At 44.0% G+C, this 144179-nt stretch overlaps 1 protein-coding gene across 1 annotated transcript; it reads left to right on the top strand.

Moving 5' to 3' along the window:
• Positions 1 to 40379: 40379 nt before the first annotated feature.
• On the top strand, positions 40380 to 131124 carry LOC144797935 (vomeronasal type-2 receptor 26-like). The gene is made up of 6 exons (XM_078668738.1): positions 40380 to 41453; positions 42708 to 42892; positions 71172 to 71463; positions 72330 to 73160; positions 102637 to 102760; positions 130223 to 131124. The coding sequence occupies exons 1-6, from the start codon at positions 40380 to 40382 to the stop codon at positions 131122 to 131124; spliced, it is 3408 nt and encodes a 1135-aa protein (XP_078524864.1).
• The last annotated feature ends 13055 nt before the right edge of the window (positions 131125 to 144179 follow it).

The raw sequence follows: 144179 nt of genomic DNA, 5'->3' as shown, positions 1-144179 counted from the left end.
GAATGTTGAAATTGAGCAAGAAGAAGAGGGTCATGTGGAAGATAGTGTACAGGTTTCCAGTACAGATAATTTCCAGAGGGAAATTGCGACGTTTGAGGTGAAATCAAGTGAGAGGCCTAATTTCACTTGTGTGTGTTGTCGACGCACTTATTATAAGAATCAGACTAAGTTAGTGGATTTATATGCAAAAAGTGAAAGGGAAAATAATAGTGAATGGAAGGATTTTGCAACATACTTGATGGTAGAAAATTGTTTTGATTTGGGATTGGATCAACGTGTGTGTACTTATTGTTGTTGCAAATTAAATCAAAACCAGATGCCTGCTAGAGCAGTTCATAATAATCTGGAATTGGTTGAGATTCCTTCTGAATTGAAGGATTTAAATACTTATGAATCTATTTTGATTCAAAGTATCCATCCCTTTCAGGCTATTGTAAGAATGGAGCCAAAGACAGGGAAATTGCCTCCATCAGATTTACAGAGAGGATTAAAGGGAAGAGTTGTTTATTTGCCTCTAGATTTGAAGAAAAACATTAACACAATTGGAGTAGAAAAAGTGGAAGAGGAACCTCTGGTTATCTTAGTTAATGGGGTTCCGACAAAGAATAAGAAAATATGGCAAGATTTAGTAGATGTTAGGAAAGTTAAAAAGGCAACATTGTATTTGAAAAAAAATAATAAATACTATAAGAATGTATATGTTGCAGAAGAGGAAGTAAGTGAGGAAGAGGATAGCGATTTGTGTGCTGGTCAAATTGAGAAAGTAGAACCCTCTACTAGTGAAGAAATATATGAACATTATAGTGTTCATCCTTTGCATTCCAAGGAAGTCATGGGGAATGCTATTGAGTTGTTTCAAATGAAACAAGCCAAAGGGAGTCCCATTAGTGTTTGGGAGGAAAGTTTGGAACCTCGGTGTTTCCCACAGCTTTTTCCAACAGGTCAGGGAGGAAGATATGATGAGCGACCTCATCAAATTCCTGCTTCTGAATACCGGACTTTGCGATTGTATGCAGGAGATGCTAGGTTTCGACAATGCATTCCTTATTTGTTTCATCTCCTGTTTGAAAGCGATCTGTCTGGACTGTCATATGCAGTGAACCACATCTTGAAAAGTGGTATACACATGCAAAACATCTCGGCAAGTGACCAAGACAGTATTTTGGATTCTCACCTGATTAATCTCATGGCGTGTCAGCGTGGTACTAATGAGTACTGGTACTGTCGTCATGGTGATTTAAAATGTATGCTGAGGAACTTAGGTACTCCCACATGGTTCCTCACTCTGAGCTGTGCCGAGTATGGCTCGGAAGACTTACTTGAATTTCTACGAGAGGCAAATGCTAACGTAGATAACATCGAATTCAAGACACCTGGAGAACTGTGCTCTTTGGATCCAGTCAATGTATGTAGGTACTTCAATCATAGATTTGAAGCTATGATGTCTTTCATCATGAATAAGAAGAATCCACCTCTTGGAGAGGTGTTGGATTTCTTCTGGAGAAAGGAGTACCAAGCAAGAGGTGCTCCTCATATACATATGTTGCTGTGGATCAAGGATGCACCTAAATTTGGAACGGATCCAGAAGACTCAGTGATGAGTTTCATCCAACAGTATTCTACGTGTGCTGTTCCAAACGCAAAGGAGAAGAAAAGCCTAAGAGAAAAAGTTCTGCGTTTCCAAAGCCATCGATGTGGAAAGTACTGCCGTCGTAAATTCCGAAACAAGGACAAGTTCTATACTAAATGTCGTTTCGGCTTTCCACGACCGGTGATTTCTAAAGGAAGAGTAAACAGTTTGATGTCTTCGCTGCGACACAATGTCATGAAGAAATCACCTAAAAACACTTACAATTTGAAGAGGAACCAAGAGTCCAAGTACATCAACGACTACAACCCGGTGATTTTGTCCATGTGGAATGCTAACATGGATATACAGTTTGTGGCTGATAACTGTATGGCTGTGGCTCGGTATGTGACGTCTTACATCACCAAAAAAGAGAAGACAGAATTGAAGGATATGTGGGAGGACATTTCCCATGAAAAGAGCCTCAGCAAGAAGTTGTACAGTTTCAGTCTGAAGATGTTGTCGCATCGAGAAATCGGAGCGTACGAATGTTCTGACCGGTTGTCTTCAGCAAGTCTCTATGCCAAGTCCAGGAGTATCGTTTAGGCGAGTCTTGGTCTTGCAGCAACGCGTAATCGAGTTCTCAAACCTGTGCGGGAAATTGAGTATTTGGCGGAAAAGGAGCCAAACAGTACCGACATTTTGAAGACAAACATGTTGGATACATATTATCCAAATCGAAGCAGTCACCTCGAGAATGTTTGTCTGTATGAGGTTCTGCAAAATTACATATTCAAGAGGAACATCAAAGAAGATACTGAGAAAGGAGTGTATGCTGTAATAGGAAGTGAGGGATGTCTGGTCAAGCAAAGAAAATGCCACTTGGTAAACCATCGAAAATTGAGTGGTGAATCTCCTGAAAAAAATGAGTTTTTCTATTTAGCACTTTTGCAACTTTTCAAGCCTTGGCGTGCAGAAGAGGAACTGCTTGGAGATTTCCTCTGTTACGAAGACTCTTTCAATGCCGCCAAGGAGACCATAGAATGTCCTGCTTTTCCCAAATATGTAGAAATGTTGAATGCGGAAATTGAGCAGGAAGCAACGATTGCAGCCGAGATTGCCAGAGACAGTTCTCAGGACAGTCAGAGTTCTGCTTCATTGAGTCAGGATCCACTAGGAGGACCTGTTATCGAAAATGAAGCTGCCACTGCTATGAATGAAGTGGAAAGAGCCATGGCACATGCTCAAGAGGATGCGGTTAACTTAGAAGAGTTGGAAAGACAACTCAACGTTGAGCAGAGGAAAATATATGACGAAGTTACCATGCAAATTGATCATGGATTAAGTCATGATAAGAAAGAGTGCTCATGTACGTCGTTGAAGCCTGTCCGACTGTACGTGAGTGGAGAAGCGGGAACTGGAAAAAGTTTCCTCATTAAAGCAATTTCATGCTATTTGCAGGAAAGGACAGAGTCATCGCTGTCTTGTGTTGTCACTGCTCCAACTGGACTGGCAGCACATAATATTAAAGGGATTACTTTACATCGTTTACTGATGCTGCCAGTGGAGCATGACAACAAATTACAATATCACAAGCTATCTGGAGATGCTTGTTTTGAAGTTTCAAGAATCTTGAGGAAAATGAAACTTCTTATCATTGACGAAGTAAGCATGGTTTCCAATGTCATGCTTGCCTTTGTGCATTTGAGGATGCAAGAAGTTCTCAAAACAGAGTATGATGTGTTATTTGGTGGCAAACACATCATTGTTTTCGGAGATCTTCTGCAGCTGACACCAGTGAAAGGGCAACCTGTGTTCAAAAAGCTCACGCATGAAGATACCAGGAAGTGCCTAGGCAGCATTGGCAACGTCAATATATGGTTAAACTTCAATTATGCTGAACTGCATGAAAATATGCGTCAGGCGAAGGATGAAGTTTACAAGACTATTCTACAAGATGTTAGAATTGGAAAAGTGACCGAGCATGGGAAAGAAGCTTTACATGCACGATTACTGTCAAATTTATATCCAGAACAAGATGTTGTGCCTGAGAATATTTTTCAGAAAATTACTGAGAAGAAATCTGGAATATGTTTGATGCCAACTCTTGCAGAATGTGCCAAATTTAACAACAAAATGTTGCATTTAGAAAAGCAAGAGATTGTGAAACTGGAAGCTATTGATAGAGTAGAGCATATGGGATCAACAATTATTTTGTCTGAGAATCTGAAAACAAAATTGGATTCATTAGAGAAGAGTATATCTAAAACTGCAGGTTTTGAAAAGACTCTGAATGTGTGCTTGAACTGCCGTATAATTTTAAGAAGGAATTTACATGTTGAAAGAGGTCTGGTAAATGGATCAATGGGTAATGTTGTTGATTTTGTGAAATACAGAAATAGAGATGGAATTGAATTTTTAAAAATTAAATTTGATGGCATTGAGGAAGTACAGCTAATTGCTCGTTGTTCTGCTAGATTTTTGCTTGTAAAAGACTTATATGTTCGCCGTAAGCAGTTTCCTGTTTGCTTGGCATATGCGGTGACAATTCATAAATCGCAAGGTTTAAGTGTAGACAGTGCATTGGTGAATATTGGCAGTTCTGTGTTCAAGGAGGGTATGGCATATGTGGCATTGTCACGAGTTAGAACTTTATCGGGATTGTACTTGATTGAGTGTGATGTCACAAACATTTGTGCGGATCTAGATTGTGTTAAGGAATACAATAGGTTAAGAAGAGAGTATGCGCCACATTTGCCTCAGTATCCTTTGTTTGAGAAACGTGTGGTAGGCCGGAAACGAAGAAATGAGAACAATACTGGGGAGGTTGTAGCAAAAAGACAAAAAGTCAATGAACCTAAAATTACAAGCAGAAACAAAAAGGATTCTGTTGAAGATGTTGTTGGTTTTCAGTTTGAAAACAGTTCTGGTGTCAACTGCAATGCTAATGTAGTGGTTAATGTTTTGTTTTCTCTAAAAAATGTAAAAGAAGAGATTGTGGTCAATTCTGATCAAAGATTTTGCAGTTTGTTAAATTCTGTGTTAGAGAAATGTACCACTGATAGAAGAAACATAGAAAGTGTGTCTGAAATTCGAAATCTGTTAGACAGATGTTCAGGCCAAACACAATTCTCTCAAAATATTCAGCAAGATTGTCAGGAGTTTTTAATGTATATGCTTGATGTATTACATGCTGAAGGTGTAGATGTAGATCAGCTGTTTGGGCTTTCTTATCAATGGCAGCATGACTGCGAGAACTGTATGGTATCAAGTACTACTAGTGTAGACTCAGAAAGATTTATATATTTAACTTTGCCAGACAGTAAATCAGTCTCCTTTAATAAGCTAGTAAAAGCAGCTGATCACAACATGGAGTGTAGCCAATGTAAATCTGAAATGATGTCCACATTATTTATACGAACATATGGCCAGTATGTCATTTTAATGTTCCAACGATGTAGGCCTGATGGAACAAAATTGACAACTTTAATTAAAAATTTCGTAGCTTCGCAGTTGTCAATATCAGGAAGGACTTTTGTAACTGCAGCAATTATATAGCATGACGGCCCTTCAATAACATCAGGACATTACACAGCTTATTTAAAGTCTAGAAATGGCTGGTCATTCTGCAATGATTCTGTTTTAATTTTCAAAAAAAAATTGCCGTATGACCTTAAAAACTCTTACCTGGTGTTTTTAAAACCAAAATTTTAGGGAAATAATCTCGGGATGTGCTCTGTGGAATTTCAAGAAGTTCTAATGGCTCCTACACAATTTGGCCTTGAGGATAAGTGTAGTTCAGAGACATAACTTCTAACCATAGGACTGGACATTATGGAGAAATACGTGCACTTTGAATGAGTTCAGAAAAACTGTTTCTTTTTATAAGCTAATTGAAGCAGCCAATCAAAACATGGAGTAGAGGGAATGTAAGTCTGCAATGCTGTCTACTGTTTTACATTGCTTTGTGATTAAAAGTGATGTAGAGAATTAAATAATTGTAGTAGTCATAGAGGTAGTGTAAGTCTGCTTGTATCAGTGTCATAGGAAAAGTAGAACATGACTGAGCAAGAAGGGGAAGATATTACTATTCCAGGATTGTGAAAATGATCTTCAACATTTTAATTCTGAAAGTTGCGGAAATGCCAAATGACGGGATTGGCTTACAAGAAATCCAAGAGTTATAAATGGCTCTGACCAGATTTGGCCTTGTGGAAAATTGTGGTAGAGAGCAAGAAGTCATTTATTGCATGTAACGTGTTTTTAAAAACGATGGAGATTTTCTTTCAGAAAGTGGCGGGCTGAAAGTAATAACAGCACAAAAGAGTGTAAGCTGTTCATAGGACATCCTTGGACGTCATGGAAAGTAAGTTAACTTTAAGGAGTTCTGAATTTTGATTTCTGATGTTGTATGGGTTTTTTAAACACAATCATTTTGATTGTGTTTTTTTTCCCCGCTGTTACATGATGAATACCTTCAAGTCACTGTTTTTAGTGAATTTTGATACATTCTGAGAACAGCAAAAATAAACCATTTAACATGTATCATTAATTCTGTACTGTTTGCATTTATGATGTATATGTAGAACTGTGTAGGAGGCATGGAGAAGGTGAGGCTTCTGTAAGTGTCAAAGTTGTTTCATGCAGTGCTGCACTTCTGCGTATTCTTTCATATGCTAGACTACATCTGCACAATGAGATACCTAAGCAAAGGACACACAAGTGATGTGATTGTGAAATGAGCAAAATAAATTGCATGTATTTCAATTACATCACCTGTGTTTCCTATAAGCATGGGCGTAAAATCCGTTACGCTCGCGGATTTTTCGTATTTTCGGGGAATCCGCAATCCGCGAACTCTCGCGGATGCGGCGAGAATACGCAAAATCCGCGCGAAGCGGATTTTTTGTTTGTGTTCGCACTGCTCGCGCTGCTCGCGGTCCGCGGCGCGGGCAGGAACAATCTCGCACTAGCGAAAGTACAAAAATTACTTAGTAAAGGAAGTGGCCCAGTCTCCAACTTCCTGTTCCTGTCCAGCAAGCTCCTCCCATAGGGGTGGGGTGAAGGAAGTGCCCCAGTCTCCAACTTCCTGTTCCTGTCCAGCAAGCTCCTCCATTTCCTGGCCACTTTTCGATCATTCTTGACTGGGAAGGATTACTTTTTGTGGTTGCTGCTGGATATTTGGATTTGAGGCTTTTTGGATTACTTTTGGATTCGAATTTTGATTTCACAAAGAAGTAAGTTGATGTTGTTTGTTTGTGGTGATTTTTGTGTGTGTTTTTTTTTTCGACTTTTTCGGGGGAAAATCTGCAAGTTCGCGAGCTGAGGATGTTTTTGCTTGTGTTCGCACTGCTCGTGTCCCGCGCAGCAACAATCTCGCACTCGCGAAATTGTAAAAATTACAATTCTGCTGCACATGAATTGAAAACCACCAGGCTTATTTATGGGTGCATGGATGATACAACTGTTTTGTTGAAATTATTTTTGTTAACATGATTCTGTGCTCTGATGTCATCCATTATGCCCAGGGGGGCCCAGAATCGGTCTGTTCGCGGATTTTGTGGGTTTTTGCCACGTTCGCGCCGTGAAGCAACAATCTCGCACTCGCGAAATTGTAAAAAATGCAATTTTGCACCGGAAAACCACCAGCAGGCAGCATAAGCCTTCTGAAAATGGATGGATGGCATTGGATTGTGGTGATTTGATTTGTGTTGTGTGTTTTCACTTTTTGGAGTAGGGGTTGGGTGCTGGCTATGTTGGTGGTGGCCATTTTGAGGCATGGTCCTGGCCATGTGGATGGGGGGGTCAAGCGGCCATTTTGAAGGCAGGCAGTGAGCTATGAGACATAGGCCTACACCCATTGTGCCTTGCTTTCACCCATGGTGCCCAGGCGGAGTCAGGGGTACATGAAAGCACAACCCTCTGTGTGTGTGCTCTCTTGGATCAATGTTAAATTCCTGTTTCCCAAAAATTTAGCAAATCCTAATTTTGAAAATTCCATATTGTGTGGTGTGCACGTGTGTATTCATAAATGCCTACTTGCTAACTGTTTATTCAAGTGCTACATATGCAACATTTATATTTACTGATGTTCCTCTGTCTTCATTTGCGTTTAGGTGCACAAAACTACGCATCATCGTTGAGCATCAGTGCCAGGAAGAAGTGCTGCTGCGGCCTGTTGTTAAGACATCTGAAGAAGATGGCTCCAAAAAGAGGTGCCCGTAGGTCCTCTTCCAAGAAAGATGTCTCTACTAAGGAGAAGAAGAAGCAAGTGGCACCACTTACCAAGGCGACTGGTTGCTCAACCAAGACATTTTTTGGGCAACAACAACCAAAAAAACAAAGGCCCACCATGAGTGCTGCACAGGTAGCCTGTTTAGTTGTTGAATCACCAATGACCAGTGATGTTGGATCATCGCAAGAAAGTAGCAGCACGCCATCAACACAGGTTTTAACTCATCTCACAAGTACTATTCAACAACCAAAGCCGCAACAACAACTGCATGGGCTACTAGTACAAGCAGAAGTACATGCGCAAGGAGCTGTCCGAGAAGGAGCTGTCCGAGAAGGAGCTGTCCGAGAAGGAGCTGTCCGAGAAGGAGCTGTCCGAGAAGGAGCTGTCCGAGAAGGAGAAGGCCGAGAAGGAGAAGGCCGAGAAGGAGAAGGCCGAGAAGGAGAAGGCCGAGAAGGAGAAGGCCGAGAAGGAGAAGGCCGAGAAGGAGAAGGCCGAGAAAGAGAAGACCGAGAAGGAGAAGGCCGAGAAGGAGAAGGCCGAGAAAGAGAAGACCGAGAAGGAGAAGGCCGAGAAGGAGAAGGCCGAGAAGGAGAAGGCCGAGAAGGAGAGGTCCATGGAGACTTGCAAGTAGAGGTCAGTGAAGATGGCCATGGAGCGGTGCAAGTTCCCACAATGGTTGTTCTTCCAGAAGTAGGGGCACAGGAGGAAATTGACTTTGGAGCCGGGGTATCATGTCAGGAAGACGAAGCCACTCCTCCTGATGATTCATTTTCTCCCAGCTCCCCAGCAAGGAAAAGATCAAGGAGGATGTGTAGAAGTTCCTCTTCAAGCCCCGCTCCATCAGACGATGATCTGGATCTGGATTGGCAACCATCTCCGACGTCTGAGAGGGAGGCACACCATGAGCTGCGAAAGGTATCAAATGTTAAAAGGAAGGGCCCCGGAAAGCTTATACTTATGGATCCGAACGTCGGACTTGATGAAGTGGTGCATTCTGATGTTGTTGAAGAGGATGACAGCAATGACCTAGTCATCACACATGTCAGTCCAGCCACACCGGCCATGCAGCAGACAGACATTTACACCCTATCCCGACGTCATGCTGAGCGTGACCCTGGCGACGTGCCACTGGTAGCACCACCAACGCAGTCAAGTAGTACCACAAGTTCAACAAAACCTACAGCTCCCATATTTTCTCCCCGGAGGGGGACTCCATCCCGCTCGACTCCCTCAAGTAAGGTTGCTGCAATAATTGCACAACCCAGTAGATGTCTGCAAGGCTCATCCACCACTGCTTCATCTGGCATTGGCAGCAGTATCACCTCGTGCGGCAAAACCAGAAGTTTCCAGTCCCCAGTTTGGAACTTTTTTAGTGTCCATGAAAAATATGATAACATAGCCGTTTGTTGCATTTGTAAGACTAGAGTTAGCCGTGGTAAGACTGGTACCAACTATGGAACCGGAGGCCAGATAGGTCATCTTGAAAGAAAGCACGCTGTCGAATGGTTTCCGCACCTAGCAAACGTCAAGGGAAAGCGATCCCAAAGGGCAAGTGGCCAAAATATACCCATAGTAGGTGTTTCATCTGAAGATGATGGGGAGGTAGAAGAAGCGTCAGACATGTGTCCGGTTGCACCCAGTACCCCTTGCAGCATCACACCCTCCATAACACATAACAGGCACACTGAGAGTCTGGGAGACACACCAATGCGGAAAATGTCAACACTGATCAGAAGTGGGTCGAAGAAGGCATCCGCATCATCCCGTAAATTTGTCCAGCGCACCATTTCAGGCATGTTCTCCTCAGATGCGCAATTTCAACGCAACCACCCAACTGTACGCCTCTATAACACTAAGCTGGCAAAAATGCTAGCGGTGGACCTTCTCCCTTTTTCGTTTGTCGAATGTGTGGGTTTCCTTGAACTCGTGGCAACATTGGCCCCTAAATGGAAGGTTCCTAGCCGGTACTATTTTGCCAGGGTTGCTGTTCCAGCACTACACAAAGAGGTGCTTGAGTTGGTGGGGGCAGCTTTGCAGAAGAGTGCTGTTCACACTATACACCTGACAACAGACATGTGGACCAGTTGCCAAGCCCTTGATTACATGTGCATCACTGCACACTGGGTCTCTTTTTCAGGGGTTATTAAACAGATAAATGCAGGTGGTGATTTGGTCGAGATTTTTAAGGGTGCTCGTAAACATGCAACATTAGCCATGTTTGGCATGGAGAAAAGTCATACTGCAGTCAACATTTTGGCTGACTTTAACAAAAAGGTCTTGAAATGGCTGCGCCCAAGAAATTGCAAGGTTGGTTATGTTTCTACAGATAATGGCAGGAATGTAGTTAAGGCCATGGAGGACGGTTTCTATATCAGAGTGCCGTGTTTGGCGCACTGTATCAACCTTGTTGTGCAACATTTTTTGAAAAAAGAACTTGCAGTCGACAAAACACTGACCATCTGCAGAAGAATATGCACACATTTCAACCATTCTTTTAAGGCCCGGAAGGAGCTGAGGCGCAAGCAAAATGAACGTAGAATGCCAGTGAAAGCACTTATCCAGGAGGTAGCAACACGTTGGAACTCAACCTTCTACATGCTTGAGCGTCTGCATGAGCTGTTTCCAGTAGTCAATGAGTATTTCTACAACCTGGGTGGTGATACGACAGGAATGATGCTAGCGGTGGAGCAATGGCAGCTAGTTAAAAGCCTGACAGACATGCTTCGGCCTTTTGAGGTCTTCACGCGTGACGTGAGCAGGGAGGACTGTTCTTTGAGCAAAGCTATCCCACTGTTGCTGAAGCTCGAGCACCAAGTCAAGGTGGTGTCTTCACAATTAAAGGACGTTGGAAAGAACGAAGCACATGAGTTGGCGCAGAGATTATTACAACGCCTAGTTAGCAATGAACGGCTTGTAAATATCAAGAAACAACAGCACTACATTTGTGCTACTATTCTGGATCCACGTTACAAAAAGCCATTGTTTGGCAAAGTAATAATTCCTTTTGAAACATAGGATGTTACAGAGTACAAAGGTTGGCTAGCTCAGTCAGCCATTCGTTTTGAAATAGAACGGAAGGAAACTGTAGGAGAAGACAGTACTACTAGTGAATCAGCAGGCGATCAGGCGTCCCAAAAAAGCACTTCACCATCTGTGCCTGTGGCAGAAGTGAGTGACTTTCCCTCTGAGCCGTTAACCACACCAGCAACCGTATCATCTGCACCAGGCGCATGCGATATGTCTGAAGCGAGTTGGCTAACTCAGCTAGGGTTTCCTGGTCCTAGAAAGGACACAGAAGTGCAAAGTACAGGAATCCGGGAGGACATTCTTTCAATGGTGCAGGCCTATCTGGATGACTCAACAGAGGTCAATATTACTGAGGACCCATTGGCGTATTGGCATGGGAAAAGAAAAATATGGCGAGAGCTCACCAACCTGGCTATCAATTACTTGTCTTGCCCACTCGCAAGAGTGTCTTCAGAACGTGTTTTTAGTTCTGCTGGTGGCATTGTGACTTCCAAAAGGTCCCGCCTCTTGCCCGCAAATGTGGAGCGGCTCACCATGATAAAGATGAACCAGCACTTCATACCACCAGATTACAGAGTACGAGAATGCACGCAGGAAGAAGAGGACACCGCCCTACCCGAGGAAAGTTCTCCTCAGTTACCAGAAGTAACCCCGACTGATGATTTAGCAGAGTATGAGGACGAGTTCTGCTTCCCTGACAGCGAGTTCTGAAAATGACTCAATCATTCATTCATTAATTGTAAATAGTCCTCCTTATTCACTTTTATTCCTGTATGTCTGTCTTTCTTTAGCAAGTGCTTCATCACATTCCCAACAAAACTGTAATCACCCAATCAAACAACAAGCACATCAGCAGAACTGTCTTGATTTTGATGCCGCAGCATTCCTCCGGTTCACAACAGTTAGTTGACAAGAACTCAGTCCTGGTCGTCTATCCTGAGTCCTCCTCCTCCAGACTCACCCTATCCATTACCCATAATGCTGATGCCTGGATTCTGCACAATGAAGAAATGAAGAAATGAAGGAGCCAGCCCTCAAACACAAATTACAGGTAAGATAAGCTTTTGGATGGGAGGTAGTATAAAGGAGTATTCGGAGAGGCGAGAGAGTGACAGTGGTACTAGCAGCAAAGTCCTAGGGCTCTTGAATTAACAAAGTCTGTGACAGGCATTTACTTAGGAAAAAATGTGGCCTATTGCACGTGAACGTGTAGGCGTTCTATTGCTCGCTTGCCTGTCTCAGGGGTGCTGTCTCTGGGGTTTCTAGGTTTTAGGGTTGTGTCAGCACCGCTACCACATTTCTAATGTTGATTGCTTTTGATTTGCAGAAAATCCACGCCGGGAAACTCCAGTTGTGGCCCTGCTGCAGAACGCGTTAGGACTCTGTGAATTCCAGGTGGAGCCAGCCCTCAAACACAAATTACAGGTAAGATAAGCTTTTGGATGGGAGGTAGTATAAAGGAGTATTCGGAGAGGCGAGAGAGTGACAGTGGTACTAGCAGCAAAGTCCTAGGGCTCTTGAATTAACAAAGTCTGTGACAGGCATTTACTTAGGAAAAAATGTGGCCTATTGCACGTGAACGTGTAGGCGTTCTATTGCTCGCTTGCCTGTCTCAGGGGTGCTGTCTCTGGGGTTTCTAGGTTTTAGGGTTGTGTCAGCACCGCTACCACATTTCTAATGTTGATTGCTTTTGATTTGCAGAAAATCCACGCCGGGAAACTCCAGTTGTGGCCCTGCTGCAGAACGCGTTAGGACTCTGTGAATTCCAGGTGGAGCCAGCCCTCAAACACAAATTACAGGTAAGATAAGCTTTTGGATGGGAGGTAGTATAATGGAGTATTCGGAGAGGCGAGAGAGTGACAGTGGTACTAGCAGCAAAGTCCTAGGGCTCTTGAATTAACAAAGTCTGTGACAGGCATTTACTTAGGAAAAAATGTGGCCTATTGCACGTGAACGTGTAGGCGTTCTATTGCTCGCTTGCCTGTCTCAGGGGTGCTGTCTCTGGGGTTTCTAGGTTTTAGGGTTGTGTCAGCACCGCTACCACATTTCTAATGTTGATTGCTTTTGATTTGCAGAAAATCCACGCCGGGAAACTCCAGTTGTGGCCCTGCTGCAGAACGCGTTAGGACTCTGTGAATTCCAGGTGGAGCCAGCCCTCAAACACAAATTACAGGTAAGATAAGCTTTTGGATGGGAGGTAGTATAATGGAGTATTCGGAGAGGCGAGAGAGTGACAGTGGTACTAGCAGCAAAGTCCTAGGGCTCTTGAATTAACAAAGTCTGTGACAGGCATTTACTTAGGAAAAAATGTGGCCTATTGCACGTGAACGTGTAGGCGTTCTATTGCTCGCTTGCCTGTCTCAGGGGTGCTGTCTCTGGGGTTTCTAGGTTTTAGGGTTGTGTCAGCACCGCTACCACATTTCTAATGTTGATTGCTTTTGATTTGCAGAAAATCCACGCCGGGAAACTCCAGTTGTGGCCCTGCTGCAGAACGCGTTAGGACTCTGTGAATTCCAGGTGGAGCCAGCCCTCAAACACAAATTACAGGTAAGATAAGCTTTTGGATGGGAGGTAGTATAAAGGAGTATTCGGAGAGGCGAGAGAGTGACAGTGGTACTAGCAGCAAAGTCCTAGGGCTCTTGAATTAACAAAGTCTGTGACAGGCATTTACTTAGGAAAAAATGTGGCCTATTGCACGTGAACGTGTAGGCGTTCTATTGCTCGCTTGCCTGTCTCAGGGGTGCTGTCTCTGGGGTTTCTAGGTTTTAGGGTTGTGTCAGCACCGCTACCACATTTCTAATGTTGATTGCTTTTGATTTGCAGAAAATCCACGCCGGGAAACTCCAGTTGTGGCCCTGCTGCAGAACGCGTTAGGACTCTGTGAATTCCAGGTGGAGCCAGCCCTCAAACACAAATTACAGGTAAGATAAGCTTTTGGATGGGAGGTAGTATAATGGAGTATTCGGAGAGGCGAGAGAGTGACAGTGGTACTAGCAGCAAAGTCCTAGGGCTCTTGAATTGACAAAGTCTGTGACAGGCATTTACTTAGGAAAAAATTTGGCCTATTGCACGTGAACCAACACGATGACAGTGTTCTGTTAAATGAAATTACTGCAAAACCACCACCCACCCAGCTCAAAAGTAGTAAAAAAACAGGTATGCTCAGATAAAGTTTGAAAAAGTATATTTATATCCCTAACAAAATAATCTCCCGCAAGACCCTCCCTAACCCCAACAAATAGTCCTCAAAAGTCCCCAAAAAACCCAACTCCCAATTCCCACCCCCCAAAAGTCTCAAAAAAAGGGGCAAGGGACACTCTAGGGATGCAAGCTGGTAAGTTTGGCCTCCAGGGCATCATGCTTTAGGGCCAGGGCATCATATTTTTCTTGGAGGATGGCTTGCTCTAGGCGGAGGCCCTCCACCACATTTTGAAATTTGTGCCATTTCTGGACCTCCGCCTCTAGGTCTGACACTCTGCGGAGTGCACGGCGCAAGCGACCTTTAACAGTGCTGCGAGGTGCAGCTTTTGCTGCTCGGCGGTGGCGTCTTCCGGCACGGCTCCGGTTCGCTGGAGCACTGTGCTTACCGGCAGAACGTGGGGTAACAGAGGAGGATGTAGACGATGTTAAGTTGGATGCACTGGAGTGCGTGTCATCCCCCTCGAGTTCCACCAGTCGCCGATATTCCGCAACAGTTGCTTCCAGCCTCCGTTGCCGGGCCAGTACAGCCAGCATACTCCTCGTTGGTTTGGAGGTTTTAGTATTGCCAACTATATGAAGAAAGAAAGACATAATCTGTAAGCAATGCTCTTTAGGAATATGATTAACACAAAATGATTCAGCAGGAAGTTGTGTCACAGTACAACTAGCAACTAGCCAGGGCAGTACAAAACTATTCAGGCCAGTATCATGGGCGTCCGCAGGGAGGGGCGCTTGAATCACCATTTCCCTTCCCACAACTCTCTTGTATCCTTGGTTTGGTGCTCTTTCATATGAAAGAGATCTGGCAGAAGTGAGTGATTTTTCCTCTGAGCCGTTAACCACACCAGCAACCGTATCATCTGCACCAGGCCCAGGCGATATGTCTGTTTCCCTCCCTCTCTCTCTCTCTCTCTCTCTCTCTCTCTCTCTCTGTCTCACTCTTTCTGTCTCCCTTTGTCTCCCTCTACCTCGCTGTCTCTCTCTCTCTGTCTCCCTCCCTCACCCTCCCGCTGGCTCCCTCCCTCTCTATCTCTCCTTCTGTCTTCCTCTCTCTCTGTCTCTGCCTCTATCTGTCTTTCGGTCCCAGCCTGCTGTAATTACCATATTGTAATTTGTCACTGGGCCACCACTGGATACACATCATATCCTATCTAAGAGTCAGATAGTACCATGATCCAGCTTACCTGTACTCGCCACCGCCACTGTCTCCTTCCTCACAGTCTGTACTTCTTCTTGGTCCGACTCCTCTAGCGCCGCCTCCTCCCCAGATCGACCCTCGGACTCAGAGTCAATGATGACCACATCCGAGCTGGCCCCGCCACCAGATGTTCCACCTACAAAGTAGATTTAAGAATGTTAGATTACACCACTCCACTAGTATTTGGTCTATGAATGAAAAAATGTGAAAACAACTGAAAAATTAATTGACTGTCTACTCTAGTCTAAAGTAAATGTCCCTCCTTCCAGGGAAAGCTGTTGTCTTGCTTAATTTTTTTGTCACAATTGTTGAATGCTTGCTTAATTTTTTAACACACATTATTTTTCTCTGAACAGACAGAAACTGGACTTCTAATGACAAGAGAGGAACATCAACTTGAAACCAGGTGAAAGCTCGGCTCGACCACAAGAAATGTGTACCATTCCAGAACTCATCAAATCAGCACCAAGCACTTTTCCATTTCCAACTAACTTTATTTTAATATATGTGTTTACTTAAACTTTTAATAAAGCTTTTAAACTTGAATTGACTCTGTAGTTTTTCCTCTAGAGAGTCCGGACTAGAGTGACTGAGCGAAAAGTTTTGCAATTTTTGGAAGGAGGAATCTGTGCTGCTGACACTACCAGGTTTATTTATACAGTGTGCCAAACACGCCCCTCTGAAATATTATTACTCTGGTCTTTGGTGTCCATAGTTCGGTTTGTGGAGAATTGTCCCTGCAACAGTAGGATTATTGATTTTGCTCCTATCTAAACACTATTTCGAAACAATTAAATTAGGAATGCTTGGACAACAATAGGTCCTCTATATTTAAAAGAAAACTTACTGGGGCCAGCAAAGGAGCACTCGCCGCCCTGGCCTGCATCCTCCTCCTTTGGAGCCACTGCTGCAGCAGATTTTTCGGTCCGCTTGCCCCTGGGCGGACCTAACGTACAACATGAAAGAAATAACAGAAAACATTGATGATTGCTGCTTGCCGATGTCCTTGTCAACCAAATCAAACATTTAGAAAGAACAAGAACCTACTATTTCATCCAAAAAGAGGGCTACAAAGGAAGGACTGCACCTGAGCCTCTACTCTAGGGGCAGATTTACAAGCCCCTTGCAGCTCTTCTGCTCCATTCTTGCGTCAATTTTGTGACGCAGCGCCACAAGAGAGGCGCCATGGTGTGGCGTATATTAACAACGTGGCGCATATGGGAGATGCATCCCATTCTAAAACCCTGCGCCATTAGGGAGCGTTCCAGCGCAAGGGAGGGCGTTCCTGCGCAGGAACGCATGCTAAAAGTGGCTATGGGGAATATATAAAATTTCAATCAGTCATTTAGGACAATGATGCGTCACTGAAACCCTGCGCCTGCATGAAGCAGACTTACGGCTTGACGCAGCATTGCTGGAGCTGCGCCATCGTTGCAACGCAACTCCATCAAAGAGCCGCCTTTACGGCACCGATGCGTAACGCTTCGGTGACGTTTTGGGACCATGGTGTGCCGCATTGTAAATACGGCGCACCATGGGTGGTGCTGCCGTGCCACACACTTTGCAGGGATGCGCAGGTAATTGCTAATCTGACACTTACGGGCATACTTACGAGTTCTGAGCTGCACACCTCCAGATGTGCACCAGAACAAATACGTAACACAAAAATAACCTTGCGTCATGGCAGATGCGCCGCTATTACAATGCGGCAAACCCTGGCGCAAGGGTAGGCAGATGCGTAACGCATCTCGTGACGAAATAGGGGCGCATCTCTAGAGTCGCTTCGCGGGCGCAATGCAACTATAGCAGTGCTCAGGGCTGCCCAATACTCTACATACCGCATCAGTCCTTACGCCTGCTTCAAGCAAGCAGGCATAAAGAATTGACATAGCAGCGTCGCGGAAGTGCCTGCGTTAAATCTTGTAGATTTCACGCAGGCACTTTTGCGAGGCACACATCTGCCTGACCGGCACCACCCACCCCCCACTCCCCCCCTGCGTGGGAACGCACCCATTGAGGCGCAGGCCCAGGCATTCACGTGGCGCATCTCCTTAGATGCATCACGTTGTGCATGACTCGCAGGGATGCGCCACGTTTACGTCGCTGTGCGTCAGGTAAGGCAGTGTAAACGTGGAACAAGGGGCTTGTAAATCTGCCCCTTTGTGTCTAGCATTACGCAGTTCTGTAAAATACACTCATACTCAGCCCAATTAAATGAACACAAAATAGATAACAAATAAGCAGTGGCACCGGCACAGAGAAGGAGAACAGTGCACATGAAATGCACAGAAGATTTTGAAATATTAATGAAAAAATTGCTACTACTACTCACCAAGACCGGGGACCTCCACTCCCAGCACGTCTAGCAGGTCACGCTCTCGGTCAAGGATGTCGGTCCAGCGGTGGGTGACCTGATTGTAGGTGCGCTGGACCCCCGTGATCTTAAAAAGGGCCCGGCACACCTGCGCCCACCGCTTCCGTCGCTCCTGGCTGTTGGTGTAACCAGCAGCAATCCTGCCGCCTGCCGCGATGGTCCTGGGGAGACGGCGCTGCACGTAAAAAACAAGTGCGCCCACCTCCTCAGGGCTGAAAATCTCCCGAGGCACCACCATTTCCGCCCTCAATCGACCACACGGGAGCCGGGCACGGGCTGCGGTGCCCGTCTTGGGCAGCTTCACAGCTGTCTTGACCATGTTCTTGTTCTGGGCAGGTGTGAGCAGTAAAGAAGAGACAAAATGAAAAAAAATAAGAGTAGGGAAGAAGGAAAGTAAAAGTTTAAAAAAGTAGTTCAAAAGTAAACAAAAATAGCCTAAAACACAAAAATATAGATCTAGAAAAATACAGGGATAGAAAATAAGTTAAATAGATCAAAAAAATAGTAAAACAAGCAAAGGATGGCAGAGATATAGAGAGGATAGAAACACCATACCCAGACACATAGGAATGAATGAAAAACAAGATGGCGGCCCGATCACGTGCGAGTAAGTAAGTTCGCACGCGATTTCTCTCGCGAACTCGTGCGAACTTGTATTCGCAAGGCGCGAGTCGGGCGAGATTACACTTAGCGGGCGGAAACGGAAATACGTCACGCAAACAAAATGGCGGCGCCCATACTCAACCTTGAGGTAACTCGCACGAGTTCGCGGCTTCCACGGGCGAGTTCGCACTACGACGCGCCCCGCGAATAGGGCGAAATTACCGAAAAACGAGTTTTGCAAAAGCAAAACGAACGAGCAGGTGCAAAAGTTCGAGCTATTCATTTGTAACCATTTACCTGTAGTGCTTCCTGAAGGGGCCCTCCAGAATCCGGTTGCCTACTTGCAACTATTGTGTGACCCTGCTCTATCAGTCACAGAATAGTTACAAGTATGCCATTGCATCCTGTTAAAAAAAATTATTTACTTTGCATTTGCAACAAAAAGGAAAGGGAGCAGACAAGCAGGTGCCAGCCTTCATTAATGTCAGTTGGGGCAGGGCAGGTGTTGTTGTTTGCAAAACTTAAGGCACTTAGCAGGTGTTTGTTCACTCAGTGGTCAATCAGAGGGTGTTGTGATGACACTGAGGGTGGCATGGGTGTGCCAGCCAGAGGGTGGCATGGGTGAACCAGAGTGCCAGTGTTGACAGAGGATGGCAGTGCTTTGCTTTGCCCCAATAATGTACACTGGTGAACTAGAGGGTGATGTGATGACACAGAGGGTGACATGGGTGAGCCAGAGGGTGGCATGGGTGACCAAAGAGAGTGCCAGTGGTGACAGAGAGTGGCAGTGATGAAGAAAGCTTAGCAAACAGACTGGGCACGTACAAACAACAAGTTCGCTAAACTGGCGACCCGACAAGTAAGTTCGCAATTTGCGAAATAGTACAAAACCCTCGCGAACTTGCAGAAACCCGTGCGAACACACACACCCCCCAAAAATCCGCTAATCCGCGAGAATTCGCGGATTTCGCGTATTTTCGCAATCCGCGAATACGCAAATCCGCAAATTCGCGGATCGCGAATCCGCAAAATCCGCCCATGCTTAGTTTCCTATCATTACGAATCACATTGTGCAGATCAAGTTTAGGTCTGTCCAGGGAAACATAGGAGGTTTGGACTTTGTTGAAGAGTGCAGTGGACATGACTCACTTCATTGGTAGACCTTCACATGTATTATGTCCTCTATTCTCTTCAACAACTCGAAATTTCATCTGCAACCCTGAGTAGGCCTCACCTGAAACAAAACTCTGGATAGTAAACATCTTATTGGCATCCTGAAGCAATTATTTAAAATTTTAGTGTGTTGCGACACTTTTCTGAAACAACAGCAATGCAAAAGATGCACCATGTTTTAAGATAGGCCTCACTTCATCTGCATCAAGATACTGTTAGTTTAAAATGTATATCTTTAGGACTGTGTAGGGGGCCTGGAGAAGCAGAAGCTTCTGTAAGTGTCAAAGTTTTTGAAAAACGGTTTGTCCTTCAATCTTTTCCCTTGTCTTTTCAAATTTTTAAATACATGTTTTAATATTTTTCAAATGTTTGTTCTCTCTTTCACAGATTGAAAGTATAAAAACAAAAAGTGAGTAATTTAACGACAATTATAAGGTAAATATTTTGTACTGTTTTCGTTACATTTATATCACATTTAACTACTATTAGTTCCACTGCTTCATTTCTTTAACCCTCAGTTTCCTGCCTTTGCTACTTCCCTCATTCCTTTCTCTATTACCTACTTACTCAACTCCTTCCACTCTTTTTCTCAGTCCCTCTCTTCTCATAGTTCCTCACTCTTGTTCACTCACTGCGTCTCTATTACTCTTACTGTCTTTGACTGATCAGTCTATCACTACTTGTTCATAATGCTTTCTCTGTGTAGTTGAAGCACACTAAGGGGAATATTATGAACACAGCCAATAAAATTATTGCTATTTTTATTGGCAGAAAACTGGTGCAAAAGTGGTTTTAGTGGCAGTTTTCTGCCACAAAAGCAGCTTTAGCGACACATTTCTGCCAATAAAAGCTGCAAAACTTTTATTGCCTATGTTGATGATATGGCTCTATGTTAATTACAATTCTTTGCTGTTTCAATTAATCTTTTTCTGTTATTTTTTGTTTTCTGTTTTCTATTTTTTCTCTCTGTTATTCCTCATGTTTTAATCTTATTTTGAACATTCACTCACATTCTCCAAGAAACTCTTCTTTGTTAATGTTATACTCTCTTTTTTTTCTTTCACTTCCTTATCTATTTTGTTTTTCACAATTATACCCTCTTCTGTCTTTTCTTCGGTAAATAGATCTATTAAACAGTATCTCTTCTTTACTCCCTATAGCTGTCTTTCTTTTAACATCACTCTCTGTTTCCTTTCCTTATACTTACACTTTTTTATTTTTTTTTATTTTTTTGGTTAGCTCCCGGTCCGCGTACCGGGAAGCTAACCCGGAAGCGAACCAAAAGAAATAGAGCTTGCCAGAGTGCTAAACATTCTAGCAATTTTTTTGGAAAGGGAAGGTAGTTCTGAAAAGAACTTTTTTTTTTATATTTTTGTTGTTTTATATATATATATTTTTTTTTGAACATTTTTTGTTTTTTTTTGTATTTTTTGAACGATTTTATATTTTTTTTGGTTTTTTTGGGGGGGGGAAACAACAAAAAACAGGCGTTGAAAATGGCTCAACAGGAGCAAAAAAAAATTACTGGGGGCGGTTAGGGCAATCATGGTGTTCATATGCCAGGTTGAGTGCATTGATGCTCATGTTGCCACAAGCTAATAATGCACGACAGTGCATACATAAGTGAATCATGTGCCCAAAATTTTCTTGAATATTTGGCACAGTTTCCCGTGCCTCTTCTGGTGTTAGAGAAACCGGTATTGTTGGTCTGGCCACAGGAGTTGGTCTGGGATTGTCGTGCATATCCCTTAATTCCGCCCGGCTGTAATTTAGGGGATGTTTCCTCGTCATGTGCCTGTGCATTGTGTGATTGCCAAAGCTATATTTTTTGTCCGTCCCTCTGGACAATTGTTCCTTGCATATTAGGCAGGTGACATACCTTGCGTTGACCTTTTTTTGGCCACGAGGCATTGAATAAAACTGCCAGATGAAACTGGCTTTCTTTCTGGAAACCCGGGGCAACTCTTCTAAAAATTGTGGTTCTTCTCCCTCCTCATCCATTTCTTCCTCTTCCTCCTCAGTGTTGGTAAGGACCTGGGGAGGTGGTCCTCTCTTCCCATGAGGAGGTGGTGGTGGTGGTGGGGGTGCACCAGCTGAAGGAACCAATGAAGCCATTTTCACACAAGCAAAATAGGTCTTCCAACAAGCAAAATAGGTCTTCCTCTCACAATGATGAAAGTCAGAGTGAGGAAAGAAGGAGGGGTTTTCATCATTTGGGAAAAACAATACTTCTCAACCAATGAAAAGTGTTATTTTTAAGTCACCTGACCTAGCCTTCCATCATTATGAAACCAAAAGTGAAATGAACCAATGAAAAGTTTTATTAACAAGTCACATGACCTCTCACGCTCATGTTACGCGCTGCGGAACGCTCCCCGGTTAGCTTCCGGGTCGCTAAGCTTCGCGCCTCGGTCCGCGCCCCGGGACACTTCCGGGTGCGCTAACGCAATACGTCACAAGACGCATTTCGCGGCAACGCGATACGTCGCGCTTTCGCGCCGCGGATCGCTTCCGGGGAGCTGCGTTTCGCGCCTCGGTCCGCGCCCCGGGGCACTTCCGGGTGCGCTAACGCAGTACGTCATAAGACGCATTACGCGGCAACGCGATACCGTCACTATGTTGATTTCTTACCGGTTCGCGGACCGGGTCGCGGAATTAAATTGAGCTAACGGGAAGCTTCCCGGTTCGCGGACCGGGAGCGAAACAAAAAAAATATTTAAAAAAAATTATTAATAAACATATAAAATATATTTTTGGATTTAAAGAAGAATACACTTTACAGCTATAGATATTAGCTTTTAAAAAACCAATGAAATTCACTGAAAAAACCATAGGTTATAGACCATATATAGTTAGGAATTAGCATTTACAAAACCTTGAAAATTCACTGAAAAAACCATAGGTTATAGACCATATATAGTTAGGAATTAGCATTTACAAAACCTTGAAAATTCACTGAAAAAACCATAGGTTAGAGACCATATATAGTTAGCTGGACATTTTATTGACATAAAACCAATGAAATTCCATATATAGTTAGTTGCACTAACTATATATCGCGCACCCGCAATCCACTGCTGATGATGTCACATATTACATCATTCATGACATGGTCAGTGTCATCACTGATGACATCTCAAATGACATCATTGATGACATCACTGATAACAACATCCAGTGATTTTTTGTTTCTGTAAAGTTTAAATATGTCTTACATATTGAAGAATGAGTGGATGTGTAAGTGTCTGGACGAAGGATTTAGTAGGTGCATGACTGACTGTATGAGTGAGTGATTAAATGTGTCTCACTGAGTGCATGGGTTAGTGACTAAACTGTCTTAATTTGTGCATCATTATGTCTGTTGTTCTGTAAACTGCTGCATGTGTTGATCAGTAGCTATATGACTAACTATATGGGTTATTGATTGATTGCCCAAGTATTTGTATGGGAGACTGAGTGTGTGTGTGGCTAGCTGGGAGGTGTGTGACTCTGTGCAGATCAATGTGTACTTGTATCAATGATTGTATAAGAAGGTAAGTATGTGTTAGTATATGTTTGAAAATGTAAGGTGCTCTATGTTTAACTGTATAGACAAGAAAATGGAAGTGTCATTGATTCTTTACAGGACTGACTAGGTGTGTGAGTAACTCCATGGATGAGTGGCAGACTGTGAGTGTCTGTATAGGTGTATGAGTGCATATGATAGTGTTGTAAAGATGAGTGATTGTATGTATGAATGATTGTATGGGTGAATGAGTGAAGGTGTGTGTAGACGTAGCAATCAGTGAGTGCGTATGTAGTAACTAGTATTGGTGTGTCAATGGTTTCAAAAATTAAACTCTGTATTTAACACTGGGTGAAACAGAGGTTATATTAAAATGTGAGGAGATGCATTGTATTGTCACATGAATGATATCATCAGTGATGTGGTCATTGATGTCAAATGAGATGTCATCAGTGATGTCATCAGTGATGTCATTTGAGATGTCATCAGTGATGTCATCAGTGATGTCACTGACCATGTCATGAATGATGTAATATGTGACATCATCAGCAGTGGATTGCGGGTGCGCGATATATAGTTAGTGCAACTAACTATATATGGAATTTCATTGGTTTTATGTCAATAAAATGTCCAGCTAACTATATATGGTCTCTAACCTATGGTTTTTTCAGTGAATTTTCAAGGTTTTGTAAATGCTAATTCCTAACTATATATGGTCTATAACCTATGGTTTTTTCAGTGAATTTTCAAGGTTTTGTAAATGCTAATTCCTAACTATATATGGTCTATAACCTATGGTTTTTTCAGTGAATATATTACCTACTGGCGGTCGCCAGTAGGTATATATAGTTAGGATTTTTTCTCTATGGGTTTTTTGAAAATTCTATGTCTAATAACTTTGGCGTTTGTGGACGGAATTGGCTGAAATTTTCAGGAAAATGGCACATTTTGTTTCTGAGCAGCCCTTGAAAATTTGGGGGGGGGTTCGTCCAGTGGGGGCCGAGAAAAAAGGGGGGTCCCAAAACGTGTTTTTAACATTGAGTTTTCCATAGGGCGGTTGGCCTCACTTTTAGCCCGAACGGCTGAATGGATTTGCACGAAACTTGGCAAAATTGTAGGGACTGGTAGCCCGATGTGCCTTTTGTAGGTCTCAATATATGTGCTCCAGTGGATTTTGAGAAATTAACGTTTAAAAAAAGATATATATCTGTAACAGCGGACCGGGCAGCGCACTGGTTCGCGGACTTTTCGCGCAACGGAGCTTTGTGAAGCGAAGCTGATTGGTTCTCCGGCGTCTGTCAACATTCCAAACAGTCCGTAGCGGCCGCCATCTTGTCTCTCGGTAGGATCGAGAGACAAGAGGAGGTCAAAACAAAGGGGGAAATAACTATAAGGGGGCATAGTAGATCCTCGCTGACCCCCTAGGTTTGATGTGGAGGTTTTAAAAGGGCCCCGCGGGGCAAAAAAAAATAATAATAATAATAATTGAACGGCTGAATGGATTTGCACGAAACTTGGCAAAATATTAGGGACTGGTAGCCCGATGTGCCTTTGCTAGGTCTCAATATATGTGCTCCAGTGGATTTTGAGAAATTAACGTTCAAAAAAAGATATATATCTGTAACAGCGCTCCGCTTCGCGTAACGGAGGTTTGCGAAGCTGATTGGTCATTCTGTCACTGGGCTATAGTTGGGCTACATCTGGCTGATATTTGGGCTACATTTGTTTTTTTGTGTGTCTGGCGGCCATCTTTGGGCTACATTGGGCTACATTGGGCTTCATTGGGCTACATTGGGCTAATTAGCAAATAGCTCATCGCAAACTAGGAATGGTAAAGAATCGCTATTTATTCCTTAAAGTTCGCTATTTAGGAAATGCAAATAACTTTGATGATACATATGGCGGTTCATCTCTAACAAGATAAGAAGCATAGGGATACATTTATGATGACTGGCGCATCACCAGGGATGTGTTAGTCATTCTGTGCCGCTGTTCCGTCACCTATGGTGTGCTGCATTTACAATGCGGCGCATCATGGGGCAAAAACAGCACAGATGCGTGATGTATCTGTGCCGTAAAGGTGGCGCATTGCTGGAGTTGTATCGCAAGTGTGATGAAGCTCCAGCAAGGGTCGGGGGTGCCCCTGTCGCAGGGTTTCTGTTCTCACACAGAACTGTGGACAGAGGATTGGAACCTCGGCGAATGCATTGCTGGAGTTGTATCGCAAGTGTGATGAAGCTCCAGCAAGGGTCGGGGGTGCCCCTGTCGCAGGGTTTCTGTTCTCACACAGAACTGTGGACAGAGGATTGGAACCTCGGCGAATTAGGGTGTCCCAAAACTCACGTTAGTAATCAAAAACTATTTAGCAAGCTAGGTACAGTGTCACATTGGATATAACAAACTCTCAATGTTTAGACAATCCAGAATATGAACTTATAGTACCTCAGGATACGTGGAACTCATGAACAGTCGGTCGTTATAGATTTCTTAGAAACCAGAACATGGAGTTAAGAAGAACAGATGTGTATTTGAAATGTTTATTTACTAATGCCGTCTTCTCAGGCGTAGTACCTTAGATAATAAAAGTACACATATTATCAGTAGCAAAATTACCAGCATAGTTACTAGTACATAAAAAGTGAATGGTGATAGTATGTTAACATGCTGTAAATGAATAAGAGTTAGCAACACTTATAAGCAGCCGCGGGCCGTGGAGGGAGTTACGGTGAGGCAGGGAGGCGGGGAGGGGGAGAAGCAGGGTGGAGAATACAAGTACACATATTATCAGTAGCAAAATTACCAGCATAGTTACTAGTACATAAAAAGCGAATGGTGACAGTATGTTAACATGCTGTAAATGAATAAGAGTTAGCAACACTTATAAGCAGCCGCGGGCCGTGGAGGGAGTTACGGTGGGGCAGGGAGGCGGGGAGGGGGAGGGGCAAGGTAGAGAGGGCTCCACCCTGCTTCTCCCCCTCCCCGCCTCCCTGCCCCATCGTAACTCCCTCCACGGCCCGCGGCTGCTTATATCTCACCCTCCCTAATACACATATTATATTATTTGCTAAGAAGGTCTCTTTGTGTTGGTTTAGGGCGTGCCCATACTTTAGTGTCTTAGATTTGAAGGAATCACATCAGCATACACCAGCTCTCTCTTCATGTGAACCGCATCAACTGTTGTGTATGTGTGTTCGGCAAAGCAATATAAAACCCGCCTCATGCCCAGAATTGGCAGAAGTTGCACTTATGTTATGAGTATGAAGTCGTGGAGATCAGACCTCATAACAATTCTGTATCGTGTTGTTCTTGAAACTTTAGCACTCGCTGTACAGATATAGTTTAACAAGTAAAGCAGATAGTAGACCAATAACATATTATTCTCATGTAAACCACGATGAACTACTAGGTGGAAAGCTAAAGCAACAACTAAGTGTCGTGTGCAGAAGTTGCAAAAAAGGAAAAATGGCGTTTAAACCGGTAATGAGCCCATGCTAACTTAACACGGTGTAAAGATATCCAGGACCTAGATGACACCTCCTCATGATCCGGAAACGAACTGAATAAGATAATAGAAGTGCCATCTCATGAGAGCAGATTGCAAGTTTATATGTGGACGGTCCGCAAGGTAAAGCATTAAAAACTAGGAAAATTTAATGCTAAAGAAAAATAAAACAGCCAAGTACTTTATCGAGTCTTAAGCCAATAGGCAAGGTAAATAATAAAAACTTGACAAATAAGTCAATGAATTGTCAATGAAATGCTAGTACTCAGCATATCAAACATGAAAAAGGTCTATGACATAACTGTGTATGCAAAATAAGCTGCAACAGCCTCCAATAGGAAGTCACCGTCTTCATCCGAAAACAGTTCAGCCATCCAATTTAAAAGCGGAAAAGAACATACGTGCTCTCCCAGCACCGGATCCTCTATCACCATCAGAGGACAGCTCGGTGGGTTTTCAAGAAAGCTCTGTTCCAAGAAAGACTGTGCTGCCGCCAGTAAATTCCAGGGACCAAGTAGTCCATGCATCAATGCCACAGCCATAATCCTTTCGCCAGGACAAACCAACTCGTGAGTAATGATAGGAGTCATCAGCTGATTAAAGTCGACGTCAGGAGAAACCGGTCCGCAGAGACACAAATCAATGGCCCAATCGAAATCACAGGTCAGGCAGTGAAATACAGGCTGGACACAGGTGAAGTAGGAGAACCGAAAAGATAATCCATATGCCGTGCTTAATATCGCCAACGGCATTGTGCCATAATATTCTAGCATGCGATTGCGGAACAGTGTCAGCAGCTGCAGGGTCGGAGGTTGCATTGGAGGGACATCCATATTTAAAAATGTAAAAAAGCACAAGAGCGTCCGCTGGTAATGCAAGTAAAAATGCCAATCCACGAACCAGAGTGCAGAAAATACAATGACAGTAAGCAGGGATGACTCCAAAGATTTTCTCAAATGAAGTCACGAGACCACTGGTAACAACTTTAAAAAAGTGTGCCAGGGATTTTGTGGAGGATGCGTTAAAGATAGTCGGAAACATGTTGCTGAAATTGAAAGGCAAACCTGTGTACGGGTGTTCGCTATGTGAAGTACGAAAGTTTCACGGGCCGAACTCAAGGCCACCTCTCTCTGAGACAAAAGAGCTCTTATTCTTGCCATGCCGTTGAAACGTGTCCCAAGGTTGGTATTTGTGGCCAGATTGAAAACTCCCTATGTTCATGTGTGGGAGGAAATAGAACATTTCTGCAGCAAATAACCCGTTCACTTACTGTTACGATAAAAGGAATACTTTTAATTAACTCAGAACAATCTTCATTATTGAGCATCAAATAACTACCATTTTCCAACAACTTGAACGTGGGGATGATAGCAGGAACTGGCGTGCCTTGCAACACGCAAGCCATATTTGGTCGGTGTTTGTTGCATGAATCGTGTAACTGTATGTGCCTACACATTAGTGAATGATCTGGCGTCTCAGTGCATTCCTCTCCATTCAGATAAACTTCTTGATCATCTTTGAAACATCTGTATGTGTATGGAAGCGACCAGACCTCATGAAGAAAAGCACTACCTAAAGGTTCATAACGACCTATTGGTATATATTTCATACAATTTGAAAACTTATATAAAGCAAAAGGCAGCGTTATTAAACCGTGGATAAGGCATGTTGCCAAAAAACCCGCAATCCTCTGCTGATGATGTCACTGAGCATGTCATGAATGATGTAATATGTGACATCATCAGCAGTGGATTACGGGTAATGGTATCTCTAGTTTACTCCCCTATAGCTGTCTTTCTTTTAACATAAGTGTGTGTTTCCTTCCCTTATACTTACTGTTTTTGGTTCGCTTCCAGTTCGCGTACCAGCGAGCGAACTAGGAAGCGAACTAAGAGAAATAGAGGTTGGCACAGTTCCAAATATTGTACCAATTTTTTAATAACGGGTAGGTAGTTCTGAAAAGAACTTTTTTTTTTATTTTTCTGAACATTTTTTTACTGTTTTTGAATTTTTCGGAACAGTTTTATATTTTTTTGGGTTTTTCTTGGAGGGGGCAATGAAAACGATTCATTGTAAAGGGCTCAACAGGAGCAACAAAACAAAAAAAAGAAGTATTTATTATTTTGGGCGTTTCGGACAAACTTGCATATGATAGTCAATAGCTCTGTTGATCAGAGTGATGCTTTTTTCTCCGTAGGAAATGAATCCATCGCAAAATGCGCAGGTGTGTTTTACATCACCAAATCTCATTTGTATATTTGGCACCATCTCCCTGCCCTCTGGTCCCGTTACTTCCGGTACAACAGATCTTCTGGCCATAATAGGGAGATTATCTAGGTCGTTCCGAAACTGTGCAGCACTGTAGTTGTTAGGATGCCACCTAGTCATATGGCGATGCATTGTGTAGTTTCCGAAACTGTATTTTTTGTCGGTCCCTCTGGACAGTCTATCTTGACATATAAGGCAAGTTACGTATCTTGCATTTACTTTTTTCTGACCTTTGGGAATTTTAAAAAATTGCCAAATGAAGTTTTCTTTCCGGTGAGACGTCCTGGGCTGCTCAGGCAAAAACTGCCTCTCTTCGTGCTCGTCCTCCTGTTCCTCTTCTTCTTCTTCTTGTTGAATTACAACTTGAGCAGGTGGTCCACTCTTCCTTGGATGTGGTGGAGGTGGTGGGGAAGCACCAGCTGAAGCTACTAAAGAAGCCATTGCTCAGTGATCACAAAGGGTCTTTCTCTCACAATGATGAAAGTCAGAGTGAGGAAAGAAGGAGGGATTTTCATCATTTGGGAAAAACAAGAGTTCTCAACCAATCAAAAGTGTTCATTTTAGATTATATGACCTAGTCTTACATCATTAGGAAACCAAAAGTGAAATGAACCAATGAAAAGTGTTATTACCAAGTCACATGACTTGCTGTGTTTACGTTAAGCGCTTTGCAGGGCCTCCCGGTTTGCTTCCAGAAACCTGCGCTTTGCGACTCGCTTCGCGTACCAGTTCGCTAACGTAGCACGTCATATGACGTATCACGCGACAACGTGAAACGTCATGCGGACGGGAGGCGTCACGATGTTGTTTTCTAACGCGGCACTTGCGGTAAAGAAACGTTTACCGGCTCGCGGTCTATTTCGCGGCATCAAGGTCAGCTAACGGGAAGCTTCCCGATTCGCGAAGCGGGAACGAAGAAAAAAAAATATTTAAAAAAAAAAATATTCATAAACATATAAAATATATTTTTGGATTTAAAGAAGAATACATTTTACAGCTACAGATATTAGCTGTTAAAAAACCAATGAAATTCACAGAAAAAACCATAGGTTATAGACCATATATAGTTAGGAATTAGCATTTACAAAACCTTGAAAATTCACTGAAAAAACCATAGGTTATAGACCATATATAGTTAGGAATTAGCATTTAGAAAACCTTATTTTACTCACACAAAACCATTGAAATTCCATATATAGTTAGTTGCACTAACTATATATCGCGCACCCGCAATCCACTGCTGATGATGTCACATATTACATCATTCATGACATGGTCAGTGACATCACTGATGACATCACTGATGACAACATCCAGTGATTATGTGTTTCTGTAAAGTTTAAATATGTTTTACATATTGAAGAATGAGTGGATGTATAAGTGTCTGAATGAAGGTTTTAGTAGGTGCGTGATTGACTGTATGAGTGAGTGATTAAATGCGTCTTACTGAATGCACGGGTTAGTGACTAAACTGTCTGAAAGTGTGCATCAGTATGTCTGTTGTTGTGCAAGCTGCTGCATGTGTTGATCAGTAGCTATATAAGTAGCTATATGGGTTATTGATTGGTTGCACAAGTATTTGTATGGGAGACTGAGTGTGTGTATGGCTGGCTGGGAGGTGTGTGACTCTGTGCCGATCAATGTGTACTTGTATCAGTGATTCTATAAGAGAGTAACTATGTGTTAGTATATGTTTCAAAAATGTAAGGTGTTCTGTGTTTAACTGTATAGATGAGAAAATGGAAGTGTGATTGATTCTTTTCAGGACTGACGAGGTGTGTGAGTAACTCCATGGATGAGTGGCAGAGTGTGAGTGTCTGTATAGGTGTATGAGTGCATATGATAGTGTTGTAAAGATTAGTGATTGTATGTATGAATGATTGTATGAGTGAATGTGTGTGTAGACATAGGAATCAGTGAGTGCGTATGTAGTAACTAGTATTGGTGTGTCAATGGTTTCAAAAATGATACTCTCTATTTAACACTGGGTGTAACGGAGGTTATATTACAGTGTGAGGAGATGCATTGTATTATCACATGAATGATATCATCAGTGATGTGATCATTGATGTCAAGTGAGATGTCATCAGTGATGTCATTTGAGATGTCATCAGTGATGTCATCAGTGATGTCACTGACCATGTCATGAATGATGTAATATGTGACATCATCAGCAGTGGATTGCGGGTGCGCGATATATAGTTAGTGCAACTAACTATATATGGAATTTCAATGGTTTTGTGTGAGTAAAATAAGGTTTTCTAAATGCTAATTCCTAACTATATATGGTCTATAACCTATGGTTTTTTCAGTGAATTTTCAAGGTTTTGATAATGCTAATTCCTAACTATATATGGTCTATAACCTATGGTTTTTTCTGTGAATATATATATATATATATATATATATATATATATATATATATATATATATATATATATATATATATATATATATATTCACTGAAAAAACCATAGGTTATAGACCATATATAGTTAGGAATTAGCATTATCAAAACCTTATTTTACTCACACAAAACCATTGAAATTCGCATATATAGTTAGTTGCACTAACTATATATCGCGCACCCGCAATCCACTGCTGATGATGTCACATATTACATCATTCATGACATGGTCAGTGACATCACTGATGACATCACTGATGACATCTCAAATGACATCACTGATGACATCATCCAGTGACTGTGTGTTTCTGTAAAGTTTAAATATGTTTTACATATTGAAGAATGAGTGGATGTATAAGTGTCTGAATGAAGGTTTTAGTAGGTGCGTGATTGACTGTATGAGTGAGTGATTAAATGCGTCTTACTGAATGCATGGGTTAGTGACTAAACTGTCTGAAAGTGTGCATCAGTATGTCTGTTGTTGTGCAAGCTGCTGCATGTGTTGATCAGTAGCTATATGAGTGGCTATATGGGTTATTGATTGGTTGCCCAAGTATTTGTATGGGAGACTGAGAGTGTGTGTGGCTGGCTGGGAGGTGTGTGACTCTGTGCAGATCAATGTGTACTTGTATCAGTGATTGTATAAGAGAGTAAGTATGTGTTAGTATATGTTTGAAAATGTAAGGTGTTCTGTGTTTAACTGTATAGATGAGAAAATGGAAGTGTGATTGATTCTTTACAGGACTGACTAGGTGTGAATGTCTGTATAGGTGTATGAGTGCATATGATAGTGTTGTAAAGATGAGTGATTGTATGTATGAATGATTGTATGGGTGAATGAGTGAATGTGTGTGTAGACATAGGAATCAGTGAGTGCGTATGTAGTAACTAGTATTGGTGTGTCAATGGGTTCAAAAATAATTATACTCTGTATTTAACACTGGGTGTAACAGAGGTTATATTAGAGTGTGAGGAGATGCATTGTATTATCACATGAATGATATCATCAGTGATGTGATCATTGATGTCAAATGAGATGTCATCAGTGATGTCATCAGTGATGTCATTTGAGATGTCATCAGTGATGTCATGAATGATGTAATATGTGACATCATCAGCAGTGGATTGCGGGTGTGCGATATATAGTTAGTGCAACTAACTATATATGCGAATTTCAATTTCAATGGTTTTGTGTGAGTAAAATAAGGTTTTGATAATGCTAATTCCTAACTATATATGGTCTATAACCTATGGTTTTTTCAGTGAATTTTCTAGGTTTTGTAAATGCTAATTCCTAACTATATATAGTCTATAACCTATGGTTTTTTCAGTGAATTTCAATGGTTTTTTAACAGCAAATATCAAATGGTGTAAAATATTTTCTTCTTTTAAAGGAAAAATATATTTTATATGTATCTAATTAAATTTTTTTATGTCCTTAATTTTTTTTTTGTTTCGCTACCGGTCCGCGCACCGGGTAGCTTCCCGTTAGCTCAATTTGGTGCCGTGACCCGATCCGCGCACCCGGAAACGTTCCGTTAGCGCAATTCCCGCGATCGAACACAACATCGTGACGCGTTGCGTAAGCGCGTTGTATCTTCTTGCCGCGTAATGCGTCTTATGACGCGCCGCGTTAGCGCACTCAGAAGTGCTCCGGTGCGCGAATGAGGCGTGAAGCGCAGCACCCCGCAAGCGCTCCGGGCGCGGAGCGGGACGCGTAACGTAAGCGTGACAGGTCATAAGACCTGTAAATAACACTTTTCATTGGTTTAGAATTATTTTTTTTCCCAAATGATGAAAACCCCTCCTTTTTTCCTCACTCTGACTTTCATCTTTGTGAGAGGAAGACCTACTTTCCATATTTTCGAAAATGGCAAGTGTTGTAGCTGCAGCTGCTGGAGCCAATCCACCACCACCACCACCACCAAAAAAGGATGGACCACCTCCTCAGGTCATCCTTAATCAAGAGGAGGAAGAAGAGGAAGAAGAGGAAGAGGAGCAAGAGAGGAGGCAGTTTTTGCCTGAAGAGCCAAGGAGGTCCCATGTGAAGGAAAATTATATCTGGCAATTCTACACATTTCCCCGGTGCCAAAAAAAAGTAAATGCCCGCTACGTCACATGTCTGATCTGTGACAAAGTTCTGTCCAGAGGGACTGATAAAAAGTACAGCTTCGGGAATTACACCGTGCATCGGCACATGGAGAGGTGGCACCCTATAAATTATAGTGCTGCGCAGGTACGTGACCTGCAGGAAAACCCCCCTCCTGTGGCCAGTACATCAACCGAACAGGCAGTGACGGGACCAGAGGCGAGGGAGACGGTCCCAAACATCCAGATGAACTTCGGGGACGTGAAGCAAGTCTGCATTTTTTGCGGCAAATTAATTTGCTATAGGGAGAGTAGCATAAATCTAATCAACAGAGCTATTGAAAATCATAAATGTACAAAACGCCCCAGAAAGTAAATTATCTTTTTTTTGTTGCTCCTGTTGAGCCCTTTATAATGAATGATTTTCGTTTCCCCCCCAAAAAAAACAAAAAAAATATAAAACCGTTCAAAAAAAGTAAAAAAATGTTCAGAAAAATAAAAAAAATATATAAAACAACAAAAACAATAAAAAAAAAGTTCTTTTCAGAACTACCTCCCATTTATAAAAAATTGCTACAATGTTTAGCACTCTGGCAACCTCTATTTCTTTTGATTCGCTTCCCGGTTCGCGCGCCAGTACGCGAACCGGAAGCGAAACAGAATTCTTTTTTTTTTTTAAAAAGGAAGAGTGAGTATAAGGGAAGGAAACAGAGAGTAATGTTAAAAGAAAGACAGCTAGAGGGAGTAACACAGAGATACTGTTTAATAGATCTATTTAGCAAAGAAAAGATGTAAGAGGGTATAATTGAGAAAAACAAAATAGATAAGGAAGTGAAAGAAAAAAAGGAGAGTAGAAGAATAATAAACAAGAGTTTCTTGGAGAATGTGAGTGAATGTTCAAATTAAGAAGAAAAACAGTAAAGGATGTGGAATGAGAGGTAGGGATAGAACCGGACTAAAAGAACAACCCTGAGGGAAAGTGTTAAGAAAACAGTGAGCGAAAGTAAATAGGAATAAAACAAGATGTATGACAGTGACTAAGGTTAAAACATGTGGAATAACAGAGAGAAAAAACAGAAAGCAGAAAAGAAGAAGTGACAGAAAAGGAATAATTGAAACAGCAAAGAAATGTAAATAACATAGTGTGCTTGAACTACAGGGAGAAAGCATAATGAACAAGTGGTGAAAGAGTGATGAGTCAGAGACAGTGAGAGTAATAGAGACGGAGTGAGTGAACAGGAGTGAGGAACTATGAGAACAGAGGGACTGAGAAAAGGAGTGGAAGGAGTAGAGTAAGTAAGTAATAGAAAAAGGAATGAGGGAAGTAGCAAAGGCAGGAAACTGAGGGTTAAAGAAATGAAGCAGTGGAACTAATAGAAGTTAAATGTGATAGAGATGTAACGAAAAGAGTACAAAACACTTACCTTATAATTGTCGTTAACTTAGTCACTTGTTATTTTTATACTTTCAATCTGTGAAAGAAAGAACAAAAATTTGAAAAATATTAAAACGTATTTAAAAATTAGAAAAGACAAGGGAAAAGATTGAAAATCATCCAATTTTACAAAGAAATAAAGTTAGAGATAAACATGCAGAAAGAAAAGAGAAAGAAACGGTGATAGACAGACAGAGACAAAAAGAAATTGTAATAGAGTAAATTACTAAGAGAAAAAAAAGGAAGATACTTTCAGTGACAGAAAAGAAGGATAGAAGAGAAAACTAAATTGAAGTTGTGTAAGCTACTAAAAGAAAGTGAGTAAGGTAAACTATATAAGGAAAGGGTGAATAAGGAAAAGAGAGTGAGGGAGAGAGGAAACAGAGGAAGTGAAGGAAAGAGTGTCAGATACAGACTGAGTGAGGCAACAAAGAAAGATAAATGAGTGAGGGTGAGTTATACTAACTGATTGCACCAAAAAAGGAGAACCCAAAAATATTTAATTTAGAAAACAAAGGGAGGAAAGATGGAAAAGACAAGCGAAGCAGAGGGTCTAAAAGCTGGAAAATGGTGCAAGGGAGAAAAGAAAAAAGCAGAGTTGGAATAGGGAAACAAAGGTTGAAAGATAAGTGGAGTTAGAGAACAAGGGTGAAAGAGAATAAAACAAAAGGCAATGTGAGTATGTAAAGAGGATTGATAGAAGGTAGTAAAAGACGAGTGAGCATGAGACAAGACGAGTACAAATTAAAATTCACTATACAAAGTACAGAATTAATTATACATGTTAAATGGTATATTTTTGCTGTTCTCAGAATATATCAAATTTCACTAAAAACAGTGAGTTGAAGGTATTCATCATATAACAGCGGGGAAAAAAAACACAATCAAAATGATTGTGTTTAAAAAACCCATATAACATAACCAATCAGAAATCAGAACTCCTCAAAAGTAACTTACTTTCCATGACGTCGAAGGATGTCCTATGAACAGCTTATACTCTGTTGTGCTGTTATTATTTTCTGCCCGCCACTTTCTGAAAGAAAAGCTCCATCGTTTTGACAAATATGTTACATACAATAAATGACTTCTCGCTCTCTACCGCACTTCTCCTCAAGGCCAAATAGTGTAAGAGCCATTTATAACTCTTGGAATTCTTCTAAGCAAATCCCGTCATTTTCTTTTTCCACAACTTTCAGAAAGAAAACGTCCAAGATCACTTTCGCAATCCTGTACTAGTAATATCTCACCCTTCTTGCTCACTCATGTTCCACATTAACTTTTCACTCTGTACTACACTTATCCTCAAGGCCAAATAGTGTAGGAGCCATTAGAACCTCTTGAAATTCCTCAGAGCAAATCCCGAGATTCCTTCCCTAACATTTTGGTTGTAAAAACACCAGGTAAGAATTTTTAAGGTCAAAAGGCAATCATTTTTTCAAAGTTAAAACAGAATCATTGCAGAATGACCAGCCATTTCCAGACTTCAAATAAGCTGTGTAATGTCCTGATGTTGTTGAAGGACCGTCATGATATATAATTGCTGCAGTTACAAAAGTCCTTCCTGATATTGACCACTGCGAAGCCACAACATTTTTTATTAAAGTTGTCAATTTTGTTCCATCAGGCCTACATCGTTGGAACATTAAAATGACTTACTGGCCATAACTTCTTATAAATAATGTGGACAGCATTGCAGACTTACATTGGCTACACTCCATGTTTTGATCGGCTGCTTTTACTAGCTTATTAAAGGACACTGATTTACTGTCTGGCAAAGTTAAATATATAAATCTTTCTGAGTCTACACTAGTAGTACTTGATACCCTACAGTTCTCGCAGTCATGCTGCCATTGATAAGAAAGGATAAACAGATGATCTACATCTACACCTTCATCTTGCAATACATCAAGCATATACATTAAAAACTCCTGACAATCTTGCTGAATATTTTGAGAGAATTGCGTTTGACCTGAACATTTGTCTAACAGATTTCGAATTTCAGACACACTTTCTATTTTTGTTCTATCAGTACTACATTTCTGTAACACAGAATTCAACAAACAGCAAAAACTTTGATCCAAATTGATCACAATCTGTTCTTTTAAAGTTTCTAGAGAAAAGACAACATTAACCACTACATTAGCATAGCAGTTGACACCAGAACTATTTTCAAATTGAAAACCAACAACATCTTCAACAGAATCCATTTTCTTTCTGCTTATAATTTCGGGTTCATCGACTTTTCGTCTTTTTGCTACAACCTCCCTACTATTGGTCACATTTCTTCGTTTCCGGCCTACCACACGTTTCTCAAACAAAGGATATTGAGGCAGGGGGCGCTAGAGGGCGCACGAGCTGAATGGCCGCACCTCCGTGAGGCTCCAGCAGCCTGGCTTTTCTATCCGTCATTGATCCTGTTGTTCCTGCTCCCACCCGCCTGAAAATCCCCACGAAGGGGCGGCAAGCACCACTGCACACTCGGTGCAAGTTTGGTGGCTCTACCTCCTCTGGTTCCGGAGTTAGCACTGGCTGAGTCAGCGGCCGAGGTGCGTCCTGCCACGGTGGAACCCGGCAGCGGCCCCAGAGGCCACGCAAACCCGAGGCTCACCACGCGGCAAGCTGGCCTGGGGGGCGGAGGCGGGCAGCGCTGCTCGTACTGGTAGCGGAAAGCGGACATTTACCAACACCCAGGACACTACCGGTGAGAGACATTATACATGTATTGATTGCAGCGCCTGGGGTGGCTGATGAGCGCTGATGACATGGCTTCGCCCCTGCGGCCTCATATCTAGTGTTACGTCCGGCGCGCTCTCATGGCGCCGTATTGGACAGCTTCTGCCTGAGTGCGGTGTGCCCCGAGCCCTGGATTGCTGGATTTTCACTTTTATGGGCATAGGCCAAGAAACCTGCTACTATCATAACTCCGGACCTCATCTGTGACTGAGGGCGCTTTCCTGGCCCAGTGCTCCTGTGGTGGGCCTCGAGGCACTACATCTTGTCCCGTGCTGGGGCGCCTGAGGCGGCGCAGTGGACATTAGCGCCTGGAGCCTTGTTAAAGACACTCGCCCAACTCTACGCTTCCTTTCACCGTGGGTCCCCACGGCAGACGCCTACCTCACTTTCCTTCCACCTCGGGGCGCGTGCGGAACAACGACCCTGCTGAATAGCGCCGCATTGACGGTGGGTGGCCTTCTTCACCTCACGCTGCGCCAGCCAGGGTGGTAATAGCGCTGGGACGCGACGTTCCTTCTCCTTGCCGCCATGGGGAAGCCGGACAACCGGCAACCCAAGCTGCAATTCGAACCTGCAATGCAGAAAAAGGTGACACGGCACACGGGCGATAGTGTGCAACCCCGAAAGCCCGGATGCGGAGGTTTCCGCGTCGGCCCCCATGGCCCCGGACATCGCCACGATGCTGCATGAGATGCGCCAGGGCTTTGCCACTGTGGTTGACAAAGTGGATAGACTATCCGCTAGAATGGATGGCATAGTCCAGAAGATGGATGTCCATGAAGAGCGCATTACAGAGGTGGAGCGCCGAATATCCGAAAATGACGACACCACGGCGGCGCATACCTCGCGACTTTCCAGAATGGACAATGTGTTGAGAGTGATTGCCGCCAAAAATGAGGAGTTGGAAGCGAGAAGTCGACGGAACAACATCCGCGTCACGGGCGTTCCAGAATCGACCAACACGGGGAAGGTGGAGCTATACATTGAAAGGTTACTTACAGCAGTGGTGGGGGCGGAAGCTCTCTCCAGCCAGTTTATTGTGGAACGCGCTCATCGCTCGCTTGGACCACAGCCCAAGCCTGGCGCCCCGCCACGACCCATCATTGGGTGCCTGCTCAACTATCGAGACCGCGATGCGGCGCTACGAGCGGCCCGGGCGAACCAAAACCTCACATACGATGGCGTGTCCTTTTCTATATATCCTGACTTTACCCCGGCGGTTCAAGAGCAGCAGCGGAAGTTCCTTGCTGTTAAGAAGAAGCTTCGAACCTTGAACATTGATTATGCCCTCTTATACCCGGCCAAATTACGAGTCACCCACCAAGGCACGCAACATTTGTTTCTCAACCCCCAGCAAGTCGACGAATATATTAAAACTTTGCCTAAACGGAGTGGGCGACCTGCGGATGCTGAAAACCTACATGACTCTGGTGCTGAATAGAAGACAACTGGCTCTGGATTATCTTTAATTTCGCAGTCTCCTGGATTGTCATCGCTGTCTCACTGCATGGCGGAGGCTGTCACCATGTGCAGTGGTTGCGGCTGGCTCCTGGGGTGCCATGGACGGGTGTCGGACTGCAGGTGGTAATGTATGCCAGGCCCCCACGCCCCTTACTCCCTCTCCCCTCCGGAAAGTGACGCTAAGAGTGGACTTGCACGGAGTGGGAGGACTGGGGGTGGTTGAACGTGCACCTCTGATGACCCCTACTGGGTGTACCCCAAGGTCCTTGACTTTATCTCTTTTGTTGTTTGATTGTTCTGGTTGGTATGTGGGTGGGGGGTGGGTCTGGGATGCTGGCGAGTTGGGGAAGCTTCAGTGGGAGGGGGGGGCAGACGGGGAACTTTGCATGGTAGGAATGCAGCTAGCAAGATGTGGCTCACCCTAATGGAGCCGGATAGATTAAGCATACATGGTTGGTTGTTAGTTGCTACTGTTCTTTCTGCACGCCTTGTCCTTTTGTTGGGACTCATTGGGGGGAGGTGGGAGGGGGCTCGATATGGGGGAATTGTTTGGGTTAAGTTCATGACATGTGCATTAGGTATCAATGACTCGCTTCTATGTGTCTGTGGGGGACAGCTTGATTGTGGTCGGGAGGTAGGTGGGCCGGTTCTGCAATGTATGCAATATCCGTGGCTAGGACATGTTACAGATGATGAGGATGTTGCTCATAAGCTGGGACCCCTGCTTCCTCTGGGTACTATCGGGCAGGCGAGACTTGAAAGGGGCCTGTTACTAGCGGATGGTAAATGCGCCGTGCTGGACACATTATTCTCGAATTTATATGTACAAGACCATGCATGGGGGACACACGCCTGAATGTGATCACTTGGAATGTGAGGGGACTGGGTGATCATCGGAAAAGGAGACAAATATTGGGTTACCTTGATCGCCATAACATTCAGATTGCTTTCCTACAGAAAACGCACTTCGCGCCTCATAGATCGACCCCCTTTGGACAGAGATGGGCCTCACATGCAGTCTTCTCCTCGTACTCCTCGTATGCTCGGGGTACGGCTATTCTGATTAAAAGGAATACACCCTTCCATCTAGCTGGCTCTAAGACTGACCCGCAGGGGAGATATTGCTTAATGTGGGGCAGGTTGGAACATATGGCTGTGACGCTTGCCTGCTGTTATGGGCCTAACGTGGACGATCCGCAGTATTTTACTGATTTATGGGCAGCGATACTGGGAACGGGACCACAACACCTTATATGGGGGGGAGATTTTAATACAACCCTGAATCCCATCTTAGATAGGTCACACCCGGCCCCCCACCATTATACTAGTGGGAGGGAAGCCCTCCGGGCGACTATTGATGGTAATAATCTCATAGACGCCTGGCGTTCTCACTGCGGGGCGAGGGGGGAAGGTACGCATTTCACAGCGCAAGCTAGGTCATGGGCAAGACTTGATTACATACTCCTGACTTCACACCTCTACACGTCACTGATTCACGCGACACACCTCCCCAGAACATATTCCGACCACTCCCCCGTACTTATCACATTGAACGGCTCTGAACTGGGTTCCCCGGTCACTGCATGGCGTATGCAATCCTCGATGCTGCTAGACTCGGAATTCCAAGCAGAGCTCCGGGAGGAATGTTTAGAATTCTTTAAACGAAATAAAGATTCTGTCCAGGACGTTGAGACCATATGGGACGCCTTTAAGGCCACACTACGAGGTCTCTGCATTTCAAAAGGCTCGGGGGTACTCAAGAGCATACTGAATAGATTGAAGTTTCTGGAATCTGACCTCAGAAAAGCGGAGGAGACCCTCAGAGTGAACCCTGGGAACACTACCCTTGCTGAGATACGGGGGAAACTGTCGGAGTACTCTGACGAGGCCTCTCGGGAGGTGAAATTCAGGAACAAATACTGGGTGGCCAGGTGTTATGGGGAGGGTGAGAGACCTGGGAAGGCCTTGGCGGCGACGGTTAAACTCATGCGTTCACCGACAGTTGTACTGGAATTGGAGACTGCTGAAGGGCTGGTACTCCGAGACACTACACAAATCCTGAATGAATTTGTATGGCACTATAGTACACTGTACTCCTCCACCAGGACAGGCGGACTGACGCTAGATGACTACCTGGCAGATGTGTCCTTGGGGTGGCTGAGTGATTCACAAAGGGCCTTTCTGAGTGCCCCGTTCGAACTAGATGAGGTCAGGGAGGCTATCATGCATATGAAATCAGGTAAGGCCACCGGGCTGGATGGTATCCCTATTGAATTCTACAAAACGTTCATAGACTTCATGGCGCCAGTACTGCGTGAAGTATATGAAGATGCGCTGGAGGTTGGCCACCTCCCTGCCTCCATGAGAATCGCCCTTATCACGTCTCTACTCAAGCCGGGGAAACCCGCTACAAATTGCGATTCATACAGACCACTCTCCTTGTTGAATTGCGACGTGAAAATACTCGCCAAATTGATTGCGGCGCGCATTAGCCTCCTACTGCCCGATCTGGTACTCCCAGACCAGGCCGGATTTGTCCCTGGTAGGGCGACGTCGCATAACCTCCGCACCTTTTTCTCTGTCTATGACTCCGTTTCCGAAGACTTACCAATGGCAGCCATTTTTTTAGACGCCACCAAGGCGTTTGACTCGCTTGAATGGGATTATGTGTTCAAGGTACTCGAGCAGATGGGCTTCCCGCTTATTTTTATCTCCTGGATCAGATTGTTATATACGCGTCCAGTGGCCAGAGTACTCATCAATGGGAGATTGTCTTCGGAATTCCCTGTATCAAGGGGAACTAGGCAGGGCTGCCCCCTTTCCCCGCTCCTGTTTGCCATAGCCACAGAACCCCTCGCAGCTAAACTACGTCAACATCATCGAGATAGTGCATTGCGATGTTTTCAGAGGCAGATACTCATTTCCATGTATGCCGATGATATTACACTCTATGTTCGCCACCCAGGTGAGAACTTGCATCCCATACTTAGAGAATTCATACGGTTCGGAGCTCTCTCTGGCGTCCAGATTAACTGGAACAAGTCATGTATTTTCCCACTTACTGCCTCGACACATCCGTTTCCACTGGAATTCCCGCTTGCTTGGTGTGAAGGGGATTTTAAATACCTGGGTATACATGTAGAAAAGGATAGGGAGGCGCTGATTCGTGCTAACTATGGCACAGTCATGGATAAGATCAGTGACAATATTTCCAGATGGATAACCCTCCCCCTGTCCATGGCTGGGAGGGCTTCGCTAGTCAAGATGGTGATACTCCCTCAGCTTCTGTATCTCTTTCTGAACATACCGTTTCATCCCGGGGCCTATTTTTTTCGGCTGCTGCGCTCGGAGCTACTCAAACTGGTGTGGGGTGGGAAGGCACCTAGACTCAAATGGGAGATCCTTATCAGACCCTACTCGCAAGGTGGATTTGGGGTTCCGGATTTCGAACTTTATTACCGGGCTGCCCAGGCTCACTATGCCTACTTCTGGATTTGACAACCGCGATACATGCCCCAACTGGCGGCTGAACATTGGTTGGCCCACCCGACACCCATTGAGGGTGCGCTGTACTCCCCGGTAGAAGGCAGGGATAAGACCCCTAACACGGTAATGAGCACTGTGACGGCGTGGAACCGTATCACTTTGAGACTCGATCTGCAATTCCTATATGCCCCATTACTGCCCTTGACTTACCACCCACAGCTGCCGCTTTTACAGGAAGCAGGCTTTCAAAAGTTGTTGATGAAAATACATGTTCGCACATGGGGGGACTTGTACCGTGATGGCATCTTTCGCACCAAAGACCAGCTTTATGAAGGCATACAACCGACACCACTAGACATGTTTTACTATATCAGGCTCCGACACGGGTTTCAAACCATTACACCTGACTTCCCACACGAACCTCCTGTACTTCTCCCCCTACAGAACCTACTGCTACACGATACTCCCATCAAACTAGTGTCTACACTATATAAATCGGTCCGTGCAAACATGACCTACACAGATTTGCCTGCCAGGAAGAAGTGGGAACAGGATTTGGCCACGACCCTTACTGACAGGCAGTGGGAATTCTGCTTACAACAAACTGAGCGCATATCTTCTAGCAGTAGGTACAGGATCATTCATTATAAATTCCTCCACAGGTTGTATCACACACCGGCGCGTCTGCTTAGATTCCAGCTGCGATCTACTGACACTTGTGACAGGTGTGGGGCTTCAGGGGCTGATTTCCTTCACCTTGCATGGGGATGTGCTGGGGTGTGCCGCTACTGGGACCAGGTTTTTCAGGCAGTCTCCAAAATGATACACACGACGGTAGACCCATCCCCGTTAGTGGCGCTACTGGGATATGTTGAACCACTCCAAGCGGCCCATCGCAAATATGTGCCACTGGCCATGCTATTGGCCAAGCGCAGGGTGGCCTGTAGGTGGGGGAGGGGAAGGGCACCCAAGTTCAAGGATTGGGTGCAGGACATGGTGTACTGCCAACAACAACTACAGTCTTAGCTTCATTTTCGATAACTGGTCCTCCTAGTGGATCCTGACTCAATGAAACAGAACTCTGACTGTCCTGAGAACTGTCTCTAGCAATCTCGGCTGCAATTGTTGCTTCCTGCTCGATTTCCGCATTCAACATTTCTAGATATTTTGGAAAAACAGGACATTCTATGGTCTCCTTGGCTGCATTGAAAGAATCTTCGTAACAGAGGAAATCTCCAAGCAGTTCCTCTTCTGCACGCCAAGGCTTGAAAAGTTGCAAAAGAGCTAAATAGAAAAACTCTTTTCTTTCAGGAGATTCGTCACTCAATTTTCGATGATTTACCAATTGGCATTTTCTTTGCTTGACCAGACATCCCTCACTTCCAATTACAGAATACACTCCTTTATCAATATCTTCTTTGATGTTCCTCTTGAATATGTAATTTTGTAGAACCTCATACAGACAAACATTCTCGAGGTGACTGCTTCTATTTGGATAATATGTATCCAACATGTTGGTCTTCAAAATATCTGTACTGTTTGGCTCCTTCTCCGCCAAATACTCAATCTCCTGTACAGGTTTCAGAACTCGATTACGTGTTGCAGCAAGCCAAAAGACTCACCCAAATTATACTCCTAGATTTGGCATAGAGACTTGCTGAAGATAACCGATCAGAACATTCGTATGCTCCGATTTCTCGATGCGACAACATCTTTAGACTGAAACTGTACAACTTCTTACTGAGGCTCTTTTCATGTGAAATGTCATCCCATATATCCTTTAGTTCTGTCTTTTCTTTTTTTGTGATATAAGACGTCACATACCGAGCTACAGCCATACAGTTGTCAGCCACAAACTGTATATCCATGTTAGCATTCCACATGGACAAAATCACTGGGTTGTAGACGTTGATGTACTTGGACTCTTCGTTTCTTTTTAAATTGTGTGTATTTTTGGGTGATTTCCTCATCACATTATGTCGCAGTGAAGACATCAAATTGTTCACTCTTCCTTTAGATATCACCGATCGTGGAAAACCAAAACGACATTTTGTATAGAACTTATTCTTGTTTCTGAATTTACGACTACAGTACTTTCCACAACGATGGTTTTGAAAACATAAAACTTGTTCTCTTAAACTTTTGTCTTCCTTTGTGTTTGGAACAGCACATGTAGAATACTGTTCTATGAAACTCATCAGTAAGTCATCCGGATCTGTTCCAAATTTGGGTGCATCTTTGATCCATAGCAGCATATGTATACGAGGAGCACCTCTTGCTTGATACTCCTTTCTCCAGAAGAAATCCAACACCTCTCCAAGAGGTGGATTTTTCTTGTTCGTAATGAAAGACATCATAGCTTCAAATCTATGATTGAAGTACCTGCATACATTGACTGGATCCAAAGAGCACAGTTCTCCGGGTGTCTTGAATTGGATATTTTCAATGTTTCCATTTGCCTCTCGTAGAAATTCAAGTAAGTCTTCCCAGCCATACTCGGACCAGCTGAGAGTGAGGAACCATGCGGGAGTTCCTAAGTTCCTCAGCATACATTTTAAGTCACCATGTCGACGGTACCAATACTCATTAGTACCACGCTGACATGCCATGAGATTAATCAGGTGAGAATCCAAAATACTGTCTTGCACATTGACTTTATCCATAAAGTCCCTTGCCGAGACATTTTGCAGCTGTACACCACTTTTCAGGATGTGGTTCACTGCATAAGACAGTCCAGACAGATCACTTTCATACAGTAGATGAAACAAATAGGGAATGCATTGACGAAACCTAGGATCTTCTGCATACAATCGTAAAGTCCGGTATTCAGAAGCAGGAATTTGATCAGGTCACTTATCATATCTTCCTCCTCGACCTGTTGGAAATAACTGTGGGAAACACCGAGCTTCCAAACTTTCCTCCCAAACACTAATGGGACTTCCTTTGGCTTGTTTCATTTGAAACAACTCAATAGCATCCCCCATGACTTCTTTAGAATGCAAAGGATGAACACTATAATGTTCATATATTTCTTCATTTTTAGAGGCATCTACTTTCTCTATTTGTCCAGCACACAAATCGCTGTCCTCTTCTTCACTTAGTTCGTCTTCTGCAACACATACATTCTTGTAATACTCATTGTTTTTCATCAAATACAACGTTGACTTTTTGACTTTTCTAACATCCACTAAATCTTGCCAGATTTTCTTACTCTTTGTCGGAACCCCATTAACTAGGATAACCAGAGGTTCCTCTTCCACTTTGTCTACACCAATTGTATCAATATTTTTCTTCAAATCTAGAGGCAAATAAACAACTCTTCCCTTTAATCCTCTCTGTAAATCCGAAGGAGGCAATTTCCCTGTCTTAGCCTCCATTCTAACAATAGCCTGAAAAGGATGGACACTTTGAATCAAAATAGATTCATAAGTATTTAAATCCTTCAGTTCAGAAGGAATGTCAACCGATTATTATGAACTGCTCTAGCAGGCATCCGGTTTTGATTTAATTTGTTAAAACAATAAGTACACATACGTTGATCTGATCCTAAATCAAAACAATTTTCTACCATCAAGTATGTTGCAAAATCCTTCCATTCACTATTGTTTTCCATTTCACTTTTTGTATATAAATCCACTAACTTAGTCTGATTCTTATAATAAGTCCGTCCACAACACACACAAGTGAAATTAGGCCTCTCACTTGATTTCACCGTAATCGTGCAAATTTCCTTGAGAAACTTATCTGTACTGGAAATCTGTACACTCTCTTCCACATTACCTTCTTCTACTGAGTCAATTTCAACATTGTTCTCTTTACTAGTAAAGTAACAAAACTCAATTTCTTCACAAATATTCTTCACATCTACTTCAGAACCATGCAAAAGAGCAGAGCATAATTGTTTAAGCATAATTGCTGGACTCTTAGCATAATACAACATTCTAACTAATTTCCTCACTTTATTATGATGCACTGCTAGCATCCTGAAATGATGAAAAACACTCTGGCATACTCTCCTGGAAAGACAAGCCAGTGAATGACCATGCAAACCTGTCACTTCTCTCACTCTACAAGGATCTAATTCTTGCAACAACTTCATTTTCTGTTTTAAACTTTTCTTATTAAATGTCCGTACAAAATCACAAAGCAAATTGATGGAATCCTGTCGCACACTGCAAATACTACTACACTTCCAGGTGTACACTGGTCCCTTAGGACGTCTTCCTAAAACTTCATTACCTAACACCTCTTCTGCCTCTGTTGACACAAGTTTTTCTTTTTCAACCGGACAACCATCTTTCAACTCATATGCTCGACCACTGGTGTCAACTGCATGCACCAAATCATTATCCTGGAAATAACTCTCCTCATTAAAAAATGCCTCACAACTTGAACTATGCATCCATTCTCCTGAAAAAACTTCACAAAAATTACTACGATTAACTGTTCTCTTCCATCTACTATTTGATTTGAAATCATAAATTGCCTTGCTTAGTTTCCTAATTCTATTGATTATCAAAATAAATAACTTTCGCTTAATTTCTACATTTTTCTTTCTCTTATAAAAAGCCACTTTCTGTTGACCTTTCTTAATATTTTTTAACAAATTGCCAATTATCCTGTTGCGGAGCATTCGTCTACGAATGTCCCTAAACAGATTTTTCCTTCTACTACCATGCACAGAGTTATCTTCTGCTCTAGCAGTAACATTTTTGAGTGGCCTTTCCTTCCCATTTAAATTGTCTCTCTTCTTCTGGACTAAAACATGTTCTGTACTGATACTTTTTCGTCTGCAAATGTTTCTTAAAAAAGATTTTGTTGTCTTACCCGGAGTTTTTCTGGTGACTTGACAAGTTTTTATTGTAGAGGACTGCTGCAAAGGTTTACCAAGGTGGGGTGTAAGTCGCTTTGCTTCTTTTATTTTTCTTTGCCTTGAGGGCATTTTTGAATTTTTCAAAAGATCTTCAGTTGAATCTGTGGTAAATATTTGTAAAAAAAGGAATAAACCACTATTTCCAAACAGTAAACCAATAACAGTAGGCAAACAATTAACACACTAGTTGAGGTATGAGGGCGTATTTACAAGGCCCTTACCCCACTTTTGCGTCACTTTTAACATGGGGAAAATAACGTGAACGTGGCTCAAAGGCCTTTTAAATATGGCCCATGCTGACTATGAAACTCTAGCAGTACATATCAAGTAACCTAAATGACTTCAAGAAACGTTTTTAAACACATCAAATAAGCAAATTATTCTCCCTAAATCATGGGGTAAGTGACTTAAAATGCCCTAACACACATGGGGGCGTATTTACAAGACCCTTGCACCACTTTTGGGACACTTTTAACATGGGGAAAATAACGTGAACGTGGCTCAAAGGCCTTGTAAATATGGCCCATGCTGGCTATGAAACTCTAGCAGTACATATCAAGAAACCTAAATGACTTCAAGAAACGTTTTTAAACACATCAAGTAAGCAAATTATTCTCCCTAAATCATGGGGTAAGTGACTTAAAATGCCCTAACACACATGGGGGCGTATTTACAAGGCCCATGCACCACTTTAGCGTCACCTTTAACATAGGGAAAATAACGTGAAAGTGGCTCAAAGGCCTTGTAAATATGGCCCATGCTGGCTATGAAACTCTAGCAGTACATATCAAGAAACCTAAATGACTTCAAGAAACGTTTTTAAACACATCAAGTAAGCAAATTATTCTCCCTAAATCATGGGGTAAGTGACTTAAAATGCCCTAACACACATGGGGGCGTATTTACAAGGCCCATGCACCACTTTAGCGTCACCTTTAACATAGGGAAAATAACGTGAAAGTGGCTCAAAGTCCTTCTAAATATGCCCCATGCTGGCTATGAAACTCTAGCAGTACATATCAAGAAACCTAATTGACTTCAAGAAACTTTTTGAACACATCAACTAAGCAAATTATTCACCCAGATTCATGGGGAAGTGACTTAAAATGCCCTAACACACATGAGAGCGTATTTACAAGGCCCTTGCACCACTTTTGCGTCACTTTTAACATGGGGAAAATAAAGTGAAAGTGGCTCAAACATGAGAGCGTATTTACAAGGCCCTTGCACCACTTTAGCGTCACCTTTAACATGGGGAAAATAACGTGAAAGTGGCTCAAAGTCCTTCTAAATATGCCCCATGCTGGCTATGAAACTCTAGCAGTACATATCAAGAAACCTAATTGACTTCAAGAAACGTTTTTGAACACATCAACTAAGCAAATTATTCACCCAGATTCATGGGGAAGTGACTTAAAATGCCCTAACACACATGAGAGCGTATTTACAAGGCCTTTGCACCACTTTTGCGCCACTTTTAAGATGGGGAAAATAAAGTGAAAGTGGCTCAAACATGAGAGCGTATTTACAAGGCCCTTGCACCACTTTAGCGTCACCTTTAACATGGGGAAAATAACGTGAAAGTGGCTCAAAGTCGTTCTAAATATGCCCCATGCTGGCTATGATACACTAGCAGTACATATCAAGAAACCTAAAAGACTTCAAGAATCGTTTTTGGTTTATGTTTGAATAGCTTTATTTCGATATATTTATCATATCATAAAAGCATTGCAATACAAAAACAGTTAAAAATGTAATACAATTTAACAATTCATCCCTCTATTCAATTTATGCCATTTATCAATTCTGCAGTTTTTTATAACCATCAATAAAATAGCATAGGAAGGAATTCATTTGCCATAAAATTATTAAAACAAGCTAAATCAATGCAGATCTTGTTACTGGAGAAGTAATTTCCTCGCGGATCTTATCCGCCATACCCAACCCAGAAATGTTGCCAGGCAACAGGCGAACAAAGGGCGAGCATCAGATCTTAAGATGCGTAGAGCCTCCAAGTGCGATCGAGTGCCAAGGCTCGAGCAAAGTGGTTTCGGCCATCTGCACCGAGGTGCTACATAGGCTGGGCACTCAAACATTAGATGGGCAATGGACTCATCCCTTTTTTCGCAAAAAGGGCAATACGGTGTAGTTTGCAGCGGTAACTTCCAGCTTGCTGTCCACTGTCCTAAGGGTAGAACTCCCACCCTAAATTTGAAATACAATGACCTATCCATCGGGTTGAGGATCAAGTCCAGATAAGGTTCTCTGAGGGGGAGGTCCTTGATTAACAGAAACTCGACAGCAGATCTGCATAATTTGGAATTACTCATTCTCTCATTTGCCACCCATGACCAATATAATTTCTTTAACATCTGTTTGGGTGGGGCTGTTCTGTTAGCCCAAGCATCTCCAAGGCCCAGTTCACAGAGAAGCCGCTTTACTTCCATGATCCAGCCAACCTTATGCCAGCCAGGGGATGAAAGAAGTTCACTCAGGGCTTCTGCGTAACTCGACAGTTCTGGTACATTCCATATTCCAGCCCACAATAAGAGGGGACGTAACCTTGCTTGCTCACATATTGGGCGTGTACCTGCATCTAATAAAAGAGGGAGTGTGGGAGTGCTGTGTGGTAGCCTCATGAGATCTTTGTGGAATTTGTTTTCAAGATGAGTCAAGGTATCAACTCTCTGAGTGCCCCACAATTCCGACCCGTACAGCGCCGCGCTCACCACCCTTGCCCTATAGATGTCTAATATCACCCCAATGGGTTTAAGAGACGAGGCACGATGTTCTTTTAGCAGAGCCCCTGTAACCCTCTTATGAGTCAGAAAGACTTTTTGGTGGTGAGCCTTCCAACTCATGGAGTCACAGAGTCGGATGCCTAAATAATCAAATTCCCTTACCCTTTCAAGTGGGACTGAGTCTAGGGTTGGGGGAATGACTGTCTTCCTAGGGGGGTTTAAGACGAGGAATTTGGTTTTGCTTATATTGATGACTAGGCCCCTAGAATCACAAAAGTCCTTAAACCTGGAGAGCAACGTTTGAAGGCCTATCGGAGTTTTTGAAATCAGGAGGGTGTCATCTGCAAATAGGAGGGTAGGTATTTTCCTGCCAGCCAGGGAGGGTGCATCTGCTGGATGTTTAAGAAGGTGCTCCACCACTCCGTTAACATAAAGTGAAAACAGAGTGGGGGCTAGCACACAACCCTGGCGGACACCCCTATCTACAGGAATACGAGATGTTTTTTGGCCCTGTTCACCCCACCTGATTTGAGCAAAATTGCTTTCATGGAACTTAATAAGCAAACCCAACAAATACGGAGGGATACCCAAACCCTCTAGGACATTCCACAATTGGTCACGTGGGACCAGGTCAAAGGCAGTCCATAAGTCTATAAATGCGAGATACAGACTGCCTTTGCCCAATGCGACCACTTTCCAATAAAGCATTAAAAGGCGAAATGTCTGTTCAATGGTACCAGTTCCTGATCTAAAGCCGGCCTGGAAGTCAGACAAAACCTGATTTTCTTCAGCCCAGTGCAAAATCCTACCCAGGACTACTTTGCCTGCTACCTTCTGGGTGGAATCGAGCAAACTAATTGGACGGTAGTTAGCAGGGTCGTCCCGACAGCCTTTCTTAAAAATCGGGACGACCTCCGCGCCCCTCCAAGAGTCCGGAAGGCGACCTCCCATCACGGCCTCGTTCAGAAGTAAGGCAATAAGTCCGCTCCAGACCTCTGTATTGACCCGCAACAAATCACCTGGGAGGGCATCTGGGCCTGCAGCCTTATTAGCAACAAGGCACCTAATTGCCCCTTCAACTTCCTTAGCAGCAAAGGGGTAGTCATTGCTTGTATTAGCAACCAGCGCTCTATGCAAGGAACCCCTGTTTGTTTCTGATGCGCCTGATGGCATGGAGTAGAGCTTAGAGAAATGGGCAAACCAAGCCTCCCCTGTAATGTTGCAAGTCAATTGTGAGTCGACGGGCCTATCCCTACCTCTGAGCAAATCCCAGAACCCCTTTGTGTCCTTTTTGGAGCTCGCATCCATTAGGTCTCTCCAGAAGTTGGTTTCATGCGCTTCCCTTGCCACGGCTAGAATTTTTTTATAACTTTTCCTAGCGAGTCTTGTTCGAACTGGATCTTTTACTTTCACAGCTAGGATGAGTTCACCTTTGGCAGCACGACATGCAGAGGAGTACCATTTATCTCTACCATTGGTTGCAGTTCTACTTGCAGAACTTGCCCTACTCTGTGGGACTATAAACAATTCACTTAGAGCTGAGACAGTTTCTGTGAGGGCCGTAAGGACATCATGATTGATGGATTCCGATGTGTCTAGACGGAGCTTCGCAGCTGTCATTATGGACTTAGCTTGAGCCATCCTTCCCTCGTCCGCAGCGACTTTAGCCCATTTTAATCGCCTGCCGCAGTTCGAAGGAACAAATTCATGGGATGATTTCCATATAAGTGGAGGCGTAGTTGGATTCCCGTCATGCCACAGGGGGGTGAGGGTTAGGGCCAAAGGGTTATGGTCACTGTCAGATGTCAATAAGACTTCCATATCATGGAAATACGACCATAGATTATGGTTCAGCAGTATATAATCAATTCTAGAAGTATGTCCCACCCTGTTGTAGGTGTGCGCTCCCCCGGAATCTGACTTGGATCGACCATTAGTAGCTCTAAGGTCGTATTCCAAACAAAGTGAGTTGATATCTATGGCACTCTGTGACCATTTTTTGATCGGATCTAGAGAGAGCAAAGGGATGCCTCTCCTAGCATCGTCTACCCAGGTGTCCAAGATGTCCTCACTGGCTAGAGGTTCGAAACAGCAGTTGAAGTCTCCTGCTAAGACAACAAGGGAATCGATATCGCAGGCTCTAAGCTCCTTTTCTACTCCGGATGAGGATCACATTGAATTACCCCCCCTCAACCCCCCTTAAGTAAGGATTGAGCACTTCTAGCTTCCTACCCCCATGGCACTGTATTGTAAGTCTCAGAAGATCAGGAGATTGTGTGTTTATGTGCCTTATGGTTAATCCCAATGCAATACTGACCCAAATAAGAAGGCCACCCGACGGGCGGCCTTTACTGCCCTGTGGTTGGGATGCTGGCACAGAGTAGGTTGTATACCCTACCCTGTGGCGGGGTTCCAAGCACCATGTTTCTTGCAGGAGACAAATCCCGAAAGGATCGACAAAAGAATTCCAATCTGGGTTGTCAACATTACGTGCAAGCCCTGCCACATTCCAACTTAGGATCTTCAGCTGAGAGTTTCCTGTGATTCGCTGTCTGGTCAAAGAGGCAAAGGCAGGGGGATCAATGTTAGAGCCAAGGCCCACCCTTGAGCCATAATCAGACACTGCCGCTACTACAGCGGCTCTAGTTGGTGTTTGAGTAGCCTCTTCCTGGATTTGGATATTTGCCCTGGGGACGGTGATTCATTTGCCAGCAGGCAAGGACAGCTGGTGGGATAGCATAGAAGTCGTTGGTGGTGCAGCTATCTCGTGCACAATTGCATGAGATCTATGGGTATTAGAGGTGTGCGGCGCTCCCTGCACTAGCAAGGGATGTGCCCTTGGTTGGACAAGTGGGGCCGAACTAGTCCCGTCAGGATTAGTTAACAAGGAAAAGGAGTCAGGTTCCCCATGAGGTAAGGAAATCTTTGCAGGCAGTGGAGGATCAAGGGGTTTGGGCAGTCAATCTACTTCTTCGAGACAGCTGTACCTGTTCGAGGTTGATACCCCGAACCAGCGTCTAGTTGGAATTTGCTCTTTAGTAGAATACCCCCTCCCGGACTGATGATGTGCCGTGGACCAGTTGACCCCATAAGTGTGTGCATTACGTGGTGGATAAAAGAAAGTTAGTGGCCTAGGTGCAATGGATGAGCTCTCACCGTCAGTAGATCATGAGCAGATATGGTGGGCCGTGTATGGATCCTCAAACGTCACGACTATGCAATCGCCAGGTCTAGATTTCCGTGAGGGACCCACCCAGGGAACTCTTCGCACCATTTTAACTCCACTTGTCCGACCATTTGGAATCGATCTATGCACGTTAAGCCAGTGCATGACTTTGTTCTTTAGAGACCAATGATTTTCGTAATGGCCGTTCACGACCTCCGGCACACCCGTCAGCACCACCACGTAGTCATTGGCCTCTGATTTTTTAGAAATAGCAAAATCCTGCGACAATTTTCTAGCAGCAGCCAAATCTGAGGAGACTCGAGTTTGCAATTTGGTAATTTCATTGTCTATGGCAATGTTTGTACGTGTAATAAAGTCATCCATGGGACCATTTTGTATCAACCTCCCCCTTAGCAGCCCTATTGCGGCTAGCACGTGTGCACATGTATAACGAAATAGGCAACCAGGATAAACAATAGGTGGAAGCAATGTGGACTGTACTGATGGCAGAGCAAGGGGCGAAAGAGGGGGGGCCCAGACCAGGCCTCTTAGACCTCGAACGGCCTCAAACGGCCCGCTCTTTGCCCGGTCTTCGCCCCGAGCTGCGTCCCGCGCTGCGGGGGTCTGAGGCTTTAATATAGTGGGCGTGTTGGGCGGGGGGCGGTCCCGCAAGGAGAGTGGACCGGATGCTGACTAACGGTCTCGCAGGGACTCCTGGTTGTTGGAGTCCCCGCACGCTCGCAGCCCCGCTGAGCCTCTTGCCCGGAACCGCCTTACCGTTCCTATCCTCTTGGGATGCTGCCCCAAACACTCCCTGACGATGCGGCACCCGCGGAGCGGGTGCGGCGAGATGTGGGCTAAATAGAGTTCAGAAGTGCAGCCTTGACGGTGAAGCCTCCGTAAAAACGACTTGTGTCCCAGCGAGGAGAAGGTGCAGGGTGCTTTTCACAGTCCTCAGGTGGGCGGGGGGCGGGCCCGCAGGGAGAGCGGACCGGATGCTGACTAACGGTCTCGCAGGGACTCCTGGTTGTTGGAGTCCCCGCACGCTCGCAGCCCCGCTGAGCCTCTTGCCCGGAACCGCCTTACCTTTCCTATCCTCTTGTGATGCTGCCCCAAACACTCCTGGACGATGCGGCACCCGCGGAGCGGGTGCGGCGAGATGTGGGCTAAATAGAGTTCAGAAGTGCAGCCTTGACGGTGAAGCCTCCGCAAAAACGACTTGTGTCCTCGTTTTTAAACACATCAAGTAAGGAAATTATTCTTCCTAAATCATGGGGCAAGTGAAATATTTGCTTAAAGAAGCAGACACTTTTTTTTCCTTGTCATAAATTTAAAAAGCATTCCTTTTCCTTAAAAACGATTTTCAAGTCATAATTTGAAAATACAGCACAGCTCCTATGTACAATCACACCCTTTCAGTACTAATACTTCACATTATCTCCAATTACAATTTCTCAAAGAAACAAAATCTATTTGTAAAACCCTTGACACAAAACAACATTTTAAATATACAACTTTCTTCATAATTTTCTCCCTAAAGCATACTATTCTCTATCTAAATTAAATGAATATTTTCTCACCTTAGCAAATACTTTTTGAGTTTCAAAACAGTCTCAGACACACACCAATTTTTCTTTAGCAGAGCAAAGGGTATGCACTCCAGAGGCTGCAACCAACAAAGGCACAGAAAAGCTGTAATTCATCACACATATCTCTCATGTCACCCAATCAAAACTCTTCCCTCACTTTTTTCAAATCAACACCCTTCCCCCCTCTGCCCTTTCTGCCTTTTTTCCATAGCAACTACCTACTGAAAGACCTCTCATGTTTACAAGTTCACACAACAATGTTTCAACTGAACTCTGAACTCTCAGTACACCTGCTTATCCAGTGCAACGTCTCTTAAAATGATTTTTTCTTAACCAATCAAATTACATCTTTCAAAGAACTCATCCATGCACCCTAACTTTCTGTTTTCAGCAATCATAATCCACCAATCACTGCTACTGAATCATTAGCACTGAAACTCCACAGTTTTTTTCATTACAAATTCCTACTGTTTCAACTGCCATTTCATTCCCACACTTCATCTGACTGCAGCAGAACATTCTCTCACCATGTTTTCTGTCTGGATTATTGGACATAGTTACATCCACTGGGCTCAAAGGTATGCTGTTAACAGAAATTTACACAACCTCAATTTACAAAATGTGGAAATCAACTGGATTGGCCACAGAGGATTGAGATGTCACCAATTGATACCATTGGTGAAAACCTTTTTGCATTTGCCAAACCCTGACCTGTTAATTGTGCACTGTGGAGGAAATGACTTGGGCACTTTGACTGGGGTAGGTCTGGAAATGCTTTTAAAGGACACCTTTGAGCAATTGATGGCACTTTTTCCTCAAACTGCCTTGGCATATTCAAATATATGCCAAATGGCGGCAATCTTTTACTGCGGCTCGGGCCGCGGCGGTGATTCTCGGGGGCAAAATGAGGGGTGGGCACCCTCGAATTAGAGTATAAATAAGAAGGAAGGCGTAGGGTGGGCACCTGCGCCTAAATAATTAAATAAATGGGGTGACACCCATAATTAGCAATATAAATGGGCATAATGCAGGGTAGGCTCCTGTAATTTAACACACAGGCAATCTCGAGGAATCCCTCGCCAGGGATTCCCTTTCCTTTCTAGGCAGCGTCGCCGCCGCCAAACCCACTCATCCTCCTTCCCTGAGGCCTTAAAATCCAGCGCTCCCAAGGTGCCTAGGCTCCCACAAGGCTTGGTAAAAGCAATCCTGTAAAGCCAATGGTCCCAGCAGTCCTGGAGGCATCAAGGGAAGCAAAAGGGGGCCCCAAACAAGAGATCAAAGGCATCCAGGGGCTGGGCAGGGCCCAGGGAGGCAAGCCTTCCCCTGGGCCCCAGCAGCAGCACGCCCCTGGTAGATTCTAGTCAGGAAAACAAGAACATTTTCAGGGTGTCACAGCACCCTTTTTATACAGCAAAGTCCTTTGTCTGCAAGGTGCAGGCAATGTGAGAACCAGCTATAACTGGTTATGGGGAACTCCCTTTCACTGGCCAGGAAAGGGACATCAGACGCACCACAGGGGCGGAGCCAGCATTGTGTGGGGAAAGCCCAGCCTTTTTCAGGTCCCAGGTGTACTCCTCCCTCACATCAATCATGCAGATCTCCCATTCACCACTGGGGCAGACTCATCCTGACTTCTGGAGCCAGGCACACCAGCCAGCTCCAGCCAATCACAAGCCAGCACATTCACTGCACAGACATACCAACTTCTAGAAGTGGCACTTCCACACTAGACATATTAAAGCCGCACACATCATCGCGCAGCATTCAATCTCACGAGTCCGCACACACCAAACTCGACCCTGCACTCCCCACACATCAGGAACTACCATGGTCACACATATTCCACATGCATTCCTATGGGAGGGCAGGTCACTCTCGCCACACACACAGAGAGCGCACGCACTTTACACTGGACCACAGTGAAGAAGTGCGTAGAGGCCTAAAATCACCAACACCAGGTTACAGAAATAGGTCTAGGAAAAAGCAAAAAGTTTCGGGGTGAACCTGCCAAAAGGGCCAGGTCCAACAGTGCCGATCCTTGAAAATATGTAAAACCAGAAATAAAAAGAGTGGCTATTGGCGAAAATATGCAAAACCAGCCATGAATAGCATGCAGATCGCTGACGAAAAGTGCACAGCCAATTGTACCAAAAACACACTCTAGATGGCGTTGTGGGTGAACAGGTATCTCAACTAAGCTCTTCTTAGCCTCTAGACTTCGTTAAGTGCTATGCACACGGAAACAGTTATACCCAGAGAAACTGATGAGAAGACGCTGCCCGCGGAATGCAGGGGCATATTATCAAGGAGGCAAAATGAAATTATCGCCGCTTTTGCAGCCGTTTTCGGCCGCAAAGCAGCGATAATTTCATCGCCCTATTAGCAAGCTGTCGCTAACATTAGTTAGCGACAGCTTTTAGGTGATAGCGAGCGGTTTGGGCCCTCTTTGCATGCTAGGCACCTATTTGCCACGTGGAACAAGCTCTTGTCACTAAAAACTCAGCATGAGCAGTGAGACATACCAGTAGTTCAAACTTGCATCACTGACCTGCCCAGGTGTCAGTAGACTATAGGTTACTAACTTGTGTGAAATATGAACGAATGAGTGCTGGTGCTACTTACACTCAGGTGTCCATCCCTATCAGTGCATCAAATGTCACCCTCTTTCACTTCTGGATCCGGACAGTGATGCTCTGTTTATTCAATCATCTAATTATTCTAGAAATGCATTTATGTAAACCAATCAGGTTAACACATTACACAAAATGAAAGCCAAACAGGATGATATGTTAACATTTCCTTGTTTTGTCATATTTGCCGCTTCTTAATGGCATATGTTATTTGTTGTTGTTTGGCACCATACTATATATTCTCAAGCAGGCACACACACTGAGAGCAAAACAAACTGAGATGAACACAAAAGCATTCCACCCATTCACTTTGGAATATCTCCTGAGAGTATCCTGATTCTGATTACACAGCCATCTGGGCGGTCTTTCGTTCCCCTACCAATCCTCCTTACTCGACAGGTAAAAAGAATGTCATGGGCTTTTGATGTTTGATAGCCCCTGAACTTTCCCACCAATATTTAGACAGTCGTTCTTCAGATCCCCATGAGACCCGATCTGTCCATCTCTCAATGGTGGAACTCCTGCCATCACCACATGTGGGCAGGCTGCTGATGGTGAATGAATTATCAGAAGGTTTTTAGTTTCTTTTTTGTGGTGCCTCCCGCCCCGTTTTCTTGGACTCCTATGGTGGCTGAGATTCTCTGTGATGAGATTAGATTCATACTTGGCAAAACTTTAGTCTCCCGACCATTAATTTTCATTGGCAAATTGTAATATGGACCGAAGTTTTTACTGGTGGTACTGTTCCCCTGCCCCTTCTGTCCATCCTGCATGGATGTTCAATCAGCTATGGGCCCCTGGATCATGGCTGCTGAATTTGTAGGTCATCAAAGCCTTGCTAGGGCACTGTTTGGAGCTATTTTGATAAATGTATCGATATTCTTCAGTTTGGCAGTTATAGGGGACAGCGATTAGTGATGAAAAAAAACAGCTTTAACAAAGGTATTGTATTGCAATTGTATTGTAATTGCATTTATATAGCGCTTACTACCCCTGACGAGGCGTCGAAGTGCTTTTTGGTGAGTAGCACGCTACTCCGGAACCCAAAGAGGATTAGTGTTGAAATAGTATAGTGAAAGATGCAAGTACATTTTAAGTGGTGGATAGGTTAGTCAGTTATTTGCATTTGGAATGATAGCAAAAGGATAGAGGAGGTAAACATTTTTGTCTTTATATAGCGCTTGTTACCCCTGATGGGGTGTTGAAGCATGCTACTACGGCAGCCCATAAAGGATTAGGGGTGAAATAATTTGGTGAAATGTGAAAGTAATTTCAGTGGTGGATATTAGTCAGTTATTTGGAGTGAGAAGGATAGCGGAGGGATAAAAGGGGAAGAAAGGTTTGCTTTCATATAGCACTTGTTACCCCTGATGGGTGTTGAAGCGCTTTTCTGGCGAGTAGCACACCACTCCGTAACCCATAAATGATTAGTGTTGAAAATGAGTATAGTAAAATATGAAGTAGTTTGAGTAGTGGATAGGTTATTCAGTTATTTGGGTAGAGAAGGGTAGGCGGCGGGATAGAAGGGGGAAAGAGGTTTGTATTTATATAGTGCTTGGTACCCCTGAAGGGGTTTTGTAGCGCAAGTAGCACGCTACTTTGGAACCCAAAAGTATTAGTGTTGAATTAGTATGGTGAAAAAAGAAAGTCATTTTAGTGGGGGGTATGTTAGTTATGTTTGCTCTAAATTAATCAGAAAAAATGCAATAGTACAGGTTATCACATAACAAGAGCTGATAGACAAAAACATATGCCAGCCATTTAACCTGCAGGAAAGCATGTCAGTGTAGAAGGGTATTCTACAGCACCAGCTTCCGCTACCCACTGGAGGTGACAGATACGTAGCTTTATGCAAACTCCACTTGTTCCGCAGACTGCAACACTAAACTCTATGATGAGGAGCATCTAAGCTCTCTAATTACCAATTCACAATATTTGGTGGGGGGGGGCAAGGTGAGTGTTTTGCTTTGTAATTTAATGTATTGGAAATTATAACACGGAAGTAGGCATATTAAGCATGTGTGAAAGCACTGCAAGTTTGGTCAACACTTTCGCCAAAGCATGGGAGTGCAAAAGGTACATGCCAATTCGGGCTGAAATACCATGGTGACCTGCTAGACTTAAGGCTTGCCTGAAACAGCAGGTTTATATTTTACTGTCCTGAGTAAGGTGCTAAAGCTTCTGGTATCTGCCCGGAAAGGATCACCTCTACTTATCACACGCTGAGCAGTGTACTTCCAGGGACAGGTACAAATACACTCCATAGCTAGCAGGTCGCTAGTTTATCTTTAGAGGTTTATATTAAAGTTTATAGGAATGAACTAATATAAACTTGCCTAAATCAGATTTGCCAGGTTATTAGTCTGACCAAGAATAAAATGAATCAGAAAGCCACATTTCGAAAATAAACTAAATGAAACCGGCAGCAGCTGGCTGTACCTTTAATATGAAACATCTTTTTCGGGGTGAAAGGATATAAAACTGATCAAGCATTTGCCATTGAGTATCCATTGTTGCGCAGATATTACTGGTAAGGTGGGTGCTTGATCTGTGTGCTTCGATACAGAAAATTTCTCAATCGAGGCGGGTGCTCTGCTTAGGAACAGTTTATGACTTTTAAAAGAGATGAAGATAGAGAATTGTCGGCAAACGGCTTTTGATGAGGAGAGACACATTGGAGGGTAATTGTTACTCCGGCATTCCTGAGCAGATGGGCCAAGTCATTCTAATGAAATCTCTTCCTTAGCCACTGCTTAATCATTTACCAAGTCAACTTTTCATCCAACACTTTTCTGCCCCTCCGCTCAAAATACACCCCAGCAGGATGCAACTCCCTTCTCTTATTGTGTTTAGATGCATTCTTGAGTGGCGTATGGTGTATTTAAGTATCCAGTATGACATGGTCCCTCCATCCTCTCCTACACCCCCCCTATTATGGCTCCTATTTATTGTTTCCCATTGCAGTGCACTAATGCTACCCTAGGCAATCATTTGTGCTATATATGCAACCAACACGGAAAGAGGCATTCCCTTTGTCACCCTCACATACAGTTCCCCTGCCCATTGCCCCAATTCTGTACCCCATTAAGCGGTTTAAAATGACCAGGGGTCAGAAAAAATACTAAGCAAGCAACAAACCTTACATTTTAAAATAAAGCTATGAGCAAATTTATATTCCAAAACAATGCAAAATCACGAGTAAAACCATAAAATAGCAATGCAAAAATAGAAGATAGAAAAATATCTGAGATAGAAATCACCTTAGTACGGCCAGTCATTTCCCTAAATGGGACAAGTTTACAGACTAGAAGCCCCAGCCGTTTTCACACACTTGATAAAGGAAGGGCGCCCCCACCCCACCGCCTTAACACTTTAAGTATAATAGCCATTGTGCTAACACAGCATGACGCAAGGCGAGCCCTCTCAGACCCCTGCAGTCAGAGGCCATTCAAGTGAGAGCTGCTGTAATCGCCAGCAGTGATTGTGCAAAAGGCCACTGAAGGGCTCAGTCGGAAGCAGAGCGGCGTCTACCCCGAGCTGGAGGAGATAAGTAACCTGAGCCTGCTCTGCTCTCAATCAGGGTACCGGTACTCTCCCTGACCTAAAAAAAAGTGCCGGTACTGAGGGCCAGAAATTTCGGAAGTGCCGGTACTCAGTACCAGTGAGTACCGGCCCATTTAAAGCACTGAAAGTGCAAGTAAAAACATTAACCAAATTCATTACATACATACAGAAGCGATGCAAAGTGAAGTGAACGTTATGATGAAAAGGATGATTTACACAACTCATATACAGACAAGAAAGATAATTGCTATCATGTGGAAACGCTTGTCAACAAAAAACTCAAGTGAGATGCTCTGGTAATATCCTGAAAGTCCTGGTGTCATTACCTCCTCGCCCTGTCTCCCCGTCCCATTCCTGACAAGTGAGCAGCTAGTCTGCTCTACAGAAACCCCTACCTAGCTGAGCTGTTTGCACTTTCCCCTATGATGACGTCACCATCACGTGACTATAAAGGGGGAAGTGCATCTAATCAACATCCTGTTCTTTTTTTTCTGCGATCCTGAGACCGCGTTCCTGGCTGTGCTGCGCGGGGCTGCCGTTCTACCGGGTGAGTTCCCTGCTGTTGTGTTTATGGATGCGGCGGTGTGCTTAAGCGGCCGCCTTGTTTCTCGCGCTACCGATCCCCCCGCAATGCCTCTTGTGTTTAGGGCTGTTGCTTTGCACGCGGCTCGCGTTAGCGGCCGTCTCTGTTTTGGGGCACTGTTTGTACACGCGGCTCGCGTTAGCAGCCGTTTCTTTGTCATTTCACTCACCGGGCTTTGGTTGGCCTGCTCCAGCGGCCGTCCCTGGGTTTCCTCCGGTCCTTTTTTCGGCCTGCTTTAGCGGGCTGGGGCTTTGCAGGAGCTGGTGTTATGGCGCTCCGTTGATTTGTGCATTAGGGGGCGTGTTGGCTGCTGATTGGGTTTCTTTATGCCGGCCCATTGCTTTTCCTGCCACAGGTGTTCGGGTCCTCGTCCTGTATATATGGTGTCCTTCTTGGATGTTTGTTTGTCCTTGTTTTTGCCTGTTGGTGTGGTTTTTGGACTTGTGCTTCTAGGATGGTTACTGAGGCTTCATCTTCTGCGACCCCTCTGGATGCCCTGCGCCTCCTTGTCAGTGAAGCTGTGGCTGCTGCTTTCCTGGCTAGGGATGCGGCTGGTCCTCCTCCCAATAGACCTCGTGTTTCTGTGGATCCACAGGCTGACCCTGAGGATGACTTGGGTCCTGAAGAGGATGAGGGTGTGCGTGGATGTTTTGTTCAGGGTGCTGAGCTCACTGAACTGTTCGCACATGTTAGGTCCAATTTGGGGTTCTCTCCTCCTGCCGCTGATGTTTTGGAGGATGACTTCTTCACGCAATATGTCCAGCCTGCTCTGGATTCTTTACCTTTGCACGGTGCTATTCGCAAGGTGTTGTCCCACGTATGGCAGGAGGTGGACAAGTCTGCTTTTCCTCGTTTCCTGTCTTGGCGTTACCCTCTGGAAGGTTTTTCTGCTGAGTTCCCTCAGGCTGTGAAGGTGGATAATCTGATGGCTGGCCTCTCTTCTCAGGGTTTGGTCGTTTCTGAGGACGCCCTTCCTGCGGACGCTGTGGATAAGCGTATTGAAGGTGCTGTGAAGCGTTCTTATGCTGCTTCCAATTTTTCCATCCGTGCGACTGCCTATTCCGGTACACAGACATAATTTCGACTACAAAAATATCGACATACACAAATATCGAGTCAAAAATATAGACTAGACAAAATATCGACCAGACATAATATCGACTACAAAAATATCGATTACTATCGATATTAATAGCAAAAATATCGAATTAAAAATATAGACTAGACATAATATCGAGTAGATAGAATATAGACAACAAAAATAAGTCAAATTAGGTGTTTTATAATTTGTAATAATTGTGTAATATAAATCTGTAGCGGGTTGTGGGTTTATAGGGGAATAGGGTGGGAAGTAATTTAAATATAATTATATAAATATGTAATATAATAGTAATTGTAAATTAATTAATAATTGTTAATTAATTAAATTATAATTGGTAATTAATAATAATTGAATAATTGATCAATCATTACTTTTTACTATATTTCTTTTTAGCGGGTTGTGGGTTTATAGGGGATTAGGGTGGGAAGTAATTTAAATTTAATTAATTAAATATGTAAATTAATAATAATTGTTAATTAATTATTATTTGGTAAATAATTAAAATATAATTGGTAATTATAAATATTTAAAGAATAAATAAATAATAATTAGTAAATTAATTTCTGTAGTGGGTTGTGAGTTTATAGGGGGATAGGGTGGGGAGTAATATAATAATAACTAATTAAATATGTTAATTAATTAAATTTGTTAATTAATTAATAATTGACCATTAAATAAAATTTACTTCATAAATAAAAGTAATTGGTTTTGGAAATTAAATTTAAGTTTTGGGTTTTTGGGTAAAGGGGTATTTTTAGGGTTCAGGGTTAGTTTTGGGTTTTTGGGTAAAGGGGAATTTTTAGGGTTCAGGGTCAGTTTTTGGTTTTTGGGTAAAGGGGTATTTTTAGGGTTCAGGGTCAGTTTTTAGTTTTTGGGTAAAGGGGTATTTTTAGGGTTCAGGGTCAGTTTTTAGTTTTTGGGTAAAGGGGTATTTTTAGAGTTCAGGGTCAGTTTTTGGTTTTTGGGTAAAGGGGTATTTTTAGGGTTCAGGGTCAGTTTTTGTTTTTGGGTAAAGGGGTATTTTTAGGGTTCAGGGTCAGTTTTTAGTTTTTGGGTAAAGGGGTATTTTTAGAGTTCAGGGTCAGTTTTTGGTTTTTGGGTAAAGGGGTATTTTTAGGGTTCAGGGTCAGTTTTTAGTTTTTGGGTAAAGGGGTATTTTTAGGGTTCAGGGTCAGTTTTTAGTTTTTGGATAAAGGGGTATTTATAGGGTTCAGGGTCAGTTTTTAGTTTTTGGGTAAAGGGGCATTTTTAGAGTTCAGGGTCAATTTTGGGTTTTTGGGGTACAGGGGTACAGTGTAAAAATAAAGTAAAATTAAATTTAAATTAAATTAATTTAATGAAATGAAATGAAATTCAATTATATTATATTAATATGTTTATTTAATAATATGTTTATATATATATATATGTCACACACTGACGAAGGCAGACCGCCGAAACGCGTCTGTGTGCACCCCCTCCGCTGAATAAAATCTAGCGTGTTTGATGACTCCACCCTCGAGTGCTGTGTTGTCCTTTCTGGGAGAGACCGAAGGGATTTTGAGCGTCATATATATATATATATATATATATATATATATATATATATATATATATATATATATATATATATATATATATATATATATGTATTATTTTTGGTGATATAATTTTTTTATTTACATTAATTATTTATTAATATTACATTTATTTAATAATTATTTCTAAGTTTATATTAAATATATTTATATATATTATTTTTAACTTAATTTTAAGACATTTAAAAAAATCGATATTTTTACAGTCTATATTTTTATAAGTCGATATTTTGGAGTCAATATTTTGGTACTTACCTGTTTGAAGATAGGCTGTCGATATTTTGAACTTCGATATTTTTGACTCGATATTTTTGTATGTCGATTTTTTTGATTTCGATATTCTGTCAGTGATCCGCCTATTCCAACTATATGGTTCAGTCGCTCCTTAAGGATTTCCAGTCCCAGGTCGGTTCTACTGCAGGACGGCGAGGATGCCACACCTCTTTTGTCTTTGATGGAGCAACAGGTTAGGTACCTGTCGATATTTCCTTTGACAATTTGGGGGCGGCGGCGGCTGCTTCTGGTGCTTCCATCGCTGCCCGTCGTCATATTTGGATGCGTTCCTGGAAGGCGGACTCTTCACAGAAGTCAGTCCTCCTTAAGTTGCCCTTTGCGGGTTCCAAGGTGTTCGGCCCTCAGCTGGAGGGTATGGTCAAGCAGTCAGCTGAGAACCGCAAATTGGTGGCTCCGGTCCGCCCTCCTTCTCGGGGTCGTGGATTTGGTTACCGTCGCGCTTTTGGGCCCCCTGCTCGTGGCGCTTCTCTGCCCTTTCGTGGCAGGGGTCGTGGCCGGGGGGCCCCTGGAAGTGCCAAGCCCTGGGCCGCTGCCGGTGTTACCACCCCCGCTTCCTCCTCTTCTCAATGACTGTCTGCCCTTGCCAGTTGGTGGTCGCCTCCAGTCCTTCCGCACCCAGTGGTTGTCGGTTCTGGATGCCTGGGCGATTCAGACTGTTTCGGAAGGTTGCCGGATCGAGTTTTCCTCTCCTCCTTCTCCGGGTTTTGTTCAGACTCCCCTGCCCCGTCTTCCTCTGCGCAGAGATGCTTTGTTGACAGGCGTGCGACTCCTGTTAGAGAAGAGGGCTATTGTGGAGGTTCCTCCTCTGGAGAGGGGCAGGGGTTGCTATTCAATCCTCTTTCTGGTCTCAAAGAAAGACACTTTGGATCTTTGTCCTGTTTTGGATCTGAAGCGGGTCAATCGCTTCGTTGTCCACCGTCCGTTCAAGATGGTGACGCTCCAGTCCATCCTGCACCTGGTCCTGCCGGGGGGTTTCCTGGCGTCCCTGGATCTCATGGATGCCTATCTGCACGTTCCTGTACATCCGGAAGACCAGCTTTTTCTCCGATTTGCTGTGGGGACACTTCACTATCAGTTCCGGGTGCTCCCTTTCGGCCTTTCCTCGGTGCCCAGAGTGTTCACCAAGCTCTTGGCCCCTCTGGTGGGTATCCTTCATTCCAGGGGTCTTCTGGTTTTTCCATACCTGGATGACTGGTTGATTGTGTGTGGCTCAATGGTTAGAGCGGCAGACCCTGATGCAGAGGTTTAGCCAGGGACCAGGGTTCAATTCCCCGCCTCGGCGGTTCTTGGGCTCAAAATTCCACGGACCTGAAAATTCTCGCCTCGGTGCCTATTCCAATCATGGAGTCCCACTCTGCAACTCTGGGCAATAGCTTGCTTAATCTCCACAACGGCCCCCACAACGCTAAGGATGCCTGGCCTCCACCTTGGGGGTGCCCAGGAGTGGACACCTCACAGGGAAAGCCAGGATGGGTTCCACAGCGGTATTCGTACAAGTGCCTTGAGACCCTTGCGGGTGAGTAGTGCGCTATACAAGTATCAATTTACATTTTGCATTTACATTTATTGTCTCTCCTTCTTTTTTACAGGCTCTGTCGGATGTGGGCCAGGTGTGTCTTCTGCTCGGTTCCTTTGGGTTCCTTATCAATCACAGGAAGTCCTCCCTGGTGCCCTCCCCGTCCCTGAAGTTCCTAGGGGCTCTCTTCCGCATGGACTTGGACATGGTTTGTCTCTCGCAGGAGCGCCAGTTGGCATTGTTTCGTCACGTTTCCTGGCTTCTGTCCCAGTCCCGGGTGTCTGCCCGTCTCTGGCTGTGGAGTCAGGGGGAGATGGCTTCCACTCTGCATCTCCTTCCTTGGTCCAGACTCCATCTGTACCCCCTGTTGCATCATGTCCTGTCGCACTGGGATCCTGCCTCCTTGGACTACGAGACTCTGATCCCTGTCACTCCGGGGATTCGGACGGATCTCCAGTGGGGGTTGTCCCCTCTCTCTCTTTCCCAGGGGTTCGATCTCCTTCCTCCTCAGTCTGTGATCGTGTTGTCCACGGATGCCAGTGCTTTGGGGTGGGGTGCCGTTCTGGGTGCCTCCAAGGCGCAGGGTCGGTGGTCCAGTTTCGAGTCCCTCCAGTCATCGAACTGGAAGGAGTTGAGGGCGGTTTGGTTGGCTCTTCTTTGGTTGGCTCCTCTCCTTCGGGGTCGGGCGGTCTCTGTGCAGACAGACAATCAAGTGGTTCGTTATTATGTGAATCACCAGGGGGGCATGTGTCGTGCCCTGTTTCTCCTGTCCCGGGAGATCGGCCTTTGGGCCAAGTCGACTATCTTGTCTCTGGCGGCGGTCTATCTTTCGGGGAAGGAGAATGGGCCTGCGGATTCTTTGAGCAGGGTGTTCCCCTCCTCGGTGTCCCTTTGTCTGTCCCCGGATCTGTTCGACCTGATTGTCCTCCGGTTCCGCCTTCCTTGGCTGGATCTGTTTGCCTCGGAGGAGTCCGCCCTTCTTCCTCGATTTTGCAGCATAGTTCCCTCTCCGTTGGCATGGGCTACCGATGCTTTCTCGATTCCTTGGTCCAGGGGTCTGCTGTTTGCCTTCCCTCCGTTTGCCTTAATTCCGAGGGTCCTCCGGAAGATTCGTTGGGATCGGGCGGAGGTTCTCCTGGTGGTCCCGGAATGGTCTCGACAGTCTTGGTTCCCCCTTCTGTTGACGTTTTTGGTTTGCCCTCATTGGACGTTTCTTCTGTCTGCCTCCCCACTGCGGGCTCCTCTTCTGGGGTTTTCCTCCCTGCGTTGTCTCCGGCTGGGGGTTTAGCACTTGAGAGGATGAGTTTGCTGGGTCTGGGTTGCTCGGTTGAGGTTGCCCGTTGTCTCCAGCTTTCTCGGCGTCCTTCCACCTTGAAGTCGTATGGCCGTCACTGGAAGAATTTCTCCTCCTGTTGTTTTGTGAGGGGTCTCTCTTCTGCCTCCTCTGAGGCCATGAAGGTTTTGGACTTCTTGCAGGATGGTTTCGTCTTGGGGCTTGCGGTTTCTTCCCTTTGGACCCAATGGGCTGCCATTCTGGCTTGCCGGGGTTCTTCTGTTTCCTCTGTCTCCCCGTTGGTGGCTCGCCTTCTACGGAGTTTCTTGCTTCAGCGTCCTGTCTCTCGTTCTCCTGTGCCTTTTTGGGATCTTCCCTTAGTTCTCCAGGCTTTAACAGGTCCTCCTTTCGAGCCTTTGGACTCCGTGGCCCTGAAGTTCCTTTCTGCTAAGGTTATTTTCCTGGTGGCCATTACTTCTGGGCGGAGGGTTGGAGAGATTGGGGCGCTGATGGCTTCCCCTCCCTTCTTGCGCTTTTGCGATGATAAGGTCATTCTCCGTCCGAGTCAGTTCTTTCTTCCTAAGGTGGTGTCTTCCTTTCACTGTCAGGAGGATATTGTTCTCTCGGTGTTTTTTCCGGCTCCTGCCTCTCCTGAGGAGGTGCTCCTCCATTCGTTAGATGTGCTGAGGGCTCTCCGCATCTACTTGGAGCGTACGGCTGGTTTACGTAAAGTTGATTCCCTTTTTGTTACCTATGGCCTCTCGGGACTAGGGCTTCGTCCTTCTTTGTCCACCTTGTCTCGTTGGGTCAGGGGCGCTGTGGTTTCTGCTTACGATTCTGCCCACTGTCCTCTGCCTTCTTCTGTACAGGGTAGGTCGACTAGGAGCGTGTCGTCCTCCTGGGCCATGTTCAAGGGGGCCTTGTTGAAAGACATTTGCAATGCTGCCACGTGGGCTTCTCCCCATACTTTTGTTGCACATTACCGTCTTCAATTGGGAATGGCGGCCTCTGCTGCCTTTGGGGTTTGTGTCCTGTCTTCTGTACATGATTTATGGTTTGTACTGTTTTCTGATGATTAATATGGACCTGTTTTTTCTCATACTTTCTGGCCTGTTTTTTTCTCACAATCACCGTGTGCTTGGGTATGGGCTCACTTGTCAGGAATGGGACGGGGAGACAGGACGAGGAGGTAATGCCCAGTTACTTACCGGTAATACACATTACTCCGAGTCCTTGTCTCTCCGTCCCATTCCTGAGCCCTTCCCTCCCTCCCTGGTTTGGGTTTTTATTTGGGTGATTGTCTGTTTTTTTCGTTCTGGTTTTCTTTGGTATTTTCAGGATGTTGATTAGATGCACTTCCCCCTTTATAGTCACGTGATGGTGACGTCATCATAGGGGGAAGTGCAAACAGCTCAGCTAGGTAGGGGTTTCTGTAGAGCAGAATAGCTGCTCACTTGTCAGGAATGGGACGGGGAGACCAGGACTAGGAGTAATGTGTATTACCGGTAAGTAACCGGGCATCACTCTGATATCAGCTTTCACTTCTTTTAAATGCAGTCATTTTCACATTTTGAAATGAAGCTGCCGTCTCCGTTTCCAGCTGCCAGTGACTGTGACTTCAACTGGCAGAGCACAGCTTCACCTGCCTTTTAGTTTACCTTGTGAATTGTCGTTGTTTTTTTTTTTTTGCTTATTGCCCAGGATAAAGGCGTTACTTTATAATAATAGGGTTATTTTTCGTCTAGTACAACTTTTAATTTGTCATGCAAAGGACTGTAGTTTACATGAACTCGGCCAGGCTGGTAGTTACACAAATTACATTTATTGTAAAGGGTTCTTTCAGTTACTCTTCTTAGATTACACCCCTGCGGGAGCCTCCACCTCTTCAATCCACTTAAACAAATATATCATCTTTTATTGTATGTGTTTTCCCCAACATATGTACCAGTCTTTAAGTACTGACTTAGTACCAGGTGCAGCATTTATGTACAGAAGGCCTCCAAATCTCAATAAATTTTAATTGGTTAACCGCCATCATGCACTTTTCAATATTGCTTTAGGCCACTTTATGTATCGCTCTGGGATCATGAAATCCACTATTGCCCCACCTACTCTCCTTCCCTGCTTAATTTTAACTTCTTATTGGCTGCTGTGTACTTTGGTGCTGGTCCGCTATTGCAGAGGAGCCACCACTGATTACACCTCTGTTGAGAAGGTTTACCATTTTGACGTATTTCCAGGTTGACTAGTCTTAGAAAATCCGTGAAAGCACAAAAAAACATGGGTGGATGCATGGGAACAGCCATTCTCCTGCAAATGAACTCCTGCGCAATGCAGAGTAACTCAAGGCAGTGACTTGGCATTGATGTGTAAAGCCCCAGATTAGTCAGAATGCCATAAATATGCTTCCTGTCAGGCAATGGTGTCCTGCCTGTCCCCCAGTAAAGATGAAAGTGTTCCTTGACTGGTGAGTCTGGATCTGCCTAGGACGTTGAAGATGTGCATTAGAGCTCCAATGCAGACTCTGTACTGCAATGAGTGAGCTGGGGGCTTACACAACTTACTAGTCTAGGTAGGCGTCCTCCCTCTGGTTCAACAAGCAGTGTGTTAGGGGTAGGGTTAAGCCCTTTCCGATACCATTCTGAGTAAAGGGGTCAGTCAGAAGAACTACAGGGCCTGTAGGAAGCTGGGCCACATTTCTACGGAGCTGAATGAAGGCAAAGGATGAGTCAACAAAGAAGAGAATTACTGACCGGGGTCGATTTTTGCCTGAACAATACCCACACTGGCTACTATAGTTTAAAGAGGACCTGCCTTTCATCCAGCCCAGTCTGACATAGACAAAAAATAGGACTACTTATTTCTGTGCCTTAAAAACAGAAACATTGACACAGAAATAGGGCTACTCTATCTCTGAACCCAGGGAAGACGAAAATTGATGAAAACTATGTGGCCTTCAAACAGGGCCCTTTCATCACAATAGGAAGGGTAATTGATGCCATAAGTGGGGAGGGACGGTAAACTGCTCCGCCGGCGGGGTCCACGGAGGCTATCCGGACCCCAGTGAATGATCATATGGTCACATCAGTGGGTAATCTTGCATGTCAAGATTAGACCGAACACTGAGTTCTGGGGTGACTTTTAGGGCAGCCTTTATCCAGATCCGCGTCACCCTTCCCCTTCCTGTGATTAGGATTAAGATGGCACCATGGTTGTAGTGTCTTTGGCTCTCATGATTTTGTTCATCCTGAGAGTGATAGAATTTGGAGCTTGACACTTGATTTGCTTCTGTGTGGAAGTGCACCTATTGACATAGTTGATTCCAGCCATTCTTTGAAGAATAGTGGCATTTGTTTTTGATTCACCGAATCAACCCCTACTTTTGGAACTTGTTTCTATGAACCAATAAGGAATGCCATCTAGTCCACAACAATGTTTGGGGAGAGGAGTTGGCCTAACGGCTAGGGAGGTCGACCTTGAATCTCGGAAACTGGGTTGGACTCTTGGCAATGACGCTGAACATCCTGTGATTCTGGGCAAATCACTTAATCTCCCCGTGCCTGAAATTTTTTTTATGTGTCCTGATGTAATACAACTGGTGCTAAGTAAAGCGCTCTGATACCCAATACGGATCACGTGTGAGCTATAAAAAAATCTGTAAAATAAATAAACTAAAAATGTGGTTGCCTACTTCCAGGCATTCCGTTTTGCAAAAAAGTATATTAACCAAAGCAGTTGATACTCTTTATTGACAATGCGATCCCCTGTCTACATACATACATACATACATACAATATTGGACAGGCCTTTGCTGGACACATGGAAGGAGACAAGAGCCTTCTCTCCACAGACTGCCTGGTGGGACACCACCTCAATCTAAAAGACACCTTTAATAGCAATTTTGGTTTTATCTGAATATGCAAATGTACTTTCATTTTGATTTATAGATGGTACAACGATTCTCTACAATTTAATGGATTTGTTTATGTTTATGTTTCAGAGCTCCTTCCCAAACCTATCAGGGGCTTCAAGCAATGATGTTCGCTGTTAAAGAGATCAACCATAACATCAATCTATTACCAAATATTACACTCGGCTTCCAGATCTACGATTCCTGCAGAGTATTGCAGCGATCCCTCCAGGGCACATTATGGATGCTAACTGGGCAGGAAAAACCAGTTATTAACTTCTGTTGCCAAAGGGAGCTGCCTTTGATGGGTATCATTGGTGATGCCGGATCATCGAGCTCCATTGTCATGGCCCGGTTATTAGGGCTTTACAGATTCCCTCAGGTAAGGAAGAGTTAAATAATCCTCAATTTATCAAAACTGACGCACAGAAATAGATTAGCAGAGGCCCTCATAATCTTTCGAATACTGATGTACGCACAAGACGGAAAAACAAAACATCGTGTATCCACAAGCACTCGAATAAATAAATAGAATTAATACAGCATTCATCCGATCGCCAGGAAACATTGGAAAGTTGTTGAGTGCACTCCTGCGAAGGTTTCTGGCATAATTTCTTTTTAAATATCGGCCCCCCCAGGGTCCTCATAATCTTTCGAATACTGATGTACGCACCAGACGGAAAATCAAAAAATCGTGTATCCCCAAGCACTCGAATAAATAAATAGAATTAAAACGACACTTTGACATGTTTTCCATATTAAAATGAATAAGTTTCAATAAAAATCACACAATGTAAATTGAATTTTATCATAATGAGTTTCCTTGAATTTCCTTTCTTCGGGGATCACAGCAACGGGCGACGGCTAAGCTAGTTCTTTATAAAAGATTCCAAATATCTGTAGTCAATGGGGAGGAATGTAAAGGAGAAATAATTTAACTGAGAGAAATTGGAATACTATTACAGATGTTTCATTGATGGAAATAGAAAAAACATACAATATTGCTCATGGAATCAAAGTCATGACCTTTTTGCAAGAAAAGCAATTCATTTTGATTCCCATAAAAAAACTCTTAAATAGGACCATTCAAAAAGCCAAATTATATCTACACACTGTGATACCCCCAGATATTTATATAGCTCGCACTAAAAGACATAGATCTATATATCTACTTAATGATAACAACAATTGTTGAGAAATTTTGTTTGTAGGATATCTCATCCTTTCCTTTAATTGTGATTTTTGCAGATCAGTTATGTTTCAACAAGTCCACTCCTCAGCAACAGAAACCAGTTCCCGTCTTTTTTCAGAACCATTACCAATGATGATTTACAGGCCCAGGGACTGGCCCAGCTACTGGTTCACTTTGGCTGGACCTGGGTTGGTATTCTGATTGAGGACAATGATTATGGACAGCAAGGGTACCATTTACTAAAGCAGGAGTTGGCCAAAGCTGGTGCTTGCATTGCCTTTTCTGAGACTATCATACTGAGTAGAGCAGACAGGAATGCCTTTCACATCATTCAAGTGATCAAAAACTCAACAGCCAATGCCATTGTCCTCTTCTCAAGTGATGCTGGACTCGTTCCTTTAATAGACCAGATGATACTACAAAATGTAAGTGGCAAGGTATTCATTGCTAGTGAGGGTTGGTCTACATCTGCTACCTTAGCCATAGAAAAGTACAATGACTTCCTCAGTGGCACCATTGGGATTGCAATGCACAGTGGAGAGATACCGGGGTTCAAAGAGCATCTTGATGCCATTAATCCTTTCACATCACCAGACAACGTATTTTTGCCAGAGTTCTGGGAAGATGTTTTCAACTGCAAATGGCCACCTCAGAATAACTCTACAACCTTCTGGGATACCAAATCAAAACTTTGCACTGGACATGAGAAGATAGGGAGCCTTCAAAATGACTTCAATGATGGGACGAACTTAAGAAGCAGCTATAACGTATATAATGCAGTTTATGCCAGTGCTTGGAGTTTACATGATCTGATTTTTTGCCAGAGTCACAAAGACTCAAACTCCAAGAAGGCATGTGCAGATATCAATAACTACCAACCTTGGCAGGTATACTAAACACTGAATTTCTTTACATCAATGAATTTCAGGAGGTGGGAGCATGGTGAAGAAGTTACCAGTTACTCAAGTTAGTTAGTGTAGTCTATTAAAGAATTTTTAGATATTTGGTAGCCAGCATGGCCACCTAAATGAAATAAAACACAGTGAGCAAAGTAACAATGCAGCTTATAGAACAGAATGCTATTCTAAGGGGAAGTCATACTTATAATAGAAAATACATAAATCCAATAATATTTCAAGAAGTAACAGCAAGGGACATTGGGTGTCACTGCCAGCAGCATATTATATTTTTTAAATGACTTTTATTTACTTGCAATTCAGACATTCTAGAATTTTCGCCTCCTTGTACCGCAAATGTATTCCTTTATAAAGTTTGGGAGTGACCTGCTTTTCGGACAGGATCATCAAAAAGATTAGGACATGCATAAGAACACCTGATTAACCGAGAATGTGCACTTGTTTCTCTCTCTTCTACCTTGTTTTTGTAGCTTCTCCATTATGTAAAAAATGTGCATTTTCTAAGCCAATCTGGAGAAGAAATATTCTTCAATCAGAATGGTGAAGTTCCTGTTCGTTATGACATTGTGAACTGGCAGCAAGATCAGGAGAGAGGCCTGAGGCAAATGACAGTGGGCAGCTACGACTCCAATGCTGCTCATGGTCAGAACATCAAGGTCAATGCCAGTGCCATCCTGTGGTTATCAAGGGCCAATCAGGTATGTGCCTATGATATGGTTTCCTTGCTTATCACAGAGGGATCTAAGCAGAAAAGTCCATATTTATGTGTTTATCCCATATTCTCTGTGCCCATGGCTTGATCAGTTGTACCAAACTACTGCTCCTTGTGGTCCTTATCACCCTATAGAATTAGCAAGGTATGTGAATATATGGAAGAACTAAAATCTCTCTCTGTCGCTTTATTTATTTATTAATTTATTTATTTATTTTAAGAGTTTTATATAGCGCTGGCTAGACCCGGAGGTATCAGAGCGCTTTACATTAGGTTCCACAAAATTACAAGATTACATCAGTTGTAATTTACATCAGTTGCTAGACAAACAATTACAGGAGCATAGAAACCGAGATAAGTGAAGTGTAGAGGGGAAGGGGGTAAGGGTAAAGGGGTGGTAGGGAGATATGGCATAAAGACGAAGGAAAGTCTGCTCCAAGTCCGGCTGGGTAGGTGACGGTCGAGGGGGAAGTCCCAAAACCTATCTCCTCTATAGCTATCAGGTAGCTCCATCGGGCTTTGGCCAAGTAGCTAGGTCTTAATGGGAAACATTTAAAGAACATGGAGGGCAAAATAAATGGAGCGTAGAGGTGAGGGGACAAGGAAGGTAAGAGAGGGAGGATATGGGAAGAGAAAACAAGGAGAGACGAAATGAAGTCTGTCTAAAGGCCGACTGGGTAGGTGACGACCAAGAAGGGAGCCCCCGGCCCATCTCCCCTATAGCTAAACCAGGTAGCTCCATCGGGCATCAGACAAAATAGTTCAGTCTCAATACATTGAGACAGGAGAGAAGGAGAGACATAAATAGAGGGAGGATGCGGGAAGAGACGACAAGGAGAGACAAAAGGAAGTCTGGCTAAAGACCGACTGGGTAGGTGACGTCCAAGGAGGGAATCCCCGACCTGTCTCCCCTATAGCTAAAGCAGGTAGCTCCATCGGGCATCAGACAAAATAGCTAGATCTAAAATGACGAGGGAAAATTCACAGATAAACAGGGTGGGGACTAGGGCCAGGAACAGGTGGGGGCAGAGGACAGTAGCAGGAAAGTGGAGAGGAGTAGAGCGGGGAGGGGGAGGGGGTAGGTAGTTTGGTAACAGTTACATGGTTGCAAACAGTTACTGGGGCATGGTGATGCATACTCAAAAAAGACAAACAAATAGCAATGTTACAAAGGTACATGATGCAAGATGAATGTGGCATGGGAGGAAGAGGGGAGAGGTAAGGGAACAGAGGTAAGGGTAGAGACGAGGAGAACTATGTCCAAGGTCTGGCTGGGTCTTCACTCTGTTCCTCTGAGGACCCAGAGGTCTCTGGCTTTTGACCTCCCACTTATCTAGTGCCTCCTGGGCCTCTGTGACTGGGGTTTGTCCGCCTTTGTGTTGCAGCCGCCATGTTGGGGTCAGGCGCGCCGAAAGAGGGAATCTGCTCCATGCTTGATGTTGCCTCCTTGTCTGTGGCTGGGAGTTACTGGCCTTGGAGAGCGCAGATAAGTGCGCCCAAGCTGAAAGCACTGTGTACACAACTCCTCCTTCTCACTCAGTGCCCCGCCATACATGGCAACCAAGACAGCGTACCCTGCAACACCTCTAGTACTGTCCCAGTTCCCGGTACCTCCTGTGGGGTATTCGATCGCTTAAAGAGCGCAATATGGATGGTGAAATCAACAATGTATAGTCCGGGATTTGCTCCACGAGCTTCACTTGGCGAGGGACAGTGTGGCCTCTCCACGCACGGCTGCCGTGATGATCTACACATCGCCCCCAGCAGCCTACAACAACACAACGTTGTGATCCTACCCAGCAGCGTTGGCTTGCCACTGTCACCGGTGTTCCTCCCACAGTCCACAATAGTACGCACCTAGTCGCGAGGTTGGACCAGCGTTTAATTCCAAGGCACCCAGATAGTAGGACAAAATCACTATTACCACTGTAACGTGTGCGACGCCGTCATCTCCAATGCACATATGAAGTAGATAATGAGTTGTGAAGCACCTTGCCATTGATGCTTATGCCCTATAAGTGCTGTAGTGAGGTGCACTCTCCCTGCACACCACAACTGCCTTCCACATTATACGCCCGCTTTACTTGGCATTTTTGCATTTACCTCAAAGTTCGTGGAGACAGCCGCCTACCATAGATATCTGCCGCCCCCACACCTTACTTGGAGGACTGTGCATGTACAAGGTTCCACCCGCGCCGGTGATTATGCCATTTACACCAGGGGCCACCATTTTAATAATCCAAACAGGTCTACCCAGATGTGGCCTACAACCTGGCGATTGGAGCGCACAGTCTGGTACCTGATAGCGTTAGTAAATGTGTGCAATGAAGGAGCACTCCCCGATCCATAGCGCCGATTGTGCCGGTATTGTACAACTGCTCAGCACAGGACTCTGTAAAGTAACAAAGAATAGATTGAAGATGAAACTCATCCACTAGTTGGGGTAGTAGTTTCTGGTAGGGCACATGGAGACTACAGATTAACCACAGATTAACTCACCTGATTGGCGAGTTTGCCCCAAAAGGAATTCATTTATTTGTGTTCCTTATCTAACGACAACTAGATTTGAATGGCTAGGTTTACACCACTCAGAAAAAAGGTACAAGAACTCACATTGTATTAGAGTAGGTTCATAGCTACCTTGGAGGGAACTCTGGAATATAAGTATATTTATGCATATTTACAGTATTATAGCAATGATGAGGAAACTTAATTCTGCATTTAACTAAATAAGTTCTGTATTAAAAGAAAATTATAAAAATTGTGGAACCTTTTTCCATAGTAACCACAAGGTTAAACATCTTCACACTTCTTCCAATGTGTGTGGTACACTTTTAGAACCCCTTTGCAAGTCAATTTTTAATTAACTTGTGTTATCAGTTAAAAAAAAACTAATGTTTAAACTTGTAATCAGTGATTCAACTGGTTTATGGAAACTGGAGGTATGGTTTATTAAACTTTAAAGGAAAATGTTTAAAAAATGATCTGTGCATAAAAATGGACATTTAAAAGTCACTGTCGGGCTCTTACTTGTTACTAAGGCAGATCTGGGAAAATGTTACTCTACCTGCACAGTGGCATACAGCTTTTGGCAATATTTCACTGAGAGAATCTATTTTTCTTTAATATTTTGATGTGATCCATGGGCTTAAAGGATTGATTACTGGCCATACAAGAGGTCAATGATCAAGAGTGATAATGGTGGTGTGGTTGACTGCTTAAATATAAAGATTACAATGATAATTTTGATGCTTCTTATTATTGTTTCTTTTCAAGCTTTATATGCTTTATCTTTATATTCTGTCAATCTTGAAAATATTTGCCAGTTGATTCCTTCAAAGTATGCAGTTACTGCAATCAGTATGTCCCTGATTTCAAAACCTTTACAAGCTGGTTTAAGCCATTGTCTACAAAAGGGGATGTTGTACTCTCAGAAACATATTAAATAGAAAATATTTTCCTTTTGGCACCTTAGAAATGGCCAGAACAGCATTTATATTTACCTTTGACTGTAATACAAATAACCTCTGTTCTGCATTTGAATGCAAAGTATGAGTGCTAGAAAATAAATTCGGTGTCTGATTGGCAGAGGTATGCACATGGTCCAAGTAGGAACCATAGCCCTAGTCAGGATAAGTCACCACAAATCCTATAATATTCCATTCTCATCCTTTGGCAGTTTGGCTCAGAGCAGTCAGGCTTAATTTAAGAGGCAATGTGTAAAGTATTTGTTCAACACTTGAAACAGTAACCAAATTAAAATACCTCAAAAAACTGTTGACCACTGTTGGACATGGCCCTTTTTGCAGGGTCATCCCTAAACTTTTTGCCTTCCTCCTGTATTTTTTCTGACCTGTTGATGGCGGTTTTATGACTCTGGGTACTTTACCACTGCTGATCAGTGGTAAAGGGCATATGCTCTCATTGTAAATTGTTGTAATGAATTAGTGACTCCATGATTAGCATATTTGATTTACTTTTCAGACCCTAGTACAGTGCACCATGTGTGCCCAGGTCCTGTAAATCAAATGCTGCTTTTGGGCTTGCAGCACTGAGTGTGCCACACACAGAAGCAGCTTGTAAAGTGTGGCTCAGGCCGTACATTGCAGAGCCTGTGTGCAGTATGGGACTGCCATGTCGACATGGCAAGTGCACCCACTTACCAGTCCCTAAACCTTCCCTTTTCTACATATTAGTCACACCTAATGTAGGCCCAGGGTACCCCCATGGGCAGGGTGCATTGTTTGTAAAAGGTAGGACCTGCCCTGATGTGTATGGCATGTCCTGATAGTTAATTACAGTCAATTTCGTTTTTCACTATTGCAAGGCTACCTGTTCCCATAGGCCAGAATGGGCAGTTTGATTATAACATCGTATAATCTTAACTGACCCGGGGAACAAGGTAGAAATTCAAGTTTAGTATTCCTGAACTCAGAATGTGAACATACATGTTTTAGTGAGGGTGATTTTTACATTCTGTGCTTGAACATACCACTTTTAGAAAGTAGGTATTTTCTTGCCTAACCATCCAGTTGTCTCTGCTTGGTTTTTGTATTCCATGTGTGGGGCTGGAAAAGGCTTTGGCTCCAGCAGTCTGATGGGTCGAGCTGGGCTGAATAGGACCTCTATTGAATAGAGAGTAGGGGAAGAGATCTCCTTTCACTGCCCTGAGCACTCATAGAATAGAGAGTAGGGGGCACAGATTTCCTTTCACTGACCTGTTCCCCCATAGAATAGAGAGTAGGGGGAGGAGATTTCCTTTCAGCTACCTGGCCAAGGTCTGCTCTCAAACAATGCTGTCTCCACCTCCTGCCAGGTAGCTGCACCCAGGAGGACAGAACTGGGTTTGACTAGGTACAGACACTCTCTGCCTTCAGAGAAGAAAGGATTTTGCAGTATAAATATTGGGTCCCAGACGCCAGAACTTTAGATCACTTCTGGGAATCAAGAAAAACCTTTGCCACGGAGAAGAACCAAGGAAGCTGTAGGAGGAGACTGCCCCAACGATAGTGACAGTTTAGGGTTGGCCTCAGTGGTTACTTTATTGCCAAGGAAAGGAGAAAAGGAACTTAGTGTGTACTTTAATCATCTTGAAGGTGATCTCCAAGGGCTTGAAGTTGAGCTTGCCTCCTGTTCTGAAGTCTCAGGGCCACAAATACTTCAATACCAGCTCCCCCTGAATACCCTTGCTGGGAATGCTACCTGCAGTGAGGTGCCTGTTGTTGTTTGTGCTCTCTGAGAGACTGCGTGTCACTGGGAGCTGGAAGTGCGACACAATACAGAGAATTGCAGTCGGATCCTGAAGAAGCGTGCCACAGCTGTTCACCGTCGCATCGCAGACGAAGTGCATTGCATCACCGGAGAAGCTTGCCGCAGGGTCTGTTGCGGCTCAAAAGTTCATCTATGTTGCCGCACGGCCATTGGGCGTGCACGTATTTCATCCACACCATTTTGTTGCATCGCACCAGATCGTCGAATCGTGACCGGAACACAGTAAGAAACCAACGCATCACCTCCTCTCCGGTAATGAGCTGATGCATCACCTTGCCCGCACTGCTTTAAGAAACCAATGCAACACCTCCCCCAAAGCAAGGAACCGACGCATCACATTCCCTGTGACCCTTTTGGTTTTTTTTTTTAACACAAGCTCCCATTTATCCTCCCCCTCTCCCAGAGGCTCCCTGCCTACGAACTTTCCCCCAGATCACCACAGAGATGTTTCTGTCTATCTTACAAACTGTAAAAAGTGGTTCCCCGTCAGATCCAGCTCCCATCAGCAAGCTCAAATTGGTCGCCTCTACGGTAGCTCCCTCTCTCACTAATCTCATCAATGCATCCTTTAAATTAGGCTCTGTACCGGCCAATTGGAAGAAAGCCACGGTCAGGGCTCTCCTAAAAAACCTCACCTAGATCCCAAGGATCCAACCAACTTCAGGCCCATATCGCTTCTTCCTGCCATCAGCAAAGTCGCCGAACATATGGCTAACCAGCAACTCTCTAAATTCCTTGAAGCCAACCATCTGCTTCGCCAATCCCAGACAGGGTTCAGACCTGGACAAGGCACAGACACCGCACTGTTAGCCGTGGTCGAAGAAGCTAGAAGCATCATGGACGCAGGAGGATCAGTGGCAGTGATCCTCCTCGACCAGAGTGCCGCCTTCGACATGGTGGACCATGCAATCCTTGTCCACCGGCTAAGTCTGATAGGAGTCGCTGACTCCGCCCTAGCTTGGATCAAATCCTTCCGGGAAGAAAGATCCTTCCAAGTGTCGGATGGTTCCGCCACGTCCAAGGCCCAGCCACTCCAGTGTGGGGTCCCCCAGGGTTCCTCCCTGAGCCCCACGCTTTTTAATATTTACATGTCCCCTCTAGAGGACATTGTTGCGCCCTTTGGCATCAAAACAATAATGTATGCCGACGACACCCAGCTGGTAGTCTCTCTCAACCAATCGAGCAAAAGCAAACATAACTTGGCTTGCTGCCTAGACAGAGTGTATCAGTGGATGTGTGAATCCCGTCTAAAACTAAACGGAGATAAAACTGAGGTACTTCTCCTAGGAAACCCACAAAAGATCCCTACAACCCTCTCTTGCATGGGAACGCCTCCAACCCCCAAGACCGAAGTTAAAAGTCTTGGCGTCTGGCTGGGCCAGGATCTTAGCTTTAAAATTCAGGCCAGAAAAACCGCAGGCACCTGTTTCGGCCTCATCAAGATGTCCCGAAAGATTCTCCACCTGATCCCCTCCCATTCAAGAAAACTTCTGATGCAAGGGCTGGTGAACTCCAGACTAGACTATGCCAACGTCCTGTATCTGGGGGCACTAATTCAAAAAATGACCCAGTCCTCAAGGCAACGTAAAAGTAAGTCCTGCTATAAACAGTTCTAGATCGTCCAAAGCGCTCTCTAGTTATATCCCTATTCGTAGAGATTATACCACCGTTTCAGGCTATTGCCAGCGTTAAAAATTAAGCCCATCTCTGATAAACAAAAAACCTTTTAACACAATACAGACATTCATTCAAAGGGACAACATTAAGAAAAAAGGTGTGAATAGCTAGATGACACCTCACGGGCGCACCACCAATGGGGCCCCTGGTTGGTACTCACCAGGTTAGCCCTGTTCTCATCATCGGTGTCAAATAGCTTAACGCAAAACGTGTCCGAAACCCAAAGTAAGGAAACTAACAGTGAATGGTGCAGTGTACAAACAACATATATGTGACACAAGACTAACTGCATTCAACATATAACATACACTAAACTGCGCAGCAAGCTATTACTCATACTTTATTGATATCTTTCAATAAAGTTGAAAGCCCCAGCTTCAGTGGTTCATAGACTGCAGTGCGCCCAGAACGCGGCTGCCAGAATCCTAACTGGAACTAAAGTGAGATGCTCGGCCAAACCAGCTCTCAGAAGCCTCCACTGGCTTCCAGTGAAAGAACGGGTTACTTTCAAGATCCTGTGCATCTCCCACAGAATAATGCACGATGAAGCCCCCTCTATCCTGAGACCTATGATGAAACCGCATCAGTCCAACAAACAATTAGGATCCGACTCTCTCGCCAGCGTTCCAAGGATAAGGAAGGCCAGAACCGGCGGCCGCCTGTTCTCCTACAACGCCCCAAAACTGTGGAACTCCCTCCCACCTGCTCTGAGGAGAGAACAGAACCTCCTCAGCTTTCGGAAGCAATTGAAAACCTGGCTCTTCCCTTAAACCCTCATTCTGCCCTTTCCTCTTCCTCTCTGGATCTATGGTCATCAACGCTGGGATGCCCTTGGGTAGCTATGCGCTTTATAAATCCCAACTCAACTCAACTCAACTCAACATCCAAGGCACTTTGATATTAAAGTGTTGCATTTACCATCTACATTGAACTAAGCTATTTCTTCCATTTTAAAGTCTTTTTTTGATTACCGTATTGTGGATATTTGTTGTTTGGTCTTGTGTTAACTCTAGTAAAGATTACTTATTTTTATAAACTGGTGTGATGTCTATTTGTAGTGTTTTCATTGTATTACTGTATGTGTTCACAAATGCTTTATACACTGCATCTGAGATAAGCCTGTCTGCTCGTGCCAAGGTACCAAGGAGGTGAGCAGGGGTTATTTTAGAAGTATAGCCCCTTAACCTGACTAGAAGCAAGGGCCCCATTTGGACAAAGGTGCAAACCAATGCCAACTAGAGACCCCCATTTCTAACAACCAGGTTATAAAAAGAGATAATTTTAATGAGTAAATCAAGGCCAAAACAACATAAATTCAATAGGTATATCTGGAGGTATGATTTTTTTTAAATCTGTTTTTTATTTTCATATGGAGAACATAAAGGGGGGGTCTAGGTACACACAGCACAGGGCCCACAACCCTTTATAAGGCCAGCCTCATAATTAACAAATGTCACAAGATATTTCGGGGAGGCTTATCAGCACAGCTTGTGCACAGCATGTCGCCTACATCCCTTGCTGGGCCAGCCACGTGATGCATGTGTCGTAGCATTAGACTTCTAATAGTGGGTAAGTTTCAAGACCCATATTGAACCTGGACAATAATCTAACAACAAGAGGGACAGAGGGTGTAGGTAAGAGACCAACTGAAAGAAAGTGGTGAGAAGCAGACAAGTAAGTAGCAAAAGAGAGAAAAACTCCTATGGCGAGTAGGCTATGTGGAGAAGAAGATAGTGGGGAAAGAGTAGGCGAGTGGGAGGAGCCAGGGGAGCCAATGGTGGATACTAGCCAGGCTATAGTTGTGAAGGCAATCTATCAGGTTCAGGTGGAGTCACAGCATCCTCAAGAAGGCTTGGGCTCGGAGTTTCGGGGGCAAGAGGCGCGTATGTTCCATTTTACAGAGATATGTAACTAATGGATTCCAGATTTTGGTGAAGCGCGTGCCGTGGGACTACAGTCGCGCTGTGAAGAGTTCCATAGTCACTACGTGCCATAGGTGCACAAACCAGGCAGCAATTGGGGGGGGGGGTTCTCAGCTTTTTTCCAGTATAGCGCTATGAGTTGCTTAGCGGCTCCTAGCAAATGGAGAGCTATGTGTCAGTCATTATGAGTAAGCGCTTTTAGGTTGTCAGGCTTAAGGCCTAAAAGGAGCCCAGTACCTCCTTAATGTGACTAAGAACTTCCTTCCAGAACAGGGTCAGAAGAGGACACGCCCACCAGATGTGAATGAAGTCTCCAGAGGCATTCGAACATCTCCAGCACAATGCTGAGGATGCGAAAACATCCTGTACAAATGAGAGGGTGTATGGTACCACTGTGTCATGATCTTATATGCAGTTTCTCGCAGCGATGGATATTCGGTATGTCCCCCCACAGGCGGCTCCTCTGAGTTGGCGTAATTTGGGTGGGGGACATTGGTTGCCGCTGGTGCTGAAATGAGTGCATAGTTACTGGGGGGGTGTTGCAGGATCTGGTACATCCGAGAGATAAGACCCTTTGACTCATCAAAGGAGTGTACCAATCACTCGAAGGGGGAGAATGGACTATTGGCAGCCTGCTGCATCTCGGGCGAGGATATCCAATGTCACAGCTGTCCATATAGAATTCCTGCTCCCACCTCCTCTCTGAATTGAGCAAATGTTTTGAGTGTGCGCCCAGTGTACAGACCGCTGATCGTTCTGCAGCCACCTTTAAGCCATTGTGAAAAAACCTGCGGATTAAGGGCCGGAGGGAATAACGGGTTGCCTGCTATGGGAGTGTGAGGAGAGGGGAAGATCATGAGCTCCTTAGATACGGCCACTTTGTCCTGTATATCCAACACTGTCTTGGTGGGCACGGCAATATAGGCGCTTCGAGAGTGTGCAGTCCGATGGCGCCAAGAAAGATCCTAGATGGTTTGTCCGGTTACCGCCCTATCCATATGAAACCAGATCTTTTCGCTCTCGGTCGTTATCCATTCTGAAATGATACGAAGATGGGAGGCCCAATAGTAACCCAGTAGATTGGGGCACGCTAGCCCTCCTCTGTCCCGCGGGAGCATGTGGACTTTGTGGGAGAAACATGGCCTACGCCCAGCCCATATAAAAATGGTAAGATCTCGCTGAAGGCTCTGGATCTGGTGCTGTGGGATGGGGTGGGTAGGCACTGGAAAAAACACAGTACTCTTGGGAGTATCAACATTTTTATAGCGCCTTTGTGTTGCAGCCGCCATGTTGGGGTCAGGCGCGCCGAAAGAGGGAATCTGCTCCATGCTTGATGTTGCCTCCTTGTCTGTGGCTGGGAGTTACTGGCCTTGGAGAGCGCAGATAAGTGCGCCCAAGCTGAAAGCACTGTGTACACAACTCCTCCTTCTCACTCAGTGCCCCGCCATACATGGCAACCAAGACAGCGTACCCTGCAACACCTCTAGTACTGTCCCAGTTCCCGGTACCTCCTGTGGGGTATTCGATCGCTTAAAGAGCGCAATATGGATGGTGAAATCAACAATGTATAGTCCGGGATTTGCTCCACGAGCTTCACTTGGCGAGGGACAGTGTGGCCTCTCCACGCACGGCTGCCGTGATGATCTACACATCGCCCCCAGCAGCCTACAACAACACAACGTTGTGATCCTACCCAGCAGCGTTGGCTTGCCACTGTCACCGGTGTTCCTCCCACAGTCCACAATAGTACGCACCTAGTCGCGAGGTTGGACCAGCGTTTAATTCCAAGGCACCCAGATAGTAGGACAAAATCACTATTACCACTGTAACGTGTGCGACGCCGTCATCTCCAATGCACATATGAAGTAGATAATGAGTTGTGAAGCACCTTGCCATTGATGCTTATGCCCTATAAGTGCTGTAGTGAGGTGCACTCTCCCTGCACACCACAACTGCCTTCCACATTATACGCCCGCTTTACTTGGCATTTTTGCATTTACCTCAAAGTTCGTGGAGACAGCCGCCTACCATAGATATCTGCCGCCCCCACACCTTACTTGGAGGACTGTGCATGTACAAGGTTCCACCCGCGCCGGTGATTATGCCATTTACACCAGGGGCCACCATTTTAATAATCCAAACAGGTCTACCCAGATGTGGCCTACAACCTGGCGATTGGAGCGCACAGTCTGGTACCTGATAGCGTTAGTAAATGTGTGCAATGAAGGAGCACTCCCCGATCCATAGCGCCGATTGTGCCGGTATTGTACAACTGCTCAGCACAGGACTCTGTAAAGTAACAAAGAATAGATTGAAGATGAAACTCATCCACTAGTTGGGGTAGTAGTTTCTGGTAGGGCACATGGAGACTACAGATTAACTACAGATTAACTCACCTGATTGGCGAGTTTGCCCCAAAAGGAATTCATTTATTTGTGTTCCTTATCTAACGACAACTAGATTTGAATGGCTAGGTTTACACCACTCAGGAAAAAGGTACAAGAACTCACATTGTATTAGAGTAGGTTCATAGCTACCTTGGAGGGAACTCTGGAATATAAGTATATTTATGCATATTTACAGTATTATAGCAATGATGAGGAAACTTAATTCTGCATTTAACTAAATAAGTTCTGTATTAAAAGAAAATTATAAAAATTGTGGAACCTTTTTCCATAGTAACCACAAGGTTAAACATCTTCACACTTCTTCCAATGTGTGTGGTACACTTTTAGAACCCCTTTGCAAGTCAATTTTTAATTAACTTGTGTTATCAGTTAAAAAAAAACTAATGTTTAAACTTGTAATCAGTGATTCAACTGGTTTATGGAAACTGGAGGTATGGTTTATTAAACTTTAAAGGAAAATGTTTAAAAAATGATCTGTGCATAAAAATGGACATTTAAAAGTCACTGTCGGGCTCTTACTTGTTACTAAGGCAGATCTGGGAAAATGTTACTCTACCTGCACAGTGGCATACAGCTTTTGGCAATATTTCACTGAGAGAATCTATTTTTCTTTAATATTTTGATGTGATCCATGGGCTTAAAGGATTGATTACTGGCCATACAAGAGGTCAATGATCAAGAGTGATAATGGTGGTGTGGTTGACTGCTTAAATATAAAGATTACAATGATAATTTTGATGCTTCTTATTATTGTTTCTTTTCAAGCTTTATATGCTTTATATTTATATTCTGTCAATCTTGAAAATATTTGCCAGTTGATTCCTTCAAAGTATGCAGTTACTGCAATCAGTATGTCCCTGATTTCAAAACCTTTACAAGCTGGTTTAAGCCATTGTCTACAAAAGGGGATGTTGTACTCTCAGAAACATATTAAATAGAAAATATTTTCCTTTTGGCACCTTAGAAATGGCCAGAACAGCATTTATATTTACCTTTGACTGTAATACAAATAACCTCTGTTCTGCATTTGAATGCAAAGTATGAGTGCTAGAAAATAAATTCGGTGTCTGATTGGCAGAGGTATGCACATGGTCCAAGTAGGAACCATAGCCCTAGTCAGGATAAGTCACCACAAATCCTATAATATTCCATTCTCATCCTTTGGCAGTTTGGCTCAGAGCAGTCAGGCTTAATTTAAGAGGCAATGTGTAAAGTATTTGTTCAACACTTGAAACAGTAACCAAATTAAAATACCTAAAAAAACTGTTGACCACTGTTGGACATGGCCCTTTTTGCAGGGTCATCCCTAAACTTTTTGCCTTCCTCCTGTATTTTTTCTGACCTGTTGATGGCGGTTTTATGACTCTGGGTACTTTACCACTGCTGATCAGTGGTAAAGGGCATATGCTCTCATTGTAAATTGTTGTAATGAATTAGTGACTCCATGATTAGCATATTTGATTTACTTTTCAGACCCTAGTACAGTGCACCATGTGTGCCCAGGTCCTGTAAATCAAATGCTGCTTTTGGGCTTGCAGCACTGAGTGTGCCACACACAGAAGCAGCTTGTAAAGTGTGGCTCAGGCCGTACATTGCAGAGCCTGTGTGCAGTATGGGACTGCCATGTCGACATGGCAAGTGCACCCACTTACCAGTCCCTAAACCTTCCCTTTTCTACATATTAGTCACACCTAATGTAGGCCCAGGGTACCCCCATGGGCAGGGTGCATTGTTTGTAAAAGGTAGGACCTGCCCTGATGTGTATGGCATGTCCTGATAGTTAATTACAGTCAATTTCGTTTTTCACTATTGCAAGGCTACCTGTTCCCATAGGCCAGAATGGGCAGTTTGATTATAACATCTTATAATCTTAACTGACCCGGGGAACAAGGTAGAAATTCAAGTTTAGTATTCCTGAACTCAGAATGTGAACATACATGTTTTAGTGAGGGTGATTTTTACATTCTGTGCTTGAACATACCACTTTTAGAAAGTAGGTATTTTCTTGCCTAACCATCCAGTTGTCTCTGCTTGGTTTTTGTATTCCATGTGTGGGGCTGGAAAAGGCTTTGGCTCCAGCAGTCTGATGGGTCGAGCTGGGCTGAATAGGACCTCTATTGAATAGAGAGTAGGGGAAGAGATCTCCTTTCACTGCCCTGAGCACTCATAGAATAGAGAGTAGGGGGCACAGATTTCCTTTCACTGACCTGTTCCCCCATAGAATAGAGAGTAGGGGGAGGAGATTTCCTTTCAGCTACCTGGCCAAGGTCTGCTCTCAAACAATGCTGTCTCCACCTCCTGCCAGGTAGCTGCACCCAGGAGGACAGAACTGGGTTTGACTAGGTACAGACACTCTCTGCCTTCAGAGAAGAAAGGATTTTGCAGTATAAATATTGGGTCCCAGACGCCAGAACTTTAGATCACTTCTGGGAATCAAGAAAAACCTTTGCCACGGAGAAGAACCAAGGAAGCTGTAGGAGGAGACTGCCCCAACGATAGTGACAGTTTAGGGTTGGCCTCAGTGGTTACTTTATTGCCAAGGAAAGGAGAAAAGGAACTTAGTGTGTACTTTAATCATCTTGAAGGTGATCTCCAAGGGCTTGAAGTTGAGCTTGCCTCCTGTTCTGAAGTCTCAGGGCCACAAATACTTCAATACCAGCTCCCCCTGAATACCCTTGCTGGGAATGCTACCTGCAGTGAGGTGCCTGTTGTTGTTTGTGCTCTCTGAGAGACTGCGTGTCACTGGGAGCTGGAAGTGCGACACAATACAGAGAATTGCAGTCGGATCCTGAAGAAGCGTGCCACAGCTGTTCACCGTCGCATCGCAGACGAAGTGCATTGCATCACCGGAGAAGCTTGCCGCAGGGTCTGTTGCGGCTCAAAAGTTCATCTATGTTGCCGCACGGCCATCGGGCGTGCACGTATTTCATCCACACCATTTTGTTGCATCGCACCAGATCGTCGAATCGTGACCGGAACACAGTAAGAAACCAACGCATCACCTCCTCTCCGGTAATGAGCTGATGCATCACCTCGCCCGCACTGCTTTAAGGAACCAATGCAACACCTCCCCCAAAGCAAGGAACCGACGCATCACATTCCCTGTGACCCTTTTGTTTTGTTTTTTAACACAAGCTCCCATTTATCCTCCCCCTCTCCCAGAGGCTCCCTGCCTACGAACTTTCCCCCAGATCACCACAGAGATGTTTCTGTCTATCTTACAAACTGTAAAAAGTGGTTCCCCGTCAGATCCAGCTCCCATCAGCAAGCTCAAATTGGTCGCCTCTACGGTAGCTCCCTCTCTCACTAATCTCATCAATGCCTCCTTTAAATTAGGCTCTGTACCGGCCAATTGGAAGAAAGCCACGGTCAGGGCTCTCCTAAAAAACCTCACCTAGATCCCAAGGATCCAACCAACTTCAGGCCCATATCGCTTCTTCCTGCCATCAGCAAAGTCGCCGAACATATGGCTAACCAGCAACTCTCTAAATTCCTTGAAGCCAACCATCTGCTTCGCCAATCCCAGACAGGGTTCAGACCTGGACAAGGCACAGACACCGCACTGTTAGCCGTGGTCGAAGAAGCTAGAAGCATCATGGACGCAGGAGGATCAGTGGCAGTGATCCTCCTCGACCAGAGTGCCGCCTTCGACATGGTGGACCATGCAATCCTTGTCCACCGGCTAAGTCTGATAGGAGTCGCTGACTCCGCCCTAGCTTGGATCAAATCCTTCCGGGAAGAAAGATCCTTCCAAGTGTCGGATGGTTCCGCCACGTCCAAGGCCCAGCCACTCCAGTGTGGGGTCCCCCAGGGTTCCTCCCTGAGCCCCACGCTTTTTAATATTTACATGTCCCCTCTAGAGGACATTGTTGCGCCCTTTGGCATCAAAACAATAATGTATGCCGACGACACCCAGCTGGTAGTCTCTCTCAACCAATCGAGCAAAAGCAAACATAACTTGGCTTGCTGCCTAGACAGAGTGTATCAGTGGATGTGTGAATCCCGTCTAAAACTAAACGGAGATAAAACTGAGGTACTTCTCCTAGGAAACCCACACAAGATCCCTACAACCCTCTCTTGCATGGGAACGCCTCCAACCCCCAAGACCGAAGTTAAAAGTCTTGGCGTCTGGCTGGGCCAGGATCTTAGCTTTAAAATTCAGGCCAGAAAAACCGCAGGCACCTGTTTCGGCCTCATCAAGATGTCCCGAAAGATTCTCCACCTGATCCCCTCCCATTCAAGAAAACTACTGATGCAAGGGCTGGTGAACTCCAGACTAGACTATGCCAACGTCCTGTATCTGGGGGCCCCAGCTTCAGTGGTTCATAGACTGCAGTGCGCCCAGAACGCGGCTGCCAGAATCCTAACTGGAACTAAAGTGAGATGCTCGGCCAAACCAGCTCTCAGAAGCCTCCACTGGCTTCCAGTGAAAGAACGGGTTACTTTCAAGATCCTGTGCATCTCCCACAGAATAATGCACGATGAAGCCCCCCCTATCCTGAGACCTATGATGAAACCGCATCAGTCCAACAAACAATTAAGATCCGACTCTCTCGCCAGCGTTCCAAGGATAAGGAAGGCCAGAACCGGCGGCCGCCTGTTCTCCTACAACGCCCCAAAACTGTGGAACTCCCTCCCACCTGCTCTGAGGAGAGAACAGAACCTCCTCAGCTTTCGGAAGCAATTGAAAACCTGGCTCTTCCCTTAAACCCTCATTCTGCCCTTTCCTCTTCCTCTCTGGATCTATGGTCATCAACGCTGGGATGCCCTAGGGTAGCTATGCGCTTTATAAATCCCAACTCAACTCAACTCAACTCAACATCCAAGGCACTTTGATATTAAAGTGTTGCATTTACCATCTACATTGAACTAAGCTATTTCTTCCATTTTAAAGTCTTTTTTTGATTACCGTATTGTGGATATTTGTTGTTTGGTCTTGTGTTAACTCTAGTAAAGATTACTTATTTTTATAAACTGGTGTGATGTCTATTTGTAGTGTTTTCATTGTATTACTGTATGTGTTCACAAATGCTTTATACACTGCCTCTGAGATAAGCCTGTCTGCTCGTGCCAAGGTACCAAGGAGGTGAGCAGGGGTTATTTTAGAAGTATAGCCCCTTAACCTGACTAGAAGCAAGGGCCCCATTTGGACAAAGGTGCAAACCAATGCCAACTAGAGACCCCCATTTCTAACAACCAGGTTATAAAAAGAGATAATTTTAATGAGTAAATCAAGGCCAAAACAACATAAATTCAATAGGTATATCTGGAGGTATGATTTTTTTAAAATCTGTTTTTTATTTTCATATGGAGAACATAAAGGGGGGGTCTAGGTACACACAGCACAGGGCCCACAACCCTTTATAAGGCCAGCCTCATAATTAACAAATGTCACAAGATATTTCGGGGAGGCTTATCAGCACAGCTTGTGCACAGCATGTCGCCTACATCCCTTGCTGGGCCAGCCACGTGATGCATGTGTCGTAGCATTAGACTTCTAATAGTGGGTAAGTTTCAAGACCCATATTGAACCTGGACAATAATCTAACAACAAGAGGGACAGAGGGTGTAGGTAAGAGACCAACTGAAAGAAAGTGGTGAGAAGCAGACAAGTAAGTAGCAAAAGAGAGAAAAACTCCTATGGCGAGTAGGCTATGTGGAGAAGAAGATAGTGGGGAAAGAGTAGGCGAGTGGGAGGAGCGAGGGGAGCCAATGGTGCATACTAGCCAGGCTATAGTTGTGAAGGCAATCTATCAGGTTCAGGTGGAGTCACAGCATCCTCAAGAAGGCTTGGGCTCGGAGTTTCGGGGGCAAGAGGCGCGTATGTTCCATTTTACAGAGATATGTAACTAATGGATTCCAGATTTTGGTGAAGCGCGTGCCGTGGGACTACAGTCGCGCTGTGAAGAGTTCCATAGTCACTACGTGCCATAGGTGCACAAACCAGGCAGCAATTGGGGGGGGGGGTTCTCAGCTTTTTTCCAGTATAGCGCTATGAGTTGCTTAGCGGCTCCTAGCAAATGGAGAGCTATGTGTCAGTCATTATGAGTAAGCGCTTTTAGGTTGTCAGGCTTAAGGCCTAAAAGGAGCCCAGTACCTCCTTAATGTGACTAAGAACTTCCTTCCAGAACAGGGTCAGAAGAGGACACGCCCACCAGATGTGAATGAAGTCTCCAGAGGCATTCGAACATCTCCAGCACAATGCTGAGGATGCGAAAACATCCTGTACAAACGAGAGGGTGTATGGTACCACTGTGTCATGATCTTATATGCAGTTTCTCGCAGCGATGGATATTCGGTATGTCCCCCCACAGGCGGCTCCTCTGAGTTGGCGTAATTTGGGTGGGGGACATTGGTTGCCACTGGTGCTGAAATGAGTGCATAGTTACTGGGGGGGTGTTGCAGGATCTGGTACATCCGAGAGATAAGACCCTTTGACTCATCAAAGGAGTGTACCAATCACTCGAAGGGGGAGAATGGACTATTGGCAGCCTGCTGCATCTCGGGCGAGGATATCCAATGTCACAGCTGTCCATATAGAATTCCTGCTCCCACCTCCTCTCTGAATTGAGCAAATGTTTTGAGTGTGCGCCCAGTGTACAGACCGCTGATCGTTCTGCAGCCACCTTTAAGCCATTGTGAAAAAACCTGCGGATTAAGGGCCGGAGGGAATAACGGGTTGCCTGCTATGGGAGTGTGAGGAGAGGGGAAGATCATGAGCTCCTTAGATACGGCCACTTTGTCCTGTATATCCAACACTGTCTTGGTGGGCACGGCAATATAGGCGCTTCGAGAGTGTGCAGTCCGATGGCGCCAAGAAAGATCCTAGATGGTTTGTCCGGTTACCGCCCTATCCATATGAAACCAGATCTTTTCGCTCTCGGTCGTTATCCATTCTGAAATGATACGAAGATGGGAGGCCCAATAGTAACCCAGTAGATTGGGGCACGCTAGCCCTCCTCTGTCCCGCGGGAGCATGTGGACTTTGTGGGAGAAACATGGCCTACGCCCACCCCATATAAAAATGGTAAGATCTCGCTGAAGGCTCTGGATCTGGTGCTGTGGGATGGGGTGGGTAGGCACTGGAAAAAACACAGTACTCTTGGGAGTATCAACATTTTTATAGCGTTTAGACAGCCTAGCCAGGAGAGGGTCAGAGATTTCCAACCCCTGAGGTCTTCCATGACAGCTTTCCTACATTCCCGCCAATTTGTTTGGGTCCATGTGGCAAGAGAAGGGGTCAGCTGGAGCCCTAGGTATCGAATGGAGTTAGTGGCCTACTGGTATGGGACAAGTGCTTGCAGGATCGGTATCTCCGCCTCAGGGAAAGTTAGATTCAGCGCCCAAGACTTCCCATGATTAATTTATAGACCAGAGGCTTGCTCAAAGGACTGCAGCAAGAAGTGCAATACCAGGAGGGATGAGTGCGGGCGGGATAACGTAAGGATGAGATCATTGCCAAAGAGCGCCACTTTGTTCTGCCATCCCCCAAGGAAGAGGCCATGGTTGGTACGCAGCTTCCCTAATCATCACAGCTAGGGGCTCTACCACGAGAGAAAACAACAGAGGAGACAGGGGGCAGCCCTGCCACGTGCCCATGTGTATGGAGATAGGGTCCGTAAGCTGACCATTGACTTGCACCCGAGCCTGTGGGAAGAGGTAAGGGGCCATGATCCTAGCTGTCATGCTCTGGCCCAGTCCGATTTTCTTCAGTACCGCTCATAGGAAGGCCCAATCAACCCGGTCAAATGCCTTCTCCAAGTCTAGCGATAGCATCCTGGTAAGTTCAAGTGTTGTGCTTTCCCCACAAGATGGAAAATTCTGTGACCATTATCTGCTCCCTGTCAGTTCCGGATGAAGCCGACCTGGTCCGAATCAACAAGGCCAGGCATGTGGGGGTCGAGGCGTTTGGCCAGTATTTTGCTATAGATTTTAAGGTTTGTATTCAGGAGGGCTATAGGACTGAAGGATGAGCACAATGTGGGATCCTTCCCTGGCTTGGGAATAAGGGCCATTTTTGCCATTCCCATGGAGGTCGATGGTCCCTCCATGTCAGAGAAAGAATTAAACAGCCACAAGAGATGGGGTTGGAGTTGTGCTAGGAACAGGCGCTAAAAAGCCAGTGGAAGGCCATCTGGGCCCGGTGATTTCCCAAGAGGAAGGTCCTTTAGCGCCATCCCCGATTCCTTTTTCGTGAGGGGTTCCTCCAACTGTTTGGCGTGATGGGGACTGAGTGGGGAAAAGGGACATTGGTCTAGGATAGCCTTAATATGGTCTGGGGATGGCTCATCCGTTTCGTATAGGGCTGAATATTATGCCCGAAATGCCTAGCGTTTGGCCCTTTCTCCGGTGGCCCTCCCACCTTCAGGGAGTTGGATGTTAGCTATGTGTGCCCTTGCAGTGCGCGCTCTCAGGTGTTTCACCAACAACCTACCCACCTTTCCCCCCCCTTGAAGTGTTGCTGCTTTAGGGCTAAGAGGGCCCTCTCAGCCTTGTTGGTTTGGAGAGAACGAAGTTGTCCCCTAAGGTTTGCATGGCATTACTTATGTGCAAGTGTGGGGCATCCCTGGTCCTGTTTCTCTAGATCTTTCATGTCCTTGGAGAGATTATCCTCCAGGAGGTGGGCCTCTCGCACCCGCGCCATTACCAGAGATGTGATATGACAGCTGATTGTAGCCTTAAAGGCATCACATACTACAGGGAAGGGTGTTTCAGGGATATCAATAGTGCAAAATAGGAGTCAATGGCAGTCCGTATGCTCTACACATCCACTAGGTCCAATAAAATGTGCGGCGGCAGACACCATCGTGGGGCACGGGATGTACAGACAGCCGGGTTCTGTAGGAGAAGTTCAACATGAGCATGGTCAGAGAGTGAGATTGCGGACATAGATGCCGAAAGCGTGTCACTGATCAGGGCGTGAGATATAAAAATATAATCTATGCGCGAGTACGAGCGTGGGACATTCAAATAATAAGAAAAATTGCGTGTCTCAGGAGAGTGGTAGCGCCATGAGTCCAGCAAACAAAGTTCCCCTATTTGTCTCCGGAGGGCCGAGGACATAGCCCCTGTCCCGTGCGAGGAAGCTTCACTTCCGTCTATTTTAGGGTCCCACTCCAAGTTGAAGTCCCCCCCAGGATTTGCGAGGGGTTGTCTTGTGGTACGTGCTCCCTCAAGGTTGTCCGGAGATAGGAGTCCTGCTTCTGGTTAGGCAAGTACACATTACATAGCGTGAACAGGAGTTGTCCAAGCCGAACCCCAGCCTTGATGAAGCGGCCATCCGCGCTACGGAAGACCCTGGATTCCACCTGCCTGATGCCAGCTCTGCAAAGGATTGCCACCCCAGCCGTTTTAGTGATCGCTGTAGCCCAGAATTGGAGGGGATATTTAGGGTGGGCCATGCAAGGGATATCAGCTTTTAGACGGTGAGTTTCTTGTAGAAAGATAATGTCTGGATTGTGTTGCAGAAGGTAGCGCCACATTTGTTGCATCTTGTTGGGGGAATTAAGTCCCTTGACATTAAGGGATAACATTTTCAGGGGGCAAGCTGTAGTCATGGTTGTGTCAAGATCTGGATTAGTCCGTCATGCCACCATAGAGAACAAGATGGGATAGTGGAGAGGAGTTGTAGGGTCTCGTCACACTTGTCAACAGGGGAGCACCGTCGCAAAGGGGTTCCCCGCTCGCCATAGCCAGAGGAGGAAAGAAAGTGGAAGAGGAGAGAAAGAGGGTCATAGATATAGGAAGACAACATGTAGTGAACCAACATTGGCCAACAGGGCCACATTGTCCTGTTCCAGTTGCGGGTCAGCCTAGACCACAAGGCTCGGTGATCCCAGAGAAGTTACTCTCTCAAGAACAGATAGGTGGCGGATAGTCAGCTGCTCACAGGGTTTTCTGGGCGGGTAGTCCAGTTCCAATAACATTGCAGGTAAGGAACTGGAGTATGGGCAAGTCCTTAGATTGATCACCAACCCCAAGGGGGTCAAGGACACTGTCCGAGGGCAGCATGTTCATTTAGTTGCAGAGGTGGAGTTGCAGTCGATCGAGGAAATGAAGAACGGGATTTTGCTGTAGACTTTTCCCCCTCCCAGGATCTGATATGTTGGATAATATCATTCTTCGCTTGCGAGGACGAGTGTTCATCGGGGGCGGCGAGCATCTGTGCCGGCGCACGGTGGACCATGCTGGCTTGGCAGGTGCCCGCACGATGGATGGGAGACGCGTAGGTCTGACAGGCAACGTAGAGGAGAGATGGAGGAGCTTGGATTCTCATTGGAAAATGAGAGCGAACGGGTGGCTCCACTGATATGAATTATACATGCTTCGCAGTTTGTCCATGATTAGTTTAAAATCTCGGCATCTTTGAAGGGTGGTAGGCGCAAGGTCCTGGAAGATATGAATCTTGATCCCGTTGTAGGTGAGGTCCGGCTTGGCATGTGCTTCCCTGAGAATCGCCTCTTTTTCTGTAAAGAAGTGGACCCGGATCAGTATGTCCGGTAGAACACCCTGCCTGCCGTCAGGGCCAGAGACCCAATGGGCCCAGTCCAGGGCTGGTGGAGAAGCATCTTCGTCTCCCCAGACCTTGTGCAGGTGCTGCACCATGTAGGTCATGATGTCGTTCCCTTCCCCCCGAGAGGAACCCCCCGGACGTGGAGGTTATTCCAGCGGCTCCGATTTTCCAGGTCCTCCTTCTTTAGTTGCAATTCGATGTGCTGGTCCTCCAGGGTGACCAGGTGCAGCCAGAGTTGCTCCTGGTCCTCGGTTCGGGCATCTACGGCCTTCTCTAGCCCATATACCCTTTCTCTGAGGTCTGTGACCTCTTCTTGAGCTCCCGAACACAGGAGTGGACCTCGGTACGCAGAGAGCCTATTTAATTTTTAAGCTCTGACATAAAGGTGGCCATAAAAGCTTGCATGACTGGTGGCGAGCCCCCTCCAGTCTGTGAAGCCATCTCTACAGGAGCCGGCGCACCTGCTTTACCCCACATCATGTCAACAAATTTGTCCTTGGGAGGCACCGCTGAGTCCTTCCCCACCTTGGTGTGTGTCATCACCTGTGTATGTGTGGCCCTTGGCAGCGCCAAGCGTAGGAACCAGTGGGCAGCTGAGAATTTGTACAGGATCAAGCTTGGATGTTGAGTGTGCTTGCCTAGCATGAACTGGTGGAGACAGGAATGCGTCACAACAAGCTCAGCAGGGAACAGGGCGACGCGTACCAGATGTGGGGAGCAGTACAGCGGGGACATGTACCAAATGTGGAGGGCAGTAACACTGTTCTCCTGGTCATTCTTGCCTCAGCTCTCTGTCTGCTCAAGAGGTGCGTTATCAAGAGGGCTGGCAAGGGGCAGGGCTACCAGGACAGGGATAGATGCAAGATCGCCCTCAGACGCTCCCCCACCCTGCCGGGGCGTGACAACCCAGAGACCTGTGGTCACACAGGTCAGTCCAGCTCCTTCAACGGCCAACAGCCCACAGTCGCCTCCGCAAGCCTGCTGTGTCTGCCTGTGCTGAGGGGTGCTCGTCATGCTTGTGAAGTGGTGTGGCTCACTGGTTAGAGGCGGCAGACCCGAGAGCAGAGGACGGCCCGGGACCAGGGTTCGATTCCCGACGCGGCAGGTTTCTGGACCAGGGTCAGCGGACTCGATAATTCTCTCGCCTCGGTGTCCACTCTGATCAGCGATCACACTCGGCAACTCTGGGCATTAGCTTGCCTCATCTTCACTAACGGCCCCACCAGACCGCCGGGGATGCCTGGTCTCACCCTGGAGGTACCCATTAAGGGACCATCTCTCAGGGAAGCCAGGAAGGGTTTCGCAGCGGTCGAAGCGCGGAGATACTCCTCCGGGAGTCGATCCTAGCGCTATATAAACTTGCAATTAATTAATTAATTAATTAATTAATTAATATATGCTGTCAAGGTGCTACAAGGGTAGATTGCCCATGGGCCGCAGTGTCTAGAAAGGGAAAGCAGTCCTCCGGAATCAGTGCTGAGGAGACCCCAGTGTTCGCTGGCCCCATGCCCGCATCCTTGTAATGCTTGATGTTGAAATGTTTTCTAAATGTGTAAATAATTTTTGTCTTTAATGTTTGTATAGTCTATTTAGCCTTGTAAATATTTCAATTTATTGTCTTCTTTCTGTTATGAGTTTTTGCAAATATTAAAAAGATATAAAATAATGGACACAAAATATTGTTGTCTAGGGAAGCAACAATAAATTGGTCTCTTACCCTTTGAAAACACGTATTGAGTATTTGTGGGTCGGGCACTGTGTGTTGATGGCGATTGAATATAGGGTCTAGCCCCCACCACATGTCTATGGACCTAACCCCTGTTGTTCACAAAAAAACGCATCCTGAGGAGGGCACTGAACATGTGTTGTACCGCCCGAGTGCATCCACCCTCCAGGTTCACAAGGAGAGGCCTCCGGACATGGAAATAGGGCAAGTGGGGCTGCCTGGGGCAAGCCCCACCAGCCTCCTCAGGGAGGCCACCAGTGGTAGGGAGCCGGTCATCAGGGGGACCCCTGCCATCGGGACAGCCGTGCTCTCAGTAGGCCAAGCCAGGCCAGGCCCGAGACAGGTGCAGGGCGATGAGGCCGCGCAGGGCTGCAGGGCACAGGAAACAGGGGGGGAAGTGAAGGGGTGAGTCAACAAGATGTGCCCCCACCCCTTACGCCTCACCTGCGCCACTTGTATGTGCTGCTGGAGTCCAGCACCCGGCCACCCAAGGGGACCCCCACCGCCAGTCTAGTCCACCGCCAGATCCTTCAGGCATCAACGCCCACCTCCTCCTGCCTCACGCCGATGTCCAAGAGGTGAGTGAAACCCAGGATGGCATTCCCAGCCTCTCAGGAGGTCGGACGTGTCACAGGGTAAACAAAGTGTCTATTCAGGGAGCCCCCCACAGGGCCCACAGCGGCTCTCCAAGCCCTTGCGTCACGCCCCACAGCAGCCACTCACAGGGTTGGGCGCTCCTGGGCCAGTTCAAAGAAAATGGCGGCCACCACCGCAACAAGCCCCCAAAGGTAAGGGGCCTACGCACACTTCAGAGACTGCCTCCGCCGTCGTCCACCAAAATTCGGGAGCTGTCGTCACTCCGCAGCTCCCTTGCTGGGGAAGGCAGTCAACGGCGGATCGCACCGGGGGATGTCACAGGGCCAGTGTTCAATATGGCGCCTAAAGTCTGGTCAGAGAACCCTAGTCTCACTGCAGGGGGTTAAGCAATCCTTTTTCTGGGTACAGGACACAGACTATACAGGCATTACTGTGAGCCTTCTGTTTATTAGAACATATGTGCAACCCATCATTACAAACAGTAAATAATAAGCAAAACCTTTTGGGTAAATACTGGAGTAAGGCATATACTTTTCCACATATCAATTCAGATTGTGGGTGCAATGCTGTAGTAAAGGAGTAAGTCCATTCCATGTAATTTCTTTATGTAGATTTATTCCAAGTTAAGATCTTATGCAGAGCCCCACCAGGAGCAGCCTCCCTGCTGCTCAGCCCTTCCTCCAACTGACACTCGCTCTCATCCAACATTCCACAACCAGCTCTCACACCAACATTCCACTCCACAGACACACAGGCTGAGCAGCAGGTGTAACACATCTCCCTTTCTTAATACAAATGAAAATAAACTGCAAAAGAATCACAATAAAATAGGTGCATGCATAAGGTGAAAATAATAATTACATGCAAGAGAGGGGCTACATGAAATACACGTAGATGGAGAAAAACATGTATACAAAATAGCAAAAGATAAATATTTGGGAGAAGTAAACCGGTCACTCAATCCAGCAGTTCTAACACGCACCACTACTCCCTTTCGCATACAAAAAAACAAAATCCACGCTCCCATAAAACCAAGCCAAAGAATCACACACTGCCACACCACAAAAACACAAACAAAACCCCAAAAACCAAACAAGCAGGCAGGCCAGTCAGGTAGGAAGGGTCCCGACAAAAAGGCGCGACAGGAAACAATACTTGCAAGAAGTTCAATAAATTCAGTGCTTCCCCCACCGAAAGACAAGGTGTGATGTGTGGAAAAGCTTCTACACGGAATTAATGCAATCACAACACTTCACTCAACATCTAAGTACTTCTCCCAAGTAAAGATGGGATGTGACGTTTAGAAAACTATGCTCCACACGGAACCAGAAGAAAACCAAGCAAAAACTCCACCCAATTAAAAATCTGGATTGTGACGTGTGGAAAAGTACGCTCCACCAGGAACCTGTAATAAAACCAAGCAACAACTACACCCAAACCAAATTCTGGGTTGTGATGTGTGGTAAAGTATGTGCCACACGCAACCTGTAAGGGTGTAACACCCTGCACAGACATAACAATAAGCTTGAATAAATATTTCACCCACAAACATCCTGGAACACATGAAGACCAGACACCAAGCAGAAACTCCACACAAACTGAAATTTGGGTTGTGAAGTGGAAATTATACTCCACACGAAACTTTAAAAGCCTTATAAGAATTCCACCCAAACCAAAATTTGGGTTTTGACATGTGGAAAATACGCTCCACATGGAACATCTGCAAAAAGCACAATTAACAAAATCATGAGCACCGCACAGAACCCCCTGCACAACATTATAAAAAGCAAGGGAATCCTCTCTGAAAGTATAACACAGCACACAAGCCACATATCAAAAACAAAGTGCAGAACTTTGAGACTCAACAACAGCATGTCAACATTGAAAAATGGCCCTCCTCCCCTTTGGACCCTTTGCCTCGGCCTCCACCACTTCAGGTCCTGTACATTTCCCATGAGTTCCAGATTTTTTCCCATTTCTTGGGGCAGGCCCTGTATTGTACACAGTTTTCTGTGCCTGATAGAACCAGTCCAGATCCTGTTCCAAGTCGGTCAGCCTTGGTATCTTTATCACCCCCCATAGTCTTGCTATGTTTCTTTTTGCTATCATTGCTGCCAGCAGGCACCAAGTTTAATGTGTGCGGGCAATATATCCTCCCCCAAGACTCCTAGCAGATACCACCTTGCATCAAGTTGTACTTGCAAGCCCGCCACCTCAGACATCACCCCAATTATTCCAGACCAGAATTGGTAAATTTTTGGGCATGCCCAGATAGTGTGGAAGAACGTATCCATCCCCCCTGACCCCGGGCGCATAGACAGGTATCACATCTATCCAGCTTGTAATGGAGCAATCTAGGAGCGTATGACCTTTGTTAAACTCAGATCTGAATTAATCTGGACCTCACGTGTACTGCCACCTCCCTTGAACATTGGATTGCTTCTAGCCAGTCGTCATCCTCCAGTGGTCTCACATCAGTCTTCCATGTCTCTCTTAGCGGAACAAGAGGATCCGGAAAATTGTTCATTATTTTCAGGTATGTAAGAGAGACTGCCTTATCTACCATTGGATCCAGTAATAGTCGGTCTTCTGGTGGGGAGTATTCAGGTAGGACCGTCCCCTCTGACACATGACAATGCACAGCATGCCTCAATTGCAGATAATGGAATCGCTCTCCGGCCGCCATGTGGGATTCAGTCTGAATTTCACTAAAGGTGATCATAGCCCGCCATCTCCATATGCCCTGAAGGCTGTCAATGTCAATTAGAATTTGTGACGGTGTGTTCCAAACCTGCACCACAGTCTGCGTATGTATAGGTAAAGACTTCACTCGGGTCTTTTGATATAAAATTGTCTATCAACTTGGTAAGCTGGTACAGAGAGGGGCGCAAAAACCCAACCATTAATATTAATGAGTTGGGCCGCCCTGTAATAGTTCTGAATATCCGGGTCAGCCAGGCCGCCCTCATAGACCCTACATTGCAACTTGTGCTGTGCAATATGCGAAGTACCACCCTCGAATAGTCGATTGTGCTGCTTCCCTTCAATAGCTCAGGAGAAGTTCTCTTGTCTCTTACAGGGGGTATTCTGCAGTGTGTATAACAGCCTAGGGAGAGCCTCATTTTGAATAGCACAGTCCTACCCATGAGGGGTATTGGCAATTTACTCCAATGTGAGATATCCTTGCGCAGTCTCGCTAGTTGAGTCTGTATATTTAGATTCAGGAAGTCTGCCTCCGATTTGGTGATCCAGATACCAAGGTTTTTGAATCGGTCCCGTTGTATCAGAGCCCTGCATTCCAAGGTGACTGTGGGACCTCACCAGCCAAACTAAAAATGAGCGACTTGTCCCAGTAGACAGCATATCCTGAATAACTACCGAAGATGTGGAGTATGTTAATGATTCTATGGATCGTCTGCCTGGGTCTGCAGACATATAACAGTATGTTGTTGGCATATAAAGAAATGGGCTCTTCCCATTTACCCACCATGTCAATACCTCAGATCAATAGGTCCATCCGGACCCACGGAGCAAGTGGTTCCAGGATTAATGCAAAAATCATAGGGGATAGGGGACACCCCTGGCATGTACCCCTATGCAGTGCGAAGGGCCTAGAGACCGATCCATTTACCCAAACTCACGCCTATGGATCATGATACAGCAGACAGATCCAGGCAATGAATTTGGAACTGAAGTCCAACCGAGTCAGGACTTCTGTTAATAGGTCCATTCAATGTTATTTAATGTCATACTGGCGTCTAATGACAGCACCGACTTGGGTTCTGTCACGTTCATCGCAGTCTCCTCAATAACGCCTTTCAGGCGCCAGAGATTCAGTCTGGTGCTTCTTTGGGGCATAAAACCCGTCTGGTCTGGGTGGATTATTGAGGAGATAATGGGGTTGAGGTGGTTAGACTGTACTTTTGCGAGGAACTTTGTTTCAAAATTTAGTAAGGAGATGGGCCGGTAAGAGCACATTGCTCCAGTGGCTTGTCTTCTTTGGGATTACCATAATCATGGGCGTGTCCTACCTTTTGATTACACAGCCTCCTGTACCTTTGGGCTACCTAGGGCCTACCTTAGGGGTCAAATATGTCATACAAGGGGTATTTAAGGGTTGGCACAGAGTTTTAAAGGCCAAGTCACCATGCCAGTGTAAACTGCAAACACAGGCTCTGCAGTTGCAGACCTGAGATATGTTTACTTGAATGAATGGCGCATTCAGTGCTGCAAGGCTACTAGTAGCATTTAATGTACAGGCCCTGGGTATGGGTACAGTTACTGCACTGTACTAGGGGACATATAGTTCCATTAAATATGCCAATTGTGGATAAGTCAATCAAACCATGTTTAGGGTGGAGTGAAGACAAGCACTTTAGCACTAGTTGGCAGTGATAAAGTACACAGAGTTCTAAGGTCAACAAAAAGAATTAAGCACATTTGGAGGCAAGCTGTCAAAAAGTTATGGGGACGACCAACAATGCGTAATGGAAGGTCTCCAAGGCAAAGGGGATGACCCTGGCATATTTGGTTAATTTTGCTTATTGCAATGAGAACGTTCACACACTCCCCTTTCCTATTGCTGTGTTCTACTCATAAAATACTTGATATCTATTGCAGGTGCCTATCTCTGTGTGCAGTCAAAGCTGCATTCCTGGTTTCCGGAAAGCAGTGATAGAAGGAGAGCCAGTTTGCTGCTTCCAGTGCATTAGGTGCCCTCAGGGAGAAATTTCGAATGAAACTGGTGAGTGGATATGTTGGGAATTCAGTGCACCATCCGAGATACATAATTTGGCAAATGGTAAATGGCAAATCTGCATAATGAGAGGTTTAGCCTGCTCAGCTGTGTCAATTCACACACAACAAAAAAGGGACACTGATGTTGCAGCATTTACATGGATGTTTTTCCTTTTTTTTATTTTGTTTTAATTTTTATTGGGAAAACGACAAAAAAGCATATTCAAAAGTTAAAGACAAAAGAATACCAACATACATTACATCTTTGTCATTCCCACATTTTTAGCAAATTTTCTCCACCACCCCCCACCCTTCCCACCCCCCCTCGGAGCTGTAGGATTTATTATTGCAAAGATACACAAAAAAAAAAAATAATAACCAAAATAAAACACAGAAGAAGCACATTGCGATTCCAAAAGGAGAGCAAGCACACCCATTGTATCTTGAAAATTAACAATCTTCACCCATCCTTAACTCTCTTAATTCAACCAGTTTGTAAGAGGCTCCCAAATCCGTTCCCCCTCCCTCCGAGCCCTCGGGCCTCTCCTTTTAAAGATCAGCAATTCCCACTTCCCTATATTTATAAATTTACTAAACCACTCGCAAAATCTCGGCGGAGCAGGATCCAACCATACCGTTGCTATGCACAATCTAAGTATAGCCATCGCAATAAATAATAACTTTTATATAATAATTCTTATCCATATCCCCGATTCCCAACATTACCACCTGTGGTGAAAGTTTAATCATGTAACCTAACATCTGTCCAAGCTGTTGCTCGACCGCATCCAACAATGAGGACAGACTGGGGCATATAGCAAACATGTGAACACTATCTACAGCAAATTCCCTGCATCTAGGACAATTAACTCCACTCACCCCACCCCATTGTTGTATACGGTGTGGCGTAGCATACAAATTGAACCACGTCTTGAAGCATTGAACTTGGAGGTTTGCTGATATAGTTGCTGTTTGACTGAAGCCTAATGCCTCTTCACATATTTCTTGACCTGCCTGTACGTAAATCAACCAGCGACCGAAATGTTTATCCAGATCATCGCTTCTGGTTTCATTCACCATTTTATACAGCGTGGAGATAGTTGATTCACGGCACTGGATCGTATCCACCAATGGGATATGGACCCAACTAACCCTTTTGCGGCTTAGGAAATCACGTATCTGTAAAAATTTAAACGAATGCCGATTGCCTATGCCGAATTTCTGTCTAATACATTCAAAGGACATGACCCCTGTTTCCGTAACAATGTCCCCTATTGCCAAAACTCCTTGCATATGCCATTCTCTAAAATAGCCATCCCTGAAAACCTCCGATAGCAAAGTATTACCAATAGCAGGGGTGTATATATGTAATCTTCCAATTTTAAATAATTTTCTCACTGGTGTCCAAACCTTAAAGGCTGCCAACAGAGTCTTAAACCTTACCCTTTTAAAATAGGCAAAATCAATATGTCTGAAAAGCAGCCCCTTTGCTTCCTCGCCATAGATTAACCGATAAATAGAAATGTCAGCACCAGGAGGTTCCTCCCCATCTAATAATAAACCTAAATGCCTCAACATGATTGCACAGTAATAACATTGAAAATTGGGTACTGCCCAACCTCCCCTCTCCCTAGATAGCGTCATATATTTCATAGCCCGTCTGGGTCTTTTACCAGCCCATACAAACCAAGAAATAATACGCTCAATTTTCTTAAACCATATCAAATCAACTGGCAAAGGTATAGCTCTAAAAAAATACAGAATCTTTGGTAAAAAAAATCATTTTAACTACATTACATCTCCCCATAAGGGTTAAATGTAAATTATTAATCCGTCGTGCCTCAGAGTCAATTTTACTTATTAGAGGGGCTAAATGAATCTCTACAATCTCCTCGGGTTTGGCACTTATCATAATCCCCAGGTATCTTGCCTTGCCAATCACCCGTGAGTCTGTCAAGTTAATTTTCTCATTACAAATTATTTGTGTTTTGGGGTCATTAAGATGATAGCCTGAGATCTTGCCAAATTTAGTTGTAAATCTCTGAATTTCTGCTAAGGCAATCTGTGGGGAATCAGTCAATTTGGCAAGGTCATCCGCATACCCAAGGATTTTAGTATCCCCTCCTTTGGCTCTAACCGGTTGAATCAAAATATTAGAAAGACATTTTTTAATTAGAGGATCGATATAGATTGCAATAATAAGGGGGAGCAAGGGCAGCCCTGCCGAGTACCTCTTAAAATGGTAATTATACCGGACTGATTAACCATGACAGAAATTTGAGCAGTAGGCTGTTGATACATGCTCCGAATAGCACAGATATAATTATCGCTTAGACCATAATGTCGCAAAATTGCCCATAAAAAAGGCCAGGAGACCCTATCAAAAGCTTTCTCCACATCCAGCAGAGCCATAGGGTCTCCTGAAACCTTGGTAAAATCAAAAAGAGCAATAGTGCGGCGTATATGATCAATCGTTTCTCTTCCGGAGACAAACCAGTGTTGTTGTGGGGATACTAGCTTCTTAATCACACCGGAGAGCCGATTAGCAAAAATCTTAGCATACATTTTTATGTCACTATTTATAAGCGTGATGGGCCGATAAGATCCCGTGTCAGTAGGATTCTTGCCCTTCTTTAAAAAGGCAACAATTCTGGCTCTTTGCTATGATTCCGGGGGCTTCTCCCCCCTTTGCACCCTGCAAAACAGCTCCAACATGACAGGAGTAAGCTGTTGCCAAAAAGTTTTGTACAACTCACCCGGTATAAAGTCCGGACCTACCGCTTTGCCCACAGGAAGAGAATCGATCGCTTGCCAGAGCTCATCTATTCTAATTTCAGCATCCAAAATTCCCTTCTCCTCTGTAGAGAGGGCATCAACCTCTATTTCTTTTAAATATTCCTGTATCTCAGCCTGTAAAATCTCGTTATCAAGAATATCCTCGTGATATAATTTTTGATAGTATTTTTGAAAAGCTAAGGCAATGGCCCCCTCCTCTGTCACTAACCCTGCACCGGATCCAGGATAGCATTAATCCGAGTGGCAAATTCTCTTTCTCTAATTCTAGCGGCTAGTACCTGTCCCGCTCTTTCACTATTTTCAAGCATTTTGGAGCGCCACGCCATAAATTTCCCTGCCGCTTTTGCCTGTGACACTTCTGTAATAGCTGACTGTGCTATAGTGGTCTGAGTTTGAGCCCTATCGCCATCTCCACCCCGTGATATTGCATGGGCTAATGATAACTCTGCCTCTTCTAGGTCTTTATACAGTCTCTGCATTTTCACCTTCTCTTCTCTGACTTTCCCACCCATAATGAGTTGTCTCCCCCCTAATCCCAGCCTTAAGCGAATCCCATACATTTTGAATCCCAGTACTATTTAAATTTCATTACAAGAACGGAGGCTACATTATGCAATGACTTTTAATTGCAGATCCAAGCCAGTCGCATCACAATATAAATGTTCCAATAAGAACACTGAGATAAAGTAAGGCATTACACATAGCAACCATCAGCCTCTTTTAAATGCGGCTCCAAGCAGATAAGTAGCTCATTATCTTCTCTAAACCTACTTTCTATAATATTGTGTTTTTGGTAACAATTTGGATTTATATTGGGGTTTATGTGAAGGGTGGCTTTATCCCCTCCTCCCCCCCCCCTTCATGATCTGCAATTTATGGAGATCATACCCTCCTTCTGTTTGGATAACCTCTATTTACCAGGTTGTTGTTTAATGATGTGCATTTCTTCTTAGTGATATCGTTCAGTGTACCTTAGCTCAGGTAGTTTACTTTCCTTTCCTTATTTTATTGTACATCCCGCTGTTCTTTGCAGCTTTTTTGCCCAAAACCTTATTTGGATAATGTATAGATATCAAACGCTGTGTTCCTCATAACGAACTGGCGTTTATGTAGATTAAATGAGCGTTAGTCTACTCACGCTGTTTCAGCCTGAAACTCCGCTATTAATCTATTGGTTTTATAACACTTGTGCGTGTTTAGGACAAGCGCTGCCCTCCTCGCGCTCCCACCGAGTTATCCCACGCTCACCTTCCATCTTTGAAAAGAATGTCGGACAAGCGTTGCTCTGAGTTATTTGAGCCTCTCCCCCATTTCGCCCGCAGTCTCCGTCCTCAAGGAAATGATATGTCACGCATTAGAGGAAAGTTCCTTGGCGAGAGCCACGCTTCGTGCATGTCTCGCCTAGGAGCTTTCCTCACTCTCTGACCGTTGAACATCAGCTGTTTGACCGCGTTTGTGCGGATTTATCGAACGAGCACTGCATACACTATAATTTAGTGAGCGAGCACTGTATACCTTTATAAGAATTGCCAATTTAATGTATAATTTAATTCTAAAATCTGGTTTTGGCAAATAGCAAAAGGGCCCCTTGACCCTAGGCATATTATATTCAACCCCTTATAATTTGCCCTTGAGGGGAAAACTATCACTTATATTAACATAATTTTAAAGTGAGTGAATATACATAGGGCGATTAGCATTTTAGCATTTATTTTACCTAAAAAAAAAAAAAGAAGAAGGGCAATATGGAACATGCTTCTGACTCAGATTCAGATATAATTAATGCTAAACTCCCTAATTTTAATGAGGAGGATTTTCGCATTATGATCCAGAAAGAGATGAAATCCTGTTTTAGGGAGACCTTTGCTCAGTTTGGTCCTGATAAAAGACCACTTCCTTCTCAAGAAGATGTGTCTGATGTTTTTATTCATGAAAAAGTTGGAGCTAAACGTACCAAGAAAAGCAACCACACTGCTACCGGGACGCATGTGAGCACAGGAGGTCCTAGCACCTCTGATATTATTGGTGGTCTTAGCACCACAAATTCTTTGGATGGTCTTCGCACCTCAAATAATAGAGATGTCTTTTATGACTCACATCATTCGGGTGCCCCTTGCGGCCCAAATACCTTGGATGCCCCTAGCGACTCATTGCTTCAAAGTGCTCAGGATTACCATGAGGGTTCAGATGAGGACGAGGATATAGACCCAGACGAATACGTTCTGGATTTAGATGATGGGGACGTAGGAATTTTTGATGAAGAGGATGAAACCCCTTCTACTTCCAAAGATAGTATTCTAAACCCCCTGGGAGAGGAGATGTTCTCCCCCCTAAATCTAAAACATCCCCGTTCCTCACAATGGTCTCCCCAGGACCATGTCTCTAAATTTATAAAAAAATTGATTTGTTTCCCTCTTGAAAGAGGGACAAGGAATATTCTAGGGCTGAGTGTTCAAGACCCTCAATCGATGAGAAAGCTTGTTATGCCCCTAATATGGACCCCGAATTAATTAAGTACCTTTTTAGACTTGGGCGCGACCCTAGGAAAGGTCTCGAAAAAGCCTTTAAAGGTTGCCAAGATTGTCTATTGGACGTGCTTGGTCCATTGAGCACAATCCTTGACTCTGCTGAGGAATGTTACCCTAAAGGTACCCAGCTTGATACAGATCTAATAAGAGGTTGGAGTCAAAGAGCCCTCATTCTCCTAGGTAATGCTAATACTAGCATTAACGCTGAAAGGCGTAGGCTCATCCTTTTTTAACTAGACCCTAAACTCACAGATATGGCTGAGAAGGAACCTTCCTCTAATCCAAAAGGCCTGCTCTTTGGTGAAGTGCTTATAAGATCTTTGGGAAAGTACGTCTCAACTTTTACTGCTCCTGATAAGGCCCAAAAGAATATGAAGAGAGTATTCAGCAATAATGTTTTTGGAAGGGCCGGAAGAAGGGGCCTTCCTTCCGGCCGGTATAACCAAAGGCCCTACCAGAGATCACGCCCCTTCGGAAGAGGCTCATACCAGAATATTTACTACAACACCTCCAACCGTGGAAGAGGAAATCGAGAAAGAGGTGGAACATCTTGATCATCTTTCTCATCAAACCCTCCAAGTAAGTTCCCTTCATTTACTTTCTCCTTCTACCCCTCCAAAAGTGGGAGGCAGACTGAAACTGTTTTCAAAAAAATGGGAGGAAATAACTCAAGATCTGTGGGTACTGTCCACAGTAATAGGCTTTATGATAGATTTTGTTCAAACTCCGATTCAAACCTCATTCCCAAGGGATATTCCCATCTCAGTAGAGAAGGAAAAAATAGTAGAGGAAGAGATATCCTCTATGCTCCAAAAAGGAGCGATATTAGAAGTTCCCATGGATTCCCTAATCTTTGTAAGCTCTTTGGGGTATATTATCAACAACTAGCGAAAATTTTTGTCTCTAACTTGTTTAGAGACAAAAATTATCGCCGCACATCGGCGATTTTTATCGCAGATAAACCTTGCTATTAGCAAGGTTTATCGCAAATGCGATAAAAAACGCCCGCAATGCATGAATATCGCTGAAAAGTCAGCGATATTCATGCATTATCGAGCAAATGCTCTTAGACATGTTATCCACCTCCCATTGGATAACATGGCTAAGAACTGCTCAGGGCAGGTGTTAGCTTTTGGAGATATTCGCCCTTAGCGCAAATATCTCCAAAAGTTGGTAATAGGAGATAGCGATGTTAGCGACTGTTTCCAGTCGCTAACATCTTGGCACGCCCACTTTGCATGTCATTAGTGATAAATATCACTGACATGCAAAGTGGGGCCCATGATGGTCGCTATCTCCTATTAGCTGTCGCTAACTGGTGTTAGCGACAGCTTGGTAATAGGGAGATCATTTTATCTCCGCTTTCTTGGCTTTTAAAGCCAAAAAAGCGGAGATAAAACCCCTTGATAATATACCCCTTTGTTTCTTGTCGAGAAAAAAGGAAAAGGTTGGAGACCGGCTATAAATTTGAAGGGCCTGAACAAATTTCTCGTTTACAAGCATTTCAAAATGGAAGGAATACATCTTCTAAGAGACCTTCTTCAAAAAGAAGACTGGTTAGTCAAACTAGATTTGAAGGACGCCTACTTCACTATCCCGATGGCGGAATACATCAACCTTACCTACATTTCTTTTGAAAAATCATCTTTATCAGTTCAAGGCTCTCCCCTTCGGACTTTCGTCCGCCCCTTGGTGTTTTACCAAGGTAATGAGAGCAGTAGCTTCCTTCCTGAGAGAACGGGGTGTTCGTCTTATTATTTACCTCAACGACATCTTAATAATGTCCCAGGACCTGCCTCAGATTCGCATCGACCTGGAAACGGTTATGAATCTTCTGGAAAATCTAGGTTTCATTGTCAACAAAGAGAAGTCTATTCTAACCCCCTCCCAATCTCTAGAGTTTCTGCGTTTCACTCTAGACACGTCCAAATGTGTCCTACTTCTACCTCCTTCCAAGATCTCGAAGATCAAGAAAGAGATTCGCCGTGTTTTGAAACAACAAGACATCCCTCTAAGGAAACTGGCAAGACTGCTAGGTCTCTTATCTTCTTTCATTCAAGCGATATTCCCAGGACCTCTGAATTACCGAGCCATGCAAAGAATAAAAGGAAGGGCGTTGAGATCCGGTCTTTGGTACGAAGACCGAATCACTCTAGATTCGGAGGCCAAAACAGAGCTAAATTGGTGGTTGGAAAACCTGGAGGCTTGGAATGGGAAAGCAATTTTCGGTTCGGAACCGGACTTTGTTTTGGAATCAGATGCTTTCCTTCATGGTTGGGGTGCATGTTTCCTAGACCGGAATACGGGTGGCGTCTGGTCTCAGGAGGAGTCAACTCAGCATATAAATTTCCTAAAACTTACTGCCGGCCTTTACGCCCTTATGAGTTTCAAGCACTCAATACAGGGGAGTTCGGTTGTTCTGAAAATGGACAATGTCTCGGCAGTAGCCTACATCAATCGGTTGGGAGGTACGAAGTCTGCCGACCTTTTGAACCTAGCAAGGAAACTTTGGATGTTATTTTTAGAACACAAAATTACCCTCAGAGCGGAATATTTCCCAGGGAAGTCGAACGTTTCGGCCGATTGGAATTCCAGATTCCTTACGGACTACAGCGATTGGAAACTGAACGTTGCTGTCTTCGACTCACTAAATTTTTATTGGGGTCCATTTGAAATAGACCTATTTGCGACCCGTCTCACCTCTCAACTAGAGCGTTACTTCAGCTGGATGCCGGATCCCGGCGCACAGGCAGTGAACGCTTTTCTACAACCCTGGTCAGGGATCAATGCTTATGCCTTTCCCCCATTTGCAATGATCCAGAGAGTCTTGCAGAAAGTGAGGCAGGACCGATGCTCTCTAGTCCTAATAACTCCCTTCTGGCCATCACAGGCATGGTTCCCCACTGTTCTGGAACTGACCTTCGAAATTCCATTTCTCATTCCTTCCCTGAAAGATCTCCTTACGGACGTAAACGGAGATCCTCACCTAATGACCCTTTCCGGGAGTTTGAACCTTCTTGCCTGGAGAGTGTCAGGCGATCTAACGAAGTCTCAGGACTTTCGTCATCAGCTTCTACTCTCCTCAGAGAGTCATGGGCACCGGGAACTCACTACAGATACAACAATATCTGGAAATGCCGGTTTCGTTGGTGCATGGAGAGGGATTTGGATCCCACTCAAGCACCTATCGTTGATATAGTGAATTTTCTCGCTGAACTCTTCGACAAAGGATTGAGTTATAGATCAATCAACTGTTATAGATCGGCGATCTCTGCTGGTCATGTCCTTATTAACGGCAAGTCTATCGGTAAAAATGTTATTGTTTGTAGGGTTATGAAGAGCATTTGTATAAAAAGACCCCCAGACCAAAATATGATTCTCTCCGTGATGTGAATTCAATTCTAGATCTTTTCACTTCCTGGCCGGATAATTCTTTTTTGAGCAGAAAGTTTCTTTCTATTAAACTCACAACTCTTCTTTGCCTTATCTCCTGTCGTAGAGTTTCTGATGTTAAAGCTCTGGAGATCTCTAATAGGTCTTATAATTTATTTGGAGTTAAATTTGAGGTCTATAGAAGAACCAAGACCATGTCTGATTCAATCTTCTATCCTCGTTTCGATTCTTCTCCGAAACTTTGTTTAGTTCAATGTATGAAAGCGTATGATATGACAATGTCTAATCTTCGACCGCTTAATGAGAATCAACTTCTCATTTCCTTTGTTAAGCCTCATAAAGCTATTTCCTCCACTTCCATTGCCAGATGGGTTAAGTCTGCTATGTCTCTAGCTGGTATTGATATTTCAAAATGTCAAGCTCATTCTCTTAGAGGTGCCATGGCAAGTAAGTCTCTTTGGTCTGGAGGTAAGTTGGATGATATCCTTAAAGCTGCTGACTGGTCTAATGCAAGTACATTTGCAAGGCATTATTGTAAACCAATTGAACACATGTCTAATGTAGTTTTACAGGGCTACCAACATGCATAATGTAGCCTCCGTTCTTGTAATGAAATTGCGATTCTCCTATTATCATGCCTAGAGAATCTAGATTTCATTAAAGACACGGAGGCTCACATTATCCCACCCAACCCTTCCCATGGTATTGACATGATGTTATTTATCAGCTTGATGTTATGTATTTGAATTGTTTATTAATTATTGTTTAATTGTTTAATCACATATGATATGATTCGGATTTCTTTGTTTCTAGGATACAATTCTCATTGTCCTCTTTCTTTCAGATAACCCTTCTACTTAATCTACTTTGGACTTTTTCGTCATCAGGAGGTCGATTGATTGTCTTCTTCTTCAATTTTACTTCTATTTACTTCGAATCTCCTGGAATCTACTGGATCTACTTTCGCCAGATTTAAAAGAGGCTGATGGTTGCTATGTGTAATGCCTTACTTTATCTCAGTGTTCTTATTGGAACATTTATATTGTGATGCGACTGCCTTGGATCTGCAATTAAAAGTCATTGCATAATGTGAGCCTCCATGTCTTTAATGAAATCTAGATTCTCTAGGCATGATAATAGAAGAATCGCAATTTTCATCTAAAAATGTCAAAATCCAAGGAGCCGTAACTTCAATAAATGTAATGTCCATAAAAAAACCTCGATTGAGGGTCTAAATATCCAGTTTATTTCTACAGATTGGCATGGAGACCTCAAGCAAGAGCGGATTATGATCCGACATAACTCTCGGGAACCTGAAGATACTAGAACCAGCCAAAAGAACAGAAGAGATGAAAAAATAATCAAGCCTAGAACAATTGTTGTGAGGGGCTGAAAAAAAGTATACCCTGGGTCCTTCTGTTTCAATGCTACCCATACATCAATCAACCCATGTAACTCCATAAAATATCTCATGGCCTGATAAACTTTGGGTTTTCTTCCTACATAAGGCACCCTAGAATGATTCAGTCATTCACAACCCAAATTTATATTAAAATCCCTGCATACAATAAGTGGTGATGGCCAGCCAACCAGCTCCAAACTCAGCCACTTATATAATTCTGGGTCGTCCAGTATAGGGCCATAGATTGAACATGAAGTGACATTTTTATCTAAAAATCTACCATGTACTATAACCCATCGGCCAAGACTAGCCACCGAAGATCGAATGACACTCATCTTCCCCCTTCGTGCCAAGATTGCCACTCCTTTAGTTTTAGACTCCAATCTAGTCCAAGAAACTAATTGATACCCGTCAAAATCCAGAAGATTATGCCGGCTAGCCTCGATGTGCGTTTCTTGAAGACAGATAATATCTGCCCGCAGGAAGCGCAGATCTTTTCTAACCCGACGCCGTTTTACAGGGTCATTTAATCCACATATATTAGTGGTGGCTATTTGGATATTAGCCATACTTTCTCCCACATGTTCCTCTCTTACAGCAATCTAGATTCATTTTTGTTGTTTCCAAAGGTAGCACAAACCCTGAACGTGCCTCCTCCCACAGCTCCTCCCCCACCCTAGTACACCCTCCCCCCACCCTAGCCTGAACCCACCCCCAACCCAAAAACAGGCAAAATAGGTCACCAGACCCATATGATGCCTCCCACTTCTCGAGTGCCCGACGGTCACTCCCTGTCTAAAGGTCCAACCTAGAAAAAAAATGGAGTTTCGGCAGAGGGACATGTATTTTTTGTCCGCCCGGATGTTTGCCACGTAACTGTGGAATGCAGGTGGCGATTGCGCCTCCTGATAACTCCATTCCAAAAGAAGGGCTGTGAGGTGCTTTTAATGAATCCTGCACGATTAAAGGTCGTCTTTAAGGGCAAGATCCAGGTGTGCACTTCAGAAATACAGGCCGAGGAGTACCTCAACGAACTTCCAGATAATTGATGATTGATGTTTGATGGCCTGTGGTGTTTTTTTGGGCTGGGTTAGGCTGGCAAGTGTGTTCTGAGATTTCGTTTTGAGCATATGGTTTGTTGTATCCACTATATGCCGATGTTTAAGTGTTTATTTACTCCTTTTGGCTCTCCTTTTTGCTCCATTTTTTTTCTAGGTTGGATGTTTTCCCTAATGGTGTTGCCTGTAGGACTCCGTTTTTCGATATTGTAGAGCAATGAAAGTAGCACACCTCGTACGACAGTGAACCTACCACACTGCATTGAACCAAAAGACACTCTTAACCTCTCCTCCTAGATCTTCACCCTGCTGGGAGAAAGCCACCACCTAGCACTGGATGCTAGGAACACTAAGCTAGGGCACTGCATGGAACACTAGAAACAAGAATTCACTGCAGATTTACTAAACTATAAGAACAGTAAGCAGACAACCTGCACTGAAGGTTTCAGGGCATTCGCTCAGGTCACTGCACTGCAGTCTAAGATCACGACCCATTGCACTACCTTTCGGATGCTGTTATCTACCTATGAAATGTAAAACACCACACTGCATCATAGAAACAGCAGCACAACATACTGCAGTGAACATAAGCGCCACTTACCCGCCATAATGCATTGTGTCAGTGACACTGACCCATGAGGGAGCGTCCTTTTAATACAGTGAACTTAGGGCCACATGTATCAACAAACTATTTTGCGATTCCTAAATAGGTATGTATGAAAAAAGTCGCTATTTTTTTGCGATTCCTTAATCTTCCTTATTTGCGAATTCGCATTTTGCGAATTAGCAATTAAGGAATAATTTCCAATGCATTCCTATGGGCCAGGAGGCCCATAGGAATGATTGCAAAATAATTCTTAAATTGCGAATTCGCAATTTGCTAATCGCAATTTGAGAATTATTTCAAGGGTGCAGGGGTGTCTCAAAGACACCCTGTTGCACCCTTGAAATGTACATGTGTGTGCATATGGCGCACATACATGTCCTAAGGGCATGTGTGTGCATCACATGCCACCTTCAAAAATGCCAAAATGTGAATTTTTTGAAGAATTCGCAAGTTACCATCAACTACAAGTTGGTCGTAATTTGTGAATTCTTAACCAAAATTCACTAGCCAAAAATGCTACATCCGTAGCATTTAAGGAATCGCAAAATTGCGAATTCCCTATTTTGGGAATGTTTCATACATCCCAAAACATGCAAAAAGGCCGTTTGCGATTCGCAAAGGCCGAAATTCTGTGAATTTCGGCCTTTGCGAATCACAAAAGGCTTGATACATATGGCCCTAATTCACTAACCCACCTTACTGCACTGCATTGTAAAGTTGTACTGGACCAAAGAGTCTCTAAACCGCTACTCCAATCTCTCCTATGGATGCTAACCAGGCATAATGTATTGACCGGACATGGATCTAAAACATGAGCCTGCATCCTATATAAATGAGCCCAACATATTGCATTGCAACCTGAGGACACTACCCCACTATGCTGCACTGTATCTGAGCAACACACTGTCCCCCACCGGACAATAAATACCACATAAATCTGGTCAGGAGAGAAATTAGCCAAACACCCTAAACTAGATGATAAGTGTGCATCGTCACAATACTCATGGCGGAGTCTCTTCACATAAGAAGATAGGAGAGTCCAATCCTTTTTATGGGCAGAGTCTCCACCATGGGTGTGGAGACTCCACAGTAGTAAAGTTACTATTCATAAAATACCCTTGCGAATAGTAAAAAATTGTAAACTTACAGAAAAGAGTAAGGTTACCTTTGATAATCAGGCCCACATTTCATGACACCCCAAGAAAAATCATCTAAACCCACCTCACTGAGTCATAGTAGTTTTAGCAAACTAAACTGCACTGAACCCTGGCGTAATGGCCCTTAACAATGCACTGCATCCTGTTTGGATTATGATAGACCAATATAACCTGGCATCCCTAACAAATGTGCCTCGTCCAGAAATCACACAAGACATCTTCTGGGACTGTTCCACTGAATTTCAGTTCAGACACATTTTGCCAATTTTCTCTGGTGTCAGGTTTCTGAAAGAGTGCTTTTTAATTGCTTGTGCCTCTGTCATCAGGTCCTAAGTGGGTCATGACCTCTCTTTTTATAACAACATTTTAAGAGATACAGAACTTTGTTTCACCTTAGATTTTCCAACCTTGGTTGCTTACTCATTAAAAGCTTGTCATTTTCCTCTCTGTGCAAACCATCTAAGCATGGAAGTATGATTTTGAGGGTTGTATAGCACGTTAATTTATCCTATGAACACAAGCCCACTGCACTGGATTGCATTCAATGGGCAATTACACTAGGTTAGGCGGTATATTCCTCTCTGAAGGCAGAGTTTGCAGAATTATGCCAACTCCGTGTTCTGCTTTTAATGAGGAGTTCTGGAAAAACTCTGACAACAGGTGTGGGGAGAATTTTTTTCTTACACGCGGATTGCCAATGGTAAGCTGCCAAGTGAGGATTGGCATCCCCTAGTGTGATTTTTGGGCGCTAGAATGAAACTTGGTAAGATTTTCCTAATGAGAACGCAGCTTGAAAATCCTCTCGAGCAGCAGTAATGAAACAGCGCCCTCTGGTGTCCTGCATGGTGCCGTTCGCACTGATTTTGCAGAGCAGAATAAGTTTGCGGTGCTAAAATTAAGTGCAACATAATGATTCCTCCCACTCGCGGAACTTTGCAGACTCTTCAGGAGTTTTCATTTAACTCCAGAGAATTCTGCACGCAACACTGTACCACATAAACCCTAAACACACTTAATTATTTTCTATGCTATGGAACCTAATCATACCCCCTCATTGAATAGATACTAACACTTCACTCTGCAAGGAACCCTAAGCACACTCACACCCATATGTACAAATCCATTTAGCATTTCTTAACTGACCGAATATCTGTTTCAGACCATTAAGAAATGCTAAATAGGCTTTCCATATGTACCATAGAGGAATCCCGATCGCAAATTGACCTTACTACCCCGTAGAAATCGCATTTTATGATAACCAAGATTGGAAATATCAAATGAAAAACAGCACCCACAATGCACTTTTTGCAGTGTCGTGTTTGCGCATTCGCTCAGCGGGCATTAGAATGCTTTACTTGTGAACCACTTTTACATTTTTTTTAGATGTAAGGGGAGCCCTTTGCCCACCAGTATGATTGCTTTTGCATTTCTAAATATGCAATTTCCTAATAGCGATTGTGACTCTGTGGTAATCGCTATTAGGAAATCACAATTTTAGAACATGAACCCCCACATGCATCATTGTGACATTTTGCACTTCTTAATTTGCGAAAAATAAGGAATCGCAAATTAAGAAGTGCAAAATGCTATGCATCATTATTTTCGGTATTCATTTGTGATTCGGTAAAAATCGCAATTTTTACCGAATCCCAAATAAATACCGAATTCTTAAGTACATTTTCGCAATTCCCATTGATTCCTATGGGCCAAAAGGCCCATAGGAGTCAATGGGAAGGCAGTAGCAAATTGCGAGTGGCACTTTGAAAATTTCATGGGTGCAGGGGGGGGGTCCAAAGGACCCCCCCATGCACCCCTGAAATGTATTTTTCGCATCATGTTTCACACACACATGTCCTAAGGACATGTGTGTGTGAAACATGAATGTTGAAAAAAAAACATTTTCAGCATTTAAAACACTTTTTCCAAATTTACCGAGTGGTTCAACCACTCGGTAAATTTGACACCCTAATTGCGATTTTGCACTTTTGAAATTAATGATGCATTGCTTTTAAGAAATCGCACATCTGCGACTTCTTAAAAGCAACCGCAATTTTAGAACTCGCAAAAATGCTACGAATTCTAAAATTGCTTCATGCATCCCAAAAAGCACTTTTGGAATCGCGAACGGCCGATTTTAAGGAATCGCACCGTTTGCGACTCCAAAAATGCTTGATACATGTGGGGGTTCATTTTGCATTTCCTGAATAGCGATTTCTTGTAATCACTTTTCAGGAAATGCATAATGGAAGTTTCGTGCATATGGGCCTCAGCAATCAAATTGTAATGTGCTATACAGACACTATTCATGAACATTGGACTGCATCATTGGCACACAATCACACTGCACTCTTTCCAATGGGATATAACTCTCCTTGCTGCTCTGCATCCTAGAAAAGCTGACCCTCCCCACCAAACTCAATCATATGGATGTTCACCTACCACAATTTATTGAACCAAATAATAACTAAACCGCCACACTGTACTGCCTCTTAGTGATAGTACTGCAACAGTTTTTAGTGCCTTTTAGGAACACTAACGAAGCACAATGCTTTACATTGTAGGGGAATACACCCATCACACCCTGCGGTATTCAATGGACACTTAACCACTTGAACAGTAACTGACCACATTGGACTAAACTTTAAGGCACATCCCTGTCAAATTGCCCTGCAACTAAGGGACAATACGTACCTAACTGCACTACATCCTAGGGACACTAAACTATGCCTGGCTAAAATCTAAATCGCTGCAACATAATTTACTTTACTCTTGTCACATGCGATTCCCAAAATTATGTCCTACTGCACCTTTGTGTACTTCCACACCATCACAGTAAAAATTTACCAAGAACATGCAAATAATGATACACATTTTCTGTAAGCTCAAAATAAATGGGAGCAGTTGTTGTTTGCGGTACTTTTGTTTAAATGTGTCCTTGCACCAAAAATTGACACAGGAGGCTTTTTGCTTTAAAATATTGTATGAAATGAGAGATTTATATTTCACATAATTATGCATAATATTGTGTATTAGTTTGTGTTATTTTGCAATCATTTTGCATAGTTACACTAAAACAAGTTACATGAATGTTACACTCCCATACATCAAACCATCATAATCTACCCATAACGCAGTGGCTGACTGAAAAATGTCCTAGGAATAATATCCCAGCCCCCTGGTACAAGAAGTCTTCACCACAGCACCCCAATCCAGATCACTCTAAATTAGCTTCCCCCAGAGCACTGATGTGTGTTCAAGGTGGGTCACAAAGCACACAAGTTCCTACATGATGAGGCAGCAAAGAACTGAGCACAGAAGCTGGCCTTCTTGGGAGGGTCCCAGTCTCTCCAAAGTGCAGCCTCCCTCCATCTGAAATACCTCCATTGAAAAATTAAATATCTCTGAAACAAATGTTCTCAAGAAATTCTTCAAACATTTGGAACTCCGTGCCTCTGGAAATAAAAAATAAATCACTCACATTACACCTTTAAAATAGCACTGAACATTCCACTTTTCCAGAGAAATTATCAAGTTTAACAGGACACATTTACTGAACTGCAAGGATCTGCTTAACTAAACATAGGTGACACAGATTCACAAAAACAACTAAGGGGGTGATTATGATGGGAGGCGGATTGCCACCGCCAGGCCAGCGGTGGCGATCCACCCACCATCTCAACCTGATTTCCCCCCTGACATATTATTATGGCGGGGGTAATGCGACAGACGCAAAGTGTGTCCACGGTTTTACCGCCGTTTGACAATTGTTCTTATTGCCAGCTGGGCAGAATTGGGCCTCAATAAGGTTTCGGGGCCTAGCAGGCAGCGCCATCCATATTAGGAAGGGCGTGAATCAAGGCCTTTCCAAGGCGGCGATGCCGCCATGGAAAGGCTGGTGGGGTTTCATTTTGGGGGCCTGTTGCGGGTCCCCCAGGAGTGTGGGGTTGCACTTCGGGGGGTACTTATGATACCCCCTACATTGCCATGCACAAGGTGGCAGGCAGCGAGCAGTGTCTGCCATGTTGTGCATGGAAATGCACAACATGCCTTTTCACCATTGTGGTGAATGCTGCTTACAGCAGCACCCGCCGCAATGTTGTAAATGAGAAATGCGAACGCCAGGGTGGCGGCTGCATCCTAATTAGTGGTGCTGGACCACCACATGTAGGGCTGCCGGTCCCAGCACCGCAAGAATGGTGGGCGGACTAAAGTCTGCCCGCCATCCTAATCAGCCCTTAAGTGTCCCAGCGACAAAAAGCTGAGATACAGATGATAATCTGATGTACACATCTCTTTCCTCTCACTCAAAGAAACAAAAGTGTGAGCAAGCAGGTATTGTAGCAGTTCATCTTTTTAAGAAAACTCATTTAACCCTAGTCGGTTGTAATTTATCTCTCTTAAGAAGCCCAGAGATTGTGCCTCTATTGCAATCCTTGTGACAAAAAATAATGAAGACAGAACGGTATTAATATGGGATATACATTTCATCAGCTAATCAGGAAACAGGGAGGTTCGAGTCTCAGCAATGACGCCCAACATCCTGTGATTCTGGGCAAATCACTTAATCTTCCTGTGCCAAACAAAAAAGAATGTGTCCTCGTGTAACAATCTTAAAAAATAAGAGAGTTTTCCCAGAGACCAGAAAGGACCGGGTATCAGTAGTATAGAACAAAAATTTCCTTTCTGTGTTGTTATACTTTTAGTTGGTGACCAAAGGGCCTACACCATAGAACATAGTCAGTTACAAAATTACATATTAGCCCAATTCATTCAATGTTACACAACACAGATGTTCACTATCAAGTTCTCAAAATGTTTATTTTGATTAAAACATTTCACTATATTTAAAACCACAATTTTATATAGCATTCATTTACTTTGTGATCAGGATCCTGTGCTCTGGTACATGTATACAGATTATGCTAACAATCCCAATTTACGGTTTACTAAATCAGAGTCACTGATCCTCCTGTCATTAAACAAGATTTATGCTCATGTCACAATATAATGCATAAACAAAACATTCAATTATAAAAAATAAAATTAAATATAAAACAGTCCTTTGTCGACGCGTTTCGGTGCTGTTAGTAGTATTATAACACCTTCCTCAGGACAGACGAATTTTTTTAAAAAACAGGTTTGATCTTCTTTCTATGGAATGAATGCACATAATTACTAAAAGTTTATGGAAGAGAACATATGAACAAGACATTATGTGCTAGTTGTAACATTGGGCTATCATATAGTTCAGTTCTATAAATGAACCTGACAGGCTTACTTAGGTTAGTTGTATATCGGTCCTTCTTTATCTTTAAGGGCCAGCGAAAATTCATATATAGTCAGGAATCTTGTAGGATGTACTTATAGTTCCTGCGGTAGAAGTTTCTATAATTTAAAAAAAACTATCTTAAGCATAAAGCCAAATGTGATGAACGTAACTTTCTCACATTATTTTAGATTTACTCATATTGCCCACTTACTTAAAACGGGTCTGCTTGGTTTTGTGGTGTCTATGCTTTGAGTTACTGTGTAATTCGGTCTGCACACGATGGTTCCTTTAGCTCATGTGTCCCAAATGCCTGTGTGATTAATTTAACATTTACTTTAAATGATACCAGTTATTCGATTTAAGCCCCCTCTTTCTAGAACTTTAACTAGAGGCTCCATACCTTTTAATTCACGGTATGTTGATTACTGTGTCTTACGCTGTCATCCCACATCAGTCACTTTCGGGACGGCGATACCACTGCCAAGTTGATATCTAAATAGTAAGATTCACTTATTACAAACATATTTTTGGCAAATAGCACATAATGTCTTGTTCATATGTTCTCTTCCATAAACTTTTAGTAATTATGTGCATTCATTCCATAGAAAGAAGATCAAACCTGTTTTTTTAAAAAATTTGTCTGTCCTGAGGAAGGTGTTATAATACTACTAACAGCACCGAAACGCGTCGACAAAGGACTGTTTTATATTTAATGTTATTTTTTATAATTGAATGTTTTGTTTATGCATTATATTGTGACATGAGCATAAATCTTGTTTAATGACAGGAGGATCAGTGACTCTGATTTAGTAAACCGTAAATTGGGATTGTTAGCATAATCTGTATACATGTACCAGAGCACAGGATCCTGATCACAAAGTAAATGAATGCTATATAAAATTGTGGTTTTAAATATAGTGAAATGTTTTAATCAAAATAAAAATTTTGAGAACTTGATAGTGAACATCTGTGTTGTGTAACATTGAATGAATTGGGCTAATATGTAATTTTGTAACTGACTATGTTCTATGGTGTAGGCCCTTTGGTCACCAACTAAAAGTATAACAACACAGAAAGGGAATTTTTGTTCTATCCTCGTGTAACAAAACTGGTGCTCATGTAAAGCGCTCTGATATCTCTGATGTGGAGAAGTGTGGCTCAGGGGTTAGAGGCAGCAGACCCGAAAGCTGAGATCGGTCCTGGACCAGGGTTCAATTCCCCACCCCGGCGGGTCTTGGGCTAAAAATTCCACGGACTCGATAATTCTCGCCCCGGAGCCTCCTCGACTCACGGGTTCACACTCTGCGACTCTGGGCAATAGCTTGCTTAGTCTCCACAACGGCCCCTCGCGGCGGGATGCCTGACTTTCACCTTGTGGATACCCTGCTATCTCACAGGGGAATACCAGGACGGGTTCCCTAAGCAAGCGCCGGGAAACCCACTGCGGGTAGCTGTGCGCTGTATAAGCTCAACTACATTTACATTTACATATCTGATGTCTCGGATCTAGTTTGCACTATATAATCTCTCACTTGAATATAACATAGAGGATCAAGCTACTTACAATCTTTACATGACACAACACCTTTCACTATAGAAAAAAGGTGTAAATTGGATGAAGAAGCAAACTATAATAGAAGGCCCACCAATGCAAACTAAGCTATTTGAGTATTAGAAAGGAGGAAAAGGTCACTATATCAAAGAGTACACCTCCAACAGATTTGAGTTCAATAACCAGTATGTCTTTGACTAATCAGTCTCAAGTTAGGGCGGGTGCACATATGAATGCCGCATCTGGCAATCAAGAATGTACTTTAAGTCCAGAAAGTGGAAACTGTATTATCAAATCAATGAATGGGCTCTACAGATTGTAGTGTAGTTCCTATATTCCGAATAGGCTCTGTGCTTTCGAATAACATATTCTATAGATTTGACGTGTGTACTAGGTCTCTATCGAATATATTAGACTTAATTGTGAGTGCCAGCTAGCTCAGAGGTCACTAGAAACTTTCTCGAATAAACAAGAAGGGATTAGTTTCTGACAACCACATAAACATGACAACTTTGTTTCCCCAAGAATAAAACTGATCTTCAGAGTCGCGGAATCAATAGATAGATATTTTACTCAGTCAATCGTGCATGCTTCGTTTCAACAGAGGTGCAGAGAAATAGAGAGACGGGCGTTTTCAATAAAAGTGTTTTATTGAACAGTCTTCTTTCTCAGACAGGAAAAATGAATTGCTACAATCGTAATACTGGTTGTAAAGTATAATGCGTACAGTAAGAAGAGTATTATAAAATAATACTGTAAAAGCATTGCATGCTTTCTAGACCATAGATAGATACATACATAAATAACAAAGGCTAAAAGTACTCAACTGGTGCTTCTAAAATACGGCTACCCCAATGTACCTAACTTAAGTCTTGTACGAGGGAAGAAGTAAGTGTGGTGTAACATAGGTTTAGTTTTTCTTTGCCAAGAATCTAACCAAGATTTCTCTTGGGGTTTAATCAGCTCCCTACCTTGGTTTTAGAATGAAGGAGTTCTGGTATCTCTGTCTCGGGACTCGATTTCCCAACATCCCGCGAGGGGAGCTTGGAAACACTGGAGCTAGATTCTCAGCGAAAGAAAGGACAGCTTCTCTGTCAGTGCGTCGGCTGGAGGATCGGCTTCCTTCGGTACTTGCTGTAGCGAGCTGCGTCGGGCAAGTAGATAGTCGAGCGGCTCTGAATCACCGTGTCCTTGCTAGGGCAAGTGTGGGCATATTTATGCCTTTGAGATGCCTAGTTTGACCTAAAGTCAGACATAATAACATCACTAAAGAACCCCAATAGAATGGTAGTTCTTTGAAAACTCCATGATTTCTCGGACAAATCAATATTCAAGCAAGGGGATGTCCCTGACTACTGAAGCCGAGTTTTCCAAGAAATCGTTGTGGCTTTTTGGAACTAGTGGAAGTAGCCATGCCTGTATTTGGACTGGATGGGTTATGTCTAAATATGGGTATGTTTTCTATGTCTATAGAAGGGCAATGTGAATTATACCTATATAAGGTCATAAAACGGTAAATTACGCTTGGATCCTAAAAGGCTACACAACAAGATGGTGGATGTCTTTTCAGACTGGGACTCTGAGTTACACTTAAACAAGTCAAAGTCGTTAACTATTTACAGCTCATTTTAAAGGCTTTCAAAAACGACATTAAAGTATATAGCCTTGGATTTTTACACTCTTGAAAGTGAACTGTCATCAATCTGGCCAAATGCGCTAGTTGACTTTCACTCAACATGACCGCACAAGTCAACACGATCACTGTATTCTGTGTCCACACGCTGGAGATGAATAAGAAAATCCTGGAATGGCTCACAAGCAACACTAGAAAAACTGTCACTCATGCCCTAGTCACTTTCAAGTTGAACTACTGGAACACCTTCTACATCAGGATCACCAACCAACTAATTTATAGACTACAAAACATCCAGAGTTTGGCAGTTATAATCATTACTAACCTCCGACAAAGAGCTCACATCACACCACACCTCAAGGAGCTCCACTGGCTCCTGATACACAAATGCACTTATTTCAAACACCTAACAACACATTCAAGGCACTACACAAGTTAGGTCCTCCATACCTGAACACTCACATCTCTTTTCACTCATCACACAGACACCTCCTTCTTACAGGACTCCTACTTGCCCATGTCCGAAACATGCACAGAACCAGATCATGAGGACAGGGCTCTCTCTTACATTGCACCTAAAGCATGCAACAGTCTCCCACTCCACAGAAGATCCTCCTCCTCCTCATGTCTTCTTAAATTCCTCAAGAAGCTAGAGACCTGGCATTTCAATTAACCAATCTCCCATAGGCAGAGCTAAACACACACACCTGTTCAGTGCCAGGATGCCCTCACGAGTGATAGTGCACTTTTCAAATACTATTGGCATAACATAAGTCATGGATTGTAGCAGACAAAGTTCTTAATTCAATTGGTAATCTTGGGCAAACTGCCTATGATGGATTTAATTGGAGGACTAAGGAGGTTTTAATCTTACATCAATAGTGATGTTATGGTGGGTGTAAGAATATTAATATTTAAATCAGATCAAGAAAGACAAATCTACACAAACATTAATGTATCTCTACAAATATACAAATATACAGAATCGCTGCAAGAATACATTCACTATATTAGGTCACAAAACCTCCACTCTGGAGTTCCTAATGATGGTGTCACCCAAGTTAATCCTTGGAACATATCCGTATTGAAGAGAAATTGGAAATCTCTTACCTCAATATTAGGAGAGAAAATATCACAATATTAGCTTTGCAGGAAACATGGAAGGCTGAGGATGTGGCACCCAAACTACCCAAATACAGGCCCAACGTGTTAGGAATCTGCTTCCCCCAAGTCCCATTCCCTAGACAATTTAACTTCCCTGTCTCTCATCCAGTCACTCTCAGCATTAAAGGCACTGAAATCCGGCTCCCCTCTTGACCCTTGTCAAACTACTGTGCTAACAATGGTAGCCCAATCTATCAATTCGACAGCGAACAACATATTTAACACCTCGCTGGCAACAGGCATGGTTCCACAAGACTGAAACAAAATACGAAAGTGCTCCAGTTGCTGAAAAAAACTGCAGCTGATCCCAAACAAGCAGTAAATTATAGGCCCATCTCTCTTCTCACTGCCTTCTCGAAGATTCTGGAAAAGGAAGTCAATTACTAACTCTCCAATTACTTGGAAGCAAATAAAATACTACACCCTAGCCAATCCAGCTTCTGACCTCATTTCAGCATAGAGACAGCGCTTCTTGAAGTGGTCGAACACGTAAGGTACACTCTAGTCTCAGGGGCAAGGACATCCTGATACTCCTGGACCTTGCGCGGCCTTCGATACCGTGCCCCACTCCTAGCTACTCGAGCGCCTTCAAGAGGTTGGGATCAGACATTCAGCCCTAAATTGACTTTCATCATTTCTGGACAAACGTACTCTGGAAATATGGCTACCTCCTCATACCTTAAAAGCCAGAACCCTGACTTTAGGTATTCCCCAGGGATTGGCTCTTAATCCTATCATGTTTAATATATATCTGGCACCGTTGGCTGCATTTGTCGAGATCCAGGGTGCATAAGCCATCTCCTACGCTGATTACACGCAGCTCCTTTTTGCCTGTGAGAAGGGAAATGATTTTGATGGGAATCTTATTTCTCTGTGTATCGCCAGGGTGTTCTATTGGATGGACATGCACCATCTGAGGTGCAACCCGAATAAAACTGAAATTAAGATTTTCAGGGATGTTCTATCTCAGAGAGAGGATCAGCAAATATATTCCAGAACTCACACTGCGCTCTACGTCTGCGTGCTTTGCAAGAGTGCTTAACATCAACCACCTTAGAATAGGCGGGAGATCTTTTTTCCTATTTGGGTCCACTCAACAAACCTACAGTTAACCTTCACTTAGTAGACAACCTGGACATCGTCAAGAGGAAGCTTAAGATCGAGAAGCTTAAGATCTGGCTCTTTTAAATAGTCAATCTGGTGCCCGGTAGGGTGCCCACTGCCTAAGCACCGGGACATTGCTGAGTATCTGCGCACTTTACAAACCAGATTAACATAACATGATATAGGCAGCACAAGACACGCCTTGCAACCACATCATGTAAAATACCTAGGTTCAGAGTTTTTTAACCACATCGATGCTCGATGAGTTCCAGCCCTGTGCTGGAATATGCAAAAACCCATTATTCATGACGAGCTGGGCTCGTCATGAGCGTGCTGGGAGGCTACTGCATGACGAGCCCAGCTCGTCATGAGTGTGGAAGGGGTTAACAACCTTATTGACACCATTAGACATACCAAAGCACCGAAATTTTTTAAAAAATCACAGAACTTCTGGAGGGATGGTCTCCAAAAGTCCTATCATTGTAGGGAAGGGTCAAAACTGAAAAAATTATGATAACAACTGTTGTTAACTAGATCACCTTATCAGCACATTTTTCTGGCAAAATAAAAAAACTAGATTCTCATAAAAAAAACTAAGGGCCATATGTATCAAGCCTTTTGCGAATCGCAAAGGCCGAAAATCGCAGAATTTCGGCCTTTGCGAATCGCAAAAGGCCTTTTTGCATGTTTTGATATGTATGATACATTCGCAAAATATGGAATAGCAAAGATTTGCGATTCCTTATTTTGCCATAGCAATTAAGGAATCGCAATTTTGCGATTCCTTAAATGCTATGTATGTAGCATTTTTGGGCTGTGAATTATGGTTAAGAATTCGCAAATTACCACCAACTTGTAGTTGATGGTAACTTGCAAATTCTTCAAGAATTATGGTTAAGAATTCGCAAATTACCACCAACTTGTAGTTGATGGTAACTTGCAAATTCTTCAAAAAATGCACAATTTGGAATTTTTGAAGGTGGCATGCGATGCACACACATGCCCATAGGGCATGTATGTGCGCCATATGCACACTCATGTACATTTCAGGTGTGCAGCAGGGTGTCTTTGAGACACCCCTGCACCCTTGAAATAATTCTCAAATTGCGATTAGCAAATTGCGGATTCGCAATTTGAGAATTATTTCGCAATCATTCCTATGGGCCTCCTGGCCCATAGGAATGCATTGGAAATTATTCCTTAATTGCGAATTCGCAAAAGGCGAATTCGCAATTAAGGAAGATTAAGGAATCGCTAAAAAAAAGCGAATTTCTTCATACATACCATTTTGCGATTCCTAAATAGCAATTCCTTAAAAATCGCTATTTAGGAATCGCAAAAGGGTTTGTTGATACATATGGCCCTAAGACTCCTGAAAGACCTAGGAGGAGTTGATTTGGCAAACTTCAAAACATACCAAACTGCCTTCCTTTTCAAAAAAGGATTCAGTGTCATGAGCTACCTCGCAGAGATGAATACTGACATCAGTGGCTGGTGATAAAATAATGTATTCTCCCTATCGGGAGCCTAATCTCACTTTTGTCCATGAATGAAGTAATCCCCCATCCACACTCCAAGCATGTACTGAACAACACTAGAGCAGCTATAGTGAAGGTTTACTCCCTTCTTGACAATAAAATCCACATCTGTAACTGAGCTTTTTTTTGGGACAACTCCAAAGTCAAACTGAACCATCAGCCACTCTACTGGCTCAATGGGCAAATCAGGGCTTTGTTACTATTAACATGTTAGAGTATAAAAATCCTTTGTCCTTTGCTGACTTACAACACCTCTACATCTTATTTAACCTTGATGCCTACAAATTCCTGAAACTAAAAGCATGCATACACAAACTAGCATGTGAGGACAAACAACCTACCCTCCCACATTTTGCTTAAACCCTTGCTAAAAATGAACATGAAGTCTCTAAAATGCAAATGCTTGCAATCTAAGTCGACAAAGCTGCTAAATAATTTACACAATAAATAGGAAATAGCTGGCTTTGAACTTACAGATTAGTTTAGTTGGTTGAAAATGTGGATATCGCCATTGAAAGACAAGATCACCTCTATCCTGGCACATACCAAATACATGTTATCACATAGGACATTATGGACCCCATCCCACCTGCACAAACTGACCATCAGACAGTCTCCTGCCTGTTGGAACTGTAATGACAGCATTGGAGACCTTCCAAATATGCTTTTCTATTGCCCCACCCTTACAATATTTTGGAGATAAATTTTAGTTTTACTAAATCACTTTTATAAAGTCAACCAAAATAAGAATTTAAATCTCTTCTTACGGGACCCCTCAATACTAGCATTCCCCATAAAAGAGACAAACAACTTTTAGATCTCCTGCTCACTTTAGCTTGCAAACTAATTCTTATAAAGTGGAAAAATACTTCCAATCTCAAATTGGCCTACCTTTATTAGGGGTGCTGACAACATTTCTTTGCAGGTTTCCCCCGGGAAAGCGCACTCCAAATTCATATGGGACACGTTAGACAACTTCATGGCTAGCACACAACAACCTTGAACTAATGTATGTTAGGATTTTGTGGTTGTTGACCTCTCTATGTTGTTCAAGTATTAACCAATTCTTGGTGAAAGAGCTTTTAAAATATGTGATATGAGGTACAGAGTAGCTGATATATAAAATAGACCTAATCTATCAACAACTTCCCTAAATCAATGACTTAATAATACTTCTGTGCTTAATTACTGTATATCTCCTCCTGGTTACTACGCATTTTACTAGCGGATTTTGTACAACCTAGTCTCTTTTGTTTAGTTGATATGTTTGGTCTTTTCAAGATTTATGTATTAGTTGCACTTAATCCTATTGTTTTTTGCATATATATCTTCTCTATCATAACTAAATTTATTATCACTATAATAGACATCTTTTCGGTCATAAACCATTACATTAGAAGTGAAATGACAGTGGAAGGTAAATGACTTTTTTGTTGATTTGAAGTGAACTCTTTCTGGCTACTAATATGATGAGTTGATGTGTTAGTATAATCTTTTTTTAACAGATTCTTGGGGCTTTGAATTATTGCTTGTAATATTTTTAAAAGGTAAAACCTACAAACAGGTTTCATGATAATTGTGTCTTATGTGCTATGTTTTAAAATGTTGTTTCCCCTCGTTGGCATAAGATCAAATATGAATAAAAGTCTGCATCTGAATCTCAAATCTGTATCTCCATTTAAGTGTTGACCCTGACAAGGATTGTGATTATTATATCAACTAATACCACAAGTTCTTACTTTTAGTAAACCACAAATACCAAATAAAATGTATATCTTTTTTAAATAGCACAACATTTCTTCACTAAAACACTGACATAAATGAGAATTTTCATCTATTCACTTTTTCTCTGCCTGGAGACAACCAAATAGCCTCGCATAATATTCAACTGACTCATTCCAATACACAATCTACTGCTTGAGTTAAAAGAGAATGTTTTTCCAATCGTCTATGCTAAGTGGAACAAAATCATAATTTGTCATATAACATAATCGTATAGTTTTCGAAACACAATAGTAAGCAACTAGAAAGTGGAGTGATATGTTAATGCTGTCGTTGTTTCATTATTTAAAAGCCTATTTAGTTTGTATCTAAAAATAAACATATATTCTCATTTACAATCTTGGAGAATGTATCAGTATATTCATAATATAGCATTGTGTTCTGAACATTTTAAGATCAGTATTCAGTATAGCAAATAACGGTATACATGTGCGTTATCCAAATCTATTAGAGTTTATTGTGATATTATGTTTTTCTCTATCCTAGACTCTACAGAGTGCAACAAGTGCTCATGGGATCAATGGCCAAATGCCAAACAGGACCTATGCATCCTTAAGGACATAGAGTTTCTTTCTTATGAAGGTGTTTTAGGATATAGTCTGGCAGCAATCTGCATTTTTCTCTCAGTAATACCTACTGCTATTTTGGGTCTCTTTTTCCATTTCCGAAGCACCCCTATTGTAAAGGCAAACAATCGATCGCTGAGCTACCTTCTCCTCTTGTCCCTTACCCTGTGCTTTCTCTGCTCATTTGCTTTCATTGGATATCCCACATCAATGACATGCCTCGTCCGCCAAGCATCATTTGGTATCATATTTGCTCTTTGTGTCTCCTGTGTCTTGGCCAAAACGGTCATGGTTGTCATCGCCTTCAATGCAACAAAGCCCGGCAGTACTTTAAAGAGATGGGCCACACCTAAATTGTCATATGCTGTTGTCAATATTGGTACGCTCCTCCAGGTGCTTCTGTGTGTGTTTTGGTTAATTCTTTCTCCTCCTTTTCTAGTATATAATATTCAGATTCAGCCTGGATTGATAATAGTCGAATGCAATGAGGGGGCTTCAATTGCTTTCTGGTGCATGCTGGGATATCTTGGACTTCTTGCAACCATTAGTTTTGTAGTTGCATTCCTGGCTAGGAAACTTCCTGACAGCTTCAACGAGACTAAGTTCATCACCTTCAGCATGCTGGCCTTTCTCAGTGTCTGGATCTCATTTATTCCAGCCTATCTCAGCACCAAGGGAAAATACATGGTTGCCATGGAGGTCTTCGCCATTTTAACTTCAAGCTCTGCTTTAGTGACTTGCATATTTTTTCCAAAGTGTTATATCATCCTTTTGAGACCAGAGATGAACTCGAAAGAGCACCTGATGGGACGAAAACAATAACACATCCATATTTTGGCGTTTACCATGCATTTCAATTAAGTTGCTTCTTCCCTTTGCACTGAACTGATACAATTACAATATATAAAAAAACATAAATTAATTTTGATGGTATATGTCACCTATGATCAAAGAAAAAAATCAGACACTATTAAGAGATATATGTAAGTCAATAAAAATAAAAGCAAGGATATATCATTTTGTCATTTCATAGATATCTCTAAGGAAATCAAAGGATTGTGAATACTGTCATCTAAACTGAGATTATAACGAAAAAAATGCACATTAGGGACATGTAAGAATATATTGTTCTACTTCATCTTTTTTTGGATAAAAAAACTATGGCCAGATCTATATTTATTCAACTTTTGTTAGTTCTTAGCGATAAATGTTCCCTTCAGATACAATAGCACCAATTCACAAACATTGGGGGGCATATAATCAAAAGATATATTGCCGCATTTTCGGCAGATAGCTCTGAAAAAGTGGCGATTGTATTATCTCAATATTAGCAAGGCGTCGCTAACATGCATTAGCACATGTTAGCAGTCGAATCTGCAATACATCTCTTGACAGCAATTGATATCGCTTATGAGGTGCAAAGTAGGCGTTCCCTCCTAGAACAACATGTGAAATGATTGCAAAACCAACAATGCGGTATTAACAACACTGCCCCTGACCATCGAAGCGATGATAAAAGGCGCGCTAAGCCCCCATTATTGCATGATTCTAACGCCTGAATAAAACCTGGTCTTAGCATTATTGCTTAGGGGAGGTGGATTGTATGGCTAAGTACACACTACCCTATTACCAAACTTTTCATTAGCGCTGTGAAATCATTGCTAGATTTCACCCGCTAATTGTTTGAATATATTTTATTAGTTTTCCAACATTCAATTACAGTATACGAGTATGCATTTTGTAAGAGGTAATGGTACATATAACCTGCATAACACCATAACGACAATACAGTACAGTGACTATACATATTGGGTCATTGAACTCACGGTTCTTGCCGTAAAACTGTTAGGGTATAGAAGAATGAACGTACATTTCTAAGAGTGTGATGTCGTATGGTGCTGTAAGCAGTGTAACTCGGGGTATGGGGATAAGATGTGGTGTGGGGCGGCATGTTCTTGCGGCTGCGCGCCTTCCCCAGGTCACTCCCGTCAGCCAATGTGCAATGTGTCCTCCAGTGTATGGTCATATCAAGAATATTGTGGATGAATTGTATATCAGTAACTAATATAATATTCATAACTGTATAACAGGCATGTCACAGGTAAAACTGCCTTGACATCCGGACGGAACCAGGAGGGAAAGTTGTGGTCGGGACAAAATAAGAGGAAAGGACTCACCAACATTGTGAGGTGTGGGAGAGAAATTAAAGAGGGAGAAGATAACTTAAAATGGGGGGTGAGAGCAGAGGGCTAATAGATCTAGAGGAGTGTCAATGTGTGTTCATGGAGGTGTGCCTCCGAGTCCGGGGCAAGGGCATATGTCAGGTGGAGCTCTGTTGAGCGCGGGCCTTTCTCGGGGAGGGGGGGGAGAGTGGCCCAGTGATGCCCAAGAGGCACTGGAATTTTGGTGCCGGGAGGGCAGGGGTCCCGGGCGGCGGTCATGCTGCGTCTCTGCAGCAGCACCTCTCAGTGCAGGTATCGGTTATGCCCTCCACTCGTCTAAGATGGCTAGGTATAAATGGGGGCATGAAGGTGTCAGTCCCATCTACCGGCTATGGCTGGCCTAAAGAGAGGTATACTTTAAGTGATTCCTTGATCTAAACTCGCCTGCTCAAAGGAGCTCAAAGTATCATCCCAGAGTTGTGCAATGGGAAATTTCCTTTGCCCCCCGTGTCCTCACTGTGCTGTACGGCGCTCTCCACTCTCGCCCAGTTATCAAAAGAGGCACACCAGTGTTTGGCTTGCAGGAGTTCACCTTTCTTCCAACGTTTGGTGAGTAAGCGTTTGGCTGTGGCGAGGCCCAGGTCCCAGAACCTAGCCGGCACCCTGTTGAGTTTTGTCCTCTTATAGAGTCCCAAAATGCAAGCCTCCCAAGTGTGTGGCAGGTCTTCGCCAGCACTCTGCCGTAGTAGGGCAGTCACTGTGCTCCAGTATGTGTGTATGTTGGGGCAGGCCCAGAGCATGTGTAGTATGTCCGCATTGACCAGGGAGCATCGTGGGCAAGCAGTGGTGGTGACCGGAAAGTATTTGTTAATTTTGTCTGGCGACAAGTATGCACGATGTAATATATAAAATTGTATAGTTTTGAAGCGGGAGTTGCGAGGGACATTGACTGGGCAAGCCAGTATCATTACCCACTCTTTGTCCGTCCATATCCTCCCCCTATCTGCCGCCCACTTGTCCCGTATCTGTTGGATGGAGTGTTGTGTGTGCATCAGGAGAGCCTGCGCCAGCCAATGGATCACATGTGACCCACTGCCCATAACAAGGAGGTATTGTAGAAAGTGGTGTGTTTGCAGCTCCTCAGTCATGTCTCCCCAGGGTTGCGCGAGTGTGCGTACTATGGACGCGTGAAGGAGAAACTGCCCAGCTGGTAGGCCCATGTCCCTGGCCATTGCCTCAAAGGGAAGCAGGGCGCCGTCCACATATAGGTCGCCCAGCGTCTCCACTCCCGCCTGCACCCATCTCTCCAGCATAGCCACCGTCACCACTCCACCCTCTCGGGGTGTGCCCAGCAGTGGAAGCGTCGGGGCATAAGGCTTCACCTCACGTGTTAGTTTCAAGCAGCGCAGAAAACATATGCGAGCTACCGCCACGTGCAGCTGCGACGGGCAGGGAGTTCTGGTCAGGGGGTGAAATAACGTGCAGATCTGCGTATGAGTCCAGATTGTATCTTCTGTGGCGGTATTGCCTAAGTTCCTACCACCCAGCCATCCAGTCACCCATTGCATCTGTGCTGCCAGGTAATACAATTCCAGGTTAGAAACCGCGAGGCCTCCAGCCTCCGTGGATATATAGAGCTTCGTCAGCGCTACGCGAGGGTTGGCACATATACTGGGATATTTGCATAATAGTATAATAGTCCCGGTTGGACTATCATCTTCGTTAGTGCAACTCGGCTGGGCATGTTCAGTGGAAGGGTCCTCCAAAAAGTTATCTGTGCGCGCAGGGAGGAGATAGCCCAGGTCAGATTTCCCTCCAAGATGTCAGACGGGGCTCTATATATGTGTATACCTAGGTACCTAAACGTGGTGTGGTACCAGGCAAGTCTTCCGCCATTGATGCGGATATCGCACTCCTGTGTATCTGGGCCGAAAGAGTACGCTCCAGATTTCGTCCAGTTAACTTTGAGTCCCGACATGGTCTCAAATGTGCGAAAAGTATCAGATAGAGACTGCGGTATACGAGTCAGGTCTTTAATGTATAGCAGCAAGTCGTCCGCGTACAGCGAAACCGCATGTAAGCCATCCGCCAACGGGATCCCCCACTCCCCCCCTTGTGCCCTAAGCAGGGCTGCAAGAGGTTCCATGGCCATTGTGAAGAGCAGCGGAGACAGGGGGCAACCCTGCCTCGTGCCTCTCCGCACCCGGATGGCGTCAGACAACAGCCTGCCCGTGCGAACACGTACGGTAGGCTTTTGGTAAAGCAAACCCACCATGTCGATGTAGTTGTCCCCGAGGTCATATTTCTCCAGCCCTGTCCTAATATAGAGCCACTCGACGGAATCAAAGACCTTCTCAAGGTCTAGTACGAGGCACCCCGATCGGGGCCATTGCTGTGTGGCATAGGCCTGCACCCTAAACAGCCTACGGATGTTATAGGAGGTGCTGCGTGTGGGTATGAAGCCGTTCTGGTCATGGTGCACGAGGGTGGAGACTAGGGGGGCCAGACGCTGAGCCAAGGTGGAAGCTAGTATTTTGTAATCGGTATTTAGCAGGGCCAGCGGTCGGTAAGAGCCCATGCGCGTGCCATCCCTGCCGGGTTTTAGGATGGAGATGAGTGTGGCTTCGTTTAGCGTGGGGGGGAGAGAAGAGTCCTCCGCGGCAGCCGCGTATATTTTCAGCAGCTCGGGGATCAGAATGTCAGAACAGGCTTTGAAGTATTCGGCCGGTAGCCCGTCCGGGCCGGGGGACTTACCATTCGACAGGGCGAAGATGGCGGTGCGCAGCTCTTTGGACGTAAGCGGCGCCCCTAGGTGACCTTGCTGCACGGCAGTCAATCTCGGTAGCTGTATGCCAGAGACATAGTCTACGATGTCCGTAGCGGGGACCCGCAGTTGAGAGCGGTACAGAGCCTGATAGTGACCCGTGAAAGCCGTATGTATCGCAGCTTGCGTGTACACCATCTCGCCCCTGTCAGTGCAGATCGCCGATAAAGGTGTGATCGGTCTCCCTGTTTGATGAGCCAGGCCAGCAGTTTCCCAGGCTTATCACTGAGGTGATGTGTGCGCGCCGAGTGGGCGGCATAGTTGATGTGGTGAAGCCGCTCCTGTAGTTGCGCATGTTCCGCGCGTGCTGTGAGTAACGGCCCATCCGCTCCTCCCACCGCCTCCTGTTCCCGTTTTTGCAGGTCAGTTTCTATGTGTGTCAGTTCCCCCTCTAGCTGCTTCTGTATGCGCCCCTGCGCGCCCAAGATTTCACCCGCTAATGATCATTATCTCAGTATATCACGGGATTGTACTTTGCCTGTTAGCAAAGCATTGCTAATACGCCGCTAACACAGCGATGTAATTCAGCGATATATGTTATGTTAATGGGCATTTGTTGAGCGCACTGTCACCATGAGTTTCCTGGCGCTGATAGAGCACTGAGACTGTGCGAGAGGGATTTTATTGGGAGTGTGAGAAAAGCAGAGTTTTTAAAGATTTCCTAAATGATAAGAGGGAATATGAGGTCTTGAGTAAGAGTGGAAAAGAATTCCATAATTTGGGGGCTAGATGAGAGAAGCTGCGGCCGCCTAATTTGATAAGTTTAAACCGGGGAGTGACTAGGAGCTGAAGGTGAGTGGATATAGGGCGATAATGAAAAACGCGCTCAGCGCGATTTGCGATATTTATCGTGTGTTCTTGATAATACGGCCCATGGAGTTCTTGGCAGATTTATAATCTATCCTCTACTTCCTTGCTGCCTTACCCAAGAGATTAAGAATTACAATTCTGGAAAAACGTGGCAAATCTGCACTGGCAGCTATACTACTTTTCAGGGGTGGAGATATATGATTTTCTGGGATCGCAAATTCTTCTTGAAGCACACATGGAAAGGTAATTACAGGTGCAGGTTTCCAGGTGCTCTTCTTGAAAAAAGTTGTTTGTCAGTGCAAATGTATTTATGCATAAGTAATTGCATATGTTTTAAACAAGGAGATATGTAATTGCTGGTTTAAAAAGACACATTTTATTTTTCATATTTTTCTCCACGAGGAAATATTTTTCTCAATGGAGAGACAACTTCTTTTACTCACTCCCCAATTGTTGAGGTGTTCCGTTCTCCTTCCCCCAAAGAATATCAGACTTACAAGCACAATCGACTTTGCAAATAGGTCTTTTGTAAGATCTTTCTGTGCACCTGTCCATTCTAACCTTCTGACTAAGGATTGCCCTAGGACTCTGAGCAATCTAATGGCCTATTCTACATGCAAGATTTAAAACACAAACAGTTATATGGATAAGTCTTTGGGAAAAAAGGGCCAGATTTACTAACGTTTCATACAATGCAACAAACAGTGATTCATTTGTAAAAAAAAAAAATGGGCATTGGGGCTCTCGTCAGGAATCAGCTTGCACATTTCTCCTGTTAGCGCCATCTAAAACACAACCAACTACTAATCATGAAAGAGGGTAGAGGATGTGGAGTAATGGCTAGAGCTGCCAACTTCAGAGCTGGGGGACCAGGTTTGAGTCTCCACAGTCGACTCAACAGCCTGTGATTCTGGGCAAATGACTTCATTTCTCCGTGCCTACTGATCCAGCGGGACACCAACCTGCGGACAATTATCACTAAAATACACACATTTGGGCCCATAAACCACACTCACTCGCATGTTGCAGCATCTCTATGTGATTGTCACCATATTTGTGCCTGTGGAAAGCGTCGGGACACTCCTTGTGAGTAGCTGTACGCTATATAAAAGCTCAATAACATAACATAACATAACATAACAATATCCAGTCGATGAAACCTCGCTGGAGATCAATTTTAGGGCTTTACATATATCCGATCTGCCTATGAATTTGAGCCTATTTAATTACTAAGCTCTTTCTTACACATGGATCGATTTTAGTTGATTAGTATTGATAATTAACAAAGAAAAGTTTAACTGGTTTATTCATTAATGACCACAGACTCTGTTTAGATTTTAAAGGTTTATCTTAAATTTTAAAGTGAAACCAATTGCAAATTACAGTGTTAACTCCATCATTTTAAAGAGGTAAGATTTGTTTACCTAAATTTGTCTATACATTTTAGTGATGAGTACCTCAGGTAAAAGAGGATAGAGAGAAAAGGCACATTGACAAAATACACAGATTATATTTACCTAGGATGGTGCAAGATGAAACCTCTCTGGCCAAGAGTTTGGGCTCCTCGGAAAAGTTTCAGGTGACGGAATCAGGACAGGTTTAGGATGATGGAGCAAGGTGGCAAGACACAATTTTGTGTACCCCTTGTAAAGTCAATGTTCCATAACATTAACATTTACTAATGGTGTGTTGTGGTAAATTAATCAATCATAGTATAAATTACAAAGTACATGAATATTGGGGAATACTAATTTTGCAAGCATGGACAAAATAATTTACTAATTTGTGCTGTTATCGTGTTGTGAACTAATGCGCAGCTTAAGGATAAGTAAACGCAATATGAATGTGCTTATTGTACACGTTATTGTGCCAAAAATCATCGGATATGTGAGCATGAAATACATTTATGTGGCTTACCTGCTAGGTAATAACTAATAGGGAAACATTAGTACGGAGGGAGGGAAACAGAAGGGTTTCCATTACTAAAATTAACATGAATTTGTGTTTGTTTCTATGATAGTTCCAAAAGAGGCTTCTGAGGCCTATAAAATCCGATTACTCTGGCTAACTGAGAGCAAATGCTGGACTGTGCATGCGTGTCTAAAAACCTGCCAGCAAGAGTGAGCTGCCTGTACTGGGATGGGAAGTTCAAGGCTGCACTGCCCTGAAGCTAGGATGATTGCCAAAATATGGACGGTCAAGTGTTCTAAACGTGAGAGAATTACTCGACGTTGCGAGTAAAGGAAGTGACCAGGCAAGAGACTCTTTAAAACAAGAGACTATTGTATTTTTGCTGATTCACCGTGAGCTCGATGTTGTAATGGTGAGAATATGCTCACCCGCCCCAAATTGTCCAATCAGAACCCGAATTGGTGATGTTAGATACATTTTAGATAGATTAAGTTAGGAAATTAGTGTATAAAACCCCCTGGTTTTACTTAGAGGGGGTCGCTCTTTCGATTTCCTCTCAAAGTGCTGCCCGACTGAAGATCGATTCTTGAATGTAAGAGAACTCTAACTTTTCTCCTTGTTTGTTTTTCAGGATATAAGGATAAGATGAGGGCGTTAGTTAGGGATGTTAGGAGAGAATGAATTTGGAACTATCTGTTCTTTGCTAAACTTTTAACTGATTTCTGAATACAACAACTTTTTCTGAGCTCTAAATAAAATGATCATTTTGAAATAATGATTAAGATTTACTTAATAAAGATTTTATTAATACTTAAATGACAGACATATTAAAGTTTTGCTTTTAATAAAATTGGGAAAATGGAATATTAAAGCTGGTCTTGTGATTTTCCTACGCCTAATTTTCTTTCTAGCAGATCCATTGCCACTATAGTGGTGCGTCTGAATAAAACTGAAATGTTTTGAATTAAACCATGGTAAATGTATAAAACTGTAGGTGTAAATAATAACTAATTAAATAGGTGTAGACACTCCACCAAATGTTACAGTATTTCTCCATTGTGATTCGCCAAAAGCCTTGAAGCCACAGAGTAAAAGTGCAGTGTTATGGGCCCCAGTGATGAATGAGTGTGTGTTCAGAGGTTTCATGGAAATGGTGAGTACTGATTAGAAATGATTTATGGAGTTCCGCTGTAGCAGTTATTTCTTGGTAGCAGAGTAGTGGTTGCTAAGGAAATTAGCTAGGGTTATGTATAAAGTACCATATATAATTTGATGTATAGAATTATGACTAACATCTGTTGAGTTCGTATTACGTTATATGTAGTTCTGAAAAGGCTTCCAAGTGTTGTGTAAAGCTAGTGCCTCTGTCTGCAGGCAGAGGAAGTGTGGCAAGTAAAGTCGCACAGTGCATTGGTCTGTTTCAAAAAAGGAGTATCGTCGAATACTGCGGTGGTATTGTCGCATATCACTGTTTAGGGACATTAGGTGTGAAAGGATAAATGTATAGTGAGGACAGTCTATAAAATCTCAGCCTTCGAGCACAGGGATCATTGCGTATCCTGATTAAAACTCACTGCTGGGAGAGTAGTAGGACTTAACCTGAGCTTAAAAGAAGGGTAAAGGAGCGGCGTCTACTTTACTAACGATAGAGGAATTCTGCGGTGGGTTAGATGGAAGCGCTGCCTACTGGCAAAACAGAGTTCATGTATATATAAATAGGGTTTTCCGTATGAACGTGTGTAAATGAAAATTGCAATACGCGTTCTGGTGAAACTCTGGGATTGTCTCTATGGAGGTAAAAAAGATCTCTGTATGTGCTTTCCTGGAGAAACGAGTTCGTTATTGCCTGATAGAAGGGTGAGGTAGGGTAGTGCTACTTTATCAACGAGTCTAAAATTCTGAGGAGATAAGCGTCGTCTACTCCGGTTACAGAATACTTGTGTGATTGAGAGATTCTATCACTTTATTGGCGAAACAGGCAAATGGTATTGGTTTGTGTAAGTTACTAACGGATTTTGTAAAATTCCTTGTAAATACGACCTCTTGAAAAAACCCTGTAAAGGAGGGGTCAGTCGGCGCTGCAGGAGCCGGAGCGCTGGTGATGTCAAAAGTGTCGCGCTGGGATTGGTCCTCGTGACCAAGGCAGAGTAGGAGCTGACTGGTTCATCACGAAAAGCAGCAAAAGCTATTGGTTAAGCACTAAGTGACGTATCGTGTTCTAATTGGTACATTAGTGCAAACCTCGCTGGGATAGGTTGGTGTTACGGAAACAGCAATAGAATAGTACGCACATTTTTGAAAGTCGGAGAGTTTACTGAAAATGTCATGCTACTATTATGATGATGATAAGAAGAAACCTTCATGGTTTAAAAAACTGAAGTAGGTAAACAATAAAGAGAGAAAGGGTATTAGCCAGTACAGGCCGGATTGGGACTCCCTGTCCCCTGAATATATAGATAAACAACAATAAGGGAGTTGAACCTTATGAGTAAATCCCAGCCTCAGTAGAGGGAAGGAAAGTAAGTGTGTTAACCACAAACCAAAAAAGAGAGGACGTCCTTTGTCCTTGAGAAGACCCCTCACTCACCAACCTAGTTGGTGACATGCTTCATCATTGGGGTCCCACCCGGATAGCCGAAAGCCATCCAGGTGTGCTGCGACACCTGATTACAATGAAGCTGTTTTTTTCTTTTTATATGTGCAAAGGGGAAAAAAATTGTGTATTAAAAAGTATCCAATACTACCCACTCACAGAGTTTATTCTGGAGTGTCTCGGGTACTATTAAAATAGGAGGAACCTGTTGCCCTGTTAGATGGGCTGCCGGTGTAAAAACTAAGTGGATGTGAGTTAAAAAGGTCTACATGTTTCAACCTATGTGTAAAGTTACAGGTTTTCGTCAGGACCAAGTGGAGTACCTGCGGGACGGTGTGCGCACGCTAAGGCGCACCCTATCCTCGTAGGTAACAGATGTAGAGTCTCAAAATGAGTCTCCAATAAAAACGTAGGTTTCTTCCTGTGTTTCCTGGAAAAAAACCTGTGGAAAGAAAATGAGGGAAAAAGGGTTGTGGATAACAAACATACACGTATACTGGACATACAGGTAAAACACACATAGGTGATAAATCACTCCGTGATGAGTGCACCTCATATTATAAGATGCTATCTCAAGAAAGCTAATTAGAGTCGTCCTAATGTAATAGTGACCCGGGGGTCTAGAACCACGTGGTTAAAGTGAATCCACCCACTGTATCATTGATACTGTGACCGTCTCCGCCTGGTGCCAAGCCGACCTTGTGAGAGGGTCCTTGCCATGCAGTAGCAAATAATGTGGGTGTTGTGCCTCGAAATCGAGGTAAAAGCAAGGTCGCCGTGAGCGTGATGGCGAGCCTTGCGTGATTAAAATACAAGTAGCATTATTCTGGATGTAACGCACCAACCAATGAGAGGAATCGAGCGCTGGTGCCAGGTACAGTGAACATGCAAAATAAGCGCCAAACAATAAACCAATCTTACTAGGAGCGCTAATATTTATGGCTCCATGAGCAACCCCGGACTGGCCAAATCCTCGCTACGATCTAAAGGGAGGAAGAACACAGTGAGTGTCGAATCGTGGCAAATCTTGGGTCGAGGGGCTTAGGTGGCCCCAATGCAACAATCTTACTTGTGGCGGGAGAGACGGGCGCCGTTCATGCCTATGCCGTCCTGGCGAGTGCTCGTAGTGTTACTGAGCAGGATTGCCGGCTCGGTAATGAGGAGTGTCCCGTTTCCGGGTAGGGCGTGGCGACCTATCACGTGTCACAACTCGCGTGACCAATGGGAAGATGAGCATGTGGGGGCTCGACTGGAGAGCTCGTCATCTGGTTTAGAATAGAAAGAGAATACAGTTAAAGCCCGTGGACATCCATTGTAAACTCTAGAGGCAGAGATAAACTTGGAGGTTTTCTTCTGCGGACAGAAAAGCATTCAATCTATAACGAGACAATTAATTTCGCCAAAGATTGGTTAAATACTCAGTTTGAAGCCATAAATGTGTGAAATAGAGGCAGAGTTAGAATTACAGCGATCAGAACCGAGGGGGAGACAGGGCACAGGAGATTTACTGAACTTGCATGCAGATATGATATCTGTCAGAGCAGAGGTACAGATAGCGGGAAATCACTGCAGAATGGTATAGGAGGGTATAAACCGTTAATGCAGTACAGAGTTCCAAGGAATATTATCATTCAGGCCGGTCTTATGTGTTGAAAGCCTATATATCCAGCGTTGTTCTTTTTCAAAAAGACTTCGGGAGAGGTTAGTTTCTCTCTCGACCTGTTCTATGATAGTCCATTTGATGTCATTTGGGCTGTGTTTCATGGACAGAAAATGTTCAGTTAGCTTGGTCATTGTTTTCTGGCAGCGGATGGTACTCCTGTGCTCGCATATGCGTTGTTTTATTTTCCTGCCAGTCATGCCCACATACCGTAGGTTGCAGGGGCAAGTGATCAGATACACCACATTGGAGCTGTTACAGTTGGTATGTGCTCTAATTGTCCAAGTCTTCCCTTCTTCCAAGGTTAGTGTCTTTGTGTTTTCAGTTAAGGGACAGACACTGTAATTCACGTATACTTCTTGCTTGTTTGTAGGAAAATAAAGGCTTATCCCATTTCAAATTCCCTGTGTTGATTATTTTCCAGTGTTTGTTATTAGACTTTGACACTAAAGTGGACGCTGTGCTATAAGTCGTCACACAGGTAAGTGGGGTAGCCTCTTGTTCTTTGACGTTTTCTTCCAAAAGGGCCTCGCGTGGTTGATTCCTCGCACGCTTTTGGCATTTATTGAGGATCCTGTCCCGATAACCCCTTGCTTGAAGTTTGGTGGTTAGGTCACCTGCTTGTTTGCGGTAGTCGCTAATTTTACTGCAGTTCCTCCTGATTCTTAGATATTGTCCGTAGGGCAAGTTTTCCCTAAGGGGTCTCGGGTGAAAGCTCTCGAATTTCAGGAGATTGTTCTTTGCAGTAGGTCACCTGTGTGACGACTTATAGCACAGCGTCCACTTTAGTGTCAAAGTCTATCAACAAACACTGGAAAATAATCAACACAGGGAATTTGAAATGGGATAAGACTTTATTCTCCTACAAACGAGCAAGAAGTATACGTGACAGCATAGTCAACACCAGACCTAGGAAGAGAATTGAGGAACAACCCACGGTACTCAACGCGTGGGGCCTCCCCAAAGTCACGGGGCACTACAAATGTGGGAATTGCAGTGTCTGTCCCTTAACTGAAAACACAAAGACACTAACCTTGGAAGAAGGGAAGATTTGGACAGTTAGAGCACATACCAACTGTAACAGATCCAATGTGGTGTATCTGATCACTTGCCCCTGCAACCTACGGTATGTGGGCATGACTGGCAGGAAAATAAAACAACGCATATGCGAGCACAGGAGTACCATCCGCTGCCAGAAAACAATGACCAAGCTAACGGAACATTTTCTGTCCATGAAACACAGCCCAAATGACATCAAATGGACTATCATAGAACAGGTCGAGAGAGAAACTAACCTCTCGCAAAGTCTTTTTGAAAAAGAACAACGCTGGATATATAGGTTTTCAACACATAAGACCGGCCTGAATGATAATATTCCTTGGAACTCTGTACTGCATTAGTGGTTTATACCCTCCTATACCATTCTGCAGTGATCTCCCGCTATCTGTACCTCTCCTCTGACAGATATCATATCTGCATGCAAGTTGAGTAAATCTCCTGTGCCCTGTCTCCCCCTCCGTTCTGATCGCTGTAATTCTAACTCTGCCTCTATTTCACACATTTATGGCTTCAAACTGAGTATTTAACCAATCTTTGGCGAAATTAATTGTCTCGTTATAGATTGAATGCTTTTCTGTCCGCAGAAGAAAACCTCCAAGTTTATCTCTGCCTCTAGAGTTTACGATGGATGGCCACGGGCTTTAACTGTACTCTCTTTCTATTCTAAACCAGATGACGAGCTCTCCAGTCGAGCCCCCACACTCTTGTCTTCCCATTGGTCACGCGAGTTGTGACACGTGATAGGTTGCCACGCCCTACCTGGAAACGGGATACTCCTCATTACCGAGCCGGCGATCCTGCTCAGTAACACTACGGAGCACCCGCCAGGACGGCATAGGCACGAACGGCGCCCGTGTC

Source organism: Lissotriton helveticus, chromosome 12, assembly GCF_964261635.1.
Source record: "Lissotriton helveticus chromosome 12, aLisHel1.1, whole genome shotgun sequence".
NCBI classification, from domain to species: domain Eukaryota; kingdom Metazoa; phylum Chordata; class Amphibia; order Caudata; family Salamandridae; genus Lissotriton; species Lissotriton helveticus.
The sequence above is the reverse complement of the archived record's forward strand: the minus strand, read 5'-3'. Positions and strand labels throughout refer to the sequence as shown.

What these genes read in the sequence shown, in the direction of transcription:
- LOC144797935 (XM_078668738.1), top strand. Translation starts at nt 40,380, where the DNA reads ATGCTGCTAGACTCGGAATTCCAAGCAGAGCTCCGGGAGGAATGTTTA. An exon ending in AATGGGATTATGTGTTCAAG is followed by an intron (nt 41,454 to 42,707) that starts GTACTCGAGCAG and finishes CTCCCCCTACAG; the next exon opens with AACCTACTGCTACACGATAC. An exon ending in ATAACTACCAACCTTGGCAG is followed by an intron (nt 73,161 to 102,636) that starts GTATACTAAACA and finishes TATCTATTGCAG; the next exon opens with GTGCCTATCTCTGTGTGCAG.